Below are 144,179 nucleotides of genomic sequence, written 5' to 3' on the forward strand. Positions count from 1 at the left end.
TAGAGTGGAGCAGCAAAGTAAGTAAAACTGTCTTGATTGCTCTAAGGGGAGGGGGCTGGATTATGGTCTAAGAGTGTGAATGTGATTGTGTATATGTGCACATGTGAGTGTGTGCATGTGGCTGCATACATGTGTTTGTCTGCATTCATGCATGTAGGTATATAATAGACAGTTTCCCTTTGTTCAGTATAGTGTCCATCTCCAGTCTAAAAAAATCCCTGCCTTGTAACCACCCGACGATGACTTAAAGGCCATTTGACTTCATCTTGCACCTGCGACATGCAGCGCCCTTCTTTTGTAATGTGGCCGCCTGCTACCATATTGATGGTAATTGTTGGCATTGTATTGGTAATTTCGCTATTGCCAGCCAGCCAGCATAGAAATTACCATTCTTGATATGTTTTCACCACACTTACATAGTGGAGCACACCCTAGGAAAGATGTTAAATGGGGCATAATAGTGGCCTTTCTTGGCATGTTGTAAACATGTTTGTAGATCTGAGGTCAACATTAACCCCGGGCGTAGCACTACGCTTCGCCCACGTAGTGTACGTAGCGCTGCCTGCTTCGCACTTTCCGAAGTAGGCGAAGCAGGGCAGCGCTACGCACACGCCGAGGGCGAAGCGTAGCTGCTTGCCACCCACCACCCACCTCCCGCCTGCCCTCCTTTTAATAATATCAGCAATGAAAAATAAATTAAAGTAAAGCGACTTACCGTAAGCGCGGCGTCTCCGGGGCTCCCTCTTTCTGTTTCTAATTTCTTCTGGCAAATGTGCATGCGCGGACACCCGCGCATGCGCATTTCTTGCGAGAAATGCGCATGCGCGGGCGTCCGCGCATGCGCATTTGTCAGAAGAAATTAGAAACGAAGAAGAGGGAGCCCCGGAGACGCCGCGCTTACGGTAAGTCGCTTTACTTTAATTTATTTTATATTGCTGATATTATTTAAAAGAAGGGCGGGCGGGAGGTGGGTGGCACGTAGTGGGGCTACGCGAAGCGCGTAGTGTGCGTAGATTTGGGCACACTACGTGCTGCTTCACGTAGCCCCAATATGCCCACTACGCCCACCCTTAGTCAACATATGCCACAATAGTGCCTACTCATGACATATTATAAACATCCTTAGCATTATGACACCTGCCCTGATTTAATACTCCCCTGGCATAAAGGAGGTGATTCCCTATATATTATGAACATATTTAGTAGGATAGGCCAACACCTGGCACAATTAAGGCAATTCGTAAAATACTATGTTAAACCTTAAATTTAACATGACATTAACATGCCTGCACCGCACTCCTGCAATCCCACCAGGGACTCCATTCCCCATCAGCCAGAGCGCCAGGAGGTGCCACAGGTCATCGGCACGCGCTTGGAGGCGCATAAAGAGTCCTCGGGGCTCCCGCAGCACGGGACGCACGCAGGCAAGCCCGGGCCGCGCCTGGGCACAGCCTCGGCCAAGGGCAAGCCCGTCTGCCCCAGTCATCACCTGGAGGAGGCTGGGCTGAGCTTGTGGAACTGCGAGAGAAAAGCTGAAGCTTGAGGCCCCGGGGTGAGTCTCCCACTTATTTCTCTTTCTTGTTTAAACCTTTGCATCGGGTTTCTTAGGCAAGTTGGACCTGAACCTAAACCTTTAGAGCTCAGTTATACTTTCTGTTTTTTGCCTCCTAACCAATAGACAGTCACAGGTCCACAATGGGAAAGCGCAAAACCTCGGGCCCTCGAGAGCCTAGATTCAAATTAACCAATAGCACCACTCTGGACTCTTTTTTGACAAGAGCAGTGGGGGTCATTACTACCGAAATTGACTTGGCCAAACTCAGGCTATCACTGGAGGCGGGGGGGGGGCGGGGTCCTTCTTTTGGGGGGCTGGTATCACAGCCCTCGCAGCCTGCTCCACAAGATCATTCACCACCCCAGTCTTATAAGAGCCCTTCCTGCTCACCCTCTGCGGCTCTACCCCCTGATACCCTCTCTTTGGAAACCACAAACATTAGTACATGCTCCCCCCAGCCTAAAAGGAAGAGGCAAACCATGCAACCATCTAAGACGAGGGGGCCAAAGGGACCTTCAAGTGCATCTATCAGCCAGTGAACTACTCAGTCCAGTGCTAACTGTTCGGTCCCCCTGAGTCTTTCTTCCTTAGACTGGACAGATTTGTTTGGCAAGCTCAAAGACGCGATCCGGCTAAGTGTTTCCCCTTTGATCAAAAGAATATCTGCACTGGAGACAGCATAAAACAGCTAGCTGCTGGGCTTGATCCACTTATGGATGCCAAGAACTCAATCTGATCTCCCCTGGGAAGGGTACGGGGCTGATTTGTCTCCCACACTTCAACAGAATACCTCGCGAGACTCTCTACCTAGAGGTCAAGTCACAGATGGAGTGGCTATTTCCACTTCCAACCTCCACCTGCGGCCCCCTCAGCCCTTTGCTCCTCCAGCCATACCAACTGCAAGAAAATCGGCAGCTGCGGAAAAACACCAAGGGACTCGGGTGGGCCAATCAGTACCGGGGAGCCGGTGGGCAGGCCTGTTAAGTCAGGTGTACAGCTCCCATATTTAAACCTGCCGCTGGATTGTTGTCCTTACACTGCCGTTCTGGCAGGGGTCCCGAATTTACATGTTAATGACTTAGAACATTTTGGCCTATTGAAAAACAAAGTATGCCATTGGCTAGCAAATAATGTTGATTTTAATTATATGAACTACGATGATATTTTGTTTCTCAGGAGCGTAGGGTTGGTGGGACCAATGCATAAGTCCTTACAGGGGGATTGTGTTGTAATCACCCGCAGGTCACCTGACCTGGCCAAGCGTTTACTCCACAGTTCTGTATCATGGACCATTCAGGAAGCCTGTATTAACATCCGCGACTTGGTTATTTCTATCGATGTTTGCAGTCCCACCCCCCCATGGACAGTATGACCCATCGCTCCCTTAGGCTCCCAGCTTTCTCCCCTGCACTAATAGCCATCCCAGTGAGTAATAGATTTGACCCCTTAAGTGCCATGGACCAAAATAATTGACTCCAGGTTTCATCTTCTCCCTGGATTAATCCTCCAAGCTTAGAGAAGGGTCTCTCTAACTCACTGTCTGCAGAGCTAACACTGTCAAGTGTCCCAGGACGCCCATTAAAAATTCTAAGCTGGAAAATAGCAGGTATCAGGGACAAACTAGCGGATCTTAATTGGCTAAATTTCACTTCTGAGTTTGATATGATTCTGCTACAGGAGACGTGGGATCTTGACCTGGTTGGCCGAGATGGTTATGAAAGCTTCTGCCTCGTGGGCGCCTAATCACCTTAATAAAATTTCCAGCTAATTTGAGAGTATATCCGATCCCCGTGAAACATAGTGGCATTCAGATCCTTTGGGTAATTATGTCTAAAGATTTTAACTTTTTTCTTGTACATTTTTATAACTCTCTTGGGGACCCCGGGTGCCAGATCGAGGCGCTTTTTGAAGTCGACTCGCGCCTTGAGCTTAGATTGTATGTTACCTCAAATCCTTCAGTATAATAATAGGTGGACACTTTAATGCTAAGTTGGGCCACATTTGCCATGAAGGTAACCCATTTGTGCTAGAAGATCTTGTGATTAGTGACTCCAACTCTGAGCTGGAAGTTTTTGGAGGCTCTTGGTCGGGCTGGGTTAAGAAATGTAATGTCTGCGGGCCTTAGACTGTCCGGGGAACTGCCCACCTTTGTGGGTTGGTGAAAAGGGACCATTATAGATTATATCGAGATCACTTAAGAGCTTGGTTAGCCCTGGAGTGGTTCACAAAACCATCTTCAGCGACCATAACCCCATAGAAATTGCCCTAAGACTCAATGTTGACCCGGGTGTAACTCCTGACCCTGGCCTGACTGGCTTAACAACCAAGGATAGTGGTCTGAGTGTAAAGTGGCGTAATCTCACAATGGCCAAAGTGAATAAATATGTGGAGACACATCACATTGCTACCATCCTGGAGCCCCTGTTAGCCCCGGATATATCACCTTCCCTAGTTATGGCAGCCTTCAACCAGCTAAATGAATCCACTGCCAACACTATAAGGGATATGGCGAGTGAACCCCATAATGAAGAAAATATTAAGGAGACCAGGAGGGCGTACAAACTTGCCTTGGGGAAGTGGAAGGCGGAGCTCAAAGAAGCTTCTTGGGATCGGTTGGTGTCTACATGCTCCTCTAGAGACTCCAGGGGTTTTTGGGCAGTGGTCAAAGGAAGGCAGCTCAATGTGGCTGCTCAAGATGATATAGGCTCCTCCATCCCTCCAGCACATTATCAAAAGGTGTATGTGCTGGACACATACCTCCCTCCTAACCAGGGTGATGGGGTAATTTGTACCCTTTCGAGATTAGGTTTGAGTTTGAGGAGGTATACAAGGCAATCATGGGAAACCCATCTAACAAAGCCCCGGGGCCAGATGGAATACCGATGGACCTCTGCACGGATGAACCCCATCTTTGGGCTTCAGTTCTGGCTCACGTTCTTAATGCCGTATACCAACTAGGTCTCCCGCCGATCTGGAAATTAGCCACCATAGTGCCCGTATTTAAGAAGGGGAACCAGCAGGATCCGGCCTGTTACAAACCAATTTCTCTGATATGCTCAGTAGTAAAAGTGGTACGACATATCGTCCTTCAGCGAGTCGAAGTTTGGGCTCGGGAAAAAGACATCATCTGCCCGTCCAATACGGATTAAGGGAAGGGTTGGGCACTGTAAAACAATGCAAAAAGAACAATTGATGGACAGAATGCAGAACAATGTCATACATTCACACCAGTGCAGAAATCTGGGCCTAAATCCATCGTTTTTTTGCTCACCATGCCATTCCAGTTTAGATCCAGCCATATGCAAATCAGTCTTGACCCTGCACCCAATGGGAACAGTCCAGCCGGAACTGCCAGGCCAGGTCCTCCCTGGACTGGAAACAAGCATCCCAGGACCGGTTTCAGGCTTTCAGCTCTCATCAGCCAGGATAGCTTGACTCCAGTGGCATGGAGAGCACGGGACCCACTTCTGGGCATACCCGTCCCACTCAGGGTGACAAATGCAAAAAGAACAATTGATGGACGGAATGCAGAACAATGTCATACATTCACCCCAGTACAGAGATCTGGGCCTAAATCCATCATTTTTTTGCTCACCATGCCATTCCAGTTTGGACCCAGCCATATGCAGGTCAGTCTTGACCCTGCACTCAATGTGAATAGTCCAGCCCGAACTGCCAGGCCATCTCCTCCCTAGACTGGAAACAAGCATCCCAGCATCGGTTTCAGGCTTTCAGCCCTCATCAGCCAGGATAGCTTGACTCCAGTGGCATGGAGAGCATGGGACCCACGTCTGGGCATACCCGTTCCACTCAGGGTGACAAATGCATAAAGAATAATTGATGGACAGATTGCAGAACAATGTCATACATTCACCCCAGTACAGAGATCTGGTTCTAAATCCATCGTTTTTTTGCTCACCATGCCATTTCAATTTGGATCCAGCCATATGCAAATCAATCTTGACCCTGCACCCAGTGGGAACAGTCCAGCCCGAACTGCCAGTCTAAATCCTCCCTAAGTTGGCAGGGTACACCCAGACGTGGGTCCCTTGCTCAAGCTAGCCTGGCTGATGAAGGCTGTTAGCCTGAAACCAGTCTCAGGATGCTTGTTTACGGTCCATGGACGACATGGCTTGGCAGTTCGGGCTGGACTGTTCTCATGAGGCACAGGGCCAAGACTGATTTGCATATAGCTGTGTCTGAAATGGGGTGGCGAAGTGAGCTAAAGAACGATGATGGATTCAACCCAGATCTGTGACTGGGGGTGAGTGTCTGAAAAGTTTCAGCGCTCCGTCCATCATCTGCTTGTGTTTGCTTTGTTTGCCCTAAGTTGGCAGGGTATGCCCAGACATGGGTCCCTTGCTCATTGTTAACCCGAAACCGGTCCCAGGATGCTTGTTTCCATTACAGGGAAGACATGGCTTGGCTGGTCAGGCTGGACTGTTCAGATGAGGCACAGGGTCAAGACTTATTTGCATATAGCTTTGTCTGAACTGGGGTGGCGAAGTGAGCTAAAGAACGATGATGGATTCAACCCAGATCTGTGACTATGGGTGAGTGTCTGAAAAGTTGAGGAGGAACAGGTTGAACTGGCTCCATTGTCACTATGGATCTCTGGATGGATGTGATCGAGGACTTTATGGAATGCACGTACAGCCAGACGATACCATGGATGCATTACATAAAATTGGTTGCCCGCTCCCTTGTTCACATGGATATCTTCTGTAGGCCAAACCTCCTCAAAAAGGGCGACCGCATTTTCCTAATGGAATCTTTTTTAAATAAACCAAACAGAAAAGGCAAGCACGGGCGCTGATGAAAAATTCTATTAGATCCTGCCTGTTGCTGAAATCTGTTAGTGGCCCTGAAAAGTATCTCACTGCAGATAAGCACCCGAGGGATAGATCCTTACTTTCTAAATTCCGACTGTGTACCATCCGTACGATGATTTGTTTCCCTTGCAGTCAGTTTGATCCCAATGCCTTTTTAATTTGTCCTTGTAGTGACTGTTCACCGGATGTATGACGTTACAACGCACACTTTTACAACGCATGCACTTACAACGCATTTTTTACAACGCATAATCCATTACAACGCATGACATTACAACGCATGACACTACAACGCATTTTTAAAAACTACCTTTACAACGCATTTCCATTACAACGCATACTAACTTTACAACGCATACCATTACAACGCATAATATTAAATTGCATTTAAGGTAAGTATTAGATAGTATAGGGGTAAAAGTTACTTTTCGGTTTCGGTTTCGGTTTCGGTTTTAAAGCTTTATTCGACATTTGTCATAAAAGCATTCCCCTATCCCTAATACAATAAATACTACATATAAAAAATACTTCTAAAAATACATATTAAACATGAAATGTCGAATAAATACATAATAAGAATACAAGTACTTCAATTTATCAGATTTCTTAAAATATAGATTTTTCTATAAATAAAATACAATAATCCATATGGCAAAGTGCAAGATTAGGAATATACATAATTTCATTACGATGCAATTGCCATAAGTGAACGAGTACGAATTAACCATGACCAAGCCAGAAATTTTGCTACCCCAACCACAAGCAATATGGAACAATCTGTTTCAAGTATCCTTAGGGCTACGGATTGGCTGCGGGTTCCCAAACTAGAGCACACAGGTTTTAACCATTTACGTCTGGGGGACGAGTACAATGGGCAACAGAACAAACGATGGGAAATGTGCTCAATTTGTTCATTACAGTGGTGGCAATGTTCATCCCATGCTGGGGACCAGTGCTTCTTAAACGCATTCACCGGGAGTGTACCTATGCGAAATTGAAAATAAAGTTTTCTATCATAGGGTTTTTCAATAATATCCCAAAAAATTTCGCAAGAAGGGTACATTTTTATGTCTAAGAAGCGAGATGTTAGGCTTGTGCTTGTGCCGTCACTAAACATTGTAAGATATACCATTTCCCAATATAGATCTTTCAGCTTTGCCTTCGTAGGAAAGCAGGTTACGTCTTTGGTGTCCCATAGATGATTCAAGTTCAATTTTATAAGGAGTCCCCGGAGCTCCCTTAGCCATGGGATAGTATGGAAACGGTCGAATTTAATAACGTCCGTCAGTGCCGCCGCATAATGGCTTAATTCTGGGGTCACCATAATCCGTCTCCAATATAGAAGAGGGCGTAGCCTCGCTATGTCCTCTATTCCTTTTCTTCCCATATCCAATTTTAGTGGGATTGTGGGTGTGCTTTGGGGGACCATCACAATCCCTCGTAAAAACCTGTTTTCTGCTTGGCCCAGTTCTCTCAAATTAGAAAACCCCCATAATTCAGAGCCATATAAGCAAGCCCCCAGTACTTTCATAGAATATATTTCCAACACACAATTTACTGGCTTTGTCAGCGAGGAGCGGTGTTTTAGGGTAATTGCGCCTGCTAGCTGCCTAAACTTTAGTAAAGTTGTGGTTATGTGTGGTTTCCAACTCATTTTTCCTTGTAGAGTGATACCTAGGTAAGAGAAAGAGTCCACCCTTTCTAAGGGTGTACCTTTATATTTTATTACACCTTTGAAGGTGGACTGCTGGTTGAGGCACATGAATTTTGTTTTGGAGGTGTTCAGTTCAAGGCCCCTCTCGTCACAAAATATACCAAAGGCATCAACCACTTTTTGAAGCCCACTGGGGGTGCGGGAAAGTAAGAGCGTGTCATCCGCGAACATGAGGACAGGTACACGAGAGCCTGCGATTACTGGGCGTCACTAGCAATCTTCTCTAGATGCTCAACGATGCCATTTATATAAATTGAGAAGAGAGTCGGTGCTAGGACACACCCTTGCCTCACCCCACGTTCTACCGGAAAGGGATCAGTTACTTCTCCTTGCTTGCCCCACCTTATTCTTGCAAAATTATTTTCGTGGAGACGAACAAGGAGCGTAAGCAATTCCTGGCTTAAGCCCACGTCCGCCAAGGTCTGCCAGAGTTTTTCTCTGGGGACCAAGTCGAAAGCGGCTTTTAGGTCCACAAAAACTGCATACAATGTCCCCTTCTTTAGAGTAACGTTTCTCCAGTAGATGGTTAAAAAGTGGAGGACTTGATCAACGCTGCTAGTTAAAGGGCGAAATCCAGCTTGATAAGATGACAAGATATTATTTTCGTTGATCCATTGCTGCAGTTTATTTTGGACTAATCGGCCCATTAGTTTTTGTGCTGTATCAATCAGACTAATGGGTCTATTTGGCCAGGGTTCTATCACCTTTCTTGAATATGGGAATAATTTCGGCTCCCTTCCATGAGGCAGGCACTTTCCCTCCCATTGCCACCGCATTAGCCAGCATTGCAAAATAGGTACACCAGGAATTACGATCCGATAAAAATATATCAGCCGGAATTCCATCCATGCCTGGAGCTTTGCCCCCAGCCACACAATCCAGTACAATACTCACATCCTTTTCAACAAATATTGGAGATTTGTAGAAGACTTGTGGAGGCGGACAACCAATGATAAATATGGGATTACAAGCATACTGTGGTTGGAAGTATTCCACCCAATTGCTTTTCGAAACATGGTTCGTAGGATGGAGTGCTGTGCCACCCTTTTCCCATTTTACTGTGGTCCAGAAGCGCTTAGAATCCTTGGAGGCACACGCCTCCTTGAGTTCGCGCCAACATTCCTCATCCCAACGCTTCTTTGCCAGTTTTTGGACCTGTCTATACTGGTTTCTCGCCAACCTTAATGCTGTTGCATTTCCTGTTCTCAGTTCCACGCTAAGGTTATCTCGTGCTATCCTGCAACTCCTGTCATACCACCCTTTACTCTCTTGGACTTTTTTCTTTTTATTTGAGGCTACTGTTTTGACAAAGAAACTTTGAATTTTCGAAAATAGTTTCTCGTGAGCAGCAATCATGTAGTCTGTAAAATCAGTCCTCCCATAATGGCACTTAATCTTGAATACCTCAGTCACCACTAATTCCTTTAGAGTCTCTAGATTGACAACATCTTCTAAGAGCATACTCCACTTCAGGTGGCGAAGATTGTTTGAGCTTACAAGATCTTGCGTCACCATTTGGTTCCCTCTTGGAAGATCGGACATTTCATGGTAGGGATGGAGTGTCAGGCACAGTGGATTGTGATCACTTTCTATTTTATCTTTCACTTCCATATCCACCAATTTATCTCAAGCCCTTACGTCCAGTAGTATATAATCTATTCTGCTGGCTGCTCGACCGTTATCGAATGTATTTTTCCCCATTAAATCAGAGGATGCCCGTCCATTTACTGCTCTGAGCCCTCTTGATAGACAAAGACTCTTCAGTTGGATTGCTACTGTGCTCCATTTTCTAATTGCTGGGATATCCAGTTGGGGAATTCTCCACTTGGTATCCTCATCTTCGGCCAGGGTCCTATCCTCTTCGCCCAAAGGTTCGAAGGTGGTGTTAAAATCCCCGCCTATTATTACATGGGGTAGCACTGGTAGCATTTCAATATAGTGCTCGAGGGTCGTTAGGGTCTCTGATGGTTTACCCCTACCAACTCCCCTGGAATAGAGATTGAACAGGGCTAGTTGTTGACCATTTTGCCAACTAATGTCAAGAGCTATAATATCATTAGAGGGTATAGACCTTTGTTTAACTGAGCAATTCAATGTTTGACGTACCCAAATTAACAGGCCCCCAGAGTGTCGACCCACTCGGTTTCTTATGGCTGGGACATGAAAGTTCAAATACCCTTGCCGGAAAATTGGGGAGAGCGCCCAAGTTTCTTGCAACATTATTATATCGTAAAGGTCGATAAAATCGACCCAATCTGGGATGTTTAGCTTGTTTGTAATGCCAGCTATATTCCAAGAAATAATAGATAATGGCAATATGTCCAGTTGGTGCTGAATCTGATCAATATCAGAAGTGTATATTCGATCTTCGAGTTCTATACCTGGCGCTAAGTCACCATTCAATATTGGTGGATTCTCAATTACCTCTAGTGTTCTTTTTTGCCCCATCCAAACTCTACTTAGATCCTCTGGGGAGGGAGTGGGGGATGCCTTAGAGACCGAGGTCAATTTATCTAATACAGGCTCATTAGAAATAAGAGTCCTATCATGTCCCTGGTGCAGCTGGATTTCAGGAGCGACAGGAAAAGCACATGCGAGTCAATCACACTCGTTTAGGTCAGATAGCGCGGAGTAGTGGTTATCCAACCTTAACCCCCACTCGTATAATGGGTCAGTCCTGGCCCTTCTATTTCCCACAACTGTCCACTTTGTTCTCAATATGCTAGGTTTAGCTACTAGTCCTCTTCTACTATAGAAGAAATCCAGTGTCAGTGGTATTATTTCTGCTGTTCTAAGTTGTGGAGGGAAGATGTTCCGTAGGACATCAGATAAAACTTCAGGGCCCTTAAAATTCAAAACCACACAATCCCCTTGAAATTTCTTTGCCTTAGTGCCTATCCACTTAACCCTTCTTGCTATGAGCAGATCATCAGATAATTTTTCCTTACCCCAGGGGGATATGTGCATGTTATTGCTAAGCCACTGCAAAGCCTTATTTCGTAAGGAGTCCGAGGACTCGATCTGCCCTATTTTCAGCGTTGGTGTGTTTGCAAGTACTAGAATCAAGGGGGAAGCTTCAACGATTAATTCAACTGGGCCAGTTTCTGGATTAAGAGTCTCAGAGGCAGTATTGCCTACTGGTTGTACTGTTTCTAATGTTGAGGCGGTATTAGGAGTCTCACCATGTCCAGAGCAGGCTTGATGAATATGGTCAGGTGGAATTTGTAGGCCTGTATTTATAATTCCCCCAAGTGTTTTCCCTGCAGCCTCTATATGTTCAAATTTGGTTATTATTAGGTTTGATATTTCCCCCACCCCCTCATTGGTTTTTCTTAGGAGGGTCTCTAATTTATTAACTTTATTAGCTAATTGGTCTACTTTTGATATAAGAGGTTTCATTAACCCTGATAATTTGGACTCCAGTATTCCCATGAGCTTATTTAAAAAGGTATCCTCCCAATCTACACTTTCGTTCTCTTCTTTCCTTATCCCTTCTTCCACCCTTTTCTTTGCTCTTCTTGGTGGGGTTACAGATTTAGTTTTACAGGAACGTAGGCCACCTCTTCTAGGAGGTACCTTAGTAATCCCTTTTTTAGCTCTTGGTGCAGGGACAGGAGTGGGAGGAGTGTTGCTCTCTGGATCTAGCTCCACAATTGTGTCAGATTTATTTGGCTCTTCTAGGATGAGTAGATCAACAAAGGGATCAAGTTGTTGGACAATAGAAGCCGTGGATACATTTATTGTGGAAGAATCATAGGGGTCCTCAATCGGGTCGATGGTGGTGATTTCATCTCTAGCAGACTGGAATATCCCTGATTGGTTAATTTGGGCACAAGGTGGGGAATCCATAAGTCCCAGGGAAGACCTCCGATCATTATTAATCTTTGCCACTACCTGGACCAAATAATTGTCCATTGTGTTTGCCAGGGTGACAGGTGTTTTTTGTCTCGACATTATGATCAGTCAAACCTGAGCAGAAATGCCCTGATGGTAAATATAATAGGTCAATTACACTTTGAATATGAATATATATCGTCTTACCACAGGTGAATTTGAGGTTAGGGGAAAGAGGGCTGGCCCAGTCCAGTCTCTCACAGTCTAGAACGGGCTAAAACGGGCCCGCCCTTGGCCCGGGCTTCGCCCGGCGTCCCGCTCGCGTCCTGCGAGACGGGGGTGACAACAATTTTATGCGCCTCCTGGCGCTCGATTGACGCGGTCAGCGTCGCCGGGAATGCTGGGAAATGTAGTTTTGGCAAGCGGCAGCACCGCGCTCCGCTCAGCGGTCCGACCCACAGATGGAACAAGGGTCAGGCGGCGGGAGACGGGTGGGCGAAGACTCAGCTTCCTCAGATGCTTGTTCTAGGCAGCAGGAGTACTTTAGCAGCAGATAGGTTTCTGAAAGGTTCCCCACTCGACCGGGGTGACAACAATTTTATGCGCCTCCTGGCGCTCGATTGACGCGGTCAGCGTCGCCGGGAATGCTGGGAAATGTAGTTTTGGCAAGCCGCAGCACCGCGCTCCGCTCAGCGGTCCGACCCACAGATGGAACAAGGGTCAGGCGGCGGGAGACGGGTGGGCGAAGACTCGGCTTCCTCAGATGCTTGTTCTAGGCAGCAGGAGTACTTTAGCAGCAGATAGGTTTCTGAAAGGTTTCTAACTCCAGGGGGTGCAACAGTAGGGTAAGTGTTGGATAGTATAGGGGTAAAAATTACTATTCTAACTCCAGGGGGTGCAACAGTAGGGTAAGTGTTGGATAGTATAGGGGTAAAAATTACTATTCTAACTCCAGGGGGTGCAACAGTGGGGTAAGTGTTGGATAGTATAGGGGTAAAAATTACTATTCTAACTCCAGGGGGTGCATCAGTAGGGTAAGTGTTGGATAGTATAGGGGTAAAAATTACTATTCTAACTCCAGGGGGTGCAACAGTAGGGTAAGTGTTGGATAGTATAGGGGTAAAAATTACTATTCTAACTCCAGGGGGTGCAACAGTAGGGTAAGTGTTGGATAGTATAGGGGTAAAAATTACTATTCTAACTCCAGGGGGTGCAACAGTAGGGTAAGTGTTGGATAGTATAGGGGTAAAAATTACTATTCTAACTCCAGGGGGTGCAACAGTAGGGTAAGTGTTGGATAGAATAGGGGTAAAAATTACTATTCTAACTCCAGGGGGTGCAACAGTAGGGTAAGTGTTGGATAGTATAGGGGTAAAAATTACTATTCTAACTCCAGGGGGTGCAACAGTAGGGTAAGTGTTGGATAGTGTAGTGTAATATTATGCGTTGTAATGGTATGCGTTGTAATGGTAGTATGCGTTGTAATGGAATGCGTTGTAAAGGTAGTTTTTAAAAATGCGTTGTGGTGTCATGCGTTGTAATGTCATGCGTTGTAATGGATTATGCGTTGTAAAAAATGCGTTGTAAAGGTAGTGCGTTGTAAAAGTTGCGTTGTAAAGGTTGTTCCCCCTGTTCCCACAGACCCGAATACACCTGGTCCTATTTTTTAAATATTATGAATTTTTCCGCAGAAGATACCTTTTACTACTTTTTAAAAAGAGGGGTTTTACTCAATTTCGACCTGCTTTTTCATTCTTACAGTTATTACAGGATCTGACGGTGATGATGGCAGTTATCGGATCTTTAAATGAAGCCTTGCACTGGAATAAAATAATGGGTTCCTAGGAACAACGATTTACACGATAGGCCGGGGATTTGCTCTTAAATGTTTTTTACATGTTTATGAATTTTTTTAATTGGATGAATTGATCTGGCTAGCGTTCAATAATGGTTTTTATTATTATAAAAACATAACATTATTGTATATGCTTTTTTCGAGTTAAATAACATTTGTACATTTCCCCTATAATTTACAGAGGGATAATTCACCTACTCGAGATTCTAACCTCAAAATTCGATTTATCCACAGAGATAACTCTTTAACTACTGATGTGACAGGAAGCTCTGCTGTTAGAGTTGTTCACATAAATGTTTTATGAACTCTGTGATTTTTCTCTGCGATTTTAAATCTAACGCTGGCTGGACAGATCCATTCAGTGGGGCAGAAGGACAGCAGTTCCAGTAGACAGTACAATCACTTCACCTAGTGAACACGTTGTCATCTCTTCGTGGCTAGAAAGGCAGTGTCCAGCGCCAGGGGTGAATTAATGTACATTTAAAAAGACAATCGTGTGAGCCCTCGTGTGAAGAGCTCTTTTGAGATTGCTGTCCATAAGAGACAAGTGCGAAACAAAGAGAGATGTGAGAGAGAAGGCACCTTCCCGTGCAGGGTAGAGGGTTGTCACAAAAGAGGACTCATTTTAATGTTTAGGCCTGTGTATGGAACAGGGTGTTTTTAACACTAGGGGGCAGATTTACAAGCCCCTTGCGAGACATTTACGCCGCCGTTGCGTCACTTCTGTGACGCAGCGGCGGCGTAAACCATGCGCCATGTTGCGCCTTATTTACAACGTGACGTATCTAGGGAGATGCATCACGTTGTAAAGCCCTGCGCTACATTAAACCTGCGTCAGGTTTAATGTATGCAGGGTGGGTGTTCCGTCGGAAAAAGCCTCGGAAAAGTGACGCAGTGAAATCTACAAGATTTCACTGAGTCACTTTTCCGGCGCTGCTGCGTCAAAACCCTGCGCCTGCTTGAAGCAGGCGTAAGGCATGGCGCAGCATGTTCGGTATGGGCAGCCCCTGAGCATTGCTGGAGTTGCGTCGTGCTTGCGACACGACTCCAGCAATGCGCCACCCTTATGCCATCAGATGCGTCACGCATCTGTTTATCCTTGCGCCATGATGCGCTGCATTGTAAATGCGGCGCATCTGTGGTGGCGCAAGGGTAAACTTGCGTGACGCATCTTTCCTGGCACATCCTTGCTGATTTGCAGGGATGCGCCAAGAAACATAAATCTGCCCCTAGGTGCCCAGGCACCATACTGTAAGCACTAGGATGAGCAGAATGACGAGGAGTAACATATACATGCATTCCAGCATAGGCTGTGCCCAGGAGGCAGCGCTCTTATAACGACAGCCAATCAGACTTGTCCTGTGGCCACATGTATCTTGCACACACTAGTAAAGTGTTCTTCATTATGAAAAGTATACTTTTACGTCTGTTTGTGTATACGGCACCAATTCTCATTAATTGATTCTTTCTGGTTCCACTGATGTCACATTCCTGCTGCACAGGGTTCCATTGTAAGAGTAATTGAAGTTCATTCTGGTATTTGTTCAAAATAGGTCATGTCCTCAAAATAAAAACAAACCCATTCTTAAGCCCCATTGTTCAATTAAATGGTCATGTTTCCTTCAGGTTAATGAAAGGTTTATTGCTTTTAAGTCCAAATTACCAACAAAAACCAAGATATACGGTTAAGATAAACTTTGCTCAATGTGCTCGTTTTAGATTCCGTGATTAGGTCTTTTTAATAGAAACAACGCTAAAACCCTGGCCACAGAAGAGAAACAAAAGAATAGCTGAAATAGTTCTCTTCTGCCAATCTAAAATAAACAATAGCTGTTGCTAAAGAAAAAGATCCTTTGATTTAAACGGAGAGTTCCGAAATTGTACTGGTTGTATTTGCCTACGGATAGGAAATGCATAATTTGTCGTGGGGAGGGGGGTCGGATGGGGTAAATGCCCTGCCAACAAACATGGTGTTCTAAACTTTATTCAAAATGGCCGCCACTAACTTGTTCCCAGCACAAATATGTTTTGTGTGTGTGTGTGTGGGGGGGGCGTCTTTTTTTATGATCTGTGAACATCCATCAAAAAGACCTAATCACAGAACCTAAAACGGACATATATTGTGCTAAGTTTATCTTCACCCCATACCTTTTTTACTGTTGGCAATTTGGACTTAAAAACAATAAATCTTTGAAAGTTCTGAAGGAAACAAAAAACATGGATCATTTTTAAGTAAACATGGATCATTTTTAAGTCTTTCCCACAGACAGCTTCAGCTGCATATTGTGTAAACATAATTATTGTATCCAATATAGACTGAGGGGCAGATTTACAAGCCCCTTACGCCACTTTTGAGTCACTTTTAACAAGGGAAAAGTGACACAGAAGTGGCGCAAGGGGCTTGTAAATCTGCCCCTGTGTGTTCATCCTTTACTCATGAATGGATGGTTTCTTGTCTATCTCACTTTCCTTCTCTTGATTTGATGACTTTCCTCCCTATGCTTGTGTTTGCCCCGCGCAATTATCATTTCAATCTCACATTATTGTGATTATATGAATGTGTCCTTCTACTGCTGCACAGCTGTCAAGTTTTCAGATTCCTAATGTTTGACATTTCTATGGTTTAAGTTGGTGTATGAGTGATATTATACTGTGAAAAACGTGACACTTCGAGTGCCACTTTCTTGTGAGTAAATCATGCAGTGACCTGATATACCACACAACAATGAACTTATGCCTAAAACAAGTACATTTTTTCTTGGACCGCTAAACCAGCGACACCGGTACAACCACGGTGAGCTTGGCGGCCCGACCGCCATATTACAAGTTGTGCGGTTGGCTTTGCGAAGACTGCTGCCAAACTGCTTACACCACTAGCCAACTCTGACTGCAGGGGCCTTGGAGTAGGACTGTGAGGCTATGGGAGGCTCAGACCACCAGCAAAACCACCCACCTAATTACGTGTAGCTTTACAGCCTGCGTGCCCATGGTGGTCCAACAACTACATCGGAGATGGCGGAAAGGGAGGGATGTAAGGCTGGAACTCTCCTCTATTCACGTCAACTCGTCTTTTATCATCATGGAGCCGAATCAGACACGTCCTGCCACTGCTCTACCTGCTTGACTGCATTCAAAACCCAGTCAGTGTGTACAAAATCAGCAGTAAGTCACACAACTACCTCTTGCCATAGACTCCTATGCAAAACGAGGCCCCGCCATGGACAAGGCAAAGGAATTTGGTATCCCTAAGTAATTTGCACCTATACAAGGACCTTGTCTGGTATTGTTTCATAACAATCATCAAAAATACATTGGTACTGCCTAGGCACACTGTACAAAAACTGACATGTATTTGAAAATTATATACAGTGATATTGATCTGTGTATTATTTTGTGTCCCACAACAGCTCTTCCTCAATAATATCACACCTATAAATGTCTGTCACACATCTTTTGCCCGTGTCACTTCAACTCTAACTAAGCTACCAGACTCTTTTTGCCCAATCTCACCTGTCTGCCATATCACTACTGAAGTTCACTCATCATGCAGGTTACCATTTGTCAAGTGTTGCTAAAGTGAGATTGAAGTGACTACAACTACCATGAGGCCTTGTCACTCTAACGAAGATGCTATAGTGAATGTGACACCTTCACATTGCACACATACCAGGTCCTGTTTTGATGTTAAATAAACATCTGTATGGATGTGTCATTAAAGTCATCTGCTATAACTCTTTATTGGACTCTCACACATCACCCACATGAAAATGGCAATTTCAATCAATGGGATTACATAGAATCAAGATGAGAACCAAGTCCCATGCATGTGTAGGCGATGGGTAAGTGCAACCTATAAAGCACACACAGCACTAACAGCATGTGTCACACATCTAGATGAAGTAGCTGTAAGGTACATACAGCAAAATGGACACATGTCCATGCAGAAGTCCACAGAGGTACGAAAAGTTGGCACCCTGAATGTGTGGTAATCAAACATCTAACTTCAACACATCTAACACATATCCAACCTAAATGATGTTGACAGTGGCCAGGCTGAGCAGAAATACTAACCACATAACATTTCAACCAATGAAATGTCTGCCCCATTTGATTGTTATCCCACATAGACATCCATCCAACATTTCTCCTTGTCCTGTGTAACTACAATACTGGCTTCAACGGCATATCATACTATCCACTTCAACTGGATCAGCAATCAGGGTTTAAACAAACACAACTGTACCCACACATCACTAACTACACAATAGCATCAAATAGTTAGAAAATGATGGCATAGCAGGCACCTCGAAGATGATACTTGGGAAGGGGGGCAGAGATTTATGGAGGGGTGGGTTTGTTCTTGGGAGGGGGTTTCTTGAGTTTGGGAGATTTTGGGTGGGTTTAGCCTTACTAGTTTCTTTCTTTTTTGGGCTGGGTTCAAGGGTGTGGGGAGGCTGTTTTTCAGGGGTGGAGTGGGAAGTGGAAGGAATGGATTTGGGTATGGGAGGAGTTTTTGGGACCTTGAGGGGGACAGGTTGCAGAGGGGCAAGGGCAAACAAGAAAGATTCATGGTGAAAATGGGTATGTTGTTCGGGATGGAGTTTGGATTGGGAGGAAGAGGGAGAGGAAGCTTAAGCTAGGTCTGCTGTCTGCACTGTTTTGTGTTGGTGTCGGTTGGGTGGGGGACTGTGAGAGTTGTTTCTTTGGTGGGAGGGATGTGGATGAGCTGTGGATGGGTCTGTGGCTGTTGATATAATGTCTGCAGGCATGGTTCTGTCCATGGAGAGGTCAGTGTGTGTTGCTGAGATGTCTGTGGTTATGGTTGTGTCTGTGGAGGGGTCAATTTGTGTTGGTGTGGTATCTGTGGGTATGGTTGCATCTTTGGAGGGGTCAGTAGGTGTTGGTGTGGTATCTGCCAGTATGGCTGTGTCTGTGGAGGAGTCAGTGTCTGTTGGTGTGGTGTCTCTGGGTATGGGTGTCTGTGTTGAAGGCTTTGTATTTGTTGCTCTGGTGCCTTGGGGGTATGTTAGGGGTGGTGGGGTTAGTGAAGGTGGTGAGTGTCTGCTGTGTGCATGTATGTTTGAGATTTTTTAAGTCTTGCATTTGTGTGAGGTGCTTGTGTTTGATGTAGTGTGTGCATGCTTAGGTGTCAGTGTACTTAGGATAGGAATGGGAAGAAGGAAAGTGGATGGTGAAGGTGCAGGAGGAGGGGTTGAAAGTTGGGATGGGTAGACGGCTGCCGTGAGGGACGAGGCTAAGGCCTTAAAAGATTCCTGTAGGGCAGACATGGCAGTGTGAATGCCTTCCAGGTAGGCAACTATTTGGGTCAGTTGGGTGCTTTGCACCTGGATGACATTCAGAACTGCAGTCTGTCCCACAGAAATGCTCCTCGGCAGGTCAATAACCTCCTAGCTGAGTGCAGCAGGGCTGAAAAGGGCAGGGGCTGAGGTATCTGAAACAAAGAAAACTGCTTCCTTCTCAGAGGAGTGGAAACAGCCAACTTGTGGGGGACAACAGGGAGGGTGGCAATGGAAAAGAGGTGGCAAACAAGGATGAAGGTGGAACTGATCCAGTTGGGTCTGCCACCACTTGAGAGTGTCCACCAGAGGATGACTCAAATAATGATGAGCCTTGGCACTCCCCACACCATCCTGGTCACTAGGTCCCTCTGTGTCTGACCTCTCACGTCCAAAACTGCCATGACCAGCTGTATTCCTACTGACCTTGGCCCCTTCTCCTCTGCTTGCCCAGGATGTATATGAAATGACCTGGAACATGGGTTTATTGCAAATGAGTTTCTACACCTGACCATCACAAATCCACAGAAAACATTGAAGAAGTCCACATATCACACCACCTTCATGGTTCACTCCATAGGCTTCAATTTTGGCATGAGCACAGGCCTGCATGTTACATAAGCTGCAAACAGTTGGGTCCACGCATGTCATAACCCCGGACAGGCCCAAATGCATAGATGGAATTCTCTACACTCTATCCTTATGTCCATACTAGGATAGTTAATCACCTTGCACACTTTGGCACTTGTTGTATACCATTAAAGAGATGTAACCAAATAGGATGGATCCAACTATGAGATTTGCACAATGCTCACACAAGGCCCAACATAAAATAAAAATCTAACTATTACTCATAACACATCATGGTGTCATGAAGGTCAATTTGAACACCAATGTAGAATCAATTACTGTTGTGGCAGACATCATGTCCATGCAAATGCTCATTGCACACTGATGACACTTTGCACTCCAAATTACATCATATATACAATATAGGAAAAGTCAAAAGAAAGCTATACACATGCAGTTTAGCTATATATCACATTTAACAGCAGAAGCTCTGTGAAAACATTGAGGTCCAGACATTCGGAAGATAGATACTCCAAATTCACACAGTACAACACTCCATACAGCCATATGAACATCCCCACACCTGCTTGGTACAGGTGATGATGCAAGCCATAGATTGAATATCCACATGCCAATACACCTTTGAATGTTTTGGGTGCCCCTGAACATCTATGCCATGAAGATGTGGGATCACTAGAGTCCCATTGGGCAGGCACATCACACCACTCTTCGGTATTGCATACTCAGATTTCCTTGCAAGTATCAGTGTAGACACTCACATAGGAACCCCATAGTTCTACATCTCACTCCCTCATGCATGTCACCAGTCAGTGAATGAGTGTATTGAAACACTATTGCAGATGAATCATCAATTGGCAAATGCCCACTGGACAACATATAGGCACTAATGCTGATAGCACCAGTGATGTTTCCATTCTCATTTCACGGTATGACCATTACTTACCAATGGGAACTGTTGTACTGTGACTGCATGTACTGTAAACTCTGTCATGTCACATGCAATAGGGCCACCATGACATCAGAGACAGTAGTGAGGGTACATCACTCCTCACACAAGCAAGACCAGTTGCCTGTGTGGTACAAGTGTCACCCAGAGTTACTGAGAACATGAGATGATTATTCACTTCTCTCAGCCAGCTGTCTGCTCAAAATGAGAGATCTGGATGTTGGCATGACTCTGCTGTCTTCCAAGTCAGAAAGACAACTGGCACAGCAGTATGCACCTACTACCACATATACATTAACAATGACTCATTTTGTTTGTGACACATGGGCCACTACCAATATGGTTGATGAAATGCCTGTCTGTAACACTCAAAGTTGGCTGTATTACATGTATGACTCTGGCCATTATTAACCCCCTTGTCGCTGCTGTTTGCCCCTCAACCATACATTAGGCCACCGCCAGCATGAGGACCATCAGGGGGGTCGGGGTCTGGCAAGCGTCCCTTCCATAATAGGAGAACTTCCCCAGCTGGACCTCCACGATCTTCCGGGTCCAGTTTCACGGGCCTTCCTATCTTTTTCTGCAGTAGGCACTATGCCGTATGAAGCCCCTAGTGTCCACACCTTCCGGGCGATGGCTCTCCAAATGGCCTTCTTCTGATGGGCGTTGACCTGTATAGATGGATAGGATGTAGAAACAGACTGTATCTGGACGTTTGAGAATAACTGTTAGCTTGATACACATTACATTGACATCTAGCACAAGCCTTCATTAAGAGTCAACATATTGCATGTGTCCATGTTACATGCTGTGCATAACTAAAGCATTGGATACACACTTCTTTGGTCATCTGATGACTAACTTCAACCCTGGTCATGACCTACACTATCTGCCAGCCCACTAACATCATGTAAGCCAGTCTCATCCTTCATGGAATGTCGTGTGAGGTACCATGACACACATCACACCATTTTGACCTTCTGAAGGATAAACTCAGGGTCGTTTCTACCACTAGGCAGGCCTAGGCGGCCGCCTAGGGTGGCAAAAGGTGGAGGGCGGCTTTTGGCCGCGGCAATAAAATTAAACCTCAACAGTCAGAAAGCACTTACAGATATAAATAAAGCAGGTGCATGCCCGACTTGAAGCTCAAATTCAGTAATGCATTAATCAGCCCAAAAAATTAGTGAGCTCGGTCGAGGCTGGGCAGGTGTGCTTTCTCCCCATATCTATCTTAAAAAACTTAGCTGCGATACTTGATCGCAGCACCCTTGCAACCATGACTTTCTCAAGTGCAATCCCAGTATAGTTCCCATGAGGCCAGGTAACGTAGCGCCTTCAATTCCACCGTCGACGTGACGTCACGTTCGGCGCCACGGAATGAGGCTGTGCGAACGCGGCTTGCAAGAGGTAGAGAGAGTTCCCGCTGCGGCCTGTAGCCTGACTATCAGGTACCGGGGGAGGCCGGGGTGGGATCGAGGTCGGCTGCAGCAGGCAGGTAGATCATAGTTATTTTAAAATATTTAAATACTGAACTACATTGGAATTTGTAAATAACTGTTATAATAAACACTGTAGCTCTTCCAGATTCTAAGGCGAGTCGTTAATGCTTGAGAAGGCCCAGGAAATGTCTATGCTACCTACTAATTTTAAAAGTGAGTTCTTAAATTTTACAAAAACTGTTTTTTACAAACACAACAAAGAATGCGCAACCTCTCACGTAATATAAAAACATCCATTTCTCAAACATAGAATAAATTATGCTATTTATTTATTCAATGCCTTGAAGAAAGGCGGATGCATTTAAATGACATTCCAGGCTTAATTATTATTTCACGAGAGATTTAAATCCTTTATAATCTGCAAGCTGTGATACCGATTTTTTCAATAGAACATTATTACTCTACAAATACTGTATCACTCAATCATTTCTCAATATTAGGCTAAGATTCACAGGATCCTACCATCCTTTTGACCAAGGCTTCCTTGTTTTTGCTTGTAAACTCAAGGTGTACATTATCTTACTTCTTGTTGGTATTCTTTGGTCCCTTTACACACTAACCTTGTGCCCTTCGATCTACTACTTCACTTGATTTACCTCTTCTCTTACCTCCTTGTGCTTCAACCCCACAATTGAAGGCACATTTCTATCATCATTCTGCCTCGTTTTGATGAGCTGCTTATATAGGTTTGAAAGCGTCTTTGTGCTTATTTTTACTCGATCCTTTTATTCCATGTGTGTGTTGTGTAGCGCTTTTGCTTTAAAAGGGACTACAATAAAATATATTAAATAATGGTGAGTCAAGGCTTCACTTCTCAAGAGTCACGGTCCCTCTCCGCACTCAACAATGGTAATAGACATCTGTATGTATACCCTTCACATATGCCTATTGTATAGAGTTAATACATTAGGATTACACTAATTGCAGAGATAATTAGACATCATTCTATACCTGGGATGGCTGATTTCTTGTTAATGCTATGTGTGATGTGACATTTGCATAATTTCAGTGTAATTATTAGTGACGTTTCAGGGACTATGAGTGACACTTTCTGGCAAGCAACATAAAGATGAGGGAAGCACATAAATATCAGAAAATGCACTAATTTCAGCAACGAGAAACACTAAGAAGATTTTAAACGTACTGCACAGTACCAGAAATTGAAGGGCACTAATCTAGTACTCTTACAGATACTCGGGTGGGGGTGACAAAACTTACTTTACTTAACTCTGTTCTTGGTGATCTGATCTTCATCTAGGCAGCCGTAGCGCTGAGTGTCTGACCTCGGCCATTGACTCTGCAGCAGGCTAAGGGCTGCCTCGTGCCACCTCCCACGGCAATCATTTTCGGTTTGCCGCCGGTGCTTGTGAATTCAGGCAGCTTGTCCGAGTCCTCTCCTGGCAGCTGCTGCAAACAACCAGACGCGTGACGGTCGGTCATAGGTCATCATTCCGACCACGCCCTACACTGCACTCACCCGATCGGCCTCAGCAATACTGAATTGTCTGCGGGAAGTCCAGCCAGTGCTAGCACTACACTCAGCACTGCTGAAACAGCACTAGACCGATGCGAGCAGAGCCGGGAGCACCATAATGGTTGTGGCTGGTAGCGTCACCCGCAAACCACTGAGCTGCTGCTGGCCTTCATACTCCTGAACCTCACGGGGCACTGTCTAGCAGGAGACAGGGCGTGACGTCCCCTCGCAGCGCCACGTGATGTCAGTCTGTCTCGTAGCTGCGTCAAGTCACTCAGAGCTGCGCAGGCAGCACGCCACCCAGGAAATCCAATTGAATAAGTATAATACATTGTAGTACTGACAGCGCAGCCTTATCTCTCAGCTGCTGGCAGTCCTGCGAAGTACCAAGCCTGCGGGAGCAGCGTGCACAGCCGCAGGCAGCGCGCTGTCTGCTACTACATACAGGTTTGCAGACTTTAGTAACAGCAATCATATCATGCAAGTATGCCTGACAATGCATTTCAGTGCGGTGATGCAGAGCACCACACTGAAATTCATTAGTCTAATGCCTGATGGTTGATACTTGTCAGGACTATAAAACATACACTCGATCTGAATTTTCCTAACAGAACCAAAACATTATAAACTACCGCACGGACCACATGATACTCACTCTTTACAAGGAATTCCGAGGAAGGTAAAGGTCACGTCTCTCGCTGACTTCCCATGCCTCGTTGGCAAGTGGTCTCAAGGGATAGGCATTTCAATCACTGGTAGTATGTTTAACTCAGAGGGAGAAAATCCTATTAAAGAATGTCACAGTGCTTAAAAGGACTACTACTGCTCAACAAATGCATCTCACTCAATGGAAGGTCTTCTTCTTTAATAGAAGTCTATTTTAATAATGTGTGGTCCATCTCACTCACTAGAAGGTTGTCAGTTGTCTCTTTCAAAGGGAGGCCATCTAAATCACTAGAAGGCCATCTCACTCACCAAAAGGCTTTCTCACTCACTTGAAGACCACCTCTTTCAATGGGATCACATGTGAACTAATAAAAGGTCGCTCATTCATTGCATGTCTATATCCATCATGTGAATGTGTGTCACTCTTTGTAAAGGGTACAGGGAAGGACGTGCGTGCTTCGCGTTAGTGGCCTGTGGTTTGGAGTGGTGGCCCGGATGAGGAGAGTTGGTTTTCGGGGGAGTTTTTGACCCTCACATTTGTTGAACCTAGGGCACCAAGTTGGGAGGAAGAGGTTGGGGTATTGGATGTGCCCCTGGGATGGACCCAAAGCAGGATGCTATTTGTCAGAGGCCCTTCAGGAGTTGGTGCAGGGACTTACGTGAAATGTTTTGGTGGAGCAGTGGGCGTGTGGCCTGCTGGTTGTACATTTGAGCTAGTGGGTTAGTTGAGGAGCTGATGAAGGGGTCGTTGTGGAATCAAGTCACAACACCATCAATTATACCAGGCTTCTGTGGAAAGTCAAATTATGTTCAGGCGTCATAGGATAACAATTTTCAGGTAGAATAGGCATCTCTATCCCTGTGGGTAAGGTTCTGTTTATAATATATTTAGAATGTAGTTTAATAGAAAGGGTCAGATGTGGCTAGTGGCTTCCTTAGTGTCCTATGACCTGGAAATAGATGGCATCCTCCATATTACTTGTCGTGGGGGCGGGGGTTGTTTTTTGCGATGCGTCATGGCAGATGCTGTTGGTGAAATGTGAGGATCGGATGGATGGGTGGAGCCCAGGTTTTACAAATTGAATCAGACAGGATTATGAAGTGGTACCGCCGGCGCCATGAGAGGCGAAGCTTGGCATGCCTGATGTTCGACAGTACCTATAAATTATTACCCACTATTGCAGACGTGCATCAACGGTCGTCGTATACTGCTGCCTGCTTAAAGGTTCTAGGGAAGAGTTTCAACTGGGGTCATCCCAGTGGCTTGGACCCAAGTTAAAAGGGGGAGGGGAGTTCTTTAATGTCTAATGCATTAATTCTTATAGCCTGGAGGACAGGGGGAGAGAGTGATGGTAGTAAAAGGGAGGGGGTGGCATTTTTCAATTCTCGCCTAGGGCGGCAAAACACCAAGAAACGGCCCTGGGTAAACTACCTGTGCATGACTGTCCAGACACCTTTCCAGCCAGGCCCATTGCATTGATGTATATGGTCCATGGAGGCAAGTACCATAGTATACACAGCATCCTAAGACTAAGGTTATAAGGTTAGTGCTGGTATATGTGACACTGAGAGATACATCTCTGAGGGCTGTGTAGGCATGTGAAATACGTATTTAAGTATGCTAGTAAGTCAACATAAGTTTGTGTTGTTTGTACAGCCATCATAGAACACCCCTTTTGCCATATGAGGCACTGTAACAGGGATGACATGTGTGTTGTATGACAGGGAACATTGTAGCCAAGCAGATTATTCACATTTCTAAATCTCTTCAAAATCAACCCACTATCTACACTGTTCATGTCTCAGATGTGCAATAGGCCTGTACAGTGGAAGCAATGCTATTTGAATAGTGTCAACAGACCTGTGTGAGTAAGGGGACAGTCATTTGTGACAGACACACATCGTCACTGTGGGTCAATAGAAAGAAGTATCAGGTCAGGGGGTCACCTCAGTCACCATGCCTCATATTATCCATATAACAGCTATCAAGGCTACTAGTTGTACAGATAACTATTTCTGAGAACATCCATGGATCAACAGGTCTACAGGGACATTACTCTGTACATCAGTTCTCCTGCAAAAAGTAATTCTGACCCCGACGGGCCCATGGCCCAGACTGCCCACATATCAATTTCAGGCCTTGCTTTCTGCAGGCTGAGACTACTTATCCCTCATAAACCTCACAGTTCCACCAATTCAATACTGAAATGTCAACTTCTGGCCATTCCATATGTGAACATATGGTTGTTTGGCACTCTATAGGGGTCTGTGAGATATAGCTACCTCCCAGACAATTGACTTACAAAGGCTGATTTGGGCTGAGTGATAAGTGGGATGGTGCACTTGGCTAACATCACCCTCAAATGCTTCTAACAGTATATCTACATGGCTCATGGTGTGACGCCTATACATAACCATACATATATACCATGATGTGATTTGAGAACTCATTGTAGCTACTATGAACTTGAGCTCTACCTATATATGTAACACAAGTAGAAATCACCCCGTCACACATTCCAATGGTGGCCCCTTCTCTCCACAAAGTCCATGGTCCCATTGTCTTTTACATGTGTGCACTATGTAGGGGCCACACAATGTATGCAAGCAACATAATGCTTACACTCTGACAATAGGAGGCACATTGTAGCCTATGGGAGTAAAAAGCAAGCATTGAAATGGAGTTTAAGATATATTTGAGAAATGTACCTGTTCCTCAGTTGAGCCATGGAGCTGAGAATACAAGGGAAGGACCTCATCTACCAGGGTATCCAGCTCCTTTGGAGTGAAAGGATGGGCCCTCTCCCCTGTAGATCGGGCCGTGATTGCTCCCAGAGGTGGCAAACAGCAGCTAAAATGGGGGAGGTGTGATAGCAGCAGTGTCAGGAGGCAAGTGAGAATTTTTTACAACTGCTGTGTACATGGTCATCAGCGTCAGTGCACACAGCCATTGGACCGCGACTGTCACTATCCCCAACGTTAGCATATGTTTATGATTGCCGTGCATTCAACTGCCCACCGTGTGGTCGACTACTGCCAGTGGAGTACATTCAACATGTTCTATCAGCCAGGTCAGGCATCTGCCATGTAAGCGGATGCGAAAACTGTACATAGGCAAAATATGTGTGGCACACTGTGCACCACGGTTGGCGATAATACCTTGTATGCTATACTGACTTAGTGGCAATTTAAATTCCCTGTATTGATGATGTGCCCGGTTCTGTTACAGACCTGTGAAGGCCACCTTGGGATGACAGGTGGATGTTCAAAATTTGACAATGATGGTATAAAATATGTACTGCTTCATGAAGCACTGATGTTCAGACACATGCCTTTTGTCTCACTCTTCACATATGTTATTCTGAACACTGTGACCAAAATGTATTTTTGTGTTACTCCTCACATAGGTACCCTGGGAGAGGGAGGAGTCACCAGCCTCCAGAGTACCACCCATTTCCAGACCTACACAACATGGAAGAGCGACATATCATCCAGAAGTTCCATTTGAATAGGCAAACAATATTGGATCTATGTCATCAGTTGGAGCCTGACCACCTACCTCACATCAATGAACTACATCAATACCACCACTTGTTAAACCCATGTCATTTTTTAATCTTTTAGCCACAGGTTCATTTTAATTCACTGTTGCTATTTCTAGTGAAATGTCACAGCCTATGTTCAGTCGGGTCGTCACAGAGGTGCTAGAAGCACTTTTGAGACATGTGGGCAGCTACATCCAGTTCCACAGACGTGAGGATTTAGGCACTGTGAAGGCAGATTTCTATGGATTTGGTCACATCCTACATGTAATTGTATCTATTGATGGCACCCATATTGCTTTAGAACCACCACATGACAGGGAGCAAGTCTAGAATAACAGGAAGCACTTCCATTCTATCAACGTGCAAGTTGTCTGCTTACCAGATTTGTACATCTCAAATGTCTGTGCCCGGGTCCCAGGATCTGCGCATGATTCCTTCATACTGCAGAACAGCACCATACTCCAGCTGATGTCACAACTGCTACCGGAGAGGGTCTAGCTTGTAGGTAAGTGTGATCTCTTCTAGCTTTTTGTGGGAAATGTCAGATAGTGTGCTCTGAAAGTGTGTAACTAAATGTTTTCCTTCTGTCTATCTTCCATCTAGGAGACTCAGTGTATCCCAACCAGCCACGGTTTTTGACACCGCTGAGGAATCCTACAATGCCAGGGAAAGTCCACTTCAATGAGGCCCATGGAAGAACATGGCAGCCAGTAGAGTGGGCTTTTGGGTTCCTGAAAGCCAGATTCAGATGTCTGAATTGTACTGGGGGAGCACTCTTCTACTCACCCGGGAAGGTGTGGAAGATCACCGTGGTGTGCTGCATATTCCACAGCATTGCTCTGAGACGGAACATACCTTACATTGCAGAGGATGCAGGTAATGAATATCCACTGAGTGGGGACCTTGAAATGCCAAATGAAGATGATGATTGTGGTTAAGAGGAACAAGCTAACTTGCATCAGGATTTCATCCAGAACTACTTCTCCTGAGTGTAAGTATGGTGTGAGATGTAATGACTTTGAATATTCTTGCAACTCATGTAGTGATATTTTGAGGAAGGCGTTAATGCTACATACTAGGAATATATGGATCTGGAAATATCTGGAGAAAGGTGTTAGTATTGTAGGTGTAGCTTTGGTCAGCTGTAAGAGTTGTTTTGGACTGTTGTCTGGAAGCTGACAATGTGAAGTGTGTCATATGTATGTTTTCTAAGATAATCTCTCTGTGTTGGTCTAGTTTAGATACCTTCACCATCTCATCTTCATCTGGACATTTCAGAGTTGTGACATTAGCAGGTATATGATTCAGTTCAGATGTACGAAGTGCACATGGATAAGTCATGGGAATGTCTGTCACAGAGTCTGGGTGTACAAAGCTGGTACCAAGACAGCTTGCACAGCATTAGTATGGAAGTTACCTGGCTACCATTTGACGTATTCCTTGTGGTGCATTGGTACTAATACAATATGTGGGTCATCATGTGATCCAACACGATGTTGTGTTCTGCCCAGTTCATACTATCCTGCCTTCACATTGGCTAATGCCTCATTGTGTATCAACTGGATGTAGCTGCTGATGTGTCTCCTCATTGTAGGCCAAAGTGCTAGGTGCACATCACTGACATTTGCTTGTGACATTCCACCGGATGCAAGCAACACTGGGTTGAAATGTCTGTTTATTTATTTATTTGATATAGGATTCTTTTTGTGAGGTAGGCAATAGGGCTCCAGCTGATGATGTCGGCCTAATTTATTGTTGTTTATTGTGTGGGATATTGCCAGATGTATGCCCTCCTTCCATGTTGTGAATGTCTGCAAGTGATTATGTCATAACTGACCCAAAATAAGTCATGTCTTATTTGCTATGTGTCTGACATCATGTCAGCTTATGATTTGAACAATGGAGTAAAGATGTTGCAAGCCCAGATATTTTTATGTATGTGTTGTTACAACCTGATAGTGATCCTGAGTTGAACATTGTTTTCTTGCAACTCATCCATGCTTCCAGAAGTCCTTATTTTTGACATTGCATAGTTTACATGGGAGTACATTCACATTGTTATATGCAAGAATTACAACAGGAGACAATGCTTTGGCGACGTGTGTTTTTAGTGAAGTGAACAAGGACAAGATAAAGAAATTAGCTTACAATTCTACAGTGCAAACTACTGTGGCTGCAGCAGATGTTGATGATGTGGATGTACTTGGACCATAGGAAGGGGTAGATGCAGGTGGAAAAGCCCTGCAGAGGGTGGTGTTTATGTCTTACAGCATCCCAACCAGGGAGGTCACCTTGGTATGGATACCGGCCACCTCAGTGTGATGGCAGCAACTTCTGGGTATGTGTACTCTGCATCTCCTTCCTTTCCCGGATTTCAGCCAATACCTGGCCAATGACAATTTTGGAGTCCTGGTAGACTCCCAGGACTTGGGTGATGGCAGCCTGGGGGCCCGTGGTCTCAGTAGACTCACTCTGTGGGCCCACAGTTACAATCCCATGAGCCCTACCCCCAAGGGCCTGTGCCCTTGGAAACGACTGCACCCACCCACTTGGTCCTGGTTCCTCCATGACTGGGGTGGTGTCAGAATCCAGTACTGGGCCCAAAGGATGGGCCTGACTTTTCTAGGTGCACAGGTTGGAGGACAGAGGTTGCTATGATGTTGCAGCAGTGGTGGGAGGTGTTGTAGTGGGCAGAGTGAGCTCCACTGTTGGTGTGTGCTCAGGCTGACCAAATGGGCCATGACCGTCATCTACGTCCACCGCATCAGGAGTGTTGTCATCACTGAGGGCTTCATCCTGGGGTGGAGAGGAACTCTGTTTGGATTCCAACCTCTGTGCAGAGGTGGTTCAACCTATTGAGAAATGGAGAACATTTTTTATGACAGAAGTGAGGTATGTACATCCACATTGTTTGTGTCAAGGTAAATGGGGACCTAGAATTACACCAAAGAGATAGAGATTAATATTGTCATCTACTTGAGAGGAGTTTAAGTTGTTACTAAACATTGTTTGACGTTCAATAGATGTAGTAGATTTCTGCAGCTCATTGGAAGCGTATAAATGTGGCATTTTGGCTTTAGGGATAGACATGACAGCTCCAAAACTGTGCTACAAACACAATGTGGTCATAACTTGTATTTGTCCATTTGAAGGACTAGTTGTCTAATACAGGCAAACACCCAGCTTGGTTGTATATGTAGCATTGTTCATCATGTGAGAAGTGCACGGTCAAGGGGTCACCTGGCACTGCTAATCAGCAGAGTTTCTTTCAAAGCTGGCATATATCAGGGGTACACCGCTGTTATGATGTCATTCATGCCATCAATAGTTTGAGCTGATGGGTCCAGGACACCATCAAGCGAAGTATTCAGACGAATATCTGAGTTGAGCATTGTTCGTACATTGCTCAGGCCATGAGGAGTGTAGATCACTTGTAACATGGCAGACATGTGAGAAGGGGCAATAGGAATGTAGCATCTTGGTCAGAGTTACAGTCAGAAGGCCTTATGGTAGTTAAAGTCACTTCAATCTCACTTTAGCAACACCTGACAAATGGTAAGTTGCATAGCTAGTGAAAATCAGTAGTGACATGGCAAACAAGGGAGAAGGGGCAGAAGCAGTCTAGCATCTCGGTTTGAGTTGAAATGACAGGGTCTCACGATAATAGTGGCAGCTTTTCTATCTCTACTTACTAACACTTGACAAATGGTAAGCTGCATGACCAGTGAAGATCAGTGGTGACATGGCAGGCCCGTGAGAATTGGCAAAAGGAGTCTAGCATCTTTGTTATAGTTGGAGTGACAGGGCCTCATGGTAGTAGTGGGAGCTTTTCTAACTCTACTTACCAACAGTTGACAAATGGTAAGCTGCATGATAAGGGGACATCAGTAGTAACATAGCAGACAAGTGATACGAGGCAAAAGGAGTGTAGCATCTTGGTTAGAGTTCCACTCACAAGGCTTCATGGTAGTTGCAGTCACTCCAATCTTACTCTAGCAACACTTTACAAATGGTAACCTGTATCTCCTCCACATATAATGGTGGAACTTGCCAATTCTCTGCTGCCAGCTATTACAGCACTGTTTTACCTCTCCCTTGATATTCCCACTTTACCTTAGGCGGTGAAGATAACGCTGGTCGTACCCATGCTGACGAAACAGAATGTGGACCCTCTAAATCCTGCAAGTGATAAGTCCATTGTAACAACGCGGTCGCTGTAATGACCGCGTTGTAAAGGCATCGCGGTCTAATGACCGCGATGTAAAGGTTGTTTCCCCTTCTCGCTTACCCTAGTAAGATCATGGAAAGCTTAGTCAGCCAACTACTTACCCAGTATCTGAAATACAATACTTTCCTAGACCCTTCACAATCTCGGTTTGTAGCTTCCTATAGTACTAAAACAGCGCCGATGACGTCCTTGATACCATAAGACTCTCCTTTGATGAGGGTTGTACAGCCATGTTAGTGCTGATTGATCTCTCAGCTGCCTTCAACACCATCTCACACTCGATCATGATTCAAATACTTTCTGAGATTGATGTTGTAGGGAAAGCCCTTGGCTGACATCAGAGCTTCCTCATCAATAGTAACAGAGATCATCAATTTAGGTCCCTTTAAATCTCAGGTCATGTCCTCGGGCAGAGGAGTCCCTCAGGGCTTTTCACAAAGCTGTGTATTTTTTAACATCTTTGTGGCACCTCTGGCTAAAGTAATAAGGTCCTGGGTTTTTGGTGCGATCTCAGATGCAGATGACACACAATTTATCATCTCCATGGGCCCAAACCTGGACTCTATTAAACTGAAGTTCAGGGAATGCGTGAGGAAAATTGGTTCCTGGATGTCCCACAATTGCCTACAGATCAATTGTGATAAATCAGACATTGTGCTTTTTGGCAAGATCATGAGTACTGGACTAAATTAAATTCATCAAATTGTTTGTTTATTACATGTAAATTGTTTAGGCAATTATTGTTTGTCCTGATGATGATCCCTCTATTCTTGTAAACAGGATCGAAACGTCGTCGAACTTTGTAAACAACGTGCACACTTACTATTTTGTCTCATACAAGTGTCACGCTTGTGAGAACTATTACACTTGTTTCATTCTTTATAATTTTAAGAAGCCTCTTTGTTTTGTTTTGCCTAAATGTTTTTGTTTCTTGTGTCCTAATGTCACAAACTACCTCACCCTTATGTCTCTGGGTACAGGATTGTATCCCACCTTGTATATATTTTTGTGCTTTGTTAATTAAGAATAAACTGGATTAATTCCCTATGCGGCTGGATAGTCAAAATATAGAATTGATTCCATTCTATATTTATTCAACCTGATTTACTACTTACAAGGACCATTGTCCATGATACAAATTCTTGTAATTGTTGTCACTTCAATCCCACTTTCCCAACACTTGACAAATGGTTAGTGTACCATAGCTGTTGACAACATGCTTTTGGGATTGACCATGCATTTACATTTTAAAACATATCATGGGGTCCTGGATTGATATTTTGATGGTAATGCACTTCTAGACAGCATTGCAACATGTGACATGTCATGAAGTTGGATACATGTGCTCTGTTATGCAGCAATACACAGGGCCACAGACAAGCCAAAACCTCAGACACTTTGAGTATTGCATGTTAAGAAAGTAGATAGAGAACACAATAGCAAAAGCAGAATTGAGTGCAAACAGGGCATTGTGATATTATGGCAGTTATTGAAGTGTAGCTTACCAGAGTCCAGTCCCCCCCTCTATTCCTATCAAGTTTTCAGTATGCAGGATGGCCAACACTTTCTCCCAGGGAAAGAGTTGTAATGGTGCACTGGGAGGGCCAGTGCTCTGAAACTTCAGGTGGTGACTGTGGTGCTTGGTACATACCCTTAGCCTGAGGCCATTCCACCTCTTCCTAATGTCGCCCTGTGTGCGCAGGGTGGTACCAACAGCATTCACTCTGTTGACTATTCTGTCCCACATTTCAGTTTTCCTACAGAGAGGACTTGGGCTCCAAATATTTGTGGCTATTATTCTAATGATTTTGTCCACCATGACTGTGATCTCTTGCTTAGTGAAGCTTGTGTTTTTTATCCCTGACATGATGAACAAAATAAAATATGAGTATATGAATGAAAGAAAAACAATTGATAAAGGGAAAATGGTGCAAAACAAAAAATACATGTGGTGGAGAGGGCTAAATGGAAAGATGAAACAAGCATTGGCATAACCAATAGGTCTCGCCTTTGGGACCTTGTAAGTGTTTAGTTAGTGGCGATTAAGTGCTTTGGGATGGGTGAAGCTTGCAGGTGAAAGGGGGAGAATAGTGTGCAAATTGAGAGCTTCACAGGAAAAGGGAGGGGATGAGACATGGCTTAAGGGCTACAGCTGCCGCTTTTGGAACCGGGTTGGAGTCCTGACGTTGGTTTAACACCCTGTGATCCTGGGCAAGTCACTTAATCTCTCCGCGCCTAAAGCAAAGTTAGCGTGTCCTTGTATAAACCTAACAGAGAGGGGCCCGTGGCCCGTGTCGAGGAATGCTGGTGCGCAGTGGAGCGAGGAACCCGAAGCCTGATTGATGGGCCATGAGTGAACGGGTTGCTAATCCCCTTACACCGAGCCAACTTCACTCACCTCCACACTCTGGATCCGACGGCGCGGACTCCAGCCATGAGTCGGACACTTCCTGCCTCTGGGCCAAACCCGGCAGGATCTCCCGCATGTCATCTGTTCCTACACACCTGGGTCAAAGTGGAGTGTAAACAGGTCAGGCTTGTGCGACGTCTCCAACACCTAGCACCACTGAAGGGATGCAGTATATGACTGCAGAGTAATGTCGTCCTCTTTAACTGGGGAATGTGAGGCACTTGTCAAGGGGTGCGTCGCAGAGAACAATTCCAGCAGGAAAGAAACAACTAACGATAGAAAAGAAAGCTGTTTGCTGCTAATTAACACACACACACAATACACTTGGATGGTAAGTGCGCTGAGGCTGAATAAACCGAAGCACTATATTTAGGCCTTAACAAGCAATATTTGAATATTTCCTGCCACGTAACTCTCATTACCTAGGTAATGTATTCCAGGAGCTGTAGGTCTAGTTGCACCCCTGGTAGTGGGTGCTGGATATAAAGTGGAATTGGGCACTTGAGCATAACACCAGATACAGAAGAATGATAGAAATGGTTGAGTGACTTGTTGAGTAGCGAAAGGCAGATGGAGATATCCTGCATAAACCAACCGTTGATGAGTACAGATTGAAGCCAAGGGCATAAACATATCACCGGATTAAAAGAATGGGCGACCCTCTCTGTCATGAGAACTCATGGTGGTATGGTGCTGCCCCAAATGTATAGATGAAATGTTGAGAATACCGAAACACATTAATAATTCCGTGACGCATGAGAGAGTCAGTAGATTATTTTTTGTAAATTCCTTTGTAATTCTCAAATGGAAACATTTGTTGCATTTTAAAAGTAAAACAAACTGCGCTTTAAGAGAAAATAGAGGTTCTCCGGGTGTCACGGTCTGCGTGCCAGTATTTATATCAGGGCAACAACTGTGTTTAACTGTTGTCCCACAGCTGATGTGACGCCAGCTCCTGTTGCTCAATTTAACTTTGCTATTTAAAGGGCAGCGCTCATGTCTTTTACGATAAATGTCATCTTTGTGGCTCATGAGCTGGGACAATGTCAGAGATTCAGCTTGAAAACAGCCTACATGTAGCTTCCGCTATGTGCCCACGGGCTCCCCACATGAAACATGGCGGCTTTTCATCCGAAGCCGCGGATTCTAGTGCTTGTCATGTACAAACGCACATCGCTTAGTTGAATGCCTATAGCTTAGTTGAATGCCTATAAACATGTTTAATGAAGGTGGCAATAGTGAAAGTAAATACATCTTTATTGTAAATAAAAAGTGGTCTTGCGATGTGACAAACATATGCGCCTAACCTGACTACTGAACCATGCAATCAATTTGAAAGAGAAGAGACTCGCTTTGTTTTGGACTGGTGAACAAACAGTTTAAGTGCACCCCCCGAGAGTGAAAATGGCCTGCTTTTGAAAGTGGTGGGGTGTAAAAGTTTAGGGGTGAGTGTTGTGCCACGAGCCCAGCCGTCATAAGAGGAGTTTGGCGGGGTTCTCACCACAGGAACATTTTAAAAACAAGTGCGCTCTGAAAGTAAAAAGCAGCAGGGGGAGGGGATAGAGGAGTGAGCCTGGGTCTGTTTCCCTTGAGGGAGCGAGCAAGTTAATTACAAACATATGGTTTAAAAGCTCGCTCCTGCAAGGGAATCGCCAAATGTGCACGTGTTGCCATTCAAAGCAATGCAACGCGTGCACGTTTTTGCCCACAAAGCTGTGCCAATTACTAAAGGTCTTTTTCCTAAGCAGCGCATATGCGCTGCGTAGGCGAGACCCTAAAAAGGGTGTCTTATTTAAAAATGCAGAAAATGCTTGTGCCTGTCTTGTGGGCTGCAGTTTGGAAGCAAATGATGCTGGTCAGGAATGGGTTGTGTTTTATTGTGTGATTTCCATACTTGTCCACTTCCCAAAGCATATCAGGTGTGTAGTTTTTAAATCCATCCAATGGTCACTGTTATGGTAATTTTTTGGGCTCATACCATGGTGGTCAATCACCATTGGGTAACTACAGTTTGTTGACCACCCCTAGGAGATCACCAGTACAACTGTGTAGTTGTAATACACTCAACAGGTGGAATGCGGACCAGGTTTCGTCAGTGGACGTACTGCCGACTTTGCAGACTACCCAGGTCTCACCGGGTAGACCACCGCGGTCAGCGTTTCAGACAGCACAACTCATATGACGCAGGGGAGGTAGATCGCCAGCGCTGCTGTGTCATAGACAACGCCGACATGATTCTTGGGTGGTCGGACCGGCGGAAATATCTTCCCTAATCATATCTACTATACCCTTAACTAGAGCACTATTCTTAGGATTATCTTTCACAGAACGTAGGGGGTTGGCTGCATGAGCGTATAAAAACACCGTTCTATATGCCCACACAGAACCATTATGGCTGAAAGGCAAGACCAGATAAGGGATACCTTTATCAGTAGTATGAGGCATAAGACCACACACCCAACAGTTAGTTGTGTTAACTACTAATTGGTGGTGGTGTAGAAGCTGAATGAATGAATTATTGACAAATTCTAATCTTCTAGCGGACTCGTGTTCAGAAAGAGGGTGAAAAGAATGTGAGGAAACAGTAGAAGGAGGTATGGGCGGTGTAGTGGGTGCAAATGTCACTTGAAAAGAGAATAAAACATATCCTATTAAAAACGTCATTACACTAAGCAACATGAAAATACATAATATCAAAAATCGTTTCTTTGTCATCATTATACACATTCTGACTTTAAAGTTCATCTGTTTGGCAGGTCTCTCATTCTCGAAAAACTCCATCCTCTCTAATTGCTGCTCGTGGTGGTAGGGTGTTCAACGCCGACATGATTCTTGGGTGGTCGGACCGCCAAACTCGTAATCAGCCCCTTAGAGTCTTAAGAGCATACAGAACAAGTGTTGTGCCAATAGTATCGACATTTGTTTAGTGCATATATACAAAATCCATGAACATACTGACACAGACCACAGATCAGTGCGCATCTTGAGACATAGAAATACACCAGTGCATATGCACATGCAGACAAATACACCTGCTGGCATCATGCACATAGATGGCAGGACAGATTGGTGTTCATGCACACAAACTTACAAGCACCCATGAACGCAAACCAAAGACCTAGAGGAAACTACGTACGCTACATAAGATCAGCAACCACCTATGCAAAGTGGCCAGCAGAAACTAACACCAAATTACAGAGACTCGTTGACACAGGCAAAACGTGCAGTCACCCTATGACTCAGGAAGGTTAGGAGATCTGACCCACCTTTGAAACTTGGGGACTTCGTTTTGAATCCAGGTCTCGGTGCTTTTCTCAACATCATGTGATTCTTGGCAAGTCACTCACTCTGTCTGTGTCTAAAAAATTGAAATATAATTGGTGGAAAATGTTTATGTTTTATACCTACTTGATATATATGATCTTATATATTGTTTCTCTACCCCTCATGTAATTTGCAGCGCTCCATTGCTTCATAGCTGTGTTTGCACAATATAAATACCAGTACTTACATACAGAAAGCACGTAAGCAAACATGCTAACGGTCCTATTATAAGTTGGCCAAAATTGTCCCTGGTTACTGCTACTGTCAGAACAGGCAAAGTGTTGATCTGAAAAAATCTGGACGTGCAGTGTTCACATGTGCTTATATTTCCAATGTGGCCAGTAGATCCTATTTTATTAGCCCCATCGTGATTTCCTGGATGAGTGCAATGAGGCCCATAGGTGAAGAGAGACTAAACTGAGAGATGGATGGGAAGATGACAAATGGGAGCTTAACATTTGCAGAAATTGAGGATAAACATGCAGAAAGGGACCTGGTACTTCCAGGTATGCATAGTTATTCCTCATTCCTAGGGCTCAGATTTGTACTTACATGGTGCAGGGTGCAATTACCAGATGTGAATCTGCCTCCACTAATTCTGGGAACCCTGCATGTGGAACTTGTAATTGGGTCCTTAGTGGGAAATGGCTATTTACTGGTGCTGGCACATACTGGAGTAAACACTGGCACTGAGGGACCAATTTACCACTTTAGAGATTAGCAAAGTACTGAAAATAAATATTTTTGGGGACTTGATGCTATATGTTTATCAGCATTCTTTGTAGTGCTATTTGACCCTAAGGAGCATATTAACAAGGGCTTTAAAAACCAAAGAAGCGGAGATAAAAATATCAACAACAGGGTGCTAACATGCAAAATCGCATGTTAGCACCCTTTTTCACTACGCTTCCCTTTGCATCTCTAATGAGATGCAAAGTGGGCGTTCCAGAGCAAAATAATAAGAGAAATGTCGCTAAGCGATGAAGTACTGGGTTTTTCAGAACCCAGCGGTGCCAGGGAACACACCCTAAGACTTCGAGTCCTTCCTGTTTCAGACTACAGAAACCCAGAGTCTTCTTGGTGAAGTCAAAGATCGAATTTATTGGCTGCAACCAGTAACAGGTATCCTAGAAGTACAACACGGTGTATATTCTCAGGAGACTGCTCAACCTTACAAAGCCAGCCTTCTCTTTTTATACAAAATATTATGCTTTAGGCAAACATTCCTTATTTTACAGTTGGCCATTCACATATTTTCACTACAAAGAAAAAGCAGAGTCATGATGACAAGCCCATATTTCAGTTTGTCTTGCCCTCAATCAATTACCCGGCAAGGCTCAGTACTTTCATCAGATATCGCCGGACCCCCAATAAAAACGGGCACCTCCTCCTCGTAAAGTAAGTCATAAAGTAAGAAACAGGGACAGATGTGTGTAAGATTAGGCATGGTTTGTGTGTGATGAAAAGGTTTTATGATATGCTGTGCCTTGATACTAATCTCATTCGGCCACTGGGAAAGGAACTGGCTGAACAGGTTTGGCTTCAGGCAGTGGAGTCAGCTTGCCCAGGTCACAGAGGAGTCAGCAAAGGTGTATGTATCCTTCAGACTCGATTTTTGGCCTAGTCATTGGCCTATGTGAGGGCAATCACAAAATGGCTGCCGTTAAATGGAAACCGAGGGATCAGAACGGAAACTATGATTTCAGGGTGATTTCTTCACCCGAATATGGCGAAAATGCTTGTGCATAGTATCCTAATCATTTGCGGTCTGCTGATACCAAAATCGTCATGATACGGCGATGTTTATAACACGGGTCCAGAATTTAAAGTACCACAGCGACATTTCTCCTATTATCAAGCGTCACGCTAACCCTGTTAGAGACAAAAAAAGCAGCGCTAACCACGGTTAATGCTGCTTTTTTATATCTGCTAATTTTCAGATTTAGCCATGTAATCCAATGGGAGGTGGATTACATGGCTAAATCACCCATGGGCTATCAACAAGGACCCCTATCCTTGTAGTTTTATCGCTGCATTACCAGCGATAACCTCCCAAAATGCCGGTATCGCTGGATTTTTTATCGCCTTGTTAATAACGCGATAACCAAGCAATATTATCCCGACATAGCGGGCGTTAAAAAAATTAACGCTAAGCGCCCTTAGTGGTAATTTTCCCTGTTCCTTGTTAATATGCCCCCCAGTTCTTCTATATTACTTCACACTGTTTTCCCTTCCCTCCGTGTTTGACTATCTTCAAATGTAAAATGTATTCTCTGTGGTACCTGCTACTAAACATATCTACATTTTCAAATACTTTATTAAACATTAATGTTTTATGTGTACATTTGAGTACAAACTACTGTTCCAATAAGGGGGCATATCAACAACAACCAGCGATAATTATCGCTGAGCGCACTTAGCGCTCGGATAATTATCGCCGGCTAGTGCCGATTTTTATCGCTGAGATAGCGTGCTATTAGCAACGCTTATCTCAATAGCGATAAAAATCCTGGTGCTAAGTGGCTAACGTGAGATTATCGCTGGAAACCCAGCGATAATCTCACGTTAGCTTGTTGATAGGGACAGACAAACGTAGCCATGATTTCCTCCTTCCATAGGATATCATGGCTAAGTCAGAAAAATACCAGACGTAAAAAAGCAGCGTTAACCGCGGTTAGCGCTGCTTTTTTTGTCTCTAACAGGGTTAGCGATATTCTTGATAATAGGAGAAATGTCACTTAGCGACATTTCTCCTATTATTTTACTCTGGAACGCCCCCTTTGCATCTCATTAGAGATGCAAGGGGAAGCGTAGAGTAAAAGGGTGCTAACATGCAAATTTGCATGTTAGCACCCTGTTGTTGATAGGGTGCTAGTTTTATCTCTGCTTTTTTGGCTTTTAAAGCCAAAAAAGCAGAGATAAAGCCCTCGTTGATATGCCCCAAGGTTACTTTCGTAAAGTAAATTAATCTGAAGCCACATTCAGCATTTCCAACTGTAAATATGGAGAGAAAAACAATTAAACTATTTTGAATATTTCGTCAAAATAAAAATATTTTATTGCCTCATTAATGAAAATATACTCCTAATTTATGAGTGTTAATGTTTTTGGAAATTTTTCCTGTGGATTATGGTTTGTAGCAAATGTGTGTGCGTAATGCTGCTTCTTTAAGATAAAATAAGTGCATATCAAATATCTAAGAGGAGCTACACAGGACATACTTTTTGTAATTTCGGTTCCTTGAACGCTTTCCAATGGTACATTTTATAGAAACAATGCGTTCTTCAAACTCTGTCTCTGATGCATACACCTGCTCATGTCTCCAGGCAGTCGGGTCCCAGGCACAACACTGACAGGTTGCAATTACTTTCAACATCGATTGCTTTCATTTCCGAGGCACTTCAGGAAACTTTTCTCTGCGTTCCTCAGTCTCGCAAGACGCAGTATTGACATAATGAACACTATTTTCCTCCTGCGGATAGTGGATATGCGTGTTTATGACCTAATAAGGCTGGAGCAGAATGTCCGTGATTGTTAAGTTTAAGAAATGGCTCAAAAGAGGTTACTGCATCGAGGTCGGCACAGTCCCTTCTAGACAAACTCAATCATAAGACATAGTTATCATCAGTGCATACTGTTAATGTAATTGATTAGCTGTCATAAGTCACCTTCAAAGAAAACCACACTCTTTAAATCCTTTTATCAAACTTGATTCAGCCATGCAGCATGTTACAAATACGAAAATAATAATTTAAATTCTGACTTTTCATTTCCTTCTGGTAACTGAGATGGCGATATGCCTGTGAATTTAGTGACACACCATCATCCAGAGACCTGTCTGTTAAGTTGCCAGTCAATGAGAAGTAAAGAATATGCATCCAAGAAACCACTTCTGCCAACAAAGCAGTCAGCCAGGAGAAGATGTCTGTTGCCACCACTGCAAAGAGCACTGGTATCAAAACCTCATCTTTTGGCACCAAGCTGTGCAATGCGATGGATCTGCTGTCCCGTTTTCCACACAGGAAGACAGTGGGAATACCCACTGGTCAATTGTGGTAACACCAACAAACCTAAAGAAGATATATTTGATTGCGGAAGTGACAGCAGCCCTGACGAGAAACACGTGTTTGTTACAACTAATCTTCCTAAGGTAGTAGCAGAGTAGGACGTTGTGCTTGCAGTGCAGCAGGATATTGTGCATGCTCTTACATAAGATACAAGCAAAAGAACAATTGATAGACAGAATGCAGAACAATATCATACATTGACCACAGTACACAGATCTGGCTCTAAATCCATAACTTATTTGCTCCCCATGCCATTTCAGTTTGAATCCAGCCATGCAAATCAGTCTTGACCCTGCTCCCTATGGGAACAGTCCAGTCTGAACTGCCAGGCCAGATCCTCCCTGGACTGGACATAAGCATCCTAGTACCGGTTTCGGACTTTCAGCCCTCATCAGCCAGGATAGCTTGACTCCAGTGGCATGGACTGCATGGGACCCACGTCTGGGCATACCGGTCCCACTCGGGGAGACAAATGCAAAAAGAACAATTGATGAACTGAATGCAGCACAATATTATACATTCACCCCAGTACAGAGATCTGGGCCTAAACCCATCTTTTTTTTGCTCCCCATGCAATTCCAGTTTGAACCCAGCCATTTGGAAATCAGTCTTGAGCCTGCTCACCATGGGAACAGTCCAGCCCGAACTGCCAGGCCAGGTCCTCCCTGGACTGGAAACGAGCATCCTAGGACGATTTTCAGGGTTTCACTCCTCATCAGCCAGGCTTGCGTGACTCCAGTTGCATGGAGAGCACGGGACCCACGTCTGGGCATACCCGTCTCACTCAGGGTAACAAATGTAAAAAGAACAATTGATGGACAGAATGCAGAACAATATCATACATTCACACCAGTACAGAGATCTGGGCCTAAATCTGTTGTTCTTTTTCTCCCCATGCCATTCCAGTTTTAACCCAGCCATATGCAAAGCAGTCTTGACCCTGCTCCCTTTGGGGACAGTCCAGGCCGAACTGCAAGGCCAGGTCCTCCCTGGACTGGAAACAAGCATCCTAGGACCAGATGAGGGGTGCCTCATCAGCCAGGCAAGCTTGTCTCCAGTGGCATGGAGCGCTCAGCAACCATGTCTAGGTATACCCGTTCCACTCAGAGTGATAAATGCAAAAAGAACAATTGATGGACAGAATGCAGAACAATATCATACATGCACCCCAACACAGAGATATGGGCCCAAATCCATCGTGTTTTGCTCACCATGCCGTTCCAGTTTGAACCCAGCCATAGGCAAATCAGTTTTGACAGTGCTCCCTATCAGAATAGTCCAGCCCGAACTGCCAGGCCAGGTCCTCCCTGGACTGGAAACAAGCATCCTAGGACCGGTTTCAGAGTCGCACCCTCCATCAGCCAGGCTAGCTTGACTCCAGTGACATGGAGAGCACGGGACCAACGTCTGGGCATACCACTCCCACTAGGGGTGAGAAATGTTTGCGTAGTACTTTTCACCCTAAGTGGGATGGGTATGCCCAGACGCCGGTCTATTGCTCACTGTGCCACTGGATTCAAGCTAGCCTAGCTGATGAGGGTAATACCCCAAAACTGCTCCCAGGATGCTTGTTTAAGGTCCAGGGAGGAACTGGCTTGGCAGTTTGGGCTGGACTGTTCCTATAAGGAACAGAGTCAAGGCTGATTTACATATGGCTGGGTCTAAACTGGGGTGGGCAAAAGTACAATAGATTTAACCCAGATCTCTTGACTGGGGGTGAATGTATGATTTATTCAGCATTCCAGCCATCATTTGTTTGCATTGTACTTACATAAGATACATCATCTTCAACTTCTCAGACTCTAAGAAAAAGATCCCTTGTAGGGATGGGAGTGTCCCCTACAGGGTCGATGGGCAGGTACCCCTGCCGTGAATGTCCAAGTTCATATGAAACAGGTATCCTGACATTTTACATGGTGTCACACTAATCTAGTGTGTGTGCAGAGGCCTAACTGTCCTCATTAATATGAGGTGAGGTTCAGATCTGGAGGAATGTGCCAAGCTTTCCATCATGGTGGGTATTTGACCTCTGAACCTGCCCTAGATGCATATCAAGTGATGGTGTCAGGGTACTGCGTTTTTTTCATGTTTAATGTGACCAGACCTATTTCCCTGGGTCATAGAGAGTGCAGCCTACCAACATCTCACATGCACATTTTTGCTGCTATGTGAAACCCACAACCTTACGTTGACATTCCCTTTACATAGCAAGTATGTGAAGTTAATATTGATAAATGTGTGACAGTTAACAAAGAGAAATGCTGCAACAGCAATGCAAGTCTATAAATGATTTTATGTTGCAAAGTGGAAGAGGTGCTACTGTAAAAAGCCATATCAATAAATGTTATCAAATGGGTGATAATAGATAGCATATTCACAATGCTTATTGCACAATCTTTATTGCTGACTTTCTATGTCAAAATCGCAAAAGGTTGACATTTTGACATAGAAAGTCAGCAAGACAGATTGTACAATAATCCAAACCATCTCATTTTTGCATATGGTGCAGGATCATTTGTGTTCGGTGAAAGAAACATTTACCATTGTTAATAAAGAAGCAGCAGTTTTAATCAACTGCTTACTCCTTCACATGGAGTCAAATACTAGACTGCAATGAACGATCTGTACTCTGAATAGTGCAACAAAGCCTTTATACTGAATCTATGATGCAAACATGGGATGTCTACTTTAATTCAGTTGACAAATCTGGTGTCTCCGGTTGTAAGGAATGCATCATCAAGAAAGTGGCTGAACGTGAAGATGAAATATTGAAAATACAAGGGCACAAATGAACTGAAGCTCTGCCTTCCTAACTTCTGGTGATGACAGTGTTGGGTCCAGAAATATGTCGCAGCAGCAAGATCAATCACTGGAGAAAAAGTCACAACTTCTGCTACAAAACAAACACTAACTGTATCACTAGATTCTCAATGCTTGGTGAGCTTTCAGGAGTTCCAAGAATTGCATCAAGTGTGCAGATGAAAGAAACTCATGAACAACTTACAACTCTCACAATAGATAACATGTTACAAGAGTACTTTAATGACCAAACAATATTCCCAGTAGATCAAGAAACAATGAGCTATAGGAATGGGAAAAAGGAACAGTGGCCAGAACTCAACATGCTGGCACTAAAATACAGAGCATGTTCTGTAGCTAGCATCTCGTCTGAAAGGCTTTTTATTATCACAGCCAGGGTATTGTCACACTCAAAAAGACCAGTCTGTCTCCATAAAACAAGAAGAGACTCACAATGATCAAAATGAAAAAGCATTATATCCCAAAAAAATTACAATGCTCTAAAAGACACAAAGTGGATAGGAGTAATTTCTCAGATACCATAGTTTGGCAAATGATATTCCTGCAAATGAAGTTCCTAAATATGAGTATCGACTGTCCATATCGAGCTACAAACTAAAACGTAATAACATAAAGTATGCTGTTAAAAAATGAACAGAACTCATTTGTATTCTATTTAGGCAGATAAACAAAAATGGACTAGGGTGCTCAGTGTGCAAGACACAAACAGATAAGATAAGTTACAGTCATTTTAACATGGTGAGCTTTATCAACAAACCCAAGTAATTTAACCATAATGTCACCCACAGACTTTGCAATGAACAATGAATGTCAAATGTTTAATTTGACACATGGGAGGGGCTCTGCTAAACCGTGTATTTGTAATGGTTGGTGATTATTCTGGGTGGTGCTTGATTGGCCTGTAGTTTATTGCACATCAGCATCTCTTGGTTTTCTCAGGCCTCTTAGTTTACCTTGTATTTAAGTATCAGTTTATTTTCTTGTTCAAAAGGTCTGTCTCTTATCCGAAGAAAATAAATTCTGCATGTCCAGTCAACAACAGCCCTTAGGAAGATTTGTTTCTGGCTGTGTACTTTCATGTTAAAAGAGACACACCACTCTTGACTGGAAACAGGTGACATATGAAGAATAATGCTTACTAGTGTAACGAGTGGCAAATGTAAGTGCTTAATGTGGAGGGAAAGCTAGTCATGGTTTAAACGTATTTTTAATATAATAGTTGCCCCATTTTTATGGAGTGTCAGTTTTACTTATTATAAATATTTGTGAACTGTATGTGTTCTCCCTATTTCGCATTCCTAGGTAACTAACTTGAGAGTTTATGTGGTTATAAACACTTTTAGAATTGTGTTAACTTAACTGTCATCTTTATTTCATGGCAGATATGCTGGGTCCAGGAGAGAGGCTAAATGCCACTTCTGTCTCTCCCTCTTAAATGCTCCTTAATTCTCCCTTCCAGTCCATTAATGTATTACAAACCCCTTTTCTTCCCATTCTGAGATCTAATGTACTGCAATCTATTTCCCCACCTACATATCTCAGGTTTAAGAGGGAGGATGTGGTCTAAACAATGTTAAACTGCTAGAGGAATAGGGTAAAACGATGCAAAGTTGACAAAAACCCTCTGCCCTGCCATGGCATATTTTGATTTGCAACTTTACAATGACATCAGTTTAAAATTACTAATATACTATATAATATTAAAGTAAATTGCATCATTGGAAACATTGTACTAATTGTAAATGGCCTAGATTTTGGTCAGAGGATGCTGATAATCTACATATTTTTGACAACTGTAATACTTTGAACAGAATTTAGGAATCAATTATGAGCAGCATTCTAAAATAACAAACGTTGATGTAGTTTTAACAGCACAAGTTATTTTGCTTGTTGCTAAAGACAAAAGACCACAATTAGGTACTCATTTTTGTCTAATCACTGCAATTTCTGGATGTATATCATCAGATCCTTCTCCATAGCAGCCCAAAAATAAAATCTTAAAGAGTATTTTCACAGACACAGATGCATTGCTGGCTTATGTTCCTCAGGAATGGCATGACGGGCATAGCAGTCAGTTGTCCATAAAGATAATCTATTGTACCCAATTTGGCATCAAAGCAGCACACATGAGGATCTGCTCAGATAGGGTGTGCACAGTTATGTGTTCAGCTTCTATCCGTCTCACAGTGTTGCATTCAGCCCCTACATTTTGGATGTACTGATTTATAACATGAATCCAGTTTCAGTGTCAGGAGAACCCGTCACACCTCTGGCAGATTCAGCATGGAAGTGGGCAGCCTAACCTGAGTTCTCAATTGAGGGTTCAGCTCTTTATTGCCAGTTCCTCTTCCTCTCATTCCTTGCACACTTAAAGTTCAAATGACGGCAGTCTTTTTAGGTCTAGCTACTGATCTCTTGACTAAAAAGGACTGCACCATCCTCTTTTGAAGATAGTGCAACATGAGTAGTGTTTTCATTATGCAATGTTTGTGCAAATTGTTATTACTGTATCTCCAGATTAGCTTATGATACTATGGTTAGAGTCCCTGCCTTGAATACAAATTGCCTTAACAAACAAATTGGCCTTTCTGCCAAATGAAAATTTCCAAAAGCTCTATAATGACTAGCAAATGCATCGAACCCTCTCACCCCACACTACCAATCAAACAACCCTGAACTTGGGATGACCACGAATGGTGCTGGGCTCAACACTTACTTCAGTAATGCGAGAAGTGATGTGCAATATTTGTTATGCAATTATGCGTGAATACACAGGATCGAATATGGAACAGATGAAGGTTGGATCTTGTTATTTTTTTTTTTTAGTTTAAACAATATTTTTATCCACTCCAATACTAACACCGCTTTGTCAAATCATAAAGGCCCGCTGTTTCCAAACATGAATCATGTGAATTTTCGATGTGCATTTAATGCGGGAAATTTGTTTATCTTGTGACCAATATGGAGTTTTACTGAATTTATAGTTTAAATCAGAGAATATATTGACTAAAGCAAATCTTTTAACATTGCTTATGTTGTTTAGATTGATATCTGATTGTCATTTGTTATGTGGAAAAAGCTATATTTGTAATGTCAGTGCATAATCACAATCTCCGTCTTTACATGTTTATCTTCATTTGAGAGTAAACTCAAGGCCTGATTTAGAGTTTGGTGGATGGTGTTAGTACCATCACCATGGAGAAGTAATTTACTCCCGCCATGGTGAAGATACTCTGCCTGCTAAATTTAGGGATGTCTGCCAGCCCTGCTGACATATCTTGCATTTATAGGAACCGCTGTCACATTGGTTCCTGTAAATGCATTGAAAGTGTGCCATGTGCCGGGAGCCACAGTCAACATGACAGCACCTCACTGCACACTGCACACTTTGATTTTCTATTTTTTTTTCCAACAACAAAATTCCAAATCGGAATTTTATTTTAAAAAACAAAAAAAACAACGACCCCCTCCCCTTTGGAGTTTTTTCCCAACCTGTGGGGGGGTCATTGAAAAGTTTTTACTTGTTCATGTTTCCACGATTTAAGTGGTGGTTTGTAAAAGTAAAACCTGACCATGTGTACGACTACCCGAAATTGGGCTGGAGGAAACATAGCCAAACCTCCAACAGCCCTTACTCTGTCGTAGCATTAGAGAGGTATGTAGGCGGTGGAGACAGGGTAACTTTCACTTCTACATACTGAAGGTTAGCCGGTCTGGAAATCAGGGGAAACAGCCTTTAGATTGCATGCTTTACATCGCATACTATTACAACCCAGTTGTTACAGTAACCGCATTGTTACAATGTGAACCATTACATCGCAAGTCGTTACAACGACTTGCTGTAGAGGGCAGAAGGTGTTGGATTTACAATCCAACACCTTCCTTGCTGTTGCACAAACTGGAGTAAGAATAGTAAAGTATATACTATTCTTAAGTCCAGAGCGCCCCCTACAGCAAGTTGTCAGAATGAGCTGCGAAGTGATGGTTTGTGTTGTAACAACACGGTCATTGTAACGACCGTGTTGTAATAGCATGCGATGTAAAGCATGCGTAGTAAAGGTATATATTAAAAATCAGGCATGCCTTCAGTTTGGCAGAGAGGGTACTCCATGGTTTTTGCAATAGAGTACTCTCTTCGCCAAACACTAAATTGAGCCCTCAGACTCCAAGGACTGACTAATAATGTTCGATGGATAATACTTGAGAATAACTATCTCCTTTCTAGTTGGCTCCCAATAATCTTCCAGGGCTCGATATCTAATGAAATTAGAGGTGTCATTGCTTGTTTCAAATAAACTTTTTGACATGATAGTTTAGAACCAGAAGGCAGCCACTATTATGTGCAATTGTACTTGCAAAATACCAATTACATATCTATTTTAAAACTTATTCTACTTTAAAACTTATAACATTTGAAACATATTTATAAAACAAAACAGAACCTTGTGGAGAAAGCCCCAAGTTTATTTTGCTCGAAAGGTTAGAAGAATTGAGCCTGCACACCTAAAGTCTGAGGGACAGATTTACGATTTCTGGCGCATCTCTGCAAATCAGCAGGGATGCGCCAGAAAAGATGCGACACACAATTCCCTCCCTGCGCCACCACAAATGCGCCGCATTTACAATGTGGCGCACCGTGGCGCAAGAATAGGGCGATGCGTGTCGCATCTTGTGGCGTCAGGGCGGGCAATTGCTGGAGTTGTGTCTCAAGTGCGATGCGGCTCCTGCAATGCTCAGGGGCGCCCTGTGCCTAACATGCGAGAAAAACAAAATACCTCTGACACCATAAATTGCAAATCACTTTTTTCCAGTAGGATTTTTTAATTATCCCTGGATTATAATCATATGTATATATATGTATTTTTCACTTATTTTTACAAAACATGAAATCCCGTCACGGAACAAGCTAGAACAACACCTGCTTGCCTTCTTTTTTATACAACAAAATCATAAAGATTGTGATCAAAAACATTTACAGTGCATAAACAAAAATGAGCATTTGTGCTTTTTTTCAATACATAAACCTTGTCGTTTATAAAATTCAATATACAAATAACAGCCTAGAAGGCTCCAGATTTACATATGGCAATAAGTTTGTGAAACATGAGGAGTTCACAAACTGTAACACCCACAATGTAATATACTGCGTAATGTGCCCTTGCCCCAAAGCATACATTGGGAAGACGACTCAGGCTATCAAAAAAAGAATCGCACAACATCGATCCAGAATAAGGTGTGGCATTACAAGTGCACCCATAAAAGCACATTATATAGACCATCATCATGGTCCTAATGACATAAAATGGACCATTTTGAAACATGTGTCGGATAATAACATTGACACCTTTTTTATCAAGATTTGAAGCTAAAACCATTATGTATTTAAATAAAATCGACAATTGACTCAACAAGATGAGTGAGATAAATCATTGGGTTTAGAAAAAAATCTTTTGCGGCTTTTCTTTCCCCCTAATTTACCAGTGTAGAAGTGCTTAGATGCAGAACCCTCATGCAGTTTAAGTTATAAATAAAAAACAGGTGCCGTTTTCTGGAAAAACACAAGACTGTGTTAATATTGGGGACCGTTCTTTCACGATCACTTAAACTGGTTGATTAAATACATACGTTTTTTTTAAATTCCAGCTCTTGCCCTCCTTTTTTCATCAAAATTTATTTTAGCGCTAAGTGGGAAGTATTTTTAATCGCACAAGAGTCTCATACCGGCTCTGGGGTTTGTAAATAAGGAAGCTTGCAAACGAAGAACTGGAAGTGGGACAAGGTCAGGCAAATAAAGTTACATTGTGATGACCGGAAGCTTGAGATCGCAAGCGTTACTGGTAATTACAACATTAGAAGACGGACGAATGGCGTTCTATCCAGGTGAACACTTTTAAAGTGCACAACTTTGCCCGCCAAACAGCTCCGCGAGCATTCGGAGATATGTTTCTTGCCGCCGGGGTGTGCCGTGGTGACAGGATTCTTCCCACTCTGTCCGGAGAGTTGGTGAGGGTGAAATAACAGACAGCCTTCCCTGTTTTGAAAAGAAATACATACAGTTCTTTCCTAAACATTAAGATACGCGCCGTGTGCATGCAGCACTTTCCTGATGGCACGGGTGAGATACGCTTAAACATCACCAAGTAGAGGATAGCTCTTTCCCCACAAAATCGAGACAAAGGGTCCATAAGCTGTAATTAGTCACATAAAATTTTAATTATGTTCCTGACTGCTTCCCCCCACTAAACTTGATTAAAAGTTTAACAGCTAGATGCATTTAGCATAGCAAGATGGATGTGCCCCTAAAATGACATCAGTCATCTTATTTATCTTGAAAACATTAATTGGTGCAACATAAGAAAGATGATATTTCCGGCCCCGATTTAAAAGATGTGAATATTGATATGGTATGTGCCAGTTCCCTCTCTCTTTTTTATAATACTCACTCTTGTAATTAGTGCACATTTAGATCAATCATCACATTAGTTTTTCATTTTATGTTTCATTTCACTTAGATACACAAGTCCTTTTTGAAAATATTTCCCCTGATGAAGACCTTCCTATCAAGACGTGCCACCTAGACGGTCGAAACGCGTTGGTTTACACAATAGAGAGGCTTCTCTAAGAACCAAGCATAAGTTAGGTCCCAAAATTGGACATAATAGAGCTCACTGAGAGGGGCTCTATCATTAAGTTCTCAACATCCTCTGGACCTCTCTTTGGCTTACACAGTAGTGAAGGATGAGGACAGAAAAGTAAAATCAGTCCTTGGATTTTCTTTATTTGAAAAAATGAGTGGGACTACGTGTTGCCTGATGTTTTTCCAGGATGTTATTTGTATACTGAATTTTATAAACAACAAGGTTTATGTATTGAAAAAAAGCACAAATGCTCATGTTTTGTTTATGCACTGTAAATGTTTTTGATCACAATCTTTATGAATTTGTTGTATAAAAAAGAAGGCAAGCAGGTGTTGTTCTAGCTTGTTCCGTGACGGGATTGCATGTTTTGTAAAAATAAGTGAAAAATACAAAAAATACATATATATACATATGATTATAATCCAGGGATAATTAAAATATCTTACTGAAAAAAGTGAGTTGGAATTTATGGTGTCAGAGGTATTTTGTTTTTCTCATATGTATTAGGATTCCTACCTCTGTTCTGCCTGAACTGAATCAGTCCCCTGTTTTTTATCTATACCTAACATGCTGCATCACTCCTTACGCCTGCTTCAAGCAGGCGCAGGGTTTTGATGCAGCATGGACGTAAATGTGACTCAGTGAAATCTTGTAGATTTCAATTCATCACTTTTACGAGGCGTTCCTGCAACGGAACGCCCATCCTGCGCCAGAACGCCCACATGAAACCTAATGCAGGTTTCATGTGGCGCAGGGCTGTACAATGTGATGCATCTCCCTAGATGCGTCACGTTGTAAATACGGCGCAACGTGGCGCATGGTTTACACCGCCGCTGCTTCACAGAAGTGATGCAGCGGCGGCGTAAATGTGGCGCATGCGGCTTGTAAATCTGCCCCTGAGTGTTTAAATCAGGATGGCTGACAGCATGAGCCCAGTATTAATAAGACAGGTGCATGCAAATACATTTGTGTGATTACATTCATTTTTATTTAGTAAAGCACGCATTATGGTGGGGTGGTTCTCTTTCAAGTATGTTCCCAGGCTGGCCTGGAGGCAGCCTTTTTGTAAAATTGTATTCCTTACAGCATGAAGCCCTGGGGCTGACTCCATGCTGGAGCATCCACAACATAGGCACTAAGAAGTATGAGATCTTCCTGAAGCAGCATTCAGGAATATACAAAAGACAGGCCTGACCAAGGAATGTCTTCTCCTTGTAAAACAGAAACTGCTTTTCCATCCCTCAAGCTTGCTATCAGCCAAATGGTGGTGCTCAGGAAGACTGATCTGCATCTCCTTATTAAATAAAACACTTCTTGGAAATTCTAAAGGTAGCTCTGGTTCTTCCTTCTCGCCTCAGTGTCTACTCTAGGTTCCTAAATCATGCACGAAAAGTTTGATTGTACTTAAATCTTTTGATTGTTGCCTCTCTTTTTCCTTGGATGTCTGACCCTCTATTTACTTTCCACTCTGTGCGTTCCTCCTCTCTCTGAGGATAGTCTACTCTATGTCAAATGCGTTTGCTTTATTCTCTATTGTGTTTCTGCACAATTCCAACACCTCATCTCAAAATTGATACCCTGCAGTTAACAATACCTAATCTCCTCTAGCTCATCTACGAATCCTACCAAACATCTTCAACAACTCGCATACCCCTCACTATTGATGACACCTAAATCCTACTAATGTAATCAACCACAAACACACTAGAGTAAATAAATGGAATAGTGTCTTTAAGAGCACAAGACTAATTCCAATAGCCACAGAATAAACTAATAGCCTTGGATTCAGGAGAAGCATGTTGTCCGGCATAAAGAGCTTCAATGCCTCATCAGGGGTAGTAAGCACTATACAAATTGCAATTACAAATAAGTAGATTCCTGCTTTAAGCTGTCTGATTGGAATGGTTATTTGCTGTGCACAACAGTTGGCAGACCAATGACTCTTTATCATGAGAGTCTCATCCAAAGAGGCCAGGGTTTTCCTTCTGGAGGAAGGGAGGAGGAACTGGAATTTCCATAACTCTTAGCAGCAAGTTCCTGTTCATTGATTTTGAAGATATTCCCTCAAGAGTCAAAGTGATTTCTGGCTCAAGTTACCACAAAGCGCTTCTCTGAAGTGTTGGAAGGAAGAGACCAGGTCCGAGTAAGGGGCGTTTGACTAAGAGAGGAGATGTCCCACAAATTTGAGAACTGCCAATTCTAATCCTTTCAAAATTGTAATGCAGGGATGTCACAGGCTGTAGGCACATCCCTGCTGGTGACACAAAGGGGTGGAGGAAGGGTGCGGCCAGATTGGGTTGATGCCCCAGCTTTCAAAGGAAACACCAATATTCTTTTAGGTCCCCACAGAGGACTGTGAGAGCTGATAAAGTGCCTGAATGAATAGAGAACAAGCAAGACTTAGCTTATTTACCCCTGACTGGAGTGTGGGGACTCCTGTCTGCTACTGCGAAATTGATGGACTCTCTCCACCAGATCCCTGACTCTCTCTCAAGTCCAGTATAGACTGAACTTGCTGGTGATCCTATCAACCTCCACACTAGTTCTGTTGTTGGAATTTTAGTAGTTTGCACTACAGATTGTCACCGGACACATAAACAGCCTGGATGCTGGATGGCTATTGAAGTCAGATAGGGGGAGCAGTCTGCTTAGGATGTCCTGAGGATGCTGCTGCCAGGAAGACCCAGATCATGAGATCAAAAAAGCTAGACAAGAGGGAAGGCCAGGACCCTAGCAGAGCTGCTGCTAAATCAGAGAAAGCACACATGAGAGAGGCTGTGGGCATTTGTTGGAAATCCTAATGACAAGTATGCTAAATATTTGAGCTGGAAACTGCCTTAGTGGCTGGAATAGGTCACCAGAAGAAATGGCACAGTAGGGCTCAAGTTAATTTAACTTGACAGTGCTGCTCAGGAAAACACCTGCTGCAGGTGCTCCAGAAAAACTAAAGTGTGATAGTTTTGTAGCCATGAGGGTGCCTATTCATGTTGCTCCTCTGAGGGTTAGGAGGATATGTGATGAGTCCATGCAATTTCAAACTTTTTGCTTGCTCAAAGTATGGTGTTGGACTTGGCCCGCTCTGCAGAGGCATCGCCATACTTTTTGCCTTCAACCTCTTGTTTTTCTGTTTTCTGAACCAATGTTGATGACTTTTAGGACTCTGCACACTCTACCAGTGATAACCAGTGGTAAAGAGTGGATGATCTCTTCATTAAACTTGGTCAAATTGGCTTAAACTCAAATGGCATATTTAGTTTACTTGTAAGTCCGTAGTAAAGTGGTACTACCCATACACAGGGCCTGTAAATTGAATATTACAAGGGAGCCTTTAGCACCGATTGTGCCACCCACTTAAGTAGCCATTGCTGCCTGTGTGTGCAGTTTTAAACTGCTATTTCAACTAGGCAAAATGAACCTTTTGACATACCTATACTTTCTTTTTAATACATATATGTCCCTCCTATGGTAGGCCCTAAATAGCCTATACGGCACGGTGCATTGTATTTAATAAGTTGGACATGTACTTTTAATTTGTTTAGGCCCTGATAGTGGAAAACTCTGAAATTCATTTTTCACAACTGCAAGGCCTGCCTCTCTCACAGGATAACATTGGGTTACCGTTTTACATTTAATACGTAATAACTTTCAGAAGGAAGCAGGTAGAAATGTTGAGATTGGTGTCTAAAGAATTGCAAATTAAATCAGATTTTAAGTCACAATGCAGAAAATGCCACTTTTAGAAAGTTGCCATTTCCTTGTTCCAACCATCAGGTGCCTCATCCTGTATTCTGAGTCACATGACTAGGTGTGGCTGGTGATTGGTCTTTGTGCATTGCTCCCAGACAGTGAGAGAAAAGGGAAATAGGTGATGGCAGGATAGGCTATCTCCTGAGGTGATAGTGGGGTGGAGCTGTCACATAATACACTTGCACAACACAAAGGCTCTGGCTTAGCACAAACAATTTAGCGCTATTCATTTGTGACCCCCAGACAAGCTGGGGCCAGGGTAGAGTGGTGGGAGATTTAAAACAACTCTTTGGGTGGAAACTTCCAGAACTTTCTCTTACTTCAAAGCTTGCACCAAGTATGAATATTGGACCCTTAGATCCAACTCTTTAGAACACCACTGGACCTGAGGACAATACAGAAGAAGGACTGATTTGCTACAAGGACTGCTACTCTGCTGTCCTGCTACTCCACCTCCTTGCTTCACTGCTTACTGAGAAGGCAGAGTGGACCAGCACCCTTCATCCCAGGCTGAAGTGACTCCAAGGGTCTGCTGACTAAACCCTGTTTTGAGTGACAAAGACAAAACATGCTTCAGAGGCCTCCCTACATCTGTTCTGCTTATCTGCTGCCTGGACCTGCAACTGGACCTGCACGGAACTTCCTGAGCCCTGCTGGCCCTCTGCTGGAGTGAGTTCCTGATACCCAAGATGTGCACCTCAGGTCCTGAATCCTTGTTGTGGCATCAGTTGAGCTCCCTCCCCAAGAAACTGAAAAATTCTCAAGTTTGGCCTCTTTGCCACTGCAAACTGGTCTGTTCGCACCAAGATCTTGCTGACCGCCAAAGCGAAGCTCAAGTTAACTTGACTCTTCATGTTACAGTGACCACCAATGACAACCGGCAATGTGAAATCTGCACTTTGCGTTACTGCAAATGACAGCGCACGGTTGTTGCTTACACGAACCTCGAGCAATGACTGTGTGCGATGCCCGACAGAATCTTTGAGATACAGTGACGACCGTCCAAAAGGCGCGGCGTGCTCTCCATGCTACAGCGATGATCATTAGCAATGCTCTCCCTGCTTCTCACGGCTCCCTCTTTGTGCTGGATTTTAGAAGCTAACACTCTCAGCTTAACTAACCTGGCACCTGTATCCAGCCCACGCTCCATCATGGTCACCCTGAACTTCTGTTTTTTGCCTGGTCTCACACAACATTCTCTTCAACCTCTTCTTGGAACCTCTAGCAGACACCTTGACATCTTCTAGCATTCTTTATCACATGTATGCAGATGACACCCAATTGTATCTGAAAATCTCCTCCCAAGATGACTTCATGTCCCTCAATACAATTCTACAAAATGCTCAGAACTGGCATACTTGCAATCACCTCAAACTGAATGCCACCAAAACGGAACTCCTCATCATTACCCCCAACCCCAATCTCAAGATCGGCCTTAGGATGAAGCATCTAAAGGGCTTCAACCACTCTTCTCACACTGTAGGCTCTGTGAGATCCTTGGGCATTACCCTAGACAAATACCTGGGAATGCAGAATCGCATCAGCTCTGACACCAAGGGAGCGAATTATCAGATGAGCAGTTAAAGAAAACTAAAACCCTTCGTTCCTCAGGACAACTTTAAATGTGCGGTCCAGGCTCTCGTCTTGCCTAAACTTGACTACGGAAGTGTTATACTTGCAGGCTTGCCTCGTTGCAAGCTGGCCCCTCTCAGAGCCTCCCTCAAATCTGCTGCCAGACTCATTACTGGAACAAAAAGAAACAAGCACATCTCCATGGACCAGAAATCATTGAACTGGCTCCTTATGAGGCAAGAATTCCACAAACAATTGCGTGCATGAGGCATAAACCCTTACATTTCAACATCCCTAGGTATTTGTCACAAAAGCTAGAACTATCACGCGGTTACAGAACATCATGCAGTACCAGCTCCATGCTACTGAAACCACAGATTTTCCATAAAAAGAAAATGTCCAACAGAGCCTTCTCGGTATCTCCCTGAAAATATGGAATCCTCTGCCTCTGGAAATCCATTTGATTCTGTCTACCGCCTCCTTCAAAAAATAAGTAAAAACACTTCTGATGAACAAATTCTTGCCCTAAGATCACTCTTGTTGCTTTCACGAACTCATAGCTGACTAGGACTCATTTGTTCAGCACAACCATTTTATTACTAACTTCCTATTGAGGTCAATCTTTTTCAACCCATTAGGCTCTCTATTTTGCACCTCTTTCATATGTATTTACTGTTTTCTCTTCTCTCCTAATTATCTCGTTCCTCCCCTAATGTTAAGCATTCCTATACCCTCACGGGTCATATTCGTGCTATAGAAAACCTTATAAATAAATAAATAAACTACCTACCCCTAGTGGCACTTTGTGCTTTCAGGTACTGTACTTACCTTAAACCTTTGAAATTGCATATCTATGGTTCTACTGTTTGGATTTTTGTGGTGTTTGTGGCAAATTATTTATTAAATTGTGCTCTATATTTCGAAATTGCAGTGGGATTTTTCTTGTGTTATGTTTTCACTCTATTACTGTTTAAAGGGCAGCATAAATAGTTTACACATTGTCTCTAAGTTAATCCTGACTGATTTTGTTCCAAGCTACCATAGGGTTGAGCACAGGTTAATTTGTGTTTGCTTGAGTTTCACACTGACAAGAATTGTGGTTGCTGCTTGAGTAGGGGTTCTCCCCCTCAACCAGTAAACCCAATTTCCTAAATAGGGGAACAATGGTGGTCCTGTGAGTTACAGGGACCCAAGGGGACTCCTTGGCATCAGGGTGCCCCAGACCTGTGGTGTAAGTATCTGAACTGAAGGGGCTCTTTGAGGCACAAGGATGCTTACTGACACATTGCTGATTCTCCCTACTGCCCAGGAAGACCTGAGTGAGCTGGCAGGGAGGGCAGGGCAGTCAGCTCCACCACTAGACACAAGTCAACTGTGCTAACCAAGGACAGGAAGATGGTGTGATGTCCCAGCTCAAGGAGCCCACCATGTGGGCAGCCCAGTAGGTGCCTCAGAAGAGGTACATGGACAGATGTGGAAAATTAACCTGCTCTGAAGTGAATATTACACAGTGACAAGAAGGAAAGAAAAATACACAGCTCCCCATAATCCCACACAAGTTACAAAGTACAGGAGAGACTAGGGGTGGGCGGAATTTGCGGAATTAACCTCCGCAAATTATCGCGAGATTGCAGAAAATCTCCGCAAACACGCCGGAAATATCGCGAAGATGCGGAAGTTTTTTGCCGCCTGTTCGCGGTATTTTTTGCGTGTTCGCGGGTCGCCAACTTACCCATGCGGTCGCTCATGGGCGCGGCCATCTTGTTTTCACTTGTCCCGCCCTCTGGCGTTGTTTACTTCCTGTTCCGGGTCGCGCAATGCATGTTCGCGGTCGATATTTCCTGTTCGCGATCGCTTTTACTTGATCGCGTTGCTTTTTGCTTGCTCAGGGAGAAAATATCGCGCGAACTTGCCCACGTGGTCGCAACGGGCGCGGCCATCTTGTTTTCCACTCTATTGCATGGTTCTGGGGCCTGATTTTCAATCCTCCCTAAATCTTTTCAATCCTTTGTTTATAGCCACTTTTTTCGGATCTTTATTACTTATTATTTCTCTAACTATTTTCCTGCCTCTATATTTTTGGTTTTTGTGTACCTTTTTTTTTGTTTTTTAGCTACTTTTTCTCTTTGTATTGCCTGCTATTTATTTCCTTTACTCCTTTATTTATTTTACCTTTTCTTTCCCGCCCCGTCCCCAGAACCATGTCCAAGGGCAGGGCTGTTCGCCGGCGTAGCCAGAGCCGCGACCGCCTTCCTTGCGGAAGGCGGCGCCCACAAGGGGTGCATGCACGGGCCTTATTTGGGGAGGCGGAGTTGGCTGCACTAATTTTCTTTGTGCAGCGCCACCTCCCCTCAACCCTGGCAGCAGGTGGCAGGCCTGGGTCCGGGTACGGCCTCCGGGAGCGTCGGCAGCGGTGGGGGAAGGTGCGCCGGGCAGTGTCTCGCATCTCTGGGGTCCGGCGCACCCAGGCACAGCTGACGCACCGGTGGTCCGACATCCTGGACCGTGAGCAGGACCTGCTGGACCTGCTAGGAGTGGAGGTCCCGGGGCTTGGTGAGTACCTATTTAATTATTACAACTTTGTGTCTGTTCTTCTGCTCTATGTTATATATTGCGAATATCTTTTTTTCCTTCCAACCAGATAGAATGTTGCTGCTTGCAATACATTCCAGGTTAATAATGTTTAAAAGTCTTCTGTGATTATGACACAGGTGCTCTTCTGCGCTACTACTAATCTTACTTGTTTGCAGCTTTGCGTTTGCGCTTGCTTAGCGTGATTCTTTACGAGTTTATTTTAGAGAAATTAAGTTACGTAATGCTACAGTGACTCATGTCCACTCCTTACTTTGTCCTGTCACTAATAGATAGGGGCGGATTGATACATAGGTTTAGGTACTTTGTATGAGCTTCTAATTGGTTAGTGGTATGCGTGATGCCCCCTCACTCAGTTACGTGACGTGCTGCTAGTACGCCAGTCTTTAGAACCTTTCTAGTTTGTTCAATGAGTGGAGGTAGGCTTTGCAGTTACTTAGCAGTAGCAGATGAGCATCAATCAAACCAAAATTGTGTATATACAAAAAATGTAGTCATGTTAATGTGTCCTCCATGATTGGATCATACACATTGTTGAGGAATACAGTCGAAATGCATACTTAATGTACAATTGGCATGCCTGGAATAGGTGGGCTAGGTTGGGTGGTAGGTTGTACTAATACTTAGGCTTACTTGTAACTTAGTTTTCTGGAATCAGAATGGAAGAATGGATTACTGTTGATAAATAGTAACTTAAGTAGTCGAACTGCGAATCCCCCGATATTACATGTTGACCAGATGAGATCGGTCAATGTAGTTATTGCAATTGTTTACATTAGTGTTTTTTGACCGTTGTTGAAAAAAATTGTATTTGCTTAAGTTGACACCATCCATCAAAATTGTCTTTCTTATATCTTTCCTGTTCATCAGCACCCAGGGGCAGACGGGCAGGGACTGGGCAGTCGGCGGGACAGGAACACCACGAGGAGGACACCGCTGAGGGCTCCTCTGCTGGCCCCAGTAAGTCTTCTTGTTTTTAATAATATTTCTTATTCCATAACTTTTACTGCCCCATTTCTCCCGAACTATAGTGTGTTTCCAAATGCTATTTTTTACCACCAATTATCCTTCGATCTGTACGGTTTCAAAAAGCTTATCCCTGCCTCCGCTATGATGACTGAGTACTACTACATACTATCAGTCTGTCTGTCTGTACTGTAGTAGCTAGTCTTGCCCAGTGCCACTCTTTGTGAAAGGTTGTAATATAAAACTCATATTCACCAGTAGCTCGTACAATCCGTTGGGTCGTTGTCTTGTACTACTTTTTACTCTTGTTGATGTTTAGGCTTTGAAAATTCACAGCAACAGCCCTACCAGATTTCTTAATATTTTGATATGATACCCTATAGGACATACAACTGTTGTAGGGATCTTGCACATACATTTGCACCAGAAAATAGGATGTTGGTGATGGTAGGTTGGACCTTCCTTGCACACCTCAATCAGAAATTCCGCACCCACCACAATTCCACTGCTTGACTATAGTACTGTCTTGTCATACCTATTAGGTCTCGGAACCCTCCCCCCAAGACAACCAACAAGTAGACAACCCAGAACATTAACACACCCAACCTCTGTCGTGGAAGCAATTCACATGCACACCCTTACTTTAATTTGCTCAATCGTGTAAGTTAGTCCACTCCACACCAAATACCACAAAGTCTATGTAAGTTTAAAATTTTTATTTCAATTTGAGAAGGTCTGTACACTGTTATCTTAGCAGCACCAACCGGCAAATCAATAACATTAAAACAAAATACATTGTTACACTAATACAGTTGGGAATTAAATCATGATAACTGAAGTGGTGGAAGGCAGCACCACCATCCCATAGCAATTTAGTTTATATACATTTATAAATGAAGATGTGAGTGAAGGGACCCCTCACCTCAGAAGAACCTAGTACTGGTAGTTGGTGCATCGTTCAGAAGCTCTGGTTCGTAGAAGCGAATCTTGCGTCTGTAATGCGAAAAAAGGAAATGGTGTGCGTTAGTATATTGCAACTTGCAAGCATTTCTCAGCCGTGCCAAAAAGTGTAGCATCTATGGATAAGCAATATGGACTAACAGTAACAGTAGTACACCAGTTCTTCCTAAAAAAGTGGCTTGTTAATGTTTGTTGACCGCCTGTACGCAGCGCGTAGACTAGACAGTAGCAGTGTGAGGCAGGTCATGTGGGCTCAAAGGTGTCTTAAGAAGCTGCAAGGTAAAGGTAACGTCACATGTGCATGGCTAGGGCTAATCAAGCAAATGCTACAATGATCATATAACTTAGTGTCTACTCTACTACTACCTGATTTGTACTAGTGATTTATGTTAGTATTAACTCATTTTTCAACCTTGCTACTGATCAATAGGGGGGAGGTGTATATGTTGCCTAATAAATGTGTAATGTTTTCTAGGCGCACTACCGACCACCATTGCTGGGGCCAGCGAAGGCGACGCAGAGGGCGAGGATGCGGCAGTTGCAGATAGCAACGGAGGGGGAGTGGCAGCACCAGTGGCAGGCGGTGGTAAGTTAGATTCATAATCTTTAACTATTGTTGAACTTGACAGCACACTCACTGCAAAGGTGTACTGTATGTATATGTATACTGTAAAGTTGTGAATTAGGGCCCCATTAGGATGGTGGGCGTATTGCCCCCGCCGGGCTGGCTGGAATTCACTGCCGTCACAGCAGGGGCAAACCTCCCGCCATCCCTGTAGAAAATATTCAGACATGTCTAGGCGGAAAAGGGTTCAATATGGCGGTGGTGTCTCTCTCACCACACCGGCAGCCATATAATCTGCATTTTGGAATGCCTTTGCGTGGCGGCATTACCGTCCGCCACGGAAAGGCATGCACACATTGCAGAGTATGCTTGGGGGCCCCCATGGAGGGTACCTACCGATGCTATGGTACCCCCCGACTTTCAAAGCAAAACGTGACAGGCTCCGTGCGAGGCCCGTCATGTTGTGCTTGGAAAAGCAGCACAACATTTTAGCATTGCTTTCAGCGTCACTGTGCCGGGCGCATCATCCTAATTAATTGTCCCCACGGGACCCCCACCCTTTTTAGCAGTCGGATGGCGGGCGGACAAAGTCCGCCCGCTATCCGATGTCGTAAGTAAGTATGAGTTCTTGGGGACGTTTGAAGAGTGAACTAGAAGACTAGAATTCCCTTTAATTGGTATAGGACTAGGAGCCAGAGTATTGAGTAACCAATGGCCTCATCTATCTGATTTCAACTCCGCTTTGAAAGTTTTATGGAGAAGAGCACCTGGTGCACTGTTCAACTAAAAAGTGTAAGACAGGTGGAAGGAAGAAGGACGGGCGACATTTAAAATGTTATGTACTACTGTGCTTTATTTTATAGTGCTACTCTACCATGCCACTATGTGTATAAATAATTACCTTGTCCTACTGTTTTATTAAGACTATATTTTACAATTGTCTTGTTTTTTTCTTTTTGATACACAGCTACTCCGAAAATCAACCGGAAGGAGTTGGCCGCCAAGGCACGGCGCCGGAAGCTGGAGGCAATCCAGCAGGAATACCGGCGGCTGGTGGTCCTAGCCGAGGAGGAGGAGGAGAGTGCAGCAGCAATTGAAGCCTCCTCCAGTGCCCCGGGCCCCAGCCACCGCCCTCCAGCGGTACGGCGCCACCGTCTGGCGGCTGCCCGCCGCCACCGTGCCATCTCCGGTGCCCCCCCCCACTGTGGTTGCAACTGCCGCGGCCTTAGACGCCGCGTCGCCCATTTAGAGGACCAGATTCGTGTCCTCCTCCAGTCCCGCCCCACCAGTTAGTCCCTGTCACTGCCCCTTTTTTAATTCCTGTTTGTTTCCTCACTCGTTTGGGCGTTCTCTATTTCTATGGACAGTCGTTGGGGTTAGGGAGGGGGGTGGGTCAGCTTTTGTGGGTTTAGTTTATTTGTTAGGGTCAATTAAATATATTTTTCTATGTTACATGCAATGTTGTTAATGTTTTGTAGGTGGGGTAACTGTTTTACATCACACTGTTTCTTTGCTGGTGCATGGCCGCCCATAGCGTGTGTTTGATTTCAATAATTTGCTGACTGTATAAGACACAAACAGATAGATGCGACACACCTCACTCATTGACTGGTCCTACTATGCATTCTTTGGAGTGGTGTTTGAAACTGACATCATTGACAACATGTCCATTATTGATTCTGCCTCCCCCAAACTTCTCTCTTACCGGTGCTTGATGTTTATGTCCAACTGTGGCACAGCACTGGCTGCATGGTGAAGATGGTTTCCTTTTTCATACATGCCATGATTGGGGTGGTGGTGGTAGTATAGTAGTAGTATACACTGGCAGGGTAGCAGCATTTCCAAAAAAAGAAAAGGAGATAGTCAATCGCCTTTGAGAGACTGTTAGAGGAGTAGTTGAATGAAGTACATCACAGAATTTACCGAGCAACAATTATATGCTCAAATATTTGACAAAAAAAATGAATGCTGGATATTATGAGGATAGCCTACTAGACAGAGTTACAAACTATAGTTTTGTCGACTTGGCTATGCCTACAGTCTAACAGTTAGTGCTGTATATGAGGAATGACAACAAACAAATCAAATCAATGCCGGCAATTCATGCTGAGGTATATGTTCCTTTGTTAAATAAAATAACCTGTGAAATATCCTACTCATGGGTGGGCAAGCAGAAGAAGATCATCGCTCTGCATTGAAATTGAAGTAGTGTTGCTTTCACCACATCCGCCCCAGCAAGTGTGTGATTAAGTATTGGTGTACATTTAATTTAGTTACACCTCGACAATAAGTCACACAGCCCGGGGGAAGAGGGTTAGGGTCCGTTGATTGGATGGGAAGGGGGATTTTGGGAAAGGTTTGACATAGAAAAACAGTATGCATACATAGACAAACAAACGACAATCATTGAAGACTACCATACCATATCCATTCCATATGTTAAGGTATAAAAAAGGAAATGCATGCATGATGAGACCCGGATTACATACACTTCTATTTCTTGTTCTGTTCCGGCCTTAAAACTTTAACAGATAGCAAATAGAAATTTTAAATATTGGTAGTGAAGAATCGTAAACACAGAGCAAACGTAATGATGATTGATAATAACAACTCCAAGAACACACTGTTGTAAAGAATGTATACAAGATATTAATCAAATTATTTAAAAGAAGTGAAAAGTGGATACTGTTACTGTGTTATCCTGGTCAAAAATGTGGACTGGTTTTTTGCATCTCGGCATTCCTCTTGCTCCTCTCGTCCATCAATCTTGGGTGTGTCGCCTCACCACTCGCCACTGCCCGGCTGGAATAAAAAGGTGATTGATTGGTAAGGTAATTAATATGCATTGTAATGTTTTACAAAGTTTTGGACAAGGCCCGGCCTGTAATTTTAGATTGAAAACCAAAGGGGATATTCAGAAAGAAAGTGAAAACAAATGCACAAGTGATGGTGTAGTGCAACAAGAACACTTTCCGAGGTGGCATGTATGCATATGCATCATCTCTACTGTAGTCTGTTTCCAGCATAGACCTTCAACAGTAACAGGAGAGATCAGGCCCACAGTGCTTACCATTAGCACATCCTACGTTAACACTTTAGAGTCCTTTTTTTTTTTCTCTCAAAGAGTTGGACAAACGCAAAGCACATTATCCATTCCAGACATAGCATTTTACAGTTAAAGTTAGTAAAATCAATGCACTGCAGTCATCCCACCGCTACACTCTATTCAACTTCTACACAGACATTTGGGTGTGCTGTGGTTGTGGTTCACGTGTTTACCTTTAGGCTTTTCCGTTTTATGCCACTCATGAAACATCCTCCTGACTTCATCATCAGCTCTGATACTTCTACTGACTGAAGATCGGCCTGCAGTACAAGTGTAATTTTTAGAACACAACAAGAGTAGAAATATAAATATTACTGACTTGAGTCATTCTTTATTGTGTACAGAAAGATAGATTAACACTAGTACACTTTGACATCATTCACTTTGTGCACAACAAACAACGCAAACACAAAGATCAATAGCTCAGAGTCAGGTGTCCAATGCATGCCATTAATTATCATCATTTATTACCTGTTACTTCTCATCTTAAGTTAACGGGCCGTCTCTTTCGCCATCATCATGACGGACGGTGCTGTTTAAGTCACAGTCATTTGCATTGCGCAGCAGATTGAGTGAGTCCCCTTCCTGTATTGAATTAAAAGCAATGTATCACCAAGATGCAGGAGAAGTACACATTTCTTGTTTGCCAGAAGAGGAAAATTAGTAATTACTAGTGTGTTCTGTAGAAAGTTGATTAGTGGCAGTGCACAATTACATCAATTCATGCGAAACACACCACAAAATCTACATCATTCAGTCTGCTATTCTGCGGCCAATGCATGGCATCAATCATTACCTGTTGCATCTCATCTCGTTAACGCTGCAGGCCGTCTCTTTCGCCATCATCATGATGGACGGTGCTGTTAAGTCACAGTCATTTGCATTGCGCAGATTGAGTGAGTGCCCTTCCTGTATTGAATTAAAAGCAATGTATCACCAAGATGCAGGAGAGAAGTACACATTTCTTGTTTGCCAGAAGAGGAAAATTAGTAATTACTAGTGTGTTCTGTAGAAAGTTGATTAGTGGCAGTGCACAATTACATCAATTCATTCATGCGCAACACACACAACAAAATCTACATCACTCAGTCTGCTTTTCTGCGGACAATGCATGGCATCAATCATTACCTGTTGCATCTTATTTTCAGTTAATGGCCAGTCTCTCTCGGCTCTGAAGGAGGATAGCTATAGAAGTCATCAGATTCATGGTCCACTTGTTTTGGAAGGACGAGGAAAGTTTGAATTTGTTGTTACCATCATCCAATCATCATTCATGAGGGAAATGGAATTGACCAGGAGATGCAGTATGATCGAGCGGAGGAGCTGGATTCTGAGGACTGTAGTGTCAAATGGCAGACACCTGAAACTTGTATCTTAAATTAGAAGATTAGAAGACGGTGATAATGCATTGGTTGCGATTCACAAGTTTATAACCGGAACAACAGACACAAACAAAGGGGGAAAAAAGGGAGGAAGACAGTAAGTGCGAGCCTAATTGTCAGGGAAGTATAGCTCGTCCTCAAACTCTGGGGGATCGTCCAGTAGTAGGTAATCATCTGACACAATACTTCCGTCACCTGAGCCGCTGTCCTCATCTTCCTCTGTTGATTCATGCATTGTGTAATTCGGTGGTATGAAGTGCTGATTCATTTTGATCATTGTTAACCTCTCCACGTTTTTGGGAGATAGACTGGTCCTTCTCAAGGTTACAATGGAACCAGCAGCACTGAAAACACGTTCGGAAGAGACACTTGCGACAGGGCAAGCCAGATAGCTTATTGCCAGCCTGCTGAGCTGTGGCCATTCAGACCTTTTCCTATACCAATACTGCACTGGGTTTTGATCAACGTACACCTCTGTTGGGTCGTCCAGATAGGCCTGGACCATCCGCTCAATGTTCAGGGTTGCTGCTGGTAAGCTTTTGTGCTGTTTTTTCTGTGCATCAGCACTGTGCTTACGGCCCATCTTTACATACCAATCTGATAATGATTGTACTCGGCTGAATGATCCAGTTATTGTTTTTGTAGTCGATGGTGATGGTGAGTGTTGCGATTGTGAGCCAACCGCACTGCCCTCAGCCGACGAAGTTGCACTTGATTCTGCATGGCCTGCTTCAGTATCAGTACTTGTTGTGGGTTGATGTGGCGGGCTTTTAATTAGCAGCCCTTCGTTTTCAAACTTGATGGCTGCTTCAGCTATACAACTTTTGTAGCGGGCAACATCAGTGTCGGAAAAAGAAAGGAATAGTCCTAATTTTGCACGTGGATCCAGAATTGTGGCACAAATGTAATGGTCTTGTGACAAAATTTTATTTTGTATCCTTACATTTTCTGATAAGCGCCTGGATAAGCTCTCCACCAAGTCATGGGCTTGCCTTCTGTCCTCTACACCTTTGTAGGATTCAGACACATTATTCAGCTCATGCTCTAGCATTTGCAACAATGGGATCGCTTGGCCCATTGTACAGTCCTCCTTGCTGACTTCACGTGTGAAGACCTCAAAAGGAGACAGCATCTCAGTCAGGCATTGAATTAGGGTCCATTGCTCCCTCTGAAGGGTCATGCCTTTAACACTAGCATCACTGCTTCTGTACCAGACATAATCATTGAGTGACCTGTGCTGTTCGTACAGACGATCAAGCATGTAATACGTTGAGTTCCAACGTGTTGCCACCTCCTGGATGAGTGCCTTGACTGGCACCCTACGCTCACGTTGGAGGATCCTCAGCTGCTTCCGAGCTTTAAAAGAATGGCTGAAATGAGTGCATATTCTTCGGCAGATGGACAGTAAATTGCTTACTATGGGTTCTTTTTTCAGAAAGTCTTGCACTATAATGTTTATGCAGTGTGCCAAACACGGAACCCTGAAATAGGAACCAAGTTCCATGGCCTTAAGTACATTACTGCCATTGTCTGTGGCAACAAAACCAATACCAAGCCCTCTGGGCTGCAGCCATTCCAAAACCTTGGTGCGAAACTCTTCTAAAATGTTTTCAGCCGTATGAGATTTCTCCATGGCGAACATGGCTACAGTTGCATGTTTCCGAGTACCTTCAAAAATCGCAGCTGTGTCAACAACACCTCGTGCAGATAGTTGATCTTTAACCCCCACAAAAGAGATCCAGTGTGCAGTGATACACATGTAATCTGTGGCTTGGCAACTGGTCCACATGTCTGTTGTCAGGTGGATATTGTGCACAGCACTCTTCTGCAAAGCTTGTCCAACCAATTCCAGCACATCATGATGTAGTGCCGGAACAGCAATTCTTGCGAAATAGGACCGGCTTGGAACTTTCCATTTCGGGCAGATGGCAGACACAAATTCAAGGAAACCCACCCCTTCCACAAATGAAAAAGGAAGAAGGTCCAGCGCTAACATTTTAGCCAGCTTCGCATTGTACAATCGTGCCGTTGGGTGGTTGCGTTGGAACTGCCCCTCCAACCTAAACATGCTGTCAATGGTAGGCTGGCTTACTTTCCTTAGTGGTGCCATTAACCCACTAAGGCTCAACGACACAGATTGTCTCATTGAGGTACTCGCCGCCGGTCGCCTTGGTGTCTCACCCACACTCTGAGTATGGCTCTTACTGCGGTGCCACTCTGATGTTACTGAGGAGGATGTGGGCGTTACCACTGCAGTGACTGCACTACTGGAGACAGGGCTAGAAATGCCTCCCTGTTCTTCACCTGCCACCACAATAATATCGCTCCCTGATTCCTGACCAACTTCAAAGGGTTTAGTTTTCCTACTTTCTTTTAACTTAAGTAGGTGATCCTCCCACACAATAGTGTGGTGTATTCTGAGATGACTTGCTTGTCCTCCGGTACCATAGTTTGTACCAAGCTTACCACGCCGAACACCTTGCCGACAAATTGCGCATATAGCAATGTTCTCCTCCTTGGCGCTAACAGAAAAGAAGTCCCAAACTGGGGAGGAGAACTTTCTGGCACTGCTGGATGTGCCACTTTCAACACCAGATGAACTTGAGGGGGTCCTTGAAAATATGTGACCCTGTCCACCTACACTGTGACTTTTACTACCACTTCCTACTGAGGTGGTTGAGCTGGATGTAGGTCCCTGCCGGGCCTTGGAAAATATGGCAGCTGGAGGTAGTGGTGGTGTAACCTGTGTTGGTGAGATCCGTGCTGCATCCCACTCAGTAGCAGCCTTTCTGGATAGGGTTAGAATGTCGGTCTCCAATCCCTTTGGGGCGGGAGTAATGTGCGTGATGACTGGCTCGTCTTCATCAACATCATCACCCCCCTCTTCTACATCTACCTCCATAACTCTAAGTTTTTCTGGGACCTTCCTTTTCAGAAGCAATGTCTTGTGGCGTACTTCACTCTCAGACCGAGCTGGTGGGACCCAAGTGTCATCACGATCATCAGAAGCGGGGCTTGAAGAAGAAGATGATGGACTAAGCCTCCTTTTCCTTGCTGGTGGTCTGGAAGACAATAGATGTTCTGAAACAGTGGTTTGACTTCGCTCCGCTTTGTCTGCAGGAAGCTCGATTTCCTGAAATGCCCCTACGTCAGGAGCAACAACTACTATGGTGGGCTGTTGTGGCGGCTGCTGCTGTTCTGGTTGCGGCGGCTGCTGCTGCTGTTCTGGTTGCGGCGGCTGCTGCTGCTGGTCTGGTTGCGGCGGCTGCTGCTGTTCTGGTTGCGCCGGCTGCTGCTGCTGTTCTGGTTGCGCCGGCTGATGCTGCTGTTCTGGTTGCGCCGGCTGCTGCTGCTGTTCTGGTTGCGCCGGCTGCTGCTGCTGTTCTGGTTGCGCCGGCTGATGCTGCTGTTCTGGTTGCGCCGGCTGCTGCTGCTGTTCTGGTTGCGCCGGCTGCTGCTGCTGTTCTGGTTGCGCCGGCTGCTGCTGCTGTTCTGGTTGCGCCGGCTGCTGCTGCTGTTCTGGTTGCGCCGGCTGCTGCTGCTGTTCTTGTTGCGGCGGCTGCACACTGATCTGCTGAGTTTGCGCCTGCGTTGAACTTGATTGTGTACTACTTTGCGGTAATGACATTTCTTCAACATCGCTGCCCGTTAGTAGACTGGCTACCTCTGCGACAGTAAAGCCCTTGGGCCTAGGTTGGTGGGGTTGCTGGACCGCTGTGCTGCTCCCAGCTTGGTTCCCGGACAACGCTTTGGTGCCAAAAAAAACCTTGGCCGGCACACCACCAGTCGTGGTTAATGGCACTTCCTTTTTCTGTTCCTTCTTCTCACCAGCAACTTTCTTGGTACTGGACCTGGTACCTTTCTTTGGGGCCATCTTATTCCGACGTCAGGCAGGAGGCAGATGCACAACAAGTTCTGGTCACACGTGGGCGTGATGCGCAGCAGGACTTCTGTCTGGCTGGCAGTACAACGGGTAGCCAGGTGATGCCGATGACACCTCCTACTCTGTCTTTTGTGCACCTAAAAGCAAAGAAGACAGGAGAAGAACATCAGTGAAATGTTGCATTTGTTTTTGTGGTTCAGTTACTTAGTACTGTACTAGTGCAAACAAAAGATAGTCTAGCCATTTATGAATTTTTTTTAACTAGAGCTATGTTATACTACTAGTACTGTGTACAGCCACACTACACTCTCAGGAAGGTGATGTCTAAAAATTCAACAGATCACATAGAAAACACTTGATCAATAAAGCTGTGGCTACCTGCTCTGGTAGCAGTGGATGAAAGCAGGCCTGCTGGCAGACAAGGCCAGGCAAGCTTGCAGGCCTAGGCCTCAAAATGGCCACCAGCCACATGGAGAGCCCCAACAACAACAGCAAGGCCACCCCAAAATACACACTTCCCCAACTCAATCCAATGCCATCCATGCCCAAAATGATGTCTAAAATCAACAGAACACACAGAAAACAGTAGATTACTAAAGCTGTGGCTACCTGCTCTGGTAGCAGTGGATGAAAGCAGGCCTGCTGGCAGACAAGGCCAGGCAAGCTTGCAGGCCTAGGCCTCAAAATGGCCACCAGCCACATGGCGCGCCCCAACAACATCAGCAAGGCCACCCCAAAATACACACTTCCCCAACTCAATCCAATGCCATCCATGCCCAAAATGATGTCTAAAATCAACAGAACACACAGAAAACAGTAGATTACTAAAGCTGTGGCTACCTGCTCTGGTAGCAGTGGATGAAAGCAGGCCTGCTGGCAGACAAGGCCAGGCAAGCTTGCAGGCCTAGGCCTCAAAATGGCCACCAGCCACATGGCGAGCCCCAACAACATCAGCAAGGCCACCCCAAAATACACACTTCCCCAACTCAATCCAATGCCATCCATGCCCAAAATGATGTCTAAAATCAACAGAACACACAGAAAACAGTAGATTACTAAAGCTGTGGCTACCTGCTCTGGTAGCAGTGGATGAAAGCAGGCCTGCTGGCAGACAAGGCCAGGCAAGCTTGCAGGCCTAGGCCTCAAAATGGCCACCAGCCACATGGAGAGCCCCAACAACATCAGCAAGGCCACCCCAAAATACACACTTCCCCAACTCAATCCAATGCCATCCATGCCCTAAATGTGATTGAAAATGAAATATATTCAAAAAACAAAAGGAACAGTTGCTTCATCATGCACACACACACCCATGAGGCCATGCCCATGGCTAGCTCGGGCCTACTACTACAACCCACAAAATTAAAATAAATTAAAAAAAAAAAAAAGGAATGATGATAATTAATTATCAAAAATAAATTGTAGTTACACAACAACTGCAATGCCCACAATCAAACACAACAACCACTTACTTGTAAAATATCCTATTCCAAAAATCCTGAAATCCAATTGCAATGATGCAGCAGACAAAAAGAGAGATCTTTCCAGCTCCAAATCCAAAGGCAGAATGAGCAGGAGATGGACAAAGCACTGGGAGGAGCCTGCTGGACAGGAACAGGAAGTTGGAGAATCTGTGTCACTTCCTCCCTCTCTCCACTTTGTAAAAAAAAAATGACTCCTGGAGTCCTTGCACAAAAAAGGAAAGCCAAATGTGAATGTAAGGAGTTCTTTTCATCCAAAATCAGTATTTGCAGATGGTTTCATGCTGCTAGAGCCGATATTCCTCTCCAAATTGTAAATTTTACATTGTTGAGTTCTCCAGCTTCACATTACTTCCGCCGGCGTGTCGAAAACGATATGATCGCGTTCTCTTCTTTGTCCCTGTCGCGTTGGATATGACGTGTTCGCGGTCTCTTTCTCCTGTTCGCGTTCGATTTCATGTGCCCGCGTTCTCATTCTCTGGCTCGCGATGTAGAATGACATGTTCGAGATCTCAATCTTCTCATACTCGCGCGGTGCATGATCGCGAGAAGAAATACCTGATCGCGCGACAAATGACGTGATCGCGTGAAAAATGACTTGAATGCGGCCGCGAACTCTCGCGAGACAGCGCAAAATGGCTACCAAAATCCAACATCTCGTGGAGAACGCGACCGGGTCAAGAAAACTTGTCGGAGAACGCAGGGATTCAGGTAAGGCGATCGCGCGCGCGCGAGAATGTATTGTTTTACAGCGCGAGCAAGAAAAAAATTATCGCTAAGCTGCGGAATGCGGAAATTTTGACATTTTCGCGCTTTCCGCGGAACGCGAGAATGCCAAAATAGCGCAACTTCCGCGAACGGAACGGAATTTTGGCCCAGGCCTAGGAGAGACCAAGGATCCTGAAAATTTACTGAGGATGTTTTAGTAACTGTGCAGGAGTAGCAGTGCACCCACGCTACACCTCATTGCCAGAAGAAACTTGGGGCACTCCAAGTATCTTACGCTGATAAGCGCAGGGGACTGGGTAAGAAGGGCACCTATTTTAAAACACCCAGTAGGTCCTGAGAGTGTGTGACCTCTTGTATGGTAGATCATGAGAGGTTGCTATGAAATCTGATAACTGTAGAAGAAAGAGATGCTTTATGTCAAAGGCTATAGGCCTTATGCTTTATAAGTAAAAAGCGTACACCAAATCATATAAAGGTGAGCTTATGTATAGAGATGTGAAAAGTGAATTTCTTGATATGTCATTTAAATTGAATTAAATAATGTCAATTAAAGTCAGAAGGTTTATGGTGTGAAATGCCCCATGTATTAACAAAGGTTGTGAGCCTTGTGTTTGATTTGTGGAATATGTCAGCAAACCCCCAACACCTGCATTTTCTTGATATCGACACACTTTTCTAAATGTGCTGTAAGCATATCTTGCCAGATTTATTAATTATCCATTTGCAAAAAGTAGTCGCAAATTGCACACCAACTTTTTGTGAATGGAATGGAATTGTGCCAAAGAGCCTATGTTCTAATAGGTGAGTTCACAAAATTTTGAATCGAAGTGAGTCGCCATTAAACTTACCTAAATATTATGCAGGAGCAGGTCTGAAATGGTGACCCACTACGATTGGCTAGGATCACAGGCATGGTGGCCTGCTGGTGTCAGAAGACCCCCATATCCGTGATTGCTTTGAAATTAAGCAACCTTTTTAGGTCTCGCCTGGCGAACGCAGCGCGAAGCGCTGCTATCGCCAGTGAGATCTATTGTTGCTGACTTGCCTCGGAAGTGGGACAGGAGATGTGCACGCGCAGGCTTTTGGCGGATTTGAGTTGGTGTACGCGCTTACAGCCACGCGGTGTGCACATCTCCTGTCCCCCTTCCCTCACAAGCCAGCATGAAGTTTCACTTTCGATTGCCATTAACCCCATGGTCCCCTCCACAGTCCCGTGATTCCCGCTTCCTCTTTAACACAAGAACGTCTGGATACCTGCCCCCACAAACCAGCCCTCCCACAGACGGAGCTCAGGCAAGAGCGCAACTTCTGCCCCCCACCCCCATTCCTCGCCGCCTCACCTCTGGGGGCAGACTGGTCGCGGTGCTCTGCCGGTTGTTGTTGGTTCTCCGGCCCCGGCCCTTGGGTGCCTTCTTACCCTTGGGCTTCAGAGCGACTCTGCTCTCCAGGCCCGAGCAGAAGAGCTCGGCCATGCGGACCTCCATGGCGCGGCTCCGACCCCCGGACTCCCCGCCCCCCACCCGGCATCAGCGGCTCAGTTCCGCAGGCCCTCTGACACCAGGCCGGAGCCGGGCCTGCGAGATACACAAGGGGGCGGGGCCACAGCGAGCGCACTGGAGCATTTAAAGCACTGCTTCGACTGGCACTGATTTCGATGATTGCTGCGGGATCACATCAGACTTGCACAAGATCTCTCCCAGGATTCCTGCCAGGTTCCGAGCGCACACAGGTGGGTGGCTGAGCGCTCTGCCGTAAGAACGGGCTTGCGCACTGATAAGAAGATGCCGCGCGGCCTTTCATCGCCATCTACCGGTCGCTGCAGGAATAAGGTAATATACCGCGTCTCTCAACCAGGCGCTTCAATGAGTAATTAGTAAGTAATTTTTTTGGGGCATATTTCTATAGCGCGAACTCCACCCGAAGGTATTGGAGCACTTTACATAGCACCGTATTTACATTACACATTCGGGCTCGGGGAGATGAAATGATTTGCCCAGAATCATAGGATGTGGACGCGACCTCGAGGCTCAAACCCTGGTTTCCTGCACCAGATGCGGCAGCGCAGCCGACGAACCACATCCTCTCCCCAAAACCTTCAAGATCCGAAGCGGGTGCAAAGCCCAAGGGCCACTGACCCTTTTCCGATAGGTAGCTACAATGGTTTTCACTGTCCATATTTAGGCTGCGTTTACTGCTAGTTCATTTGTACCATTACAAGCTGCAATGTTGCTGTCTGTCATCGCGCGCACAGATAGCTTACCGTTACATACTTGAAATGTATGTCCGCAACAGACAATGAAGAAGTATTGTATTGTAGTTGCATTTATATAGCGCCCACTACTCCCAGCGAGGCATCGAAGTAGGTGCTTTTTTAATGTAAAAGGTATACACTTGAGATATTTGTTGTATTTTTCCCACGTTGCAATAGATAGTATACAACATACTCTACTGATCTACAAATGACTCCACCACCTTCCCTAGAATGACATACGCTTTTGTTCACAAGCCATTTCAGACCTGCACGTTACCTTAGTACCTGTTCATTATCTTGTTTTCCTTGCTGACAACTCCTTCATCCAACACAGAAAGAAGTAGCACGGTAACCGTTTTACCGTGCCTAGGACGTCTTTTTTCCTGTTCTGTTTTTTCGGTGCTGTGGCCATTGCTGTTAGGGACTGTCCTGTATGTTACGCAATCGAAATAACTCATGTAAACGTAAAATAGCTTTGTTTAATATTCAATACGTACGTTATGTGAGTGTGCACCTGTGGTTTCAATTCGTTAACGAGGATGACTCGGTAGTGAGTCAGCGACGTAAAACAGAACTCCCCTTTTATTGCTTTCCCATCATAATTTTACCTTGTTTGGATTTTTTTTCTGTGAAAGATATGATGTAGCGCTTAAAAGTTTGAAAATTGTAGGGGTGCATTATACTCACTGTTAGTTGGCACCCGCATATAATCAAATGTGTGCTCAGGTATTTTATGTGCAATGTATTACGAATTGTATAACCTATATCGATTTTAATAGAAGTGTTAGCTATGTACAAGCATCTTATGTATATATTGAAGCAATGCATAGAGCTTAGTCCTTTTTTTCGAACAATGTGAGGTTAAACGTGTAGATTAGAATTCGTGTCTGTAGACTGTTTAGTTTGACCACACATGAAAGAAAGACGTAAATGTCAATACTGTGATTTAAACCTGCTTGTGTAACCGAAGTAGTGGCCAGAATTCGCATATATCGTTGAGGCGAAAGGCCTGGTATTTTCTTATGTTAGCCAAGGGCAATAGGCCAAAAAGGATTTATTCCAGTAGAGGTTTTAGGCTGTAGTAAATTGCAACTTAAAAGATGTGAAGAATGTCTGCTTTGCATGATCTCACCCCAGGTGCAAGGACAGTTGCTCGTTAGTAGAGAAGCTCTTTGTTCACAAATTGACTTATGTAGTAAAAGCCAGACATGGGAGTGTATTGGAATGTGCCAATCGTAACTCCTAGTGTGGATGGCGTCTGGGACTCAAGGCCAAGCGATGGACGATGGAACTGGACAGCGCTCTGTGGAAATTTACTGAAAGTCGACCCCGCAGAAGAGGAGGCGCAAAGGGCGTGTTCTGGGATTTGGGGTTCTGTATTAGGGACAGCGCCCCGAGGGTGGAGGCAGATCAGAGCAGCCCAGAGCAGAGGAAGGCTAGGCGAAGGGATAGAGGGGGCAACTTAGACCAAGCTCTCTAAGTGAAGTCTTCTTATGAAGTTTCACTCTGACACCTTTTACTCGATGAGGGTCTCGAGGGATTGCTAAGTAGGGATGTCATCTAGTGCAGAGTAGGGACAGAGATGGTATGGTTCAGTGTCCCTAGTATCGACATTTGCTTGGTGGTGTTCTACCTCATGCTTTTAGAGATTGTACTTTTAGTTATTTTTAGCCGTATGCGGATTCTCCGTAGAGTAGCTTTTGTGTTAGTGCCTATGTACTTGTTGTGCCTCGTATTGAGGACTTTGTATCTCCAAATCTTTATGCTGATAATAAAAACCAGAGAGCCAAGAGATTAAGTCTCGAGTCCTTGATTATGGCAAATTGCGGACAGAAATTTTGATAATTGTGTTTTTCCCTCCACGCTATTGGACAAGTAAAAAGGTTCATCTGACCAGAGTGGGTTCCAGTAGATAATTGCGAGATACTAAAATGGGCCGGAGCAGTTGGTAGCAAACGAGGATGGTTTCTTTCTGATAGCGAGGGAAGATTAGATAAGGATAAGTGACCCTTGAGGCCCAAGAGACGATAAGTGATGCTGAATCATCAGATGGCGAGCAGCAGACGGCAGCAGATGAGCATCGACGGCGAGTAGCAGCGCGGCAGAAAGCAGCAGTTCCAGGAGTGAGTATGAACATAATGAGATGTTGTAGATTGCGGTGTTGATTTGTTGTGTGATGTCTTGCGGAGTTGTTGTGTATGTCGTGTGATTGTGAGATCAGGCTGTGAGCGCGCGCAGCCCGGGAATTGTGGTGTAGAAGACACCTGAGATAGATTTTGTTGACCACCCAAAGGAGATCGTGAGGTACCATCGATCACCTGGACCGAGATAGGGGGAGTGAACGTGTGTGTGTATGGCAACTTAACGCTGGTCGTGGGTTGTGGTGTGCAGATCGGAGTGTTAGTAACCTATCAGAGGCGATCTGTCTGGCCGGACGGGGGCAGACGGGCGCCAATTGAGGTCAACAAGGTCGAGAGACTGTGGACGAACAGTCAGAGGCTGTGGACGGACAGCCAGAGAAGTAACTTAATTGGTTATTTCAGTGTGTGAATGGGACGTGAGTAAGCGTGAAACGAGTTTGGAGAAGGGAACTGCTGCGAGCGAAGGAAGGTGACATCAGAGAGTGTCGCGCTGTGATAGGCCGGTTGGTGTGAGTCGCGCTGTTATTGGAGGATTCGAGGACAAGAAGTAAATAGAGCGCGAGATCGAATTTGCTCATTATGAAGTGCCTTAGGGCTTTGCGAGAGTTGTGTAGAGGCGATAAGCATGTGGTTGTTCGTGGGGGAGAAGAAGCCCCTCCCGAGGATACCCCGGCACATTACATGGCACAGAATGTGGGGTTACATACTATAGTTTGGATTGAGAATTGGCACAAGATGACACAAGGCGAAGGGGAACTAGCTTTCCCGAGGTATGGCTCATTTAGACTAGCGGTGCTGTACCAACTGAAGACGGTGATGGGGTCCTTAAGACCTTTGCCAAGACCAGCACAGTTCGAAGCATTACATGCGTGGATTAGAGCAGCGCATGATAAGGAAAAGGGAAGAAGTCAGGAGAGGATGAGGAAGTCGATTAGGGCATTTCAGGATGCCAAGTGGGACGCAGCGGAGAAAAGATGGAGAGTGCAGACAATTGAGGAAGCGAAATTGTATCCCGCGCTAATGGAGGAGACGGGGATAAGGCATGGGAAAGCACAGGAAGAGGATAGTGATTCTGATGATGGGGTATTGCAAAGATTGCTAGACGAGAGACCACCCCCTTATAATCCAGATGAAGCGGATGATAGGTGGGGTGAGAGGGGAGAAACTAGGAGGGTAACAATCCAGCCTGAGACCCGAGTGGAAGGGTTGGTTTCGTTTGAAACCGCGAGTTCACAGGGTCAGTCTGAGGCTAGTGGGAGGATTGAAAGGGAGATGAGGTTACCGGATGCCTTGAGGGTACCGGTCACCATTGGACCGATTGTGTCGATATACAGTCCGGAATCAGAAGAAAGAGAGAGGTCAGAACGAGTGGCAGAAAGAACGAGGAGAGAAAGCGGGGAAAGTGAGTTGGAAGGGGCAACGGCCCGACCTCCAAGCCCTGTACAATGGAGTACACCATTAGCAGCGGTGTCAGACACATCTAGGGGCGAAGAGGACGAGAGACCGGTGAGGCCGAGGACTCTGATGGAGTCGAGATCAGATTTAGGGTCATGGGTACCGCCAAAGAAGCAAATGAGCTGGAATATGGGCAAAGCGGGGACAACCCCAGTTGCCTTTAAGAGCCATTCTGCTCCCATAGAACCACCAGAAGAAAGGAGAGAGCAGGAACCGGAATGCGAGTATGATGAGGGACGTGGAGCAAGTTGTCAGGTGTTGAAAGGGGCCTTGAAGGCAGGAATGATAGATGTAGTAAGACTTAAATCAGAGGCGGATGAAATAATATATGGGAATCTACCTCTTGAGAGAGTAGTGACATATACTCCAGATGAATTGCTTTTTGTAGCAAAAGATGTGACTCGTAAAGCACGAGCGGCACATGAGAAACTGGCGGGTCTGGCTAGAGAATATGGGGTGGATCTGTCCAAGACTAGAGCATTACAAGGGAACCATAGGATGCATTGTACTGAGCGGGAATTGGAAGAGAAAAGAGTTGTTGGTCTAAGGTCACATACTAAGGAACTGATTGTAGCTATGAGAATATGGCTGATGCTTGACAAATGGCAAGAGAAATGGGCTAGGAAAAAGAATTCTAGGGGAGCGAAAGGAGGGAGCTCTGAAGGAGATTTGCAGGAGGTGAAGATCCTTCCCTTGAGAGAGGTGGCGAATGGAGGATATGTGCATGTACCATGGAGCAGGGTGGATTTGGCATCATTTACGAATGATTTTCCCAGGCTCAGGGAGAAGCCTGCAGAGTGGTACAAGCAAGTTGAGCGTTTCGTTAAAATTTCGAAGGTGTTGTGGATAGATCTGAACACCTTATTCGATATCGTGGTTCCGGGAGATCTGTGGAACGCATGTAAAATTGCTGTTGATTGGCTGGACTATGAGCCTGATAGGAACATGGTTACAAATGGTCCGTCGCCCGTGGTAATGAGGCTGTACGATAAGGTAATTACCTGGTTGAAATCGAAGGTTTCACCCCAAGACATCGATTGGGTGAAGATAGACAGGACAGTGCAGGAGCCAAAGGAGACAGTACATGAATTTTATGAGAGACTTTTGAAGGCTTTTAAGCAGTACAGTGGTTTAGATGAGCTGGAAACGAAGGACATGGGACAGTTTGTGTCTAAGTTCGTGCTGGGTTTGAAGCCCGAGGTCAGTCTCATGATACAGCAGCATTTGATTTGTTGGCAGAATAAGCCTGTAGATGAGATCTTGCGGTACGCCAGGTACTGCACGGATGAGATTGAGTCCAAGCACAAGAAGATGAAGGATAACTTATTGCTCATTCAGATGCAAGCCGCTCAGGGACCGCCGAATGGGGGTCCGGTGGTGCGGAGACAGGGAAATTATCAGACAGGGAATCAGAATATGCAGGGTCAGGGAAGGCCGAGGCCCGTTGACCCTAGGACAGGCATAGATGTAGCGATCTTGAAGAAGACGACTGCTTGTCACCAGTGTCACCAGGTGGGACACTGGAGGCGCGAGTGTCCCTTGAACCCCTATAATCAGCCGCAGATGGAGGGAGGAATGGGTCAGGTCCCTGGGGCGGAACAGGTACAGACGGTGACTGTACCGAGAATGATGCAAGGGGGGACCGGCGTCTCGCAGGTGCAGGTTCCCCAGCCACCCCGGATGCAGAACATACAGCAGGGAGCTCGGACTTATTTGCAGATGCCCATGTTCGAAGTGGGAGAGGAGAGGGATGCAGATTTGCTGGCGCAGTTGAGTTTAGGTCAGGATGATGATTGCATACTTAGGGCTATTCTAGAGGTAGATCAGAGAGGACCCTTTGTGGAAGCAGAACTCGATGGACACCCTACTACCTTTTTGGTAGATACGGGGGCTACCAGGTCAACTATAAGGTCAGCAGTAATTCCGGGGGTAGCCCTTTCGGGGGAATGCATACAAGTGGTTGGAGTGGCGAACAAGAGGCTAGTGAGCCCCTTAACGGAACCGATTCCAGTCAGGATAGGAAACTTTAGGGATCGACATCAGTTCGTGGTGTGCGATTCTAGTCCTGTTTGTCTGTTGGGAAGAGATTTATTGTGTAAGCTCAATTGCACAATCTACTGTACCCCGAAAGGAGTAGAGGTACAGACAAGGGATGATGACGCGACCTTTAAGGTTGCAAATCAGCGGGTGTGCGTGGAAATGTACCCGGCTTTGACAGTGGAGGAGCTTCCACCGGATTTGAGGGAGTCTGTATCGACCGATGTGTGGGATCTAAGCGGAGAGGAGATCGGCTTAGTCAGGGGAGTGGAACCAGTGAGAATACAGGTTAAGCCGAACGCGGAATTCCCGAGAACACCCCAGTATAAACTGTCGCCTGAAACAATTGCAGGGATTAAACCTGTGATCGAGTCTATGATTAGGCAGGGAATTCTGGTGGAGATCATGGGTAGTCCATGTAATTCACCCATTATGGGATTGCAGAAACCAAGTGGGAAGTTCAGGATAGTGCAAGACCTGCGGAAAATAAACGACATAGTTGTTCCATGTTGTCCAGTGGTACCGAATCCATCTGTGATACTGTTCCAGATCCCATGCGAAGCTGGATGGTTCACAGTGATTGACTTATGTCAGGCATTCTTTTCGATTCCCCTACATGAAGAGAGTAGATTTCTTTTTGCATTTAGGCTAGAGAATCGGATATTAACATGGTGTCGTATCCCACAGGGGTATACGGAGAGCCCGTCAATTTTTAATCAGCTCTTAAAGAAGAATCTTGAAGGTCTTGTGTTGCCGAAAAACTCTGTTTTGGTGCAATACATTGACGACCTGCTTGTCGCGTCAGAGACAGAAGATGCTTGCAGGGTCGATACCATTGCGTTGTTGAATTTCCTGGGAGAGAACGGTCACAAGGTGTCTCCAAACAAGCTGCAATACTGTTTACCCGAGGTACAGTATTTGGGGCACAGAATTGAAAAGGGTAAAAGGAAAGTGTCTCCAGATCGCATTGATGCGATTCTGAGAATGCCAGTTCCCTCAACGCAGAGGGAAGTTAGAATGTTCTTGGGAATGGTGGGCTATTGCCGCCAGTGGATCCCAAACTTTTCCTTTGAAGCGAAGCCTTTACAGCGGCTGACGCGAAAGGATGTAAGTGATCCGGTACCATGGGACGACGACTGTTTGAAATCATTTCTGAGGCTGAGAGAAGCCTTATGTAGCGCTCCTGCGTTGGGAATGCCGGATTACAACAAGGCATTTGCATTATTCTGCTGCGAAAGAGAAGGTTGCGCATTAGCAGTGTTAACCCAGAATCATGGAGGTGTCTGTAGACCAGTTGCTTATTTTTCAGCTACTTTAGATCCAGTAGCTTCTGCGTTGCCCGGATGTCTCAGATCCGTTGCGGCAACAGGTGTCAGCATCGAGAGATGTGAGAGCATTGTGATGGGTCATCCTCTTACTGTACATGTGCCACATTCTGTTGAACTGTTGATGACTAGGACTAAAACGCAGCACCTCACGAATAATAGGCTGACTCGTTATGAGCAAGTTATCCTTGCAGCCGATAATGTGACATTGAAGAGGTGTGCTGTTTTAAATCCTGCTACATTGTTACCTATTCCAATTATAGATGATAACGAAGATTGTGAGGACCATGATTGTCTCGATGTGACTGAACTATGCACCAAACCGAGACCTGACATTGTCGATGAACCGCTCCCAGTGTCAGATGAGATTTTCTTTGTAGACGGTTCATGTTTAAGAGACAGCGTCGGTCGATTGAGAGCAGCGTTTGCTGTATGCACCATCACGGGTGTGGTTGAAGCCGCTTGTTTAGAAGGAGTACACTCCGCGCAGGTAGCTGAGCTCATTGCCTTGACTCGTGCCTGTTTGGCAGCCGACAAGATCCGTGTAACGATTTACACGGACAGCCAGTATGGGTTTGGTGTGGTTCATGACTTCGGACAGCTATGGTCCCAGAGAGGGTTTATGACCTCTTCAGGTTCTCCTATAAGAAATGGTGATCATGTACGGAAACTGTTAAAAGCATTGCAAGGTCCTGATGAAATTGCTGTTGTTAAATGTGCTGCCCACACAAAGGGAAATGATTTCGTCTCGTTGGGAAACAACTATGCCGATGAAGTAGCCCGATTTTGTGCAGAACAAGGATGCAACTTCACTGAGACCCACGTCGAGGAAACTGGGGAGGAGAGGGTGTACGGCCAGATGTTAGCAATGGCCGACTCATGGGAGGAACTGAAACAGCTTCAGGAAGGGGTCTCGGATCAGGAACGTGACAGCTGGATACGAGCTGGATGTGAGAAGGGAGATGTGGATATATGGGTTTCGAATGATGGACGAGCGGTATTGCCGGAAAGTTTGTTGAATCCCATGGCGAGGTTGATACATGGTGCTGTACATCTAGGTAGGGATGCCATGATGAGAGTGTTTCGTCAGACTTGGTACAACCCGAAGTTTCGTGCAGTGGCTGAAACGGTGTGCCAGAGGTGTGTCACTTGTCAACAGATGAATGTGGGGAAAAGAACCGCTGTGACGTTGAGCCACATAGGGAGGTCAGGGGGACCTTTCAATAGGATGCAGTTGGATTTTGTGGAAATGCCGAAGTGTAATGGGTTGAGGTACATATTAGTGATAGTATGTGTCTTTTCCAGGTGGGTGGAGGCGTACCCTACACGCAGATGTGACACACTCAAAGTAGCGAAACTATTATTGAGAGAACTCATTCCAAGGTACGGGTTCCCGACGTCCTTTGAATCGGACAGAGGAACTCATTTCCACAGCGAAGTTATGAAGTTGCTTTGTGCTGCTTTGAATATAGATCAGAAGTTACACTGTAGCTATAGACCAGAAGCTTCAGGGATAGTGGAGCAGGTGAATGGAACTCTGAAGGCTCGGATGGCGAAAGTGTGTTCGTCTACGTCTCTGAAATGGCCTGACGCATTGCCTTTGGTCCTTATGAGCCTCCGAAGTGTGCCTGATAGAAGGACTGGGTTGTCACCCCATGAAATCCTCATGGGAAGAGCGATGCGTTTGCCTGCAATACCTGCTACTGCTCTGATAAATATCACTGATGATATGATCCTGGACTATTGTAAAGGCCTTGCTGACGTGGTCCGTTCTGTGTCTCAGCAGGTGCAGACAGCAACGGTTCCAGCTGCGAGTGACCGGTGCCACGACTTGGACCCAGGCGATTGGGTCCTAGTCCGAAAGCACGTGAGGAAGAGTTGTTTGGATGCTAGGTGGCGCGGCCCGTTCCAAGTGATTCTTGTCACGAACACAGCCGTCAAGTGTGGAGGTTTACCGAACTGGGTGCATGCTTCTCATACCCGTAGAGTTCCAGCACCCTTGGGAGATACAGCCCCTCTCGAGAACAAAGATCCCAGTGAACCGACAGAGCCTCCTGAGAGGGCCAGTCAAGCTGTAAGGGTTGCTGAAGCGGCTGATGATGCACTGAATCGTACTGGGGAAGAACGTGAAAGAAGTACTGACCCAGAAACCGGCGAAGGAGCAAGAGGTGCAGTGGGTAGTACAGAATCAAGTTCTGCCGAAGAAGAGGAGGTCAGTGCACCGGGTATCGAAGGGAAGACCGGAGGTGCTACCGAAGCAGAAAGGGTTTGGCCCGCAAGACAGAACCGGGTAAACCTGAGGTTGGCTCCGGACACAGATCTTGCACCAGTTTCGGAGGAACCAGAAGAAGAATCAGGAGACGAGGAGAATCCTCAAGGTGGTGTGAGAAGGTCCAAGAGAACTCGAGTGCCAAGTCGGAAGTACGCTTCACCAGAGTGGGCATATCAAGTGACTGATGCCAGGGTTACCGAGCACGGGAAGGTTGAGGTCGATGACATTGGTCAACAGTGTCCCGCTCCAGAGGGTGGAAGTGTTGCTGAAAGTTCCGGGATTGGAGATCGAAGGAATTTTGACGATTCATATTCCAAGTCCGCCATTCCTGAGTGTCATTCGAGGTATGATTTTGGACAATTTAGAGTTTCCGACGTTCACGACTGTGCCAGACCCACAAGAACTGATCATTCTTAAGCTCAAAATATTGCAGGGAGTCTTGGAACTGTTGGGACCAGCGCTCATGTTAGATTGATTTGAGAAGGTTGCGAGCAGAGAAGAAGATAACCTAGATCCGAGCGGAAGAAGAACAAAATTAGGGATTTTTCCGTTATAGAACGAAGAAAAGTTAGGGACGTTTGCCTAAGTTCACGAAAGAGACACTAATGAGAAGGAGACTTACCCTTTCAGAGACTGTATTGGACACTGAGTACATTCCGAAGATGGCAGATCCTGCAAACCCACATCGTAGGGCTAAATTGATAGTAGGCACATTGGTAGGAGTTGTGATAATCACCATATTTGCGGTAGTGATAAGTTCATACATGGTGGCTCACAGGCAAGAGGGGAAGGTTCAGGGAGCACCCACACCTATTACCCCAGGGCAGAGAGGTGTCAGTATCAGAGAACAGGAAATATCGAAGTTGAGGGATGATCGCAGACTCCACATGGATTTATCGAGGGGTGATTTTAAGCTTAATGCGTATGCAAGGTTGCTGTATGAGTATGTTGATGCGATGGATGTGAAGGATTGCTATGTGTGTATGCAGTTGCCTGCTTCAGTGGATGAGGGTATCAAGTACCATCATCTCCCATTGACATATGGGATTTCTTGTAGTTTATTACTCAGTTTATTTTATGACAGGAGACAGTTCGAGTATTTCTTTTCAAATTTTGACACGGTACTTCCTGAAGTTCCAGCAATCAAGCATTTGAACAAATATGATTCTAGCAAGAAAGAGGACAGACTCCTAAAGTATTTTAGACCGACTATGAAGTTGGATACGGCGCATGCTCACAGGAATAACCTGACATGTGCGTTATCTGAGGTAGAGAAGAAATTCATAGACCAGAGGACAGATACAGACAGTTGACCCAGACACGACACACCGGAGATAGTCCAGTAGATTGGACAGACGAGGAGAGGGCTCACAGATCCAAGGGAAGTTATGGACCAATAGCGTTAGATGAGGTACAGAGAGGGAATTTGTGTATTGGAAGGCCTCAATCCGATACGGATAAGGTCGCAGTCGGACATAGCACTTGTTCTCAGACCTTCACAGTGGAAGCTTCTGCTAAGAATTTTATGGTAGGTCCAATAGAGGTAATTCCGACAGTATATTATGTATGTGGGAAGAATGCTTATGTCAGGCTACCTGCGAATTGGTATGGCATATGCTATTTGGCTATCATATTCCCGAAGATTTATCACACAGAGGACTTGGAGTTGTTAGAGACGAAGCGACAGTCTAGGAAACGTAGGGCTACGAACGCCGGTGCAGTGATTGGGGACATATACGGAGCAATGATACCTAGTATGGGGGTGGTGTTGAATGATGTGAAGATCAGGAGGTTGGCGACTGTGGTTGATGAGTTGTCTATGAACACTGCGAGATCTTTGTTGTTGGTGGCTGGAGAGATGTTGTCGATACGGAATATGGTTATGCAGAATCGCCTTGCTTTAGACGTATTATTAGCAAAAGAAGGCGGAGTCTGCAAATTATTGAAGGTTCAGGAATGCTGCACATATATTCCAGACAATACGAAGGAGATAGGGAAGTACATAGACAACATCACGACCATTCACAAGGAGATTATGGATTTGACGGAGGAGAATGTGTGGGAGAAGATTGGATTAGGATTTGGAAGAGTGGGAACTTGGTTTGCGAATTTGGGAAGAGGATTTCTGGGATCAGTGTTGAAGCCGATTATCATTGCTGTGGTTTGCGTGATTTGTTTGTGGGGATGCGTGAAGGCATGGAAGTGGTATCAAGGAGGCAAGGTTGAAAGGGCTCTTAAGGCAAACGAGAAAAGGATGGCGAAGCTCCAGGAGCAGCAATATGAGAGTCTTAAGAGACTGGAGGGAGTTCGACATGGCAAAGTTATGACTAGCGCGGTCTAAATCAGTTCTAAAGAAGAGAATTGTAATGGTGTGATGACGGATGTCATCAAAGGGGGGAACTGATGTAGCGCTTAAAAGTTTGAAAATTGTAGGGGTGCATTATACTCACTGTTAGTTGGCACCCGCATATAATCAAATGTGTGCTCAGGTATTTTATGTGCAATGTATTACGAATTGTATAACCTATATCGATTTTAATAGAAGTGTTAGCTATGTACAAGCATCTTATGTATATATTGAAGCAATGCATAGAGCTTAGTCCTTTTTTTCGAACAATGTGAGGTTAAACGTGTAGATTAGAATTCGTGTCTGTAGACTGTTTAGTTTGACCACACATGAAAGAAAGACGTAAATGTCAATACTGTGATTTAAACCTGCTTGTGTAACCGAAGTAGTGGCCAGAATTCGCATATATCGTTGAGGCGAAAGGCCTGGTATTTTCTTATGTTAGCCAAGGGCAATAGGCCAAAAAGGATTTATTCCAGTAGAGGTTTTAGGCTGTAGTAAATTGCAACTTAAAAGATGTGAAGAATGTCTGCTTTGCATGATCTCACCCCAGGTGCAAGGACAGTTGCTCGTTAGTAGAGAAGCTCTTTGTTCACAAATTGACTTATGTAGTAAAAGCCAGACATGGGAGTGTATTGGAATGTGCCAATCGTAACTCCTAGTGTGGATGGCGTCTGGGACTCAAGGCCAAGCGATGGACGATGGAACTGGACAGCGCTCTGTGGAAATTTACTGAAAGTCGACCCCGCAGAAGAGGAGGCGCAAAGGGCGTGTTCTGGGATTTGGGGTTCTGTATTAGGGACAGCGCCCCGAGGGTGGAGGCAGATCAGAGCAGCCCAGAGCAGAGGAAGGCTAGGCGAAGGGATAGAGGGGGCAACTTAGACCAAGCTCTCTAAGTGAAGTCTTCTTATGAAGTTTCACTCTGACACCTTTTACTCGATGAGGGTCTCGAGGGATTGCTAAGTAGGGATGTCATCTAGTGCAGAGTAGGGACAGAGATGGTATGGTTCAGTGTCCCTAGTATCGACATTTGCTTGGTGGTGTTCTACCTCATGCTTTTAGAGATTGTACTTTTAGTTATTTTTAGCCGTATGCGGATTCTCCGTAGAGTAGCTTTTGTGTTAGTGCCTATGTACTTGTTGTGCCTCGTATTGAGGACTTTGTATCTCCAAATCTTTATGCTGATAATAAAAACCAGAGAGCCAAGAGATTAAGTCTCGAGTCCTTGATTATGGCAAATTGCGGACAGAAATTTTGATAATTGTGTTTTTCCCTCCACGCTATTGGACAGGTAAAAAGGTTCATCTGACCAGAGTGGGTTCCAGTAGATAATTGCGAGATACTAAAATGGGCCGGAGCAGATACGTGTTTTATTAGTAGCACACATATTATGTCATATGGTTGTAACCTTGACCTCTCTGAAGCCAGCTGTTTTTCTGAGTGTAACTTCTGTTGAACATTATAACTGAAAAAGGATAACCTCAAAATGTAAATGTCAGTGTGCTCTATGAAATTCAACTGACTAAATGAGGCATTTTAAGGTTTTTGCAACAAAAACTTCTACAACAGATATCCAGGTGCTTTTACAATAGGGTGCCAACAAGTCGACACCTATTGCTTCAATTGTAGGGAAATATTCAAGATTGTGTTATCTTATCTATTGACCAAATATAAATCAAAATAAATACAAAGAAGGGGGTTATCTGAGGGAAAAGGACGAAAACAATGTGCACAAAATGTTTCATACACTAATGTGCACATATAAATGTAACATATGAATTCAGTGCATTTAACATCTTCACTCGTGGGAAAGGCAAATATCATAAACAAAATTAGGTTATGTAATGAAATCAGATTATATGTATGATGGTTTTGTAGTTCTACACTTCTTAGCATACAGCTGAAAGTCCCAATATGAGGAAGTGCACAGAACATCTATATAAAAGCATTTGCAGTGCAATAGATCTCGCATTTACACAGGTTTGAGCTATTGACATTGTAAATGACAATCCCTTTTATTTTTGTTTTCATTTTTAAAACATACATAAAAGGCATTGTCATCTACAAAGCCAATAACTCAAACTCTCGCAAATGCGAGACCTATTGCATTGCAAATGCTTGTTTTTAATGCAGCCCAATTTCCAGAGGTATAAAAAAAAAGGAAAAGTTGAACAAACGTTTAAGGAGCAGGTAGTGCTCCAATGGACCACTGCCTACTCTTAAAACACTTTATCGTCAACATGATCAAAGAGGAGGGGTGGGGACCCCTTCCTGTTTGCTAATGGCTTGCCATCAATTATTAATTGGTGGTAAAAAAATTGGTGTTTTGCGACCAGATTTCAGTTACAGCTCTTCCAAACAGTGATTTCTCAATTTTTACTTAACCCATTTAACAATTCAGAGCACCTTTTCCGAATCATTAATTGGGTTAAGTAAATTACAAAAAGTGTTTCAGCAGTTGCAAACCCTCAGATTTACCAAATCTGAGGCTTTGTGACTGTTAAACCATTTTCCAAATCAGACCCATTGGGAGGCATTATGGTGTAGAGCGATAGGGCATAATGGGGCACACATTTCCAATAGGGGCCTTGTAGATAAGGGTAACAGCCTGGAAGAAAGGTTATAGGAGGCAACTAACCCCCTAAGGGTTAGTTGCCTCTTATGACCTTTCTTCAGGGCATGTGGTTTGCAGCCTGGTTATTCTGTGAGGGCTCTTCAGATGGGGTATCAATTGGAATTTCAACCTGCTATAGTACATTTATGAATATTGGGGCAGATTTACAACAACTAACGCAGCACGGTGCAGAAAGTCATTTTGCTGCGCCGTGCTGGGTTAGTTTGGAAAGCACGGAGATGCGACATATTTACAAGAATATGTCGCATCTCTGTGCTTCCCCTGCGCTGGCGCACAAACTGCAGCCATGCGCCGGCGCAGGCACCCTTGCACCATGGTGCAAGGATGCCTGCGTCGTGGAGAGATTGTTTTTGTGCAGGAAGGGACACCTTCCTGCACAAAAACAATCACAAGAGGCGTTTTCCTCTTTCAATGCGTGTTGTAGAATGCAGCACGCATTGAAAGAGGAAAAAAGGTGGAGAAATGAAAACATTTCTCCTCGTTGCGCCTCGCTACGCCACCTCTAGGGTGGCGTAGCATTCACACGCATCTCCAGATTTACGATTTCTCGTAAATCTGGAGATGTGTCTAGTTCCATGGGTGTTGCGTGGGAACACCCACAGCAACACCCATGGAATGCCCCTTCAACGCACAGTGTTGCGTGTGAAGGGGCCATATTTACGAGGAGAGGAAAAGTCACGCAGGGTGGCTTTTCCTCTCCTTGTAAATATGGAGGAGCCCCCTGCGCCACCAGTCCGTCACAAAAAGTGACGTAGTGGTGGCACAGGGGGCTTGTAAATCTGCCCCATAGTATTTAGTTATGTGTGCATTAAACTAGAGAAAGCACTGACTGGACAGTGTTATATTGCGTGTTAATTTATGCATCACAGAGTTGTGAGTTTCTAGCTCACAACACCTCCCTGAGTAAACCTTGGACAGGTTTCCTTCGCTACTTGAGAGTCGAATGCTAAAACGAGCACTTGTTCTCCTGTTTGAGGGTCTGCAGTATGGAGACCCTAGGACCTAAGAAGTGAATGACTGCCATTAACAAAATTAGGACTCACTAACATCTGACTGCCCAAGGACACCCCAAACCAGATATGTCCAGGACAGTATTCATAGCTCTCATATTTTTATTGGACAAGATAAAACTACAGTGTGGGATTTTCCATCTACAGCAGAAAGACGGAGGCACACACACAAATACACACACACACACACTTTCATCAATGCAGGCATGTTAGGATATTGTTTGCTGTATTGGTCTGTTGCTGATGTCTACTTAGAGCCTATGACCGCCCTCATTCTTTAAGTGTTACTGAGTTCGACTACTGAAAATATGTAGAACTATATTATAACAGTGAATTATGGGGATGTTTTTCCCCAAGGAGTTTTTAGCGACCTCAAATAGACAAGAAGAGCAAAGCATGAGATGTCTTTGATGTCACTCAGACACCCCGAAGGGGTTCAGATCACACATATAGGTGCAAATCCGGGTGTGCACATGCCAAACACAATTTTCTGAAAGGGCATATCAGGTCCCTGCTCCCCATGGGTCCCTGACCTAATGTTACAGGCTTAACCTAAAGCAACAACATTAGTGGTTTCACTGTGGACTTCCTTCACTTTAAAACATCTTTTACATGCACATGTTTGCTTTTATGTGAGCCCCAATTACTTTATACACCTCCAGGATAGGGCTTACCTGATTCAGATTAGGGTTTTAATAAACAGATCCTGAAAGCAATCAACCTCACTGGGCTATATGGCAAGAAATATGTCGACCACTCGCTGTGGACTTACAGGATGATTGGGTCCTGCTACTCCTCTCTCCTTTCTTTTAATCCTATCATGCAGTCAACCAAACTAAAATGAAGGAAAATACTCCATATATAATTATTTTCATAAAATCCAGTCTAAAACTACCAGGCTCCTGCAAACCTTCAAGTGGTTTGAAAGGAGCTCTTAGGGTATTGCACCCAGCATGGTGCACGACACAATGATGAAACATGTCATCTTAGTGGGTTAGGGTCTGTAAATCCTGAAAATGATTATTCCCTGAACTGAATGAGGTCAATATAGATAGAGGATCATCTGGGGCCCCTTAAGCGACAACTTTCATGGAATGTCAAGCTTTTTAGTTTACACGAAACTGCACAATACCGTGCAAAACCAGCCACAAGTCCCATCAGTAAGGTGCTCATGACACTTGTGTGGACAGAAGAGGCAATATTGTGATAGTCATTTTAACTTTCATTCTGTAGTTAGTTTTTACCTCCCTACTAGTGCCTTGAAAGTGAGTTGATCAGGGGAAGACCTGTACTTGTGGCCCTCCCTTATCCACACATGTATTTACTGACCAGGTTTAATGGCTGGTAATCGCACATGGAAAATCTTGGTACAGAACACCGGCCCAGTTATAATCTCATGGAGCAGTATCCAGCCAGGAGATAGAACTCAGGGGCATATTAGCAAGGGCTGGCGATATAATTATCGCCGCTTTAGCGTCCGTTTTTGGGCGAAAAGCGGCGATAATTATATCGCAATATCATCAAGGACACGCTAGCGCGTGTTTCCTTGATGTAGAGCCCGTTTTTTCACAGCCTCGCCTCGCATCGCTTATGAGATGCAAAAGAGGCGTGGCTGTGAAAACAACACATGTTAATATCGTGAAGGCAGCTTCGCGATATTAACAAGGAGGTGCAGCGATAAAAAAAATCGCGCTACCTCAGCCTTAACTCAGGAATTTAACACATGTTAAATTCCTGACTAAGGCATACTTTTAATGGGATATGGATTATGCTGATAGGACCACAGGGTCCTATCAGCAATGTTATCGCGGTTTTCAATGGAACATCGCTGGAAAACCAGCGATGTTCCATTGAAAACACCGCTATCGCTGAAATATTATCGCCATAGCGCTATGCGTTGTAAATATAGCGTTATCATGGTGATAATATTCAGCGATAGCTGGCGATAATTTTTCTATCGCTATGAACGACCAGCGATAATTATCGCTGGCCGTTGATAATATGCAATCACTAGAAGAACTCCACAGAGTGTGGAGGGGGGAACAGGAGGCACGGGGTGCTAGGAGCTAGCGGCCTCCATAACTACTATTGACCACAAGAAGCTGCTCCTAGTGTGATGTGACCTTACTACAATTGTGAGTCAAGTGTGGACATCTCACAAAAAGTGACGGACTGGCCTCACACACCACCTGGTGTCATGCTTCATCATCGGCCAGTCCTCGCCCTCCAAAACCTTCGTTTGATGGAGGGCGGGCATACACCTGGAGACAGGGATGCACTTCTAAACTAAAGAGTGGGGGCCCATGGGGTAGAACGTGAAATTAAAAATCATTATAGTTACTACAAAGTGTTTTTAATGTGATCAGTAACTATATGATGCTAAAAACAAATAGCGGCAGGTGGGGTATATTAGGTGTCCCCTAGCCGTCTAGTGTTAGGTCGACATGTTTCTGCCTTCTTGGCCCGAGCGGGTCCAGGGCATTCATCAGGACCTAGGTTTACAAGAAGAGGGCTCCGGTCTTACCAACTCGTGGCAAGAGAAAACCACTGTGCAGGTGTGGCGAAGGCCACACTCCACTACCTAGATGGCTTCCAACTGTAAAGCCTGTAGAAAGAATCAAAACAAACAAATGTATCTGTATACACAACTGTAGAAGAAAGGTCAAAGGTGAAAACATAACAATTAAGATAAACGCATGCGTAATTTCCTTAAGGTGGGTGACTAATCACGTGACATGTGCCACTCTACGTGAGAACACAAACATGTTTGAGAGTCAAAAAGTGCTCTCATGAGGCTTACCCTAGTCAGAAAGACTACTTGCCACATGGGGGGATAAAGGAGGAGACACTCCTGTTCAGTCTACAGGGAGAGAAGAACGATACAGTAATGGTCAGCAGACTGAAAAATGCCCAGAACGTTGACCCTTGCAAAACCTGGAATCAGGATGGAACCACAATCATTCCACAATAAACCCACACAGGGGTTAAAACAACGCGAAACCACCATTCATACTCTTACTATCTGAGGCAAGGTGTCCCGTGTTCAGCCTACGGTGTTGCTCCTTGTCCGCCCGAATTTGGGAGTGAGACCGCAGGGCAGGATTAAATAGCGTGCTTAATTGGTAAATGGAAAACAGCCTGGAGTGATCACGGCTGTGCGGCAGTTCCTGGTGCGGTGCATCCGGAGTCCGGAATAACCGTGGTGGCGGCGCATGCAGTGCAGTGCCTGGTTGTGAAATGGCCGATTGTGGGGGCCTATTGGAGCGTCCAGGCTGAGTCTTGTGCCCAAATAAGGAAACAGTCAGGGGATCCGCCCAGGGAAGGCGGTCCCGTGTGGGCGTGCGCGTCAGAGGTTGTCCGGGCAACGTGGTGCATGCGTTCGGCGTGACTCCCGAGGATGAAAGCGACGCGTGCTAAGGTGCCCCAGGACGGGTTTGTGTTGTGAAAATTCAGAGGCACGTGTGCGCGTCCCAAGTCAGAAAGGGGCATGAAAAGGGAGATATCATCGCCATATGCCGCTAAGACCCCGATGAAAGGTGAAAGGTCATTCATGCAGCGTTTGATTAGTGCGTAGATTCAAAGAGTTCGTGAGGGGGTTTGGCGGTTGCTAATGGCAACAGAAAAAGTGAAAGTAAACACCATGCCCTCTGCGTTGCTCTCTGTATGTAATGGAAAATATCCCAGTGTAGATGGAGAGTCAGTCTGCTCCGGACAAGACCAGGGTGTCGCAGAAAACATGTATGATAAGTGTGGTGTAATGCCCAAGTCCTCCTGTCACTACGATCATATTCTGGAGATCCCTGCGATGAAGGTAACAGAAACCAAAGGGTAGGCAGGTAGAGGGACAGGAGGTGTTAATAGTGTGTAAGGGCAACTACCACATGATGGAAGGGGTGCCCAGGAGTCCAGGGTAGATGGAGAGGTCATCTAGTCAGTTGGAGCCACGGTATATCGTCGTTAAGTCCCTTTTCGTGGGACCGCAGGCGGAACACCCAGCGTTGTTCTCTGATGTGGAGAGCTCTTGAGAGATCAGCTTTGGTTTTATTCATGACCTCTAGGACTGTCCATCGCAAATCAGTGTCTTTGTGGTTCTTCTCCAAAAAATGGCGTGTGAGCTTTGTGTTTGTTTTCTTGCACCTTATGGTACTGCAGTGTTCATTGATACGTACCCTGATCTTTCTGGTTGTCATGCCAACGTACTGGAGTTGGCAGGGGCATTTTAGTAGGTAAACCACATTCTCAGTATTGCAGTTACTAAACTTGCGGAGTTGCCATGGTCTATCTGTGCCAATGTCGACTTCTTTGGTGTTAGAAGTGAGTTTGCATGAAATACACCCCCCGCACGTGAAGTGTCCCACTACTCGTGGTTGGTCCCAGAGCCTCTGTTGTTCCGGTCCCTCTGCGGTTGGCATAGTGGCATGAACGAGTTGGTCTCGCAGATTTCTGTTACGTTTAAAGGCAAAAAGTGGTGGATCCCATTGCTTCCCTGCACTATTAAGGATGTTCCATCTTTTCTTAATTATTTTCTGTACGGCATTAGAGGCAGGGGTAAATGTTGTAACACATACAGTTCTTTTGGTGTTCTCCTTTGTTGCATCCTCCAAAAGTGCTTCCCTAGGGTTGTTCCTAGCTCGTTTCTTGGCCCTGCGTATCATTTTTTGGGGGTAATGGCGGGCAGCAAGTTTTTCTGCAAGGTGGGATGCCTGTTCCTCAAAAGTAGGGGTGTCTGAGCAATTTCTCCTAACCCGAAGGAACTGTCCAACTGGGAGATTCTGTCGGAGGGCCTTGGGGTGGTAGCTTTCGTACAGTAGAAGGCTATTCCTATCCGTGGGCTTATTGTGCACTTTTGTTGTGAAACCATCATTTTCCATAGTGATGTCCAGGTCGAGGAAGATAGCGTGGTTCTTACTGATAGTGTGGGTGAACCTGAGGTGTACATCTTTACTGTTAACCCACCGGACAAAGTTCGTCGCTTCTTCCTCTGATCCGTTCCATATTATCAGCACATCATCTATGTAGCGCTTCCAAAGTCTCAGGTTCTGTAGGAAAGGATTATGTGGGTTGTATATGAAGTCCTCTTCAAACTGTTGTACGTACAGACAAGCCATACTAGGGGCAAAAGTACTCCCCATTGAAGTCCCAGAGATCTGGTGGTAGATGACTTTCTCAAATTCGAAGAAGTTTTCCATTAATGCTATTTCCGCACATTCCATTACGAACTGCTGTGGTGTTACGAAATCCCACTCCCTATTTATGATGATGTTTTCCACCACTTCCAATGTGCGCCTCTGTGGTATGCTCGTGTATAGAGCTTCTATGTCCATGGTTATTAGCCAGTCGTTGGTTGAATCTACCGTGAGGTCTCTGAGGAGGCACAGGACGTCCTTCGTATCTCTGAGATAGGATGCAGATTTTTGGACAATAGGGCGGAGGAACCAGTCACAAAATTGTGACAATGGTTCTAATACTGACCCTATTCCAGATACAATTGGTCTCCCAGGAGGAGGCGTCCTGTTCTTGTGGATTTTTGGGAGTGTGTAGAATTTAGGCATTCTTGGTTCTTCATTCACGAGGAAGTCTGCCTCATGTTTGGTTATCCAATCATTGCCGAGTGCTTCTGTGACCATGATCTTAATCCTGGTCGTCAGAGGACCGGTAGGGTCAGTCCTGTGTATGGTGTAGCTGTTTGAATCAGAGAGAAGTCTCAAGCATTCTTCTCTGTACATATCACTGTCCATGACCACAATGGCGCCCCCTTTGTCAGCTGGTTTTATTGTTAAGTCTTTATTGCTGCTCAGTTTCGCAAGGGCCGTGCGCTCCTTTCCCGTAAGGTTGTCAAACCCACGAGTGTTCTGGAAATCAATCTTCTCAATATCTTTAAGTACGGCCTGTTCAAAAGCAAGTATGTTACATGAAATGTTCTGGTTCGGGGGTTGGAAGGTGGATTTTCTCTTTAGCCCTGTGGACTTCTTCCCATTCTCGTCTGTAGTATCTTCAGTATCTCCGAAATAATCGCGGAGTTTGATTTTCCTGAAGAATTGGGCCAATTCCGTGTGAAGTGCAAAGGGGTCATTTCGGGGTGTGGGAACAAATCCCAGCCCTTTGGAAAGGACGGTGGTTTCGTCTTGTGAGAGTGTGTATTTACTGATGTTCACTATATTGGTTACTCCCTGCTCGTCGAGGGCATCTCTCCTCTCCCTCTGCTCCTGGTCACCACGCCATGCTGTGGCTCTGGTTGGTCTTCCCACTGGACCCTCGTATTTCTTCGTTTTTGGCGTCCTCTCCCTCTGCCACGGCCCTGGAACAAAAAAGGCGGTTGGCCATGTGGAAAACCAAATCCTGGTTGGTAAAATGGTTGTGGCCAAAACCCGAAGGGTGGAGGTTGGGGTTGTGGACCCTGCATCATCGGATGGTGATAGCCCATAGGTTTCCGGAATTGTGGTCCTTGGCCCTCATCGCCGCTACTGTCACTTCTTTCCTCTCCAGAGCTGAACGTCCAGTTCTGGGGTGTTGGTCTAAACCGTTGTTTTCTCCCTGTTGGTTGAGGGGCTGGTTTATCATAGTGTTCGTCTGTGACATACGGGTAGACAGTTTCCTTACTAAATTTTTGTACATCCTTACGGAGTTTAGTAAGTTTTGACTGTGTGAGGTATTCTTTATAATCAGAGTGATCTTTGTTGATCTCCTCCAGTTTCTTTTTAAAGGCTGAAAGCTGTATCGTTGCCTTAAGTCTACCCTCACTCTGTTGGATCTCAATCAGGAGTGCATCTGCCAGCTGTCTGGCGGTGTTTATAATGAGAATGAGCCAGTCCTTGGTGCACTTCCAGGCAATGCTCGACCAGTTAATTCTGAACTCTCTATTGTTGAGGAAAAGTCGTGGTTCGTTGGTGACGATGAGACCTCTCGGGGCCGTGTTTTTTCGGAGGTATTCCGTCATAAACGCACCATGTAGTGCAGTGCGTATCTGTTCTTTTTTCTTAGAAGAAAGGGCTTCCCATTCATCTGAGTTCTTTACCGTGTTGGTGACTATTGTTTCCGCTAGGAGAGATGGTGTGTTAAGGATCTCCGCTAGGATCTCATCCCCGAAGGAGAGTTCGGTATCCATGGTGCAAGGTGGGTAAGAAGAGTGTGAAAAATTATCTCACACTTTAGAATGAACTATATTGGTTCAAGAGGCAGACGTAGAAGTGTCTGTCTGCTCGTTCCGGTCGTAATAATACGTGACTCAGAACATCACCCTATTTTAAAGGAATGGTACCCCAATAGTGTTCCCACAGCCGGCAGCTGTACATAAATAGCAATCACTAGAAGAACTCCACAGAGTGTGGAGGGGGGAACAGGAGGCACGGGGTGCTAGGAGCTAGCGGCCTCCATAACTACTATTGACCACAAGAAGCTGCTCCTAGTGTGATGTGACCTTACTACAATTGTGAGTCAAGTGTGGACATCTCACAAAAAGTGACGGACTGGCCTCACACACCACCTGGTGTCATGCTTCATCATCGGCCAGTCCTCGCCCTCCAAAACCTTCGTTTGATGGAGGGCGGGCATACACCTGGAGACAGGGATGCACTTCTAAACTAAAGAGTGGGGGCCCATGGGGTAGAACGTGAAATTAAAAATCATTATAGTTACTACAAAGTGTTTTTAATGTGATCAGTAACTATATGATGCTAAAAACAAATAGCGGCAGGTGGGGTATATTAGGTGTCCCCTAGCCGTCTAGTGTTAGGTCGACATGTTTCTGCCTTCTTGGCCCGAGCGGGTCCAGGGCATTCATCAGGACCTAGGTTTACAAGAAGAGGGCTCCGGTCTTACCAACTCGTGGCAAGAGAAAACCACTGTGCAGGTGTGGCGAAGGCCACACTCCACTACCTAGATGGCTTCCAACTGTAAAGCCTGTAGAAAGAATCAAAACAAACAAATGTATCTGTATACACAACTGTAGAAGAAAGGTCAAAGGTGAAAACATAAAAATTAAGATAAACGCATGCGTAATTTCCTTAAGGTGGGTGACTAATCACGTGACATGTGCCACTCTACGTGAGAACACAAACATGTTTGAGAGTCAAAAAGTGCTCTCATGAGGCTTACCCTAGTCAGAAAGACTACTTGCCACATGGGGGGATAAAGGAGGAGACACTCCTGTTCAGTCTACAGGGAGAGAAGAACGATACAGTAATGGTCAGCAGACTGAAAAATGCCCAGAACGTTGACCCTTGCAAAACCTGGAATCAGGATGGAACCACAATCATTCCACAATAAACCCACACAGGGGTTAAAACAACGCGAAACCACCATTCATACTCTTACTATCTGAGGCAAGGTGTCCCGTGTTCAGCCTACGGTGTTGCTCCTTGTCCGCCCGAATTTGGGAGTGAGACCGCAGGGCAGGATTAAATAGCGTGCTTAATTGGTAAATGGAAAACAGCCTGGAGTGATCACGGCTGTGCGGCAGTTCCTGGTGCGGTGCATCCGGAGTCCGGAATAACCGTGGTGGCGGCGCATGCAGTGCAGTGCCTGGTTGTGAAATGGCCGATTGTGGGGGCCTATTGGAGCGTCCAGGCTGAGTCTTGTGCCCAAATAAGGAAACAGTCAGGGGATCCGCCCAGGGAAGGCGGTCCCGTGTGGGCGTGCGCGTCAGAGGTTGTCCGGGCAACGTGGTGCATGCGTTCGGCGTGACTCCCGAGGATGAAAGCGACGCGTGCTAAGGTGCCCCAGGACGGGTTTGTGTTGTGAAAATTCAGAGGCACGTGTGCGCGTCCCAAGTCAGAAAGGGGCATGAAAAGGGAGATATCATCGCCACATGCCGCTAAGACCCCGATGAAAGGTGAAAGGTCATTCATGCAGCGTTTGATTAGTGCGTAGATTCAAAGAGTTCGTGAGGGGGTTTGGCGGTTGCTAATGGCAACAGAAAAAGTGAAAGTAAACACCATGCCCTCTGCGTTGCTCTCTGTATGTAATGGAAAATATCCCAGTGTAGATGGAGAGTCAGTCTGCTCCGGACAAGACCAGGGTGTCGCAGAAAACATGTATGATAAGTGTGGTGTAATGCCCAAGTCCTCCTGTCACTACGATCATATTCTGGAGATCCCTGCGATGAAGGTAACAGAAACCAAAGGGTAGGCAGGTAGAGGGACAGGAGGTGTTAATAGTGTGTAAGGGCAACTACCACATGATGGAAGGGGTGCCCAGGAGTCCAGGGTAGATGGAGAGGTCATCTAGTCAGTTGGAGCCACGGTATATCGTCGTTAAGTCCCTTTTCGTGGGACCGCAGGCGGAACACTCTTGAGAGATCAGCTTTGGTTTTATTCATGACCTCTAGGTCGACATTGGCACAGATAGACCATGGCAACTCCGCAAGTTTAGTAACTGCAATACTGAGAATGTGGTTTACCTACTAAAATGCCCCTGCCAACTCCAGTACGTTGGCATGACAACCAGAAAGATCAGGGTACGTATCAATGAACACTGCAGTACCATAAGGTGCAAGAAAACAAACACAAAGCTCACACGCCATTTTTTGGAGAAGAACCACAAAGACACTGATTTGCGATGGACAGTCCTAGAGGTCATGAATAAAACCAAAGCTGATCTCTCAAGAGCTCTCCACATCAGAGAACAACGCTGGGTGTTCCGCCTGCGGTCCCACGAAAAGGGACTTAACGACGATATACCGTGGCTCCAACTGACTAGATGACCTCTCCATCTACCCTGGACTCCTGGGCACCCCTTCCATCATGTGGTAGTTGCCCTTACACACTATTAACACCTCCTGTCCCTCTACCTGCCTACCCTTTGGTTTCTGTTACCTTCATCGCAGGGATCTCCAGAATATGATCGTAGTGACAGGAGGACTTGGGCATTACACCACACTTATCATACATGTTTTCTGCGACACCCTGGTCTTGTCCGGAGCAGACTGACTCTCCATCTACACTGGGATATTTTCCATTACATACAGAGAGCAACGCAGAGGGCATGGTGTTTACTTTCACTTTTTCTGTTGCCATTAGCAACCGCCAAACCCCCTCACGAACTCTTTGAATCTACGCACTAATCAAACGCTGCATGAATGACCTTTCACCTTTCATCGGGGTCTTAGCGGCATGTGGCGATGATATCTCCCTTTTCATGCCCCTTTCTGACTTGGGACGCGCACACGTGCCTCTGAATTTTCACAACACAAACCCGTCCTGGGGCACCTTAGCACGCGTCGCTTTCATCCTCGGGAGTCACGCCGAACGCATGCACCACGTTGCCCGGACAACCTCTGACGCGCACGCCCACACGGGACCGCCTTCCCTGGGCGGATCCCCTGACTGTTTCCTTATTTGGGCACAAGACTCAGCCTGGACGCTCCAATAGGCCCCCACAATCGGCCATTTCACAACCAGGCACTGCACTGCATGCGCCGCCACCACGGTTATTCCGGACTCCGGATGCACCGCACCAGGAACTGCCGCACAGCCGTGATCACTCCAGGCTGTTTTCCATTTACCAATTAAGCACGCTATTTAATCCTGCCCTGCGGTCTCACTCCCAAATTCGGGCGGACAAGGAGCAACACCGTAGGCTGAACACGGGACACCTTGCCTCAGATAGTAAGAGTATGAATGGTGGTTTCGCGTTGTTTTAACCCCTGTGTGGGTTTATTGTGGAATGATTGTGGTTCCATCCTGATTCCAGGTTTTGCAAGGGTCAACGTTCTGGGCATTTTTCAGTCTGCTGACCATTACTGTATCGTTCTTCTCTCCCTGTAGACTGAACAGGAGTGTCTCCTCCTTTATCCCCCCATGTGGCAAGTAGTCTTTCTGACTAGGGTAAGCCTCATGAGAGCACTTTTTGACTCTCAAACATGTTTGTGTTCTCACGTAGAGTGGCACATGTCACGTGATTAGTCACCCACCTTAAGGAAATTACGCATGCGTTTATCTTAATTTTTATGTTTTCACCTTTGACCTTTCTTCTACAGTTGTGTATACAGATACATTTGTTTGTTTTGATTCTTTCTACAGGCTTTACAGTTGGAAGCCATCTAGGTAGTGGAGTGTGGCCTTCGCCACACCTGCACAGTGGTTTTCTCTTGCCACGAGTTGGTAAGACCGGAGCCCTCTTCTTGTAAACCTAGGTCCTGATGAATGCCCTGGACCCGCTCGGGCCAAGAAGGCAGAAACATGTCGACCTAACACTAGACGGCTAGGGGACACCTAATATACCCCACCTGCCGCTATTTGTTTTTAGCATCATATAGTTACTGATCACATTAAAAACACTTTGTAGTAACTATAATGATTTTTAATTTCACGTTCTACCCCATGGGCCCCCACTCTTTAGTTTAGAAGTGCATCCCTGTCTCCAGGTGTATGCCCGCCCTCCATCAAACGAAGGTTTTGGAGGGCGAGGACTGGCCGATGATGAAGCATGACACCAGGTGGTGTGTGAGGCCAGTCCGTCACTTTTTGTGAGATGTCCACACTTGACTCACAATTGTAGTAAGGTCACATCACACTAGGAGCAGCTTCTTGTGGTCAATAGTAGTTATGGAGGCCGCTAGCTCCTAGCACCCCGTGCCTCCTGTTCCCCCCTCCACACTCTGTGGAGTTCTTCTAGTGATTGCTATTTATGTACAGCTGCCGGCTGTGGGAACACTATTGGGGTACCATTCCTTTAAAATAGGGTGATGTTCTGAGTCACGTATTATTACGACCGGAACGAGCAGACAGACACTTCTACGTCTGCCTCTTGAACCAATATAGTTCATTCTAAAGTGTGAGATAATTTTTCACACTCTTCTTACCCACCTTGCACCATGGATACCGAACTCTCCTTCGGGGATGAGATCCTAGCGGAGATCCTTAACACACCATCTCTCCTAGCGGAAACAATAGTCACCAACACGGTAAAGAACTCAGATGAATGGGAAGCCCTTTCTTCTAAGAAAAAAGAACAGATACGCACTGCACTACATGGTGCGTTTATGACGGAATACCTCCGAAAAAACACGGCCCCGAGAGGTCTCATCGTCACCAACGAACCACGACTTTTCCTCAACAATAGAGAGTTCAGAATTAACTGGTCGAGCATTGCCTGGAAGTGCACCAAGGACTGGCTCATTCTCATTATAAACACCGCCAGACAGCTGGCAGATGCACTCCTGATTGAGATCCAACAGAGTGAGGGTAGACTTAAGGCAACGATACAGCTTTCAGCCTTTAAAAAGAAACTGGAGGAGATCAACAAAGATCACTCTGATTATAAAGAATACCTCACACAGTCAAAACTTACTAAACTCCGTAAGGATGTACAAAAATTTAGTAAGGAAACTGTCTACCCGTATGTCACAGACGAACACTATGATAAACCAGCCCCTCAACCAACAGGGAGAAAACAACGGTTTAGACCAACACCCCAGAACTGGACGTTCAGCTCTGGAGAGGAAAGAAGTGACAGTAGCGGCGATGAGGGCCAAGGACCACAATTCCGGAAACCTATGGGCTATCACCATCCGATGATGCAGGGTCCACAACCCCAACCTCCACCCTTCGGGTTTTGGCCACAACCATTTTACCAACCAGGATTTGGTTTTCCACATGGCCAACCGCCTTTTTTGTTCCAGGGCCGTGGCAGAGGGAGAGGACGCCAAAAACGAAGAAATACGAGGGTCCAGTGGGAAGACCAACCAGAGCCACAGCATGGCGTGGTGACCAGGAGCAGAGGGAGAGGAGAGATGCCCTCGACGAGCAGGGAGTAACCAATATAGTGAACATCAGTAAATACACACTCTCACAAGACGAAACCACCGTCCTTTCCAAAGGGCTGGGATTTGTTCCCACACCCCGAAATGACCCCTTTGCACTTCACACGGAATTGGCCCAATTCTTCAGGAAAATCAAACTCCGCGATTATTTCGGAGATACTGAAGATACTACAGACGAGAATGGGAAGAAGTCCACAGGGCTAAAGAGAAAATCCACCTTCCAACCCCCGAACCAGAACATTTCATGTAACATACTTGCTTTTGAACAGGCCGTACTTAAAGATATTGAGAAGATTGATTTCCAGAACACTCGTGGGTTTGACAACCTTACGGGAAAGGAGCGCACGGCCCTTGCGAAACTGAGCAGCAATAAAGACTTAACAATAAAACCAGCTGACAAAGGGGGCGCCATTGTGGTCATGGACAGTGATATGTACAGAGAAGAATGCTTGAGACTTCTCTCTGATTCAAACAGCTACACCATACACAGGACTGACCCTACCGGTCCTCTGACGACCAGGATTAAGATCATGGTCACAGAAGCACTCGGCAATGATTGGATAACCAAACATGAGGCAGACTTCCTCGTGAATGAAGAACCAAGAATGCCTAAATTCTACACACTCCCAAAAATCCACAAGAACAGGACGCCTCCTCCTGGGAGACCAATTGTATCTGGAATAGGGTCAGTATTAGAACCATTGTCACAATTTTGTGACTGGTTCCTCCGCCCTATTGTCCAAAAATCTGCATCCTATCTCAGAGATACGAAGGACGTCCTGTGCCTCCTCAGAGACCTCACGGTAGATTCAACCAACGACTGGCTAATAACCATGGACATAGAAGCTCTATACACGAGCATACCACAGAGGCGCACATTGGAAGTGGTGGAAAACATCATCATAAATAGGGAGTGGGATTTCGTAACACCACAGCAGTTCGTAATGGAATGTGCGGAAATAGCGTTAATGGAAAACTTCTTCGAATTTGAGAAAGTCATCTACCACCAGATCTCTGGGACTTCAATGGGGAGTACTTTTGCCCCTAGTATGGCTTGTCTGTACGTACAACAGTTTGAAGAGGACTTCATATACAACCCACATAATCCTTTCCTACAGAACCTGAGACTTTGGAAGCGCTACATAGATGATGTGCTGATAATATGGAACGGATCAGAGGAAGAAGCGACGAACTTTGTCCGGTGGGTTAACAGTAAAGATGTACACCTCAGGTTCACCCACACTATCAGTAAGAACCACGCTATCTTCCTCGACCTGGACATCACTATGGAAAATGATGGTTTCACAACAAAAGTGCACAATAAGCCCACGGATAGGAATAGCCTTCTACTGTACGAAAGCTACCACCCCAAGGCCCTCCGACAGAATCTCCCAGTTGGACAGTTCCTTCGGGTTAGGAGAAATTGCTCAGACACCCCTACTTTTGAGGAACAGGCATCCCACCTTGCAGAAAAACTTGCTGCCCGCCATTACCCCCAAAAAATGATACGCAGGGCCAAGAAACGAGCTAGGAACAACCCTAGGGAAGCACTTTTGGAGGATGCAACAAAGGAGAACACCAAAAGAACTGTATGTGTTACAACATTTACCCCTGCCTCTAATGCCGTACAGAAAATAATTAAGAAAAGATGGAACATCCTTAATAGTGCAGGGAAGCAATGGGATCCACCACTTTTTGCCTTTAAACGTAACAGAAATCTGCGAGACCAACTCGTTCATGCCACTATGCCAACCGCAGAGGGACCGGAACAACAGAGGCTCTGGGACCAACCACGAGTAGTGGGACACTTCACGTGCGGGGGGTGTATTTCATGCAAACTCACTTCTAACACCAAAGAAGTCGACATTGGCACAGATAGACCATGGCAACTCCGCAAGTTTAGTAACTGCAATACTGAGAATGTGGTTTACCTACTAAAATGCCCCTGCCAACTCCAGTACGTTGGCATGACAACCAGAAAGATCAGGGTACGTATCAATGAACACTGCAGTACCATAAGGTGCAAGAAAACAAACACAAAGCTCACACGCCATTTTTTGGAGAAGAACCACAAAGACACTGATTTGCGATGGACAGTCCTAGAGGTCATGAATAAAACCAAAGCTGATCTCTCAAGAGCTCTCCACATCAGAGAACAACGCTGGGTGTTCCGCCTGCGGTCCCACGAAAAGGGACTTAACGACGATATACCGTGGCTCCAACTGACTAGATGACCTCTCCATCTACCCTGGACTCCTGGGCACCCCTTCCATCATGTGGTAGTTGCCCTTACACACTATTAACACCTCCTGTCCCTCTACCTGCCTACCCTTTGGTTTCTGTTACCTTCATCGCAGGGATCTCCAGAATATGATCGTAGTGACAGGAGGACTTGGGCATTACACCACACTTATCATACATGTTTTCTGCGACACCCTGGTCTTGTCCGGAGCAGACTGACTCTCCATCTACACTGGGATATTTTCCATTACATACAGAGAGCAACGCAGAGGGCATGGTGTTTACTTTCACTTTTTCTGTTGCCATTAGCAACCGCCAAACCCCCTCACGAACTCTTTGAATCTACGCACTAATCAAACGCTGCATGAATGACCTTTCACCTTTCATCGGGGTCTTAGCGGCATATGGCGATGATATCTCCCTTTTCATGCCCCTTTCTGACTTGGGACGCGCACACGTGCCTCTGAATTTTCACAACACAAACCCGTCCTGGGGCACCTTAGCACGCGTCGCTTTCATCCTCGGGAGTCACGCCGAACGCATGCACCACGTTGCCCGGACAACCTCTGACGCGCACGCCCACACGGGACCGCCTTCCCTGGGCGGGTCCCCTGACTGTTTCCTTATTTGGGCACAAGACTCAGCCTGGACGCTCCAATAGGCCCCCACAATCGGCCATTTCACAACCAGGCACTGCACTGCATGCGCCGCCACCACGGTTATTCCGGACTCCGGATGCACCGCACCAGGAACTGCCGCACAGCCGTGATCACTCCAGGCTGTTTTCCATTTACCAATTAAGCACGCTATTTAATCCTGCCCTGCGGTCTCACTCCCAAATTCGGGCGGACAAGGAGCAACACCGTAGGCTGAACACGGGACACCTTGCCTCAGATAGTAAGAGTATGAATGGTGGTTTCGCGTTGTTTTAACCCCTGTGTGGGTTTATTGTGGAATGATTGTGGTTCCATCCTGATTCCAGGTTTTGCAAGGGTCAACGTTCTGGGCATTTTTCAGTCTGCTGACCATTACTGTATCGTTCTTCTCTCCCTGTAGACTGAACAGGAGTGTCTCCTCCTTTATCCCCCCATGTGGCAAGTAGTCTTTCTGACTAGGGTAAGCCTCATGAGAGCACTTTTTGACTCTCAAACATGTTTGTGTTCTCACGTAGAGTGGCACATGTCACGTGATTAGTCACCCACCTTAAGGAAATTACGCATGCGTTTATCTTAATTTTTATGTTTTCACCTTTGACCTTTCTTCTACAGTTGTGTATACAGATACATTTGTTTGTTTTGATTCTTTCTACAGGCTTTACAGTTGGAAGCCATCTAGGTAGTGGAGTGTGGCCTTCGCCACACCTGCACAGTGGTTTTCTCTTGCCACGAGTTGGTAAGACCGGAGCCCTCTTCTTGTAAACCTAGGTCCTGATGAATGCCCTGGACCCGCTCGGGCCAAGAAGGCAGAAACATGTCGACCTAACACTAGACGGCTAGGGGACACCTAATATACCCCACCTGCCGCTATTTGTTTTTAGCATCATATAGTTACTGATCACATTAAAAACACTTTGTAGTAACTATAATGATTTTTAATTTCACGTTCTACCCCATGGGCCCCCACTCTTTAGTTTAGAAGTGCATCCCTGTCTCCAGGTGTATGCCCGCCCTCCATCAAACGAAGGTTTTGGAGGGCGAGGACTGGCCGATGATGAAGCATGACACCAGGTGGTGTGTGAGGCCAGTCCGTCACTTTTTGTGAGATGTCCACACTTGACTCACAATTGTAGTAAGGTCACATCACACTAGGAGCAGCTTCTTGTGGTCAATCGTTGATAATATGCCCCTTAGTCCGACTACTGACGCAGTCGTAATCAGACGTTAGCGACCAAAATATATTTTATAAAGGTCTTGCATGCTGATGTTACCAAGGTAACTCCATGCCATAAATTCAGAGTCATAGAAGAAGCCAACTAGAAGGAGTGATTTTAAAAATACTAAAAATACACAAGTAAAGAATTTACAATTATTAGTGTAATTTTTTAAATTCTAAACAATTAAACGAAAGACCATAAAAACAATCAAAACAATGGATGGCTCGTAGTTGCCCGCATAGTATCCCACCTGGAAAAACCACTCCCGGCAACTCATATTGAGGGCTTCTGTCATAAAAAAGACATTTTGTGTAATAAAATTGTAGCAAGATGAATGTGTTTTGAGAAATGAATGAGCAACTTGTATGCTTGCTTACCCTAGAGGCGCTTTTCTGGAACAACATGTAGGGTTATTTCTAAATGGCAGTTTTATGAGATGTGATGTATGATAAAATGCAAATATTGGAAAAAGCAAAACCAAATTAATGATGATCTACTTTAAATAAGAATACTTTTTATTGTTTATTATAATGCACGTGTATGCACGATTAAAGTCTTGAGTAAGACATTAAGCCTCAATACGAGTTGGACAGTACTGATGATGTGCACCGGTAAACACCGGTGCTTTTCAAGGATGGGTTTATTTGCACAGAATGGGGAATAACTTTTCCAGGTCAAATTACATACAGAACTCCTAATTCCGTGGAAATGAAAAAATAATGCTCCCCTTTACCACTTGCTCTGAGCAAGTGCTATATGTGAGCATTGTGGTGTAGCATCGAGGGAATGGAGTGGTTGTCAGGGTATGGGACATGAAAGGATGGGGCCTGGCAGAGATATGTATTTCCAGCTCTTCTTATGACATAAGGCATGTAGAAGGGGATGGGCTGTGCTTGTGCCCGCGGCCCCTGTCCAATCTGCATGTGCTTTTACTCTTCAGACTGGTAAAACTGAGCTAGGTGTTCCTGCATTGGGAGAATCTGGGTGCAGGAATAGCTGGCCAGTTGTGATCGGGAGGAGCAGTATCCTGCCAGGGGGTAGTACTCCATTCCATTCTGGAGCGATGGCGACCAAAATATATTTTATCAAGGTCTGGAATGTTAATGTTACTGCATGGAGCAAGTCAGTGCCTTATTTTCAGATTCATAGGGGAAGATAACTAGACCGAGTAATTTTAAAGACAATGTGGAAATACACAGTTAAAGTATATAAGCTGATTACATTGCTCTTTCAAAAATCTACAGAATTAATGGAGAAAAAAGAACAGTGGAAAAACTTGACTAATCGTAGTTACTTATAGAGATATGCCCCCCTGGGAAAAGCTATCCAGGAAACTCGTAGTGAGGGCTTGTGTCATCAAAAGACGCTAATTATAATTTAAAAAAACTGGAGCAGGTATCACTGTGCTGAAGAAAGTGAAAAAATATAGCAGCAGTCTTTGATGGATTCACAAAGCCTATTAAGGGGCATATTATCAAGACAGGCGATAAAATTATCGCCGCTTTAGCGGCAGAAAACTGCCGCTAAAACGTCGATAATGGGCTTGATAATATGCACTATGAAATTCCAATTGAAGCCCATGTTAGATGTGAAGGACATCTAACCCGAGCTTCAATCGGAAATCAATAGAGCATATTATCAAGCCCATTATCGCTGTTTTAGCGGCAGTTTTCTGCCTCTGAAGCGGCGATCATTTTATCGCCTGTCTTGATAATATGCCCCTAAGTTTTTTAGTTTGAGGGTTTTATATAGGAAAATGTTGTGATTATAAAACAGCATTACATTTCCCTGTTGGACCTGGTCCTCCCTGCAGGGTCACCTCCGATTTTTGTCCTCCTTTGCTGAAACTGTTTTTGTTGGCTTTTAGGGCTCTATGCTTTTGTTCCCTGCTAATCAGTTGTAAAGTGATTGTGCTCTCCTATTTAACATGGCAAAATTGGCCTACAGCTGATAGGATTATCTAATTAACATGTAAATCACTAGTACATAGTATTACATGTACCCAGGGCCTGTAAATTAAATGCTACTAGTGGGATGCAGTACTCATTGTGCCACCCATTAAACTAGCCTTTTAAAACATGTCTCAGGCCTGCCACTGCAACCTGTAATGCAGTTTTATACATTTTGACAGACCGTAACTTTCCTTTGAAATACTTTAAATTCATCCCTGAGGCACGCCCTAAGCACTCCTAGGGAAGCTTGCATGGAGTTTGAAAAGTAGGACATGTGTTAAGGAATTACAAGTCTTAACAGTGAAAAACTCCTAAAGTTGTTTTTCACTTCTGGTATACATTCTGCTTCCTGTGGCTCTAATTTGTTTTTTTAAATGTGTGTTCCACCTATAAACAGAATCTGCTAGAATCCACAAAATTCCTACCACACAGCTTTAATGTGAGGAAAATGTGTGTTTTTAGTTAAAGGTTGGGTTTGCAAGGGCTTATGGGTAAGGAAACCTGATTATAGCCAAGCAGGACACCCCTCCCTGGAATACTCAAAATGTGTAGATTTAAAAAATGTGCAGGTACAGGTGTCCTAGATTTCCCTGGTTACCAACTGAGCTAGTGTCCAAAATTCACAGCTACTGACATAAAAAAAAGAGTCACTTTTCAGTGAGAAAATGTGATGTATCCATGTTGGGCTAGGATTGTTTCCTGTTGCTGCCCCTAGGCCTACCCACACAAGTGAGGTACCATTTTTATTGGAAGACATATGGGAACATAGAAAAGAACATTTGTTATTACCAATCAGATTTCACTGGATTTGTGCTAGTTTCTTTGGGAAACCCTTGCAGGATCTATGCACATGGCCCCTTGCTGAATTCAGAATTGGTTCTACTTTTCAGAAAGTGATAGCTTTCTAGGATGACTCAAGGGTTTCATATCATTTCCCACCACAAACTGGATGTACGTTGAAACCACAAAAAATAAGAAACATTAGCTACCTCTTTAAACAAAGTCATAACTGTGGTAAATGTCATTTTTTTTATTCAGCTCCACATGTTCCTAAAAGCTGGGAAGATGGCGAATTTAGCGCAGCAAACCTTTTGCTGATGCCACTTTCAGGAAAAGAAAACCAGACACTTTTTTGGGAGCCCTCATTTCCATTTTTCACTAAAAACTCGAAATGTAGATTTTTTGCCTAATTTCTCTGTCTTCTCCAGGGGAATCCACAAGCCCTGGGCACCTGTAGAATCCCCAGGATATTGAAAAAAAGGACACAAATTTGGCATGAATAACGTATGTGGAAAAAAAGCTATGGAGTCCTAAGCGTGAAAAACCACAAATAGCCAAAAAAGGGCTCAGACCTTAGGAGGAGGATGGGAGCTCAGCAGTTAGGGGTCAAGCATGTGGTTCACCCTGACTAAGATAGTGTTTCTGAGTGGAGACTCCACCCCTCCCAACTAATAACCCAGGGGCATATCAGCAACAACCGGCGATAATTATCGCTAAGCGCACTTAGCGCTAGGATAATTATTGCCGGCTAGCATGGATTTTTATCTCTGAGATAGCGTGCTATTAGCAACGCTTATCTCAGAAGCGATAAAAATCCTAGCGCTAACTGCCGAACGTGTGATTATCGCTGGAAAGCCAGCGATAATCCCACGGAGTTTGGCGATAGCTTGTTGATAGGGCCTCACATACTTAGCCATGATATCCACCTTCCATAGGATATCATGGCTAAGTCAGTTTCAAAGCAGGCATAAGAAAAGTAGCGATAACAGAGGTTATCGCTACTTTTCCTGTCGCTATGCTGCTTTGCGTGAGGCTTGATAATAGGAGAAATGTCTCATTAGAGATACAAAGATGGGCGTTAAGGGAAATGGAGATAAGGCAAGGCTTCACGCGATAGCTTGACCTTGCAGATAAGGTGTAAAAATTATCGGCGCTTTTCGTCCGAAAACAGACGCAAAAGCGGCGATAATTTTTTAACGTCTGCTTGCTGATATGCCCCCCAATTTCTAAATGCGCTTATGGGCAGACAAAGCTCACTGGGTGTAGTGTGCCGCATTTTTTACTTTTTAACCTAGCCCATAGAAAGAAACACAGATCGCTTGTGCTCCTCTTTACTGGACTATGTTATCTTTCGCAGACATACTTTATCAACGCGCAGCTTGCTGAAACAAAAACGTTTGATAGTGTGGCAAAAATAATGGGTGGCTTTTAACATAAATATTGAGATGTCAAATTCATTCTGCTATTTTTGCCGTAAGCCATTGATGCTATGGAAAATGGTAATGGAATATGAGTTCCAAGGAGCCTGGAAAATCTATAGAATGACATTTCTAATAAGAGGTTTCCTCGAGAGGATTACTCGTCCCAGTTCAGGTTAAGCTCCGCACGACCTTGGACCATTCACAAGGTACCAGTTGAGACTTCTCCGAGTGTCACATCAAAATTGGTTTTTCAGAGAGTCTCAGAGGACTGCTCTGAAAGGATTGTCGGTAACAGTTAGGTGGAAGCAACAATTATATGTCAAGTACACTTTCTTTTCAGAGAAATCATGTTGGCTGGCTGGCAGGTTGCTGCAAAATGGCTCTGTTTCAAGTCTCAGTTAGCCCAAGAGATGCGGGGGCCGAGGCTCGCAAGGATACAAAACAGGTGAGATCTGATGAAGGGACGCATTGAATGCAGGTGACACAGTCCGTGACATCACCATGAGCCATTGGCAGAATGCTGTGTTTCTAAGCTGAAGTAAAGCATTAGTCTTTGTAAGACATGTTATAGAAAAGGAACACTGAGCCTGGATAATGTATTGTTGCACTTTGTCCTGTAACACATTTTGCCTGGGAGTTTGACTTGCACACCAAGGGCCATATTTTACAAAAGTCACCTTGCTGCACTGCGCTGCGTCATAGGGATAGGGCAGGAATATGCTATCTTTATCAAAATACGGCTCATTCCTGCCTTTTCCCAGCACTGGCGCACAATGTGCTGCGCAGTGCCAATGTAGGCACTCGTGAACCATGGTGCAAGGGTGCCTGCTTTGTAGGCAGGATTGTTTTTGGGAGGAAGGGTCACCTTCATGCACAAAAACGATCCCCTGAGGACTCTTTCTGCAGCACACATAGAAAGATGAAAAATTGAGGAGAAATAAAGATATTTCTCCTCGTAACACCTCCCTTGTGGATGCATAGCATTTTGGCGCATTCCCAGGTTTACCATGAATGGTAAATCTGGGAATGCATCAGAATCCTGCACCACCCATGGAATGCCACCTTGGGGCAGAGTAATGCAACACAGCAATTTGTGCTGCGCTGTGCTACTCTGGAGTTATCAAGTCACTCAGGGCCTCGCAAGGGAGCCTTGAGTGGATTTGTAAATTGTATCTTAGGGGTTGCGTTGCTTTTGCACCACAATGAATTGTGCAAAAGCAATGCAACCCCTTGATAAATATGCTCCTTAGCAAAAGTGAAATTGTCAACAATAAAAGGAATTTAGTTGACTCTGACCCCCATTTTGACATGCCCCCAAATTGCATAGCGTTCCAAATGCAAAATGGGCACTCGCTAAATTCCTATTATATGGTCATTAGTGGTTAGACAGTGTTTATTGTGCACCCTATTCTGGTGTATGCATCTTAGAATAGGGCAACTCCACAGCAATAATGCATTTTATTTTTTCATTATAAGGTGAAAAATAACAACTGTATGGTATTTGCCTGCGCAGCTTGTGCCAGGTTTTACATGGCAAAGACGAGGTAAACAAAACCCCCACTGTGTATACTTTTCTCCTGTGTCTTGTTGTACTCTCGATTGGAACTAAACTAGGAGTTTACACTCAGTTCAGGATTTGTGATCCTCTTGTAATAAAGGGCTATGTAGCCTTCGAGTGATCCTGCTGCACACGTACTGGATCACCCAATGACCAGTGACCTCGTGCTGATGGCTGCTGAAATGGGGCTGTTGACTAAGCGAGGACTAAATATTTTTCTCCTTCTTTCACGACCAGCCTGATCTATGGATCCTGGTGCACTCACTGCTGGATAACTTATTTTGTTATCACTGGACAAAATGAAAATAAAGAAACACTACTTAAGAAATTCAAAAATTGGGCCTCCTAAATGGAGAAAAGTGAATCTATTTTTAGTTACTTAAAGTGAAGGAAAACAATAACATGGTAATTGAATAAGATGGTGTTCTTTTGTGTAAAAAGTGGTGCCACATTATATGAAGATTGTGGGGCATATTTACAAGCCCCTATCACCACAGGAAAGTCACTTTTTGTGACATTCCTGTGGTGATAATCCCTTTGCCTTATTTAAAAGGCGGCGTCAAGCCACTTAACGCCTTGTAAATAAGGCCCCCTTTTACGCTACACATAGAGTGAAAGGGGTGGACAATAGGTGTTGTGGGCATTCCGCTGCAACACTCATTGATTTTGGCGTAAATAGGAGGCAATGCCAAAATTAAGACCAGGATAAACCTGGTCTTAACATGACTAAACAGGGAGAAAGGCTTCATGTCTTCACATTTTTGCTGTTTCCATGAGCGCTGCATTGTGCAGCACACAGAGAAACAGCAAATTGCCATGAATGATTGTGTATGTGCAGGAAGGAGTCCTTTCCTGCACATACACAATCATTAAACAAAAGGCAATTTGCAACTTCTATGTGTGCTACTTCCAACAAATGACAACCGGCGCTTCAAGTGTCCCAAGATAATTCTGGATGAAGGCAAACTCCACCTAATCAAACAAGATCTACTCACGTGTACAGCAGAATCCTGTTCTTAATCAAGCATCTGGGATTTCTGGATGAGATCTTGAGTTGCCACACTTGCCTCTTCGATCAGCTAGCCACACATTTTACCGACCTTCGAGACCCTCTAAAACTGGCACAAATGTAAGATCTCAGTACACATATTTAATCACAAGTGTGGGCACCTTAAATGGCAACTATCTTTGGTGCTTAGGACTAAGAACACTGTCCTAGTGAGAGGTCTAAGAAGGTCAGGCAATAGCTAAAAGGGAGTGGGATGACAATAGTTGGAGGTTAATTGGGGAAGCCTGTGCCTGCAAAGCCACAAAAATGTTCTGGCTCTTAGTTACCCGGGGGGACTCCAATAGGCAACCACCACTGGCCAACAGCATTTCTATTTCTGCATGGTATGACCATTTTACTCTCCTATATTCAGGATCATGTACACCTGTCACATAAGTCGCCCTCCCCAGTTTTGCTCATGTTACCGTTAAGGATTTTTTTCTCCAAAAGTGAAGATCTGCATTGACTCAATTCCTAAAGCAAACACCCCAAGCCCTGATGGCATCCCTGGTGATTTGTTCCTGCACAATAGCGAAAACTGAACAAGTTAAATCCTGACTCTATCCAATGCGATAGCGGAGGGGGCCCGAATACCAATTTCTTGGACGGGGGCAGAGGTAATTCCTATATTTAAGAAAGGCGATAGATCCTCACCCTGTAATTACAGACCTATTAGTGTTATCAACTGCATTCAAAAGGTGTTTTTTCGAGCACTTCTTGCTAAGATACAGGACTGAATTAGTGAAAATAACATCTTAACCCCCTTCCAAGTCGGCTTCAGACAAAAGATCAGGTGTTTCATTTTCTTTTCTTGTCTTGGAAGACCATGCTTGTTGGCCAGGGGTGTCTCTATGTAGCATTCATCGATTTGAAGACTGCCTTTGACCTTGTCCCCAGGAATAAGTTATGGCAAGTTCTAAAAGATATGGGACTACCCTCAGAGATGTTATCCCTTGTTTTCACCTCCATGAGGCAAACTTTGCCAGGGTGCGCTGGGATGGTCAAGGTCACCTCACTGACCCTATTAAGGCTAGTAGGGGTGTTCGTCAGGGCTGCGTACTGGCACCCACACTTTTTTCCCTTTTTATGAATGGTGTAGTCTAATATTTATCACAGACCCCAGCAGATGCTCCTATGCTGGGGCGAAAAAATCAAGAAGATTTTGCTCGCCAATGATACGCTGTTAGAGGTTAATAGATCAAAGACAACATTTTTTTAATGATTAACCCCCACAAATCTTATAGAGGTAAATTATCCCAGGGAGGTGTTCCACTGGAAAGGGTTAGTACTTTCGACTATCTGGGCATCACACTATCAGAAGACATGACTTGGAAGCCCCATGTGACCAAGTCGACTCTGAAGCATAGGCAAGGAAGGAGTAGGGACCCTGAGTAAGAACATAGCACCTCATTTAGTAAACCAGTGGCAGCCGTTCTTCCGATCTATACATCGAAAGCAGTAAGCTCAGCCCTCTATGGAGCCAAATTGAGGTGCTTCGAAAGGATGGATGACCTCTTTAAGTCTGAGAATAATTGTCTGAGGGGCTTGGTCTTGCTACTCCAGCGCATGCCACTCCACCTGTTAATGCTGGATTTCGGCAGGGTTCCCATTGCAGATAAGGCTAAGCTATGCCGTTATTAATTTGGCTGCGCATTAGATCCACCCCTGAACTGCTCCCATATGGCAATGCCCTTATAGAAGTTAGTGCACTAGATACGTTTAATAAGATCGACTGGATACGAAACGTGAAATGCCTACTGGCTGCAATTAGACTAGAGGGCCACAGGGAAAGTCAGTGGCCCGGCACTGCTCCCTAGTAAAGATTATATTAAAATGCAGTATTGGGACTGGGTAGCTCAGTCTTCACTTATCATTTCATCGTGGGGATGTCTAACAGTGGAGTTTAGATTTTAAACTGACTAGCTTTCTAGAATGCTATTTAGAATAGATATTATCCAGTCTCCCCTTGAAGTCCATTACAAGCACCTGGCACCACTCTCCTACCACTTCTTAGTTCTGTTTCAGCTGCACCTCAATCATAAGGACATCTGCCCATGTATTTTTCACTTTCCCCACTTACTCACTCCTGAGAGCCAAATGGCTTAAACCAATATGTAAACAGGTGGGTACATGTTTTCATGACGTATCCTTAGATCAAACCCAAGACCGGTGGTTGCTTGTTCAGTAGCAAAGTTCTTGGGACACATGTGAGCAATTAGGGGGGAACTTCTGAAGCTGTTGAGATGGTTTTCTCCCTTTTATCTGTTTTAAATTGTTTTAATCCAATAGCTTGCTCATATTTTATCGATAGCATAGAAATATTTTTATTGAAGCGCAAACTGAGAACTCAGGCAGCATAGGGGACCATGTTGTTCTCTAAAGAGCAGGCATAGGTTTTTGTTGTATTTTTCTCCATTGTGCACTAACTGGTTATTTTATATCCATTGCAACGCAGAATAATACCTGACTGATGTTCTTATTAACAATAAACGACAAGAGAGTGAGGAAAGGATTAAGTGGGGCTACGTCCTCTTCCCCTAGTTAATTAATAATAAACAACGTGGACAAGCCCCAAAAAAAATGTGGTCACTTCAGGTGACACCTTAGTTTGTACAGAAGCACAGTGGATGTTTGAAAAGACCCCTCACCCACCAACCTAGTTAGTGACATGCTTCATCATTGGGGTCCCACCTGGGCTGCCGAGTGCAACCCAGCTGTGCTACAACGCCTGATTACAGTGGAGCAGGTACTGTGATGTGAGGTAAGTGCTCTATGTGATGTGACAAAATGTTAAAAATGTCTCTAAGAAATGCCCTTGTAAAAAAGTTTAATAACAGGGTCTTAGGACACTTAAAAACATGGGCGGGATATATTGAAAATAACATTTGGACTTCGATATCCCCGGAATTTTAGGTCAACTAGTTTCAGCATTCTATGGGGTTCGTGAGGCTTTCATCAGGACCAATGTGAAGTGGCTAAAAAGGTGGGGTAGCCACAAAGGTGCAAGTATCAGCACATGTACTAAAGTGTGCTGTGAGTGTGGTGGGTACATTGTACTTACAGACCCGTAATGGTAGGTATCTGTAAAACAAAAGCATACAACTTCAAAGGCATACACATATAAAACAATGATTATCCTTACTTGCATTCTTGCTCGTAAATTGCTGTGCTCACTGGGGCTCCTCGATGAGCTATTAGTACACCAAACTGTAGGTGAACTAAAAACATCAGGCATGGTGACAGGTACTAACATGCATGATAGTTGTATTTTCAGGAACCTTGCATAGCCACATTGTGCCAAGTAATCATAAGTGTGGTGATTAGGGATGAATTACCATGCATGGTCAAAATGATGCTTAATTTCAGCCTTTTCATGGAGGTTGGCATACTAAAGTCAAGAGCCAATAACATCAAAAATGATGAGCGCCCTGCAAACCTGTGCCCGCAAAAGTAACACCCAAATTAATCAATGTAATTGGATGGTATTGTGTTAAAAAGTAGTTATTTGCACAAAGCGCATGTTAAGTGCATAAGTGTGTAAAAATAGCAAGAGCTATGAAGGTGCGGAAGTAGAGAAATGCAAATGAAAAAGAGCCTTACTTTAACTCAATGTTATACAGACATACTGATCCTGCCAAGGGGGAACTTCCTATAGTCACACACTGCAGGCGGAGGAAATATTAAAAGAAGCAGTGAGTGTCCACAAAAGCGTCCGCCAGGCCAGGGGGGCCTGCTGTCTTCAGGCACTAGTTATGCAGTGCCATGTAAACTTACTTCATCAAGAAAAGATTCCCTCCATTCAAACCTGCATTGCTCTCGGTCAGGATCTTGCCGGTAAATTGACCGGCGTGCTGGGAGTATTTGACTTCCTGGTGTGGGCATGTCAGCATCAAGCAACACGTATCACGTGGTACTATAATTAGTTTTCTAACTTTTTCAACGCTGGTAGGATTTGTCAAAAAAACACTTCCTGTGAGTTGTGGCTGAGCATTTGCGAGGGCGAGGGAATCATCTTAACCTCTCATAAATGCATAATTTTTACAAGTCTGGTAAACGTAAGCGAGAAAAAGGGGAGAAAAGTTAAATGAACCTTGTGGGGAAATGTAAGATAAACTTAGTGTACAGTCTCATTTTTAAATAATACTAGACGTGTTATGCTTTTAGAACATGGTTGCAGTGGTTCTGTATTATGCACAGGGAGTATACAATTATACATGATAGAGGAGTTGTCTGTCTGCAAAAAATAGGACCATCAATGCAGAGTACAGTTGGGCATTCAGTGAAGAGTACTATTGGGCATATAGGAGGTGTTATAATCCAATATGCACACATGTCTATGTATATATGTAAAAAACTTTGCCTGTTATTGGTGTAAGTCATTAATGATAGGTCATATGAGGTGCATTTATAATTGAGAATGTTGATATCTGATTAAAATGCTGTTTGTTCCATGCCCCAAGCAAAGAGCACTATATCCAATGCGTATGTGGATAAAAACTTCATGGTCAGTAGTATAGCGTGGTGTCATGCTCTATGTAAGGAGTTCCATGGGATGTTATCGTTGAGACCATTACATGGGTAGATAGGCGATAGACTATTTGTTCAATGATGACCCAGGTCATAACGTTGGTAGTATGACCTACTTCTAGGAAGTGGTCAGTCATCTTGGTAGTGCTGCGTTTGCAGCGAATGTTGCTTCTGTGCTCACAAATTCTGAATTTTGCAGCTCGTCATTCCAACGTAACGGAGTCCACACGGACATGTGATGAGATGTATCACGTTGGCTGAGTCACAATTTGTATGTTTCCGGATTTACCATGTTTTTCCAGTTTCTAGATTCAGGGTTTTTGTTGGTCTTGTGAGGTGGCACACGCTGCAGTTACCACAGGGAAAATGACCAACGACATTAGGCAGTCCCCAGGCATTTAATACCGTGTGGGTAGTGTTGGTTTGTTGCTTGGGGCGAGTAGACATCAAACTGTCTCATAAGCATTGTGCCCTTCTATAGGAGAATAATGTTTTTTCCCATTGCATTTTCTGGTGGTCAATATTCTCCAGTTTTTTTGTAATGATTTTTGTCACCTGATTACAGACCGAGTGGTAGGTGGTGACACACGTGAGTGGAATTGTGGGTGTAGGTTTCTGATTATTTTCTATCAGACGTTCGCAGTTCTGGTTCCTGGCTCTTTTCTGTGCTTTTTTGATGATCCTTTCTGGGTAACCTCGGGTTTTGAGCTTCTCAGTCAATGAGTTTGATTGCTCTTTGAAATCATTGATCTCCCTACAGTTGCGGCGTAGTCTTAAGTATCGTCAATAAGGTAAATTCTCACGCAGAGTTCTAGGGTGGAAGGTCTCAAAGCATAGAAGTGAGTTATTTGCTGTTGGCTTAAAATGTGTTTTGGATGTGAGCTTTCCCTTCTGTGCCTTGATGTCAAGATCCAGAAAGGTGATACTCTCTCTACTTACAGTGTGGGTGAACCTTAGATTGGGATCCTGCAGATTAATCCAGTTCAAGAATTCTTGTAGTCTGTTGTCAGTGCTATCCCATATAAGGATCACATTGTCGATGTATCTCTTATACAATTTTATTTCATTACAAAATGGAGAGGTAGGGTTCAGAATGTAGGTTTTCTCAAAATTATATACGTAGAGCCCTGCAACGCTGGGAGCAAACGTGCTACCCATTGATGTTCCGTATGTCTGCAAAAAAAGGGTACCTTCAAATTAAGAAAAGTTTTCTTTCCGGGCTATTTCCGCACATTGTAGTACTAAAGATGTTGATGTCTTGTAGTTCCAGTTGGTAGAGTCAAGTGAAGAACGTAGTACTTGTAACGTGTCGTCTTGAGGCAATCTGATGTACAAGCTTTCTATATTAAGGCTCACCAGGATTTAAGTTGCTGGATTAAAACTCAGATTACTGAGATGTCCTAGCAGGCTTTTTCTGTCCTTTAAGTAAGTGGGAGTCGTTTGTATCAGTGGTTGCATATAAAAGTTACAAAAACGAAGAAGAGGATCTAGTAGTGACCCAATCCCTGAAGGAGTTCTTCATGTTTGCTGATCCCTCCATTTGATTCTGCCTCTTCCACAAATGTGTGTATTTTAATTTTGAGATCATCACTGGGGTCATGGTCTAACCGTCTGTAGTTTTTGGTGTCATCCAGGAGTCTTAGGCATTCAGTTCGGTAAGCTTCCTTGTCTTGTCTTGTAACACTATCCCTCCGCCCTTTTCCGCCGGTTTTATGATGATTTGGTCATTTGCTTTGAGACTGTTGATGGCTGCAAATTGGTTAGCACTGGTGTTTTTGAATTTAGGTTCCTCCTTGGTATTTTCAATTTCCTTGTAGATTGCTTGCGCAAAGGTAATGAGTTCCACTGGTATTGTATGTGGTGGGAGTTTGAAGGTAGATTTTAGTTTGAGGTTGGTATCCCCTTTGTGTTCCTCAGATTCTTGGCACAGTGACTGGTTTTCAAAGAATGCTTTTAGCTTGAGTTTGCGGAAGAATTTGGATAGTTCACAGTGCAGTTTGAATTTATCAAGTGTTGCAGTGGGGGCGAATCCAAGTCCCTTGTATAATACTGATTCCTCTGCCTCAGTCAAGGTATGGGATGAAAGGTTTTTAAACATCCACTGGATGTCTGTGCTCCTGTACAAACTAAGGTGTCACCTCAAGTGACCACATGTCTTTGTAGGCTTGTCTATGTTGTTTATTATTGATGTTCTTATTATTTAGTTTATGCCTATTTTTAGCTTTTCATTGTATTTGTATAAGCTGTATTGCACTCTGCACTTTTATGATCGGACGACTGAAAGTAATTTTTTTTATCATTATGATGATATCTATACACACCTGCAAAATGATACTGCCATTATTTACGGATTCAAGATGGATCAGTCAAGAAATGTAGACGTGAGCATGACGTTTGCATGCACCACTGGTGTGGGGGTCTCATGAACCACTTGATGACAGGCCAGGTTGGAATTATTTTTGAGGGCATAATCCATCAGTAACAAATATGACATCTGCACAGCTACAAACACACTAGAAGTAGCAATAAATAACGTATAAAATAACAACAGTAGAACTAGAAACGAAAAAGCCAATGAAGTGCATATTCTTTTTTAAGAACTATCCGTGGTATTACACTCAGTACTTTAGCTCATACATTTCCATATAAACATGTGACAAAGATCAAGAATCATAAATTCCGCACAAATGGCTAAAAGTTGGTTTACAAATGTGACCATTTAACCTAAGGATCAATGCAGTAAAGCGCATGCTTTGAATGCAAATTGATTATAGTAGCTCACTTATAATGCTTTTGCTTAAAGAATTCAAAATGAGTATAAACAATGATCACTCCAGGTAAGGTAAAATGTATAAAAACAATTGATTCTATAATCATAACAATAAGCCCAGTCTCCAAATCCAAATTGCATATGAATAATGGCTGAGTACAAAGATGATGAAAATGCTGGCGTTCGTCAAAAGAATTCGGAGGGGGACTTTATATTATCTCACGCCTAGGGCTATGCAAAGTGGCTTAATACCTGCCCATCTTGGCCTGGTAAGTAATCGGCTGAAAAATAACATGTGTTCAAAGTCCACAATCATGTCGCTACAAGTTGAACAGTATGGAGATTTAGATGGATTAGACTTCCAATTAGTGTTTTCAGCCTAAATTTAATATACAATGTTCAAGCTTGGCACGGTATGATTGCATGCATAGATATAAGATTCCACGAAAAGGACATATTTATTGGAGAACAACATAATCATGAGTCTGCCTATTTTGGAACTATTATGATAGAAATTGATCTTAAAATTCCAAAAGGCCTCCTTTACGATAGCCTTGGTATTTTTGTTAATTCATATGGGGTTACTCCAACAATTTCCAAGGCCTATATTGCTAAAGTACGATTTGATATGTTGAAGCCAAGGAATTAAATGCGCTCACCCTAAATTCATGATCTCAACTAAAGATGTCCTATAGTGTGATGACTCAGTTGTGGTCCACAACCTAAACCAGAAGAGAAGTGGCTTCAACATGGCTAGATCACCAACCCTTTTCAGACGTGTTTCAAACAGACTGTTGCAAATGTGCCTCATTTATGGTTTAACATTTCTATAACTGCATCACAACTGTAAAACATATCCTGTCCACCTTATTACATGTGGATTATATGTAATTACATTTGTAATAAGGTAGACAGGTTATCTATCATGTTTGTGATGGAATAGTAGTTCAACATACTTTAGACCTGGGCCAAAGTCTAATACAGCATCTTTAAAACATTTACCGTTATGAAGTTGTATTGTAACCTGAAAATATGAAATAATGCTTAAGAACAGCATACATATTTTTCACATTGATACATTTACCCATTGTTGCTGCTCAATGGGCTACAGCTCCCATTTAAATTGGGCTAGGCCACAGCCAGAATGACCTGTATCATGGGTCAGAGACTGCTGAAACCTCTTCTTTTTTGTTGCTGCGAGGACTTTCCCAGTTTATGTAAGTGCAATGAGGCAATCCGCCCCAATGTCTTCCCACCATTTCAAGCAGTGGATTTTGAGGTGCTTAAAATCCCCTTGTTGGCACATTTGCCTGGAAGTGGCCCTCAAGATCTTTTTCTTGGTGTGGGGGCTGATCTACAGAAAAAAAGATAAGAAAACAAAATAACAAAAAAATACATTAATAATCATGTTTACTTAAACAACACATTTTATCACACACACTTATGTTTATATTTTTTTCTTCATATTCCCATACATTGGTGTGGATTGACAGTTTGACATGTTATTGCATCAAAACCGTGGAGGAAGTTCCATCCCCTTTTCACAAGTCTGAATATTCGTTATCTGGTGAATGACTAAAACTTTCAAATCATGAGTGTTTTTTCAAAACTTATTCTGTAGAAAAGTGTATGTTACTTTTATTTAGGTCATCAGCCAATGTTGTGTGAAGTCATTAAGGACTTTTTTATTATGTCCACGTTATGGCTTAAATGTCACACTGTGATGGAATAGCCATTCTGGCAAAAAGGAATTCAGGACTATGATGTATTTTGCACAGGGCACTTCTTTTCAAAGGTTCAGGGGGTATCCAGTCTCTAAAAAAATAAATTGCAATCTCATTGTTAAATGAAAATGTACATTTAATTGTTAACATTCACTATAGGGTCAATAGTTGGAAAGTGAACCTCCACTGGTAGCGCCTCCCTTACTTCTGATAGTCTCATGCTAAAAAAAATTTATTACATTAAAACAAGATTCACTCAAAAATATTAAATGCCTAGTGACACTAAAATCTTATTGATTGTGTTACTCTGATTGATGTTGCACTGGTTGACCAATGAGAGTACCCATGCCAAAGGGAGGTCTTGCATGCCCTCACCAATGTCTGACTCTTTCATTTTTGATCAAGACATACTTTGCTGGTAAAGTCTTTTGATTAAACTATTTAATTAAGGGTTTGTTTACCAATTAGGATTGTGGAGTTAATTCTGCACTAATTCCTGACAAACTCAAGTGAATAAAATATGACTCTGACTCAAAATATTGTTCCAGCCATATCTATTTCTAATAAAATATATAGCTGTGAGTTTTTCGGCAGTCATTGCCTTTAAATTTCAAAAGGTGAGAGGTCACACAGGGAAATCTGTTTTTCATATTTCTTATATGAAATATTGTCAATAAACAGGCATATGCATCAACAAAGACTTTTGAGATTCCTTAATTGCGATTTTTAAGGAATCGCAATTAAGGAGTTGCAAAAGCCTATGCATGTAGGAATCGCTATAAAAATAGCGATTCCTACACATTCCTTAATTGTGACTCGCAAATTGCGAGTCGCAATTAAGGAATGCCGTCCCATTCATTCCTATGGGCCTCCAGGCCCATAGGAATGAATTGCAGATTGCATGAGCAATTTGCGAGTACCAGTAGGTACTCTCAAATTGCTCATGCAATTTCAAGGGTGCAAGGGTGTCAAAATGACACCCTATTGCATCCCTGAAATTGATCTGTGCACATATGTTGCACACACACATGCTCTAAGGGCATGTGTGTGTGCAACATAAAACTTTGAAAAATGCACAAAAGTGCATTTTTCAAAGTTTTTGCAAATTACCATGAAGTTCAACTTCATGGTAATTTGCTCCCCCTATTAGCGAAATCGCTAATTTTTTTACTTCTCAATTTGGGATTCCTTAAATGCAATCGCAATTTAAGTAATCGCAATTTAGAGATTCCTTAAATTGCGATTTTTGCATTTGGGATGATGCATCCCAAATGCAAAAATACCGGTCGCAAAGGGGCAGATTCTGAGAATCTGCCCGTTTGCGACCGGTTTTTCCTTTGATGCATGTGCTTGTAAGTCATTAAAATTATATTTGTGAGACACAAGGTCAAATCTAATATGTGGTTTTGCAGTAGTTTGTATGTAACTCACAAGCTGCCACATCTTGGGGCTATAAATAGTTTTCATTTTGTGGTTGTGACATTTAAAGCATTAAGGCCAAAGGGTGAAGTCACTCTCAATCTTTTTTATTAACTAAACAAATTAAGTTAATTTAATGTATGCAGCTTACATCACTCTCTCCTAGACCATAGTGCTGCCTGTAGTTGGTCAGGGTCCCCTCCACAGTAACATCCAACTCCTCAGGAGTAAAGTAGAAGGCTTGTCACCTGCTCCTTCAGCCATGGTTGGTCAAAGTAGAAGAAAATGAGCAGCAACTGATTTGGAGATCTGCTACACTTGATGTTTATGAGAAAAGTCGCCTTTGAAAATGTGTATTCCAACGTGATGAAATTTCCATGAATGTATGCTTACTCAATGGACGATAGATTCCATCAATCACGGACCATTAAAACCAAAGCTGGACCATGGATGCAGGAAAAGGTAGGTATATACTACACTTAGTGGCCCATGGTCCATGATGGATATATCAGGCATTTGCAGTATTTGGTCAACCGTTAAAAAACAATATTGTCAGCACAGGGTATGCCTGACATTATGGCAGACTGGTAGTGTGTTACTGATGGAAGCATCAATCATCCATCACCCATGACATTGCTGCCATCAATAACAACTAGACCGTCCAAACTACAAGTAATAGGTATACACCCCTGCCCTGAAATCTATGTTAACCTTGACAGATGTTTCTGAAAATAATACCAAAAGCTTAAATTTTTTTTTTAATAGTGTTTACTATACATCCATTATTTAAAAAATGGAAAAATGAAGAGATATTTTTAGCAATGAAATAGTTTTTGTTGTACTGACTATATATGTTTATATATTTCTTAAAAGTGTATATGTTGTTGAAACAAATGGAGAGGCATTGTTCTCATTGTTTAATAAGTGTATTTGTTTGTAATTTGACACGGTCAAAAAATAATTATTATGTTGGTCAAACATGTGTGAGCATAGAACTTTGACACACTGCACTAAAAGTTTACAGATATGTCTATTGCCCACCCCCCAAGAAAGACGGGGAAGGCTAAATCAGGACAAACTATGTCCAGCTCTAGAAATCATGCAGGAAACCGTGAACCACAACACCATTGAAGGTTTCTTTTTTTTGTTTAAAACGTTTTTTATAGGGAGTTTTACTTTTGATGGTACATCGTTATACTGTTTTATTAATACATGGAGACAGGTGTATACAGGCAGTAAAATTATATCAGTGCATTATGGAACAACCATCCCATCAAATAACGTATAGCACAAGTAAGAAACAGCAAAATTATTTGGATATTACACTTCCAGTGGACTAGTGCGAGTATTGGTAGGCTGACTGGTGCCTGGTGCCTGTATATGTGAATTTCCATGCAGGTTGATATTCAGTCCCTTACTCTATCCCTGTACACCTCTTTGGTTAATGGCCATGTTTGCATTCCCAATATATATAAGCCAACTCTGAGGGTGTCGGGGGATAAACGTAGAACAGTTAACTGAGGGGAAAGGTGAGGGGGGATGGGAGGGGGTCGGGGAACCTACACATTTTATTGTGGTAGGCATCTATTTTATGGTCGGTTCCAGTTTTTCCACAAAGTATCTGCGGCATCAGTAGCGGGGGAAGAGAGATGTCCAAAGGGAGCTGCATCTCCTGTCACGAGCCGGGGCACTAGTCAGGTGGGACCCTAGTATACGGTCGGCCCTTCAGCTCACATGGTAATACATGTTGGCATTTGCTTGCGCCATCGGGGACAGGGGTGGAGTTTGGGATTGGGATTGTGTAGCCCTGGCTGAGTCATCTAGTGTTGTCTCTTGTGTAAACTGGAACAGGAGTTGTGTCCATTCCATGGAGATGGGATGTTTTCGAATCCCCTTCACCTCATCATCTCTCAGTGTTTCTTCCTCCGCTGCCCCCCATTTCCTAACGGCGCCTATCCAGGCTGTCTCAGGGGGTCCTGCTGGTGCTCTCAAATGCATGTCTATTCCCCGTTTCGCCAGGAGCATGGCCAAGGACGCGAACCTGCACTGCACCTTTTCTGTCTTCCGCCTGCGGAAGACCTCCAGGGCGCATGCCTCCCATGTGCCAATATTCATGAGGTGGAATGTTGCCCCAGAACCTGATGTACCCTACCCCAGTACGGTTGGATTGTGGGACAGTCCCATAACATGTCTTTGAAGTTCACCTCGGGTGTTTGGCATCTGGGGCATGCGAAATGTGTATCGGGGTAAAACCGGTGAAGCCGGTGAGGTGTTAAGTATGTGCGATGTAAAATATTGAATGTTTTTGAAGCGTGCGTTCCTTGAAACCTTTTTGGGGTACTCTAGTGCCTTTTCCCACTCTTGGTCAGTAAGCACACGTCCTATCTCGTCCTCCCATTTTTGGAGTAGGGCTTGTAAAGGGGCTGTGATCAGTTCCCTTATCGCTTTATAATGCCAAGTGACTAAGTGTCTTCCCGCGCCCATACGTAGAATTGTGTGTAGTACCGGGCTACCCTGTGTCTACCACCTCACCAAATCAATGTTGTGAGCAATGTGTCTAATTCTTGAAAAAAGGAGTGAGGCGGTATCACCGGGAGATTGGTAAAGGAGTAGAGCAGTCGGGTCAAAATAATCATCTTCGCTAGGGCTACACGTGCAAATAGGATGTCCTGGGGAGTGGGCTTTTGGTCTCCTGAAAGGCTCGATCAGGTGCCTGGACAAGAGAGGAAGGTCACTCCTCTACTCTACTGGTAAGGTCTACAGGATTGTTTGGTTATGATGTATGCCTCACAACATTGCCCTGTAGAGAAATATTCCATTTATCCCTGATGATGATTACCAGTAGGAACCTCAGTGTGATGTTGATGACAATCATCACAAAGTTACCAGTGACACCAGGCATGAATTCATTGAAAACATCTTTTCCCTAAGTGAATGTCGGGAAATTCTCATTTGTTCCAATGGATAAATCCTCTTTTACAAATCATGCTACAAATTCACTAAGTATATTTCATATTGTTTAATTTCCCGTATATTGAAATTGTGTTTGTTTGTCATATATGTTTTGAAGACCCGGTAGTATATTCCCTATATCGTAAATATAATAATGAGGCTACTAAACAAGACTGTTGACAGATGGTAATGTCTGATTCTGTGAAAAAAGTTAAAAATTTAAATATTTATTAAAAAGTTTATATAAAATATACAATTATTAACAAACATATTAAGGTCTTAACTCTGATTGTTCCTAGGCCATAACATCCGGCTATCTTCTGGATTACTAGCAAGTCATAGCTAGAAACTTTGGAGGTTTGCACAGATACTGGTTATCAAGAGATCTGCAGTGCAAGTAGCCTGACCATTGGTGGAATATTCATGGAAATAATTGCAGTACACTTCTCAGCCATAGAGTGATGCCAGTGTAATGAGTTTCATCAAAGGAACCTGACACATGTTGCGTGTGTGTCAAAATCTAGAACTCAGACTTGATGATTTCAACAAAAACATATGTATTGACGTTTGGTGTACTTTATAACAGCGTCTGAGCCTAATGTCTGGTTACAATGTGAAGACAGCCCAATATGTGGCACAGGGCTACCATTTGTGTTGCTATGTATATATTATTTGGAAGAGCAGTTGTTAACAAAATGTAATACTTTATATCTTCACAATGTGGAGTTGTTACATACATCACATTGTAAAAGTCATAGTTTCCTTGTTATTAAGCCTTATAATACTTTTTAATATGATTCTGTACTTCCTAATGCTCTGTCATCTCTGCCTGTTTTCTATGAAAGTAAGTGTTTATACATTGTCCACCTAAACTTCTTCCTTATTGACCTTTAGGATGTATAGCACTTTTAGATAAAAATACAAATGTAAAAATCCCTAAACATGTAGTTAGACAGACTGAGACGACATTAAAATAAAATTGTGTTACAATGAAATGTGCCTTTGGTATATGTAATAAATGATTGCCAATTATGTAAAATGTATTGTGAAGTATATAGGTTTTCATAAGACATCAATATAACATGAACATATTTTTATTAAAAAGTCGTGGCGCGTTATTTGTATTCATTATTTAATTTTTATAAAAAATGAGAACATAAAGCAAAATGTTATATTGTCTGAAAATAAGGAAACTTGCATGATGAACACGGAGTTAAGGATAAGTCAACAATTGCTTAGAGTCAATTACCAGACAACAGTCCATGCGTGGAATGCAATTGCATGGGCAAATGGTGGATAAGGTGAATAGTCCAGATGCTAACATTGGGACGTCACTTTTTGAGAATCATGGAGATTTGTTCATGGGTGAGTGTTCTGTTGAAATAATGTTGACTTTAATATCGAAAGTAAGCATAACATTGTGTAACAATTTTTTAAATATGGTTTTTAATATATTGTGTTTTAAAATGATGTATATATATTATTTTTTGCAATGTTTTTCTTAGAATTTTTTTGTTCAATTTTTGCTGTGAAACAGTTTACATTTTTAAGCGTGAGATATTTAGTTTATAGGGGAGTAGGATGGTGAGTAATGTTTTAATGATTGTGATTTAAAAATGTAAGTTGTTTTTGATTTAGTTTAGAATATTTTTATTTTATTGTAATATACTATTTACATTCTTATATATTTTTGGTATGTTGTTTTATCTCCTTGAAGTATTTTGGTAGTTGGTTGTATATTTATATAGGGAAATGGATAGGGAGCTTTTAATATTGTTTGTTAACACAATTGTTTTAATTTAAATGTGATGTCTCTAAACTTTATTAAATATGAATGAATTTTTACTAAATAATTTGTATTTTAATAATTACATATTTATATTTGTGTAATTAATTCTGTTTCAAAATGTTATAATGATATTTTGTTTTAGATATGCGTGCAGGATCTGCATTGATTGATTTTAATTATATTTTTTATTTGCCATTGTTTGTTAAGTTAAATTATTTACATTGATTTTACATTTTGGAAAATTCATAATTGAGTTAACATGTATTGTTAATTTCACATTTCAAATAATATGTTTGTTTATAATTGTATTAGTATTTTAATTTCAATGTTTAACTAAAAATGGTAATTGGATCCAGTCTTTTATAAGGTATTGCACTTGTTTCTGAAGTTTTAGGTAATATGTTTTAAAAAAATGTTATGAAATGGTTTGTATTGGATTCGATTTATTTTAGTCACATTTTATAAGGTTTTGTTATTGTAAAGATATGACTTACATTAGAGTGGGAGGTGGGAATTTAACTCTATGAAAATCCAATAATTTCTCCAACTTGGCTAAGATTGCAGTGGTAATGGTAAATGTTTCCCCCTCAAAATTGAAAGTTACCTCAATGTGGCTAAGATTGAAGTGGGAATAGTAAATCTACCCCCCTTAAAGTCCAACACTTTCCCCACAGTGTTTAGAGCCTTATTTATATGTTGAAAGTGTGCATACTCTGTCAAAACGGTGACAGAGTATACATACCGCCAACACAATGGTCCCCCTGCTACATTTATATGAGGGTGGACTTCAGGTCTGTCTATGGCGGTGCTTATTCCATCACCATCATAGTCACACCTCTCCGACTGCCCGATGGAATAAAAGCTGTCAGACAAAAGGCTGTATTTTCACCCACCCAATTAGGATGGGAGAAATATAGCCATTTTTTACTGTCTGTTGCCACCAGGAAAACCCTGGTAGTGAGGGACAATAAAATGCAAATAATGGTCCCCTTGCTGTGGGAGCTGACTCCCATAGTGAGGGGAGCATTACTTTATTATTTTCAAAAAGAAAATCCCATTTAGGGATTTTCTTTTTGGAATTGCAAAATAAAACTCTTTGGTGTAGGGCTGCGTCATGCTGACACCGCTTTGTACCGAATAGCCATATACATTAACCCCTTCGACGCGCATGACGGAACGGTTCCGTCATGCACGTCGGTTGCGCTGTGCGCATGACGGAACTGTTCCGTCATGGCCCCGCCCGCGCACGGAACCTTCAGCGTGGCGCGGAAATCCGCGCCGCGCTGAAGGGGTTAAGAGGAACCACTGTCATGGTTTATTATAAATGATTGTGTGCTTGGTGGACGTTTATTAATTTGATAAGTGGTCCCTCTGCCATATCGATGGGGTAATTTAATCTGTCCCCATGGTGAAGTAAAACGGCGATATGGCAGAATGAAAGGCCGTCTGTCAATATATACATCAGGCACTAAGGGGCTGATTACGATGGCGTAACAATCACCACCGCTGTGCCGGCAGTGACGACCGTTACGCCATCGTAACGTGAATTACCCACCGCTATGTTACGATAGCAGTGGGTTTTGTGGCGGACGGAAAGTCCCTCCGCCGCTTTTCCGCTGGTCGGCAATCGTTACGATTGCCGGCCGGGCGGAGCTGGGGCTCATATATGGTGGCGGTGCCTAGCAGGCACCGCCATCCATATTATGATGTTGAGATTTAAAGGCCTTTCCATGGCATTTTACCATTGCGGCGGGTGCTGCAGCCAGCAGCACCCGCCGCAATGGTAAAATGCCAGATGCGACTGCCGCGGTGGCGGTTGCCTCATGACCAGGGGTGCGGGACCGCCGCTTGGCAGGCGGTTGTTCCCGTTCCCACTGTTTATATTTTTAATCACTAACTTTTTTACACACATATTTGTGTTCATTTTTATATTCTATACACGGATATATTTTGTATATAACTTTTCCACATATATTTTTTCTTGCATACAATTTATTGATACATTACATACGTAACGTTTATATTGAAAAGTAGCATACGTTTTCTTCTATTTTTTATAGTTCTTTTTCATACATTTTACATTGTTGGTAGAATTACATTTTGTACATTTAGGGGCCGATTCCGAGCCTGTAAAACCCGGGTACGAACCGTCGGACGGAGCGTTTTCTCCGTCCGACTCGTACCCGGGAAAAACACCTTACAAACCCACAAGTACGATTCGTACAGAAACACCATTTCCGTACGAATCGTAAAAAACACCGACCGGCTAAGACATACCCACAATTCCGATCCGGGACACCACGTACGCGACATTCGCACGGAGTCAGGCAGCATTTTACGGACCAGCAAGTACAATTCGTACCCACAGCACTTCGCACTGCAATATTTTTACGGGAACCAAAAAGTGCCGGAAAAGCTAAGTACGCCACGATGCACGGCGAAAAGGGGGCCCGGTACGCACCGTACCCCCATCCCTACACGTCCGTGCCATACCACAGCACCCCCCCATATCTGTGCCGTACCCCAGCACACCCCATGTCCGTGCCATACCCCAGCACCCCCCCTCATGTCCGCGCCGTACCCCCACCCGCGTAGGTACAGAGCGTACCCCCAAACCAGTAGGTACGGAGCGTACCCACACCCCACTTCCGTAGGTACGGAGCGTACCCCCACCCCCGTAGGTACGGAGCATCCCCCCACCCCCATAGGTACGGAGCGTACCCCCACCCGTGTAGGTATGGAGCGTACCCACACCCCACCCCCGTAGGTACAGAGCGTACCCACACCCCCGTAGGTACGGAGCGTACCCCCACTCCCGTAGGTACGGAGCGTACCCACAACCCACCCCTGTAGGTACGGAGCGTACCCACACCCCCATAGGTGCGAAGCGTACCCACACCCCCATAGGTATGGAGCGTACCCCCACCCCCGTAGGTACGGAGCGTACCCCCACCCCTGTAGGTAAGGAACATACCCCCACCCTCATAGGTACGGAGCGTACCCACACCCCACCCCCGTAGGTACGGAGTGTACCCACACCCCACCCCCATAGGTACGGAGCGTACCCACACCCCTGTAGGTACGGAGCGTACCCCCACCCCCATAGGTATGGAGCATACCCCCACCCCGTAGGTACGGAGCGTGCCCACACCCCACCCCCGTAGGTACAGAGCGTACCCACACCCCCGTAGGTACGGAAAGTACCCCCACTCCCGTAGGTACGGAGCGTACCCACAACCCACCCCCGTAGGTATGGAGCGTACCCACACCCCCATAGGTGCGAAGCGTACCCACCCCCCCGTAGGTATGGAGCGTACCCCCACCCCTGTAGGTAAGGAACATACCCCCACCCCCATAGGTACGGAGCGTACCCACACACCACCCTCATAGGTACGGAGTGTACCCACACCCCACCCCCATAGGTACGGAGCATACCCACACCCCCGTAGGTACGGAGCATACCCCCACCCCCGTAGGTGCGGAGCATACCCACACCCCCGTAGGTACGGAGCATACCTTCACCCCGTAGGTACGGAGCGTACCTCCACCCCTGTAGGTATGGAGCGTACCCCCACCCCCGTAGGTACGGAGCGTACCCACACCCCACCCCCGTTGGTAGGGAGCGTACCCCCACCCCCGTAGGTACGGAGCGTGCCCACACCCCACCCCCGTAGGTACAGAGCATACCCACACCCCCGTAGGTACGGAGCATACCCCCACCCCCGTAGGTACGGAGCATACCCACACCCCTGTAGGTACGGAGCATACCCCCACCCCGTAGGTATGGAGCGTACCCCCACCCCCGTAGGTACGGAGCGTACCCCCACCCCCGTAGTTACGGAGCGTACCCACACCCCATCCCCATAGGTACGGAGCGTACCCCCACCCCCGTAGGTACGGAGCGTACCCCCACCCCTGTAGGTACAGAGCATACCCCCACCCCCGTAGGTATGGAGCGTACCCACACCCCACCCCCGTAGGTGCGGAGCATACCCCCACCCCCGTAGGTACGGAGCATACCCCCACCCCGTAGGTACAGAGCGTACCCACACCCCACCCCCGTAGGTATGGAGCGTACCCCCACTCCCGTAGGTACGGAGTGTACCCACACCCCACCCCCGTAGGTACAGAGCGTACCCACACCCCCGTAGGTACGGAGCATACCCACACCCCCGTAGGTACGAAATATACCCCCACCCCCGTAGGTACGGTGCGTACCCCCACCCCCGTAGGTACGGAGCGTACCCCCACCCCCGTAGGTACGGAGCGTACCCACACCCCCGTAGGTACGGAGCGTACCCACACCCCCGTAGGTACCGAGCGTACCCCCACCCCCGTAGGTACCGAGCGTACCCACACCCCACCCCCATAGGTACGGAGCGTACCCACAACCCCGTTGGTACGGAGCGTACCCCCACCCCCATAGGTACGGAGCGTACCCCCACCCTCGTAGGTACGGAGCGTACCCCCACCCCCGTATGTACGGAGCATACCCACACCCCACCCCCGTAGGTACGGAGCGTACCCCCACCCCCGTAAGTACGGAGCGTACCCACACCCCAACCCCGTAGGTACGGGGAGCGTACCCACACCCCCATAGGTAAGGAAAGTACCCCCACTCCCGTAGGTACGGAGCGTACCCACAACCCACCCCCGTAGGTATGGAGCGTACCCACACCCCCATAGGTGCGAAGCGTACCCACCCCCCCGTAGGTATGGAGCGTACCCCCACCCCTGTAGGTAAGGAACATACCCCCACCCCCATAGGTACGGAGCGTACCCACACCCCACCCTCATAGGTACGGAGTGTACCCACACCCCACCCCCATAGGTACGGAGCATACCCACACCCCCGTAGGTACGGAGCATACCCCCACCCCCGTAGGTGTGGAGCATACCCACACCCCCGTAGGTACGGAGCATACCTTCACCCCGTAGGTACGGAGCGTACCCCCACCCCTGTAGGTATGGAGCGTACCCCCACCCCCGTAGGTACGGAGCGTACCCACACCCCACCCCCGTTGGTAGGGAGCGTACCCCCGCCCCCGTAGGTACGGAGCGTGCCCACACCCCACCCCCGTAGGTACAGAGCATACCCACACCCCCGTAGGTACGGAGCATACCCCCACCCCCGTAGGTACGGAGCATACCCACACCCCTGTAGGTACGGAGCATACCCCCACCCCGTAGGTATGGAGCGTACCCCCACCCCCGTAGGTACGGAGCGTACCCCCACCCCCGTAGTTACGGAGCGTACCCCCACCCCCGTAGGTATGGAGCGTACCCACACCCCATCCCCATAGGTACGGAGCGTACCCCCACCCCCGTAGGTACGGAGCGTACCCCCACCCCTGTAGGTACAGAGCATACCCCCACCCCCGTAGGTATGGAGCGTACCCACACCCCACCCCCGTAGGTGCGGAGCATACCCCCACCCCCGTAGGTACGGAGCATACCCCCACCCCGTAGGTACAGAGTGTACCCACACCCCACCCCCGTAGGTATGGAGCGTACCCCCACTCCCGTAGGTACGGAGTGTACCCACACCCCACCCCCGTAGGTACAGAGCGTACCCACACCCCCGTAGGTACGGAGCATACCCACACCCCCGTAGGTACGGAATATACCCCCACCCCCGTAGGTACGGTGCGTACCCCCACCCCCGTAGGTACGGAGCGTACCCCCACCCCCGTAGGTACGGAGCGTACCCACACCCCTGTAGGTACGGAGCGTACCCACACCCCCGTAGGTACCGAGCGTACCCCCACCCCCGTAGGTACCGAGCGTACCCACACCCCACCCCCATAGGTACGGAGCGTACCCACAACCCCGTTGGTACGGAGCGTACCCCCACCCCCATAGGTACGGAGCGTACCCCCACCCTCGTAGGTACGGAGCGTACCCCCACCCCCGTATGTACGGAGCATACCCACACCCCACCCCCGTAGGTACGGAGCGTACCCCCACCCCCGTAAGTACGGAGCGTACCCACACCCCAACCCCGTAGGTACGGGAAGCGTACCCACACCCCCATAGGTAAGGAGCGTACCCCCACCCCCGTAGGTACGTAGCGTACTCCCACCCCCGTAGGTATGGAGCACACCCACACCCCCGTAGGTACGGAGCGTACCCACACCCCCGTAGGTACGGAGCGTACCTCCACCCCCGTAGGTACGGACCGTACCCACACCCCACCCCCATAGGTATGGAGCGTACCCACACCCCCGTAGGTACGGAGCGTACCCACACCCCTGTAGGTACGGAGCATACCCACACCCCCGTAGGTACGGAGCGTACCCACACCCCACCCCCGTAGGTATAGTGCGGACCCCCAGCACTCCGTACCTATGGGGGTGGGGTGTGGGTACGCTCCGTACTTACGGGGGGTGGGTACGGTCCGTACCTACGGGGGTGGGGTGTGGGTACGCTCCGTACCTACGGGGGTGTGGGTACGCTCCATACCTATGGGGGTGTGGGTACGCTCCGTACCTACGGGGGTGGGGTGTGGGTATGCTCCGTACCTACGGGGGTGGGGGTACACTCCATACCTACGGGGGTGTGGGTAAGCTCCATACCTATGGGGGTGGGGTGTGGGTATGCTCCGTACCTACGGGGGTGTGGGTACGCTCCGTACCTACGGGGGTGGGGGTACGCTCCATGCCTATGGGGGTGGGGTGTGGGTACGCTCCGTACCTATGGGGTTGGGGGTACGCGTCATACCTACGGGGGTGGGGTGTGGGTATGCTCCATACCTACGGGGGTGGGTTGGGGGTATGCTCCGTACCTACGGGGGTGGGGGTACGCCCCATACCTATGGGGGTGGGGTGTGGGTACACTGCGTACCTACGGGGTGGGGGTACGCTCTGTACCTACGGGGGTGGGGTGTGGGTACGCTCCGTACCTACGGGGGTGGGGGTACGCTTCGTACCCACGGGGGTGGGGTGGGGGTACGGCACATACATGGGGGCTGGGGGTACGGTGCGTACGTGGGGGGGTGGGCTGGGGGGGTGTTCAGCGCGTATGCGGGCACATGTTTGGACGTCTCCATGGTTGCCATGGGAGTTCGCTCCGTACGGTGTTTTTTCCATACGGTTGTGCATTCGGACGGACGGGACGGATCGTACTTGCGCGCTCGGACTTCAGTTTACCGATTCGAACGTATAACTTTCCGGGGACGTGTCGGACACTGTTTCCGACCCGAGGACGTGTCGGGGAATTTTCCCAGTGCTATTCGTATGGATTTTTTAACATACGAATCATACTTGCCAGTTTGCACGGGACTTGTACGATTCGTACGGAAAAAAATCCGGATACGATTCGTACGGGGAATATTTTTAACGGATCGGAATCAGCCCCTTATTTGTTTTTTAAAAAAGTTTTTCCATAATAAAAGTAAAGATAAGAAATAATAAGTTTTAATTTGATACTGATTTCTATGGGGTGTGAGTCTTTTTTATGTTTATTTAGCAGCCATTTCCTTCACCGCTTTATTAATTTTGTAGTTGTTATTTTGGGCGAGTCCTACACACTTTTTGATGTGATTCCCTGTTCCTGTTCTCTGGTTAAGGTAAGATTATTTTTATTTATTTGGGGGGTTTTATGTTTCTGGGGGTATGTATAGGATTATTTTAGCTGATTTTGTTTAACATTTTTTACTATTTTTACGTTAAAGTTAGAATTGTGTTGTAGCTGTGGTAGTCAAGGCGATAGGCCTCATTGCTTTGCTATGCTGTGTTATGTTATGTTATTGTTTGTAGAGCAGGGTATCGAATGGGGAGTATCCTGGCACCGAAACAGATGCCATTCTAGCCTGACCTAGGTATGGGTTGAAGGTCTATTCATAGAGCCAGGGCTTTAGCTTCTTGCGGAATTCAAGAGTTGAAGAAGTGGCTATTTAAAGATTGTCTTCAGAATCTTCAGGATGGAGAGCGGAAGGCTGTGACGGCATTGACTTGGATGATCATGCTGAGCTGGCTTGCGATGATAATCATGAGACTGTTGAAGATGGATGCCAAAGTTTAGCAGGCCACCAGATGGAATCCCATGATGATGGAACCTTTCCAAAGATTACAACTTCAATCTGCAAGGTTAATGGCCATGTTTGCATTCCCAATATATATAAGCCAACTCTGAGGGTGTCGGGGGATAAACGTAGAACAGTTAACTGAGGGGAAAGGTGAGGGGGGATGGGAGGGGGTCGGGGAACCTACACATTTTATTGTGGTAGGCATCTATTTTATGGTCGGTTCCAGTTTTTCCACAAAGTATCTGCGGCATCAGTAGCGGGGGAAGAGAGATGTCCAAAGGGAGCTGCATCTCCTGTCACGAGCCGGGGCACTAGTCAGGTGGGACCCTAGTATACGGTCGGCCCTTCAGCTCACATGGTAATACATGTTGGCATTTGCTTGCGCCATCGGGGACAGGGGTGGAGTTTGGGATTGGGATTGTGTAGCCCTGGCTGAGTCATCTAGTGTTGTCTCTTGTGTAAACTGGAACAGGAGTTGTGTCCATTCCATGGAGATGGGATGTTTTCGAATCCCCTTCACCTCATCATCTCTCAGTGTTTCTTCCTCCGCTGCCCCCCATTTCCTAACGGCGCCTATCCAGGCTGTCTCAGGGGGTCCTGCTGGTGCTCTCAAATGCATGTCTATTCCCCGTTTCGCCAGGAGCATGGCCAAGGACGCGAACCTGCACTGCACCTTTTCTGTCTTCCGCCTGCGGAAGACCTCCAGGGCGCATGCCTCCCATGTGCCAATATTCATGAGGTGGAATGTTGCCCCAGAACCTGATGTACCCTACCCCAGTACGGTTGGATTGTGGGACAGTCCCATAACATGTCTTTGAAGTTCACCTCGGGTGTTTGGCATCTGGGGCATGCGAAATGTGTATCGGGGTAAAACCGGTGAAGCCGGTGAGGTGTTAAGTATGTGCGATGTAAAATATTGAATGTTTTTGAAGCGTGCGTTCCTTGAAACCTTTTTGGGGTACTCTAGTGCCTTTTCCCACTCTTGGTCAGTAAGCACACGTCCTATCTCGTCCTCCCATTTTTGGAGTAGGGCTTGTAAAGGGGCTGTGATCAGTTCCCTTATCGCTTTATAATGCCAAGTGACTAAGTGTCTTCCCGCGCCCATACGTAGAATTGTGTGTAGTACCGGGCTACCCTGTGTCTACCACCTCACCAAATCAATGTTGTGAGCAATGTGTCTAATTCTTGAAAAAAGGAGTGAGGCGGTATCACCGGGAGATTGGTAAAGGAGTAGAGCAGTCGGGTCAAAATAATCATCTTCGCTAGGGCTACACGTGCAAATAGGATGTCCTGGGGAGTGGGCTTTTGGTCTCCTGAAAGGCTCGATCAGGTGCCTGGACAAGAGAGGAAGGTCACTCCTCTACTCTACTGGTAAGGTCTACAGGATTGTTTGGTTATGATGTATGCCTCACAACATTGCCCTGTAGAGAAATATTCCATTTATCCCTGATGATGATTACCAGTAGGAACCTCAGTGTGATGTTGATGACAATCATCACAAAGTTACCAGTGACACCAGGCATGAATTCATTGAAAACATCTTTTCCCTAAGTGAATGTCGGGAAATTCTCATTTGTTCCAATGGATAAATCCTCTTTTCCAAATCATGCTACAAATTCACTAAGTATATTTCATATTGTTTAATTTCCCGTATATTGAAATTGTGTTTGTTTGTCATATATGTTTTGAAGACCCGGTAGTATATTCCCTATATCGTAAATATAATAATGAGGCTACTAAACAAGACTGTTGACAGATGGTAATGTCTGATTCTGTGAAAAAAGTTAAAAATTTAAATATTTATTAAAAAGTTTATATAAAATATACAATTATTAACAAACATATTAAGGTCTTAACTCTGATTGTTCCTAGGCCATAACATCCGGCTATCTTCTGGATTACTAGCAAGTCATAGCTAGAAACTTTGGAGGTTTGCACAGATACTGGTTATCAAGAGATCTGCAGTGCAAGTAGCCTGACCATTGGTGGAATATTCATGGAAATAATTGCAGTACACTTCTCAGCCATAGAGTGATGCCAGTGTAATGAGTTTCATCAAAGGAACCTGACACATGTTGCGTGTGTGTCAAAATCTAGAACTCAGACTTGATGATGTCAACAAAAACATATGTATTGACGTTTGGTGTACTTTATAACAGCGTCTGAGCCTAATGTCTGGTTACAATGTGAAGACAGCCCAATATGTGGCACAGGGCTACCATTTGTGTTGCTATGTATATATTATTTGGAAGAGCAGTTGTTAACAAAATGTAATACTTTATATCTTCACAATGTGGAGTTGTTACATACATCACATTGTAAAAGTCATAGTTTCCTTGTTATTAAGCCTTATAATACTTTTTAATATGATTCTGTACTTCCTAATGCTCTGTCATCTCTGCATGTTTTCTATGAAAGTAAGTGTTTATACATTGTCCACCTAAACTTCTTCCTTATTGACCTTTAGGATGTATAGCACTTTTAGATAAAAATACAAATGTAAAAATCCCTAAACATGTAGTTAGACAGACTGAGACGACATTAAAATAAAATTGTGTTACAATGAAATGTGCCTTTGGTATATGTAATAAATGATTGCCAATTATGTAAAATGTATTGTGAAGTATATAGGTTTTCATAAGACATCAATATAACATGAACATATTTTTATTAAAAAGTCGTGGCGCGTTATTTGTATTCATTATTTAATTTTTATAAAAAATGAGAACATAAAGCAAAATGTTATATTGTCTGAAAATAAGGAAACTTGCATGATGAACACGGAGTTAAGGATAAGTCAACAATTGCTTAGAGTCAATTACCAGACAACAGTCCATGCGTGGAATGCAATTGCATGGGCAAATGGTGGATAAGGTGAATAGTCCAGATGCTAACATTGGGACGTCACTTTTTGAGAATCATGGAGATTTGTTCATGGGTGAGTGTTCTGTTGAAATAATGTTGACTTTAATATCGAAAGTAAGCATAACATTGTGTAACAATTTTTTAAATATGGTTTTTAATATATTGTGTTTTAAAATGATGTATATATATTATTTTTTGCAATGTTTTTCTTAGAATTTTTTTGTTCAATTTTTGCTGTGAAACAGTTTACATTTTTAAGCGTGAGATATTTAGTTTATAGGGGAGTAGGATGGTGAGTAATGTTTTAATGATTGTGATTTAAAAATGTAAGTTGTTTTTGATTTAGTTTAGAATATTTTTATTTTATTGTAATATACTATTTACATTCTTATATATTTTTGGTATGTTGTTTTATCTCCTTGAAGTATTTTGGTAGTTGGTTGTATATTTATATAGGGAAATGGATAGGGAGCTTTTAATATTGTTTGTTAACACAATTGTTTTAATTTAAATGTGATGTCTCTAAACTTTATTAAATATGAATGAATTTTTACTAAATAATTTGTATTTTAATAATTACATATTTATATTTGTGTAATTAATTCTGTTTCAAAATGTTATAATGATATTTTGTTTTAGATATGCGTGCAGGATCTGCATTGATTGATTTTAATTATATTTTTTATTTGCCATTGTTTGTTAAGTTAAATTATTTACATTGATTTTACATTTTGGAAAATTCATAATTGAGTTAACATGTATTGTTAATTTCACATTTCAAATAATATGTTTGTTTATAATTGTATTAGTATTTTAATTTCAATGTTTAACTAAAAATGGTAATTGGATCCAGTCTTTTATAAGGTATTGCACTTGTTTCTGAAGTTTTAGGTAATATGTTTTAAAAAAATGTTATGAAATGGTTTGTATTGGATTCGATTTATTTTAGTCACATTTTATAAGGTTTTGTTATTGTAAAGATATGACTTACATTAGAGTGGGAGGTGGGAATTTAACTCTATGAAAATCCAATAATTTCTCCAACTTGGCTAAGATTGCAGTGGTAATGGTAAATGTTTCCCCCTCAAAATTGAAAGTTACCTCAATGTGGCTAAGATTGAAGTGGGAATAGTAAATCTACCCCCCTTAAAGTCCAACACTTTCCCCACAGTGTTTAGAGCCTTATTTATATGTTGAAAGTGTGCATACTCTGTCAAAACGGTGACAGAGTATACATACCGCCAACACAATGGTCCCCCTGCTACATTTATATGAGGGTGGACTTCAGGTCTGTCTATGGCGGTGCTTATTCCATCACCATCATAGTCACACCTCTCCGACTGCCCGATGGAATAAAAGCTGTCAGACAAAAGGCTGTATTTTCACCCACCCAATTAGGATGGGAGAAATATAGCCATTTTTTACTGTCTGTTGCCACCAGGAAAACCCTGGTAGTGAGGGACAATAAAATGCAAATAATGGTCCCCTTGCTGTGGGAGCTGACTCCCATAGTGAGGGGAGCATTACTTTATTATTTTCAAAAAGAAAATCCCATTTAGGGATTTTCTTTTTGGAATTGCAAAATAAAACTCTTTGGTGTAGGGCTGCGTCATGCTGACACCGCTTTGTACCGAATAGCCATATACATTAACCCCTTCGACGCGCATGACGGAACGGTTCCGTCATGCACGTCGGTTGCGCTGTGCGCATGACGGAACTGTTCCGTCATGGCCCCGCCCGCGCACGGAACCTTCAGCGTGGCGCGGAAATCCGCGCCGCGCTGAAGGGGTTAAGAGGAACCACTGTCATGGTTTATTATAAATGATTGTGTGCTTGGTGGACGTTTATTAATTTGATAAGTGGTCCCTCTGCCATATCGATGGGGTAATTTAATCTGTCCCCATGGTGAAGTAAAACGGCGATATGGCAGAATGAAAGGCCGTCTGTCAATATATACATCAGGCACTAAGGGGCTGATTACGATGGCGTAACAATCACCACCGCTGTGCCGGCAGTGACGACCGTTACGCCATCGTAACGTGAATTACCCACCGCTATGTTACGATAGCAGTGGGTTTTGTGGCGGACGGAAAGTCCCTCCGCCGCTTTTCCGCTGGTCGGCAATCGTTACGATTGCCGGCCGGGCGGAGCTGGGGCTCATATATGGTGGCGGTGCCTAGCAGGCACCGCCATCCATATTATGATGTTGAGATTTAAAGGCCTTTCCATGGCATTTTACCATTGCGGCGGGTGCTGCAGCCAGCAGCACCCGCCGCAATGGTAAAATGCCAGATGCGACTGCCGCGGTGGCGGTTGCCTCATGACCAGGGGTGCGGGACCGCCGCTTGGCAGGCGGTTGTTCCCGTTCCCACTGTTTATATTTTTAATCACTAACTTTTTTACACACATATTTGTGTTCATTTTTATATTCTATACACGGATATATTTTGTATATAACTTTTCCACATATATTTTTTCTTGCATACAATTTATTGATACATTACATACGTAACGTTTATATTGAAAAGTAGCATACGTTTTCTTCTATTTTTTATAGTTCTTTTTCATACATTTTACATTGTTGGTAGAATTACATTTTGTACATTTAGGGGCCGATTCCGAGCCTGTAAAACCCGGGTACGAACCGTCGGACGGAGCGTTTTCTCCGTCCGACTCGTACCCGGGAAAAACACCTTACAAACCCACAAGTACGATTCGTACAGAAACACCATTTCCGTACGAATCATAAAAAACACCGACCGGCTAAGACATACCCACAATTCCGATCCGGGACACCACGTACGCGACATTCGCACGGAGTCAGGCAGCATTTTACGGACCAGCAAGTACAATTCGTACCCACAGCACTTCGCACTGCAATATTTTTACGGGAACCAAAAAGTGCCGGAAAAGCTAAGTACGCCACGATGCATGGCGAAAAGGGGGCCCGGTACGCACCGTACCCCCATCCCTACACGTCCGTGCCATACCACAGCACCCCCCCATATCTGTGCCGTACCCCAGCACACCCCATGTCCGTGCCATACCCCAGCACCCCCCCTCATGTCCGCGCCGTACCCCCACCCGCGTAGGTACAGAGCGTACCCCCAAACCAGTAGGTACGGAGCGTACCCACACCCCACTCCCGTAGGTACGGAGCGTACCCCCACCCCCGTAGGTACGGAGCATCCCCCCACCCCCATAGGTACGGAGCGTACCCCCACCCGTGTAGGTATGGAGCGTACCCACACCCCACCCCCGTAGGTACAGAGCGTACCCACACCCCCGTAGGTACGGAGCGTACCCCCACTCCCGTAGGTACGGAGCGTACCCACAACCCACCCCTGTAGGTACGGAGCGTACCCACACCCCCATAGGTGCGAAGCGTACCCACACCCCCATAGGTATGGAGCGTACCCCCACCCCCGTAGGTACGGAGCGTACCCCCACCCCTGTAGGTAAGGAACATACCCCCACCCTCATAGGTACGGAGCGTACCCACACCCCACCCCCGTAGGTACGGAGTGTACCCACACCCCACCACCATAGGTACGGAGCGTACCCACACCCCTGTAGGTACGGAGCGTACCCCCACCCCCATAGGTACGGAGCATACCCCCACCCCGTAGGTACGGAGCGTGCCCACACCCCACCCCCGTAGGTACAGAGCGTACCCACACCCCCGTAGGTACGGAAAGTACCCCCACTCCCGTAGGTACGGAGCGTACCCACAACCCACCCCCGTAGGTATGGAGCGTACCCACACCCCCATAGGTGCGAAGCGTACCCACCCCCCGTAGGTATGGAGCGTACCCCCACCCCTGTAGGTAAGGAACATACCCCCACCCCCATAGGTACGGAGCGTACCCACACCCCACCCTCATAGGTACGGAGTGTACCCACACCCCACCCCCATAGGTACGGAGCATACCCACACCCCCGTAGGTACGGAGCATACCCCCACCCCCGTAGGTGCGGAGCATACCCACACCCCCGTAGGTACGGAGCATACCTTCACCCCGTAGGTACGGAGCGTACCCCCACCCCTGTAGGTATGGAGCGTACCCCCACCCCCGTAGGTACGGAGCGTACCCACACCCCACCCCCGTTGGTAGGGAGCGTACCCCCACCCCCGTAGGTACGGAGCGTGCCCACACCCCACCCCCGTAGGTACAGAGCATACCCACACCCCCGTAGGTACGGAGCATACCCCCACCCCCGTAGGTACGGAGCATACCCACACCCCTGTAGGTACGGAGCATACCCCCACCCCGTAGGTATGGAGCGTACCCCCACCCCCGTAGGTACGGAGCGTACCCCCACCCCCGTAGTTACGGAGCGTACCCCCACCCCCGTAGGTATGGAGCGTACCCACACCCCATCCCCATAGGTACGGAGCGTACCCCCACCCCCGTAGGTACGGAGCGTACCCCCACCCCTGTAGGTACAGAGCATACCCCCACCCCCGTAGGTATGGAGCGTACCCACACCCCACCCCCGTAGGTGCGGAGCATACCCCCACCCCCGTAGGTACGGAGCATACCCCCACCCCGTAGGTACAGAGCGTACCCACACCCCACCCCCGTAGGTATGGAGCGTACCCCCACTCCCGTAGGTACGGAGTGTACCCACACCCCACCCCCGTAGGTACAGAGCGTACCCACACCCCCGTAGGTACGGAGCATACCCACACCCCCGTAGGTACGGAATATACCCCCACCCC

This window comes from Triturus cristatus, chromosome 8, assembly GCF_964204655.1.
Source record: "Triturus cristatus chromosome 8, aTriCri1.1, whole genome shotgun sequence".
Taxonomy (NCBI): domain Eukaryota; kingdom Metazoa; phylum Chordata; class Amphibia; order Caudata; family Salamandridae; genus Triturus; species Triturus cristatus.